The following is a 126,196-nucleotide window of genomic DNA, read 5'->3' on the forward strand; positions in this document are numbered from 1 at the left end:
ACATGGCATTGAAAGAGGGAGAAAATGACAGGTGAATCTGAATCTGATAGCCTTTCCCTGACAAGCCTTTCCCTGCCTTGCTCCTCTGCACCTCAGCTTTCCGGTGGGAGTTTCCCATTGGTGGCAGTGCTTCCAGCGAGGCAGTTCCCCCCCACCCCCCACCTGTCCCCTCCCTCCTCGAATGTTTCAACAAACAATCCACTCCTGACTACCTTTTTATTACTTTACAACACAGTTTTTCCTCAAGTTTTATGGCATTTCATTAAAGCCGCCAGAAGGTGATACTGCCCCCTCTCCAAAAGTGAAATAAATTCAACTTTTATCGCTTCTGCAAATGCTGGAGCACCTGTCAGGCCAGTTGATGGATTTTCTCAATTACAGGACTTGTGGAGCATTTTATACTTACATCTGCACCAGAGTCTAATATAGTATATAGGAGACACTTACTCCCCATCTTTTGCCCCTTATCTCTATTTTTATAAGGACTGACATATCCCACCCCAAACCCCGCCATTCTTTAGACCTGTTTCTCGATAGGGAGATTTTCCACCTTTAAGGAATTTTGCACTTGGTAAAGAAGATGTCTTCCCATTTGCCAAGACCATTAATAATACAGTATTGTCTACATTTTCAGAGGGGCAACCTGAATTTTTACACTGTCCCTGTACAGTAAGCCCACAACTTACACGCGTCTTACACTTGTGCACATTCAACTTTACGTGCTTGGCAAAAAGAATGTTATATTTGTGATTCCCCAAGTGTCTGCTTATAATATTGCTTTGTGTTATATTTCAAATGACAGTCTCCTTATCCTGGTACCCTTTCTGCCCATCTTGGGGCAAATGAAGCCATTGTCTGGCACAGGGTTCGAAACTGCCTGCACCACCCACCATCCAATTATTATTATTATTATTATTATTATTATTATTATTATTATTATTCACGTGGGTTGCTATATTCCTGCCCTGTTCTCTAATTTGCCTAGTTATTGATTCCATAACTCTCTGGTGTGGACGGGGCAGCGATGATTCAAAGTCAAGAATTCATCTCCCCTACATTGTCATTTCATCAGAGCAGCATGGCGAGAGAGATCGTCTAGCGCCGCTTAAACTTTTTCAAAAAGATCCCAGTGATATATGAATGCTCATCTCCGAAAGCTCCTGAGGGAGCCATTCCAATTGGAGTTTCCAGAGGGGCTATTCTTAAAGCAGTCTGTGCAAAAACGTTGCTCTGGCTCTTCCTCATCCTGTCATGTAGCTGACAGGCTGTATCAACTCACATGTGGTAATGAAAATGTTCCAGCGTTTATAGAAACATTCCTCTGTGGACACCCCCGCCACAAAGATCTCCCCAGATGGCGCCTAAGAACAGAAGGATGTGCCCTTTAAAAAATTTTCTGGAAAAAAACCTTTTGTAATATACATATTGGGATACAGTCAAACCTCAGAACTCTAACGCAATCCGTTCCGGAAGACCATTCAACTTCCGAAATGTTCAAGTTCTGAGGTGTAGCTTCCAATTGGCTGACAGCTAGGTTTTTGCAAAGCGGAAGCAGCATCGGACGTTTAACTTTACTTACTTCTGGGTTTTCGGTGTTCGGGAACTGAGACGTTTGGCAAAGCATGTTCTCCTTCATGGAGAGCACGTGTTGCGGTGGGAGCTAACAAGACACCCACTGTTGCTGGGCGGGAAAAGAGTTTGGCCACCATTATCATTGAGCTTCCTATTGCTGGGGAGATTTAAATGTTGCCATTTCATGATTGACGGATGTCAGGGAACTGACATCAGAGGCAAGAGGAGAGGTAAGGCTCCCCAATGATGCAGGGGAGGGAACCAGCAAGGAGAGAGAGAGAGCTTCCGCTGGGGAAGGAAATCCAGGGGACACCAGGGAGAAAGGGGAGGCTGAGAGTACTGCAGAGGGAAGGCTCCGAGACTCTTCCAGTGAGATCAGCGGAGAGAGCACAGGACCTCCACTTGGCACGCCTACGCTGCGCAGAAAGCTTCCGCGCAGAGAATCTAGGCGGAGACTTGGAGTCAAGGAACTTTTATGTTGGAAGAAGTTTAGGAAACGCCCACTGACGGATTCTGCCAGTGACTGAGACAGTCGCGTTGTAAGGGCTGTCAAACCCGGGAAAGGTTTAGCTATACAACCAGCTTGGAGCAGTTTGCAGTTTACGCACAAGCAATCCCAATTCCCATTACAACAGCCATAGCCTTTAAATACCCTGCGTGCAGCGTTGAGCTTCCTCTTTTCGCTGCGCGCATCGGATCACCCGCCCTCCCTCCCTATTTTCAGGTTGTTCTCTTGACCTTCCTATGCCTGTCTAGGGGTCGTCTGCTTTTGGAGCAGGGACCCGGTAGGCATTTTGTCCATTTGGCTGATTGGCTGGTGCCATTTGGTTTTTGCCTACTGTGTAGCAAATCGTCACAACTTGTAAGGTTGCAGTTAGGCACTGGTTTAGGAATTGGTTGGTGGAGGGGTATGGATTTGGCTGTGCCTGCCCCTCCAAAATGCTGCTGCTGCTGCAAGGGTTTTCTGTTAAAGGAACCCAGGGGCTCACCATGCTTTTGTCCGAACCCCTGGCAAGGGGCTAGGGCCACGCAAGAGCCCCTTGGAGCATTTGGGGAGAGGTGAGGCATGGTACCCAGTCCTGCCTCTCTCCCCAAAATGTTTTCCCTTTCTGACTTCAAATGTCAGTCTGTCCCCATGTGGGGTGAGATAGTCACAACCAATGCCTAAGCAACCACTCACATTGCTTATAATTTTAATAAAGTTGTGGCCAAAATTATGCCAAAAACTTTAAACTAAAAATCATGTGTCAATTGTGTTTTATTGGGGGGTGTCTTGGGGACCTCGACACATGACGGAGCTGTTCAAGTTCCAAGGTTTGACTGTACCCGTTTTGCTACTTCTTTTTCTCCTTCCACTGTCTCCTTTTTACCTCCTCCATCTTCACGTTTCTCATTAGGTTGCTGCTGTTGTTACGGTTTTATTACTTGCCCTTCAGCCGCAGGGCGAAGGTTACGACACTTTAACATGGGGTTACGACACTTTAACGTTGAATATTAAAAACTGCTGAAACAAACAACAGTCACAGGAATAGGGTGGATCCTGGAAGCACATAGATCAGGGGTCAGAAACCACGGGAAAGTGGTGAATCTTCAGCATAGGGCATGAACTACAGAATGAGGACGCCGTGGGGAGGAAATTCCACATCCTAGGAGAATGCCCACCCCGGACTTCTGAGGGCGGTGAAAATACCAAGAGAGCCCATTCTGCTGATCTTAACATCCATGGGGTCTGTAGGGAAGGAAGCAGCCCTTAAGATATTTGGGGCCTAAGCAGCCTCTTGGCCTTGGGGTGGGGTGGTTCAGCTCAGCTGTGTTATGTACTGAGTTGAATAGGATCCCAAAGGCAGCAGTCTGATTGGTCCTAGAACAATAGGATCCAAATTGCAGCAGTCTGATTGGTCCTAGAACAATAGGATCCAAATTGCAGCAGTCTGATTGGTCCTAGAACAATAGGATCCGGAATGCAGCAGTCTGATTGGTCCTAGAGCAATAGGATCCGGAATGCAGCAGTCTGATTGGTCCTAGAACAATAGGATTCGGAATGCAGCAGTCTGATTGGTCCTAGAGCAATAGGATTCGGAATGCAGCAGTCTGATTGGTCCAGAAGAATAGGATTCGGAATGCAGCAGTCTGATTGGTCCTAGAGCAATAGGATTCAGAATGCAGCAGTCTGATTGGTCCTAGAACAATAGGATTCAGAATGCAGCAGCCTGATTGGTCCTAGAACAATAGGATCCAGAATGCAGTAGTCTGATTGGTCCTAGAACAATAGGATGCAGAATGCAGCAGTCTGATTGGTCCTAGAACAATAGGATTCAGAATGCAGCAGCCTGATTGGTCCTAGAACAATAGGATCCAGAATGCAGCAGTCTGATTGGTCCTAGAGCAATAGGATCCGGAATGCAGCAGTCTGATTGGTCCTAGAGCAATAGGATTCGGAATGCAGCAGTCTGATTGGTCCAGAAGAATAGGATTCGGAATGCAGCAGCCTGATTGGTCCTAGAACAATAGGATCCAGAATGCAGTAGTCTGATTGGTCCTAGAACAATAGGATGCAGAATGCAGCAGTCTGATTGGTCCTAGAACAATAGGATCCAGAATGCAGCAGCCTGATTGGTCCTAGAACAATAGGATCCAGAATGCAGCAGCCTGATTGGTCCTAGAACAATAGGATCCAGAATGCAGCAGTCTGATTGGTCCTAGAGCAATAGGATCCGGAATGCAGCAGTCTGATTGGTCCTAGAGCAATAGGATTCGGAATGCAGCAGTCTGATTGGTCCAGAACAATAGGATTCGGAATGCAGCAGTCTGATTGGTCCTAGAGCAATAGGATTCAGAATGCAGCAGTCTGATTGGTCCTAGAACAATAGGATTCAGAATGCAGCAGCCTGATTGGTCCTAGAGCAATAGGATCCAGAATGCAGTAGTCTGATTGGTCCTAGAACAATATGATTCAGAATGCAGCAGTCTGATTGGTCCACAGAAGCCACCCAATCCAGTTCCAGATGGAAGTGAATCCACAACCTGATTGGCCTACAGGAGAATTCCAGAATTAGCCAATCACGTGCAGCCCATTGTGTAAATAATGTATATAAGGCGGACATTCTGGGGGAACTTCCATTCCTCCTCACCACTATGAGCTGACTAAAGAGCATGAAATCCACTCTCGACTCCGAGTATATTTCAAGGTGCCAAAATGCCTTGGGCCAGCCCAGCCTGTGTGTGAAGCGAGGGCCCCTCTCTAGATGTGACTGTGTAGGGAAGAAGCATGGCTGATGGAGAGGTAATGACTTGCAGGCAGGGCCCCGCTCTCCAATGCGTAAGGAGGAATACCTTTGTAGCTTTAGCATCACGCCGCATCCTCCCCATCCCCGTGCTTTTCCTAACATCCAGCCCAATGGAGGACTCTGCTGCATCAAAGAAGAGAAGAGTTTGGATTTGATATCCCACTTTATCACTACCTGAAGGAGTCTCAAAGCGGCTAACATTCTCCTTTCCCTTCCTCCCCCACAACAAACACTCTGAGAGGCGAGTGAGGCTGAGAGACTTCAAAGAAGTGTGACAAGCCCAAGGTCACCCAGCAGCTGCATGTGGAGGAGCGGAGACGCGAACCCCGTTCACCAGATTACGAGTCCACCGCTCTTAACCACTACACCACACTGGCTCTCAAGAGAAGACCTCCCACTGAAAACCAACAATAGATCAGAGTTCTGACATATCTGATGTTGCTTTGGACACAAATGCAAAGAAGGAGGAGGAGACCTAAAGCACAGTTTACTGGAAGTAAGCTAAGAACTGAAAGCCTTTAAGATTGCAGAGAAATAGAAGTCTTTGCTATATGCAAAACAAAATGACGGATTATTCAGCTCAAAGGAGAGGCCTGTGGTACCCAAAACCGTTCATCCCTTTTTTCAGTGCAATAGATGTTAGCAAAGGCACGTGATGTTTTGCCACAGAACGATGCGGCTGCGAGCAAAGCAAACAGCCATCTATTATTCATTCGGTTTCGACGGATGTTACATGTCTTTGAACTCAAAGCACCGCTAAAGTTCAGTCGCCGGGTCCATGGAAGGGGCAGAGCCTTTCATTTATGGCAACCCCGCACTGCAAATGCCATCAGGAAGATACCTTGAACTACTCAGTCTCCTCCATGGAATAAACGAGATGTTCTTTGCCTTGGATGTGCAAAAGAAAGGCTTTGCCAGCCAGAGAATTCCCCTGCCCCCACGCCGCAAATAGTGCTATCGGGGTTTTTTGCACAGGTGAAGAACTGCCACCCTTCAGATGAATTTTGGGAGGTGTTCTGTATGAATCTGGGATAGCTCAGTCAGTAGAGCATGAGACTCTTAACCTCAAGGTTGTGGGTTTGAGCCCCACGTTGGGCAAAAGATTCTTGCATTGAAGGGGGTTGGACTAGATGACCCTTGTGATCCCTTCCAACGATGCTTTATGAATCTGCCGTGCTGATTCTTCCTTTCTGACAATGACAGGTCAAGTGCTGCAACCCTGTTAGTCCCTCATAACAAAAAGACTTATGGCACTTAAAATACGAAAGTTTTATACTGTAAAACTTTGGGGTGTTTTTTTTTTTCTGGCTTTGGGTTTCATTAAAGTATGTCCTGAGAGCGCAAAATATGATCTGAAGCTCAACATCAAAAAAACGAAGGTCATGGCCACTGGGCCCATCACCTCCTGGCAAATAGAAGGGGAAGAAATGGAGGCAGTGAGAGATTTTACTCTCTTGGGCTCCATGATCACTGCAGATGGTGACAGCAGTCACGGAATTAAAAGACGCCTGCTTCTTGGGAGAAAAGCAATGGCAAACCTAGACAGCATCTTAAAAAGCAGAGACATCACCTTGCCAACAAAGGTCCGCATAGTAAAAGCTATGGTTTTCCCAGTAGTGATGTATGGAAGTGAAAGCTGGGCCATCAAGAAGGCTGATCGCCGAAGAATTGATGCTTTTGAATTCTGGTGCTGGAGGAGACTCTTGAGAGTCCCATGGACTGCAAGAAGATCAAACCTCTCCATTCTGAAGGAAATCAGCCCTGAGTCCTCACTGGAAGGACAGATCCTGAAGCTGAGGCTCCAGTACTTTGGCCGCCTCATGAGAAGAGGAGACTCCCTGGAAAAGATCCTGATGTTGGGAAAGATGGAGGGCACAAGGAGAAGGGGACGACAGAGGACGAGATGGTGGGACAGTGTTCTTGAAGCTACCAGCATGAGTTTGACCAAACTGCGGGAGGCAGTGGAAGACAGGAGTGCCTGGTGTGCTCTGGTCCATGGGGTCACGAAGAGTCGGACATGACTAAACGACTAAACAACAACAACAAAGTATGTCCTGGGGATACAGAATAAGAGGCTTGCCTAAACAAGAGAAGTGCCTGTGATGCGGGGGGACGACGAAGTACAATGGAAGCTGAATTGTTCTAAAGCCGCACCATCTCAAAGAGCGTCAGAGCTGCCAAATGTGAAGTATTTGTAGGCCAAAGAAATACAGGATCCATGATTCATGAAGCTGGTCCCAGGACAACTATTCAAATACCACCCTGATGCTCAGTTAATGAAAAAACCTTCCACACGCAGGTGCAAGAAAATCCCATAAAGGGATTTATTGAAAGAGTCAAGACCATTTTAAAGATTGAGCTGAACAGCAAAAAAATGAGAATATTATAATTGACCATCGGATTGTCCTGGAACTGTCACTGAAATGGACAAAAGGGACTTGGAAGCAGGAGAAATACTGGGCTCGGTCTTCCGAGTTCCATCCCCACTATATCTTGTGCATTATCTGGTGATTGTATAGCAAATTTTTTAATGTTTGATGTTTTATCATGTTTTAATATCTGTTGGGTGCCACCCAGAGTGACCGGGGCAAAACAGCCAGATGGGCAGAGTACAAATTATTATTATTATTATTATTATTATTATTATTATTATTATTATTAGTGCACATTTGGTATGCAAAATTCCACCTTGAAAGGAGCAACTGCAAATCATTAATAATACAATCACATTTACATTTAACCTAAATTCTAGTAATTAAGGGTGAAATCAAATGTATATATATATATATGCTAGGTAATGGTGTCTGCATGCACACATAACTTACTGGGAGTAAACCCCATTGAATTGAATGGGACTTACTTCTGAGTAGACGTGTGTGTGTGTGAGAGAGAGAGAGAGAGAGAGAGAGAGAGAGAGAGGGAGAGAGAGGGAGAGAGAGAGAGAGAGAGAGAAAGAGAGTATGCTATCACTTAATACACATTTGTTCACTGTTTTATACTGGCAATAAGAAAAGACAAAGGAAATCTACTCAGTGCACAATTACATTCAAATCCACAGTCGATGAATCAGTATTCAAGTATTCATTCTTGCAGATTTGTTTAAAAATCACTGTTTTGATGAAAAGCACTGAAACTTCAACTTTGTCAAGACCAGTGATCACACGGAAGTAAAGAACCCTGAATGCTGATTACATCAAAAGAGAGGCAAGCTGATGGAAGCGAATATTCAGGCTTGACATGCAAATCAGGTAAGTCCTTTAGTAGCAACAAAGATTCTTCTTCCTTTCCCCCCTACATATTATTTACATCCAGCTTCCAGAAAATTTAACCGAGAAAAGCAAGCTGAGGGGGCAAAGGGTGGAGAATGTCCTTTTCTTACTCCCATAAATCATGACAATCAAATTAGATCATCTCAGATTGAGGAACAAAAAAGCCAGTTATAGATCCATTTTGCAACACGGCCTGACATGGTTTCCATTTGTGACTCACAGAGTGGCATTACTTATTCTGAGTGCTCCTTCTTTGACAATATATGCACTTAATGTGAAGACGTGTAAAATTACAGTAAAACAAATGAACCCCCCAGGAAATTATGTAAACTTTCTTGGTTATTTTAGTACCTAATTTCAATTCCTCTCCCCTGAATGAGAATTGGAGAGATGTATCAAGTGTCGGCGGCTTTCCAAATTGAATGTTCTCTTCCCCTCCACCCCCCCGCCTCCCTTGAGGTATAGGAATAACTTTCATGACAGGCACCGGGAGGTGAGAGGTAAATAGAGTCCTCCATTTATAGGAGAAGCATTGGAACGCTCCAAGTGTAATTCTAAAGTGTGCTATGCATCTCAGTCTTCAAAGCACAGCAGACTTATTGAAATCACAGTGCAATTTGTCTGAGCAAAAAACATTACGGATGGCACCCAAAAAATTATTCCCCACCCCAGAAGAGATGGAGCCTTGCAAGGCTTTAAAGACAACATCTATAAAGCAAGACAAGGGGTGAGAGTGTTTTTGTCCTTCATGCTGGTAAAGGTAAAGGTAAAGGTACCCCTGACCATTAGGTCCAGTCGCGGATGACTCTGGGGTTGCGGCGCTCATCTCGCTTTATTGGCCGAGGGAGCCGGTGTACAGGTCATGTGGCCAGCATGACTAAGCCGCTTCTGGTGAACCAGAGCAGCGCACGGAAATGCCGTTTACCTTCCCGCCGGAGTGGTACCTATTTATCTACTTGCACTTTGACGTGCTTTCGAACTGCTAGGTTGGCAGGAGCAGGGACTGAGCAACGGGAGCTCACCCCATCACAGGGATTCAAACCGCCGACCTTCTGATCAGCAAGCCCTAGGCTCTGTAGTTTAGACCACAGCATGTTTTTTTAAAAATTTTTTTTTTATTAATTTTCCAAATTTATAACAAACAAATAGGAAAACATTACAATATAAAAAAGAACAAATAAACAAGCATTTATCCTCACTGTTAAAATCCCAATTTTGTTATCATTGTCAAATGACTTCCTTGAATCCCCCTAGCTAAGTTTCCATATAGGTCATTGTAGCAGTTTTCCAATACTACTTTCAAGTAAAATTAACTTAATTGATTAACATCTGTCTTTCTTTTCAAATTGTCTTCTATCCATAATGTTATCCAAATTAACATATTTAATTCCTAGGCCAATTTGGTACTTACAAGTAATTCTACTTATATTATCTTAGAATATTTAGCTAAATAGTCCTTAAATTTCTTCCATTCTTCTTGGTTCTCCTCCTCTTTCTGATCGCGGATTCTTCTAGTCAGGTCTGCCAGCTCCAAAAAATCCATCATTTTCATCTGTCATTCCTCCACTTATGGTAATTCTTGTAATTTCCAGTTTTTGGCTAACAAAACTCTTGCTGCAGTTGTGGCATACAAAAACAATCTAACATCTTTCTTGGGCAATTCCAAACCTATTATTCCAAGTAGAAAGGCTTCTGGGTTTTTTTTATAAATGTATATTTCAACATCTTTTTCAATTCATTGTAAATCTTTTCCCAGAAGTCTTTCACCTTGGGACACGTCCACCACACTTGATAAAAGGTACCTTCCTTTTCCTTGCATTTCCAATATAAATTGTCACTCGTATGATAAATCTTTGCTAATTTTACTGGGGTTAAGTACCATCTATACACCGTTTTCCTTATAAAAATAATGCTAGAAGGAGTGGTGCAATTAGAGCTGAACCTCAGGGCTCAAGTCTAGAGCCCTGGAGCTTGAGGGTTCCCAAATGAGCACCCAGAGAGTGGCAGATAATGGGAATAGCGGCAAACAGGCAAGGTGTCAGCACATGCATGGACAGGGGCGTCTTACCCATAGAGGGTAGTGGCGCAGGGCGCCAAGAAAGAGGCAGAGGCTGGACATGGCGCCTCCCGGCACCAGCTCGCCGCCCTCGCCCACCTCCGCCATGCCACGCCGAAGCAGCGCCGCGCCCAGAGCCTCCGCCTGCTGTGGCCACCACAGCACGAAGCAACCAGCTGAGCCGGAAGCCACAGCCAGTCTCCGCCTCTTCCCCACCAGAGGAGCTGCCCTCCAGCTTCTGCCCACCTCCTTCAGGCCCACAAAGCTGGGTGCGTCACCGGCAGCGCCGTCCTCCCTAAAAAAGGCCGGCAACTCTAGGAAACGGGGGGTCACAAGAGGGATCTTTGCACCACAGCGCCGGATATATTTAAGGCAGCCCATGGTCTACTGCTGCTGATTCTGGTCATCCACAGCAGTGACCAGAGGAGGAATGGCCACTGGGAGAAGCACGGAGAGAAGAAACGCCATGGTCCACCTGCCTCATCACAACTGGACACCTTCATCTGTCCTAGCTGCAATAAAACATGTCAGCAGGGGCTGTAACTCTCCAATGGTTTGACTTCAGTCCTAAAGGTGGACTCTTCCATTGTCTCCCGAGGCAGACGGATGCCAGCAACGTAATAGCTCAGGTGTTGTGAAACCATTCTTCAGTCCTGACCTTCCTGAAGCGCTGCGTAAGTTAATAACACAGAGTCTTCTTCAGTAAAAGAATAAAAGCTTTACTGGGTTAAAACTTGTTTGCAAATAAACAGCATAGTGAACAGAAGATTTAAAACTAGCTTCAGAGCATACACAGAGTACAGGCTTCACTTCTGAGTCAGGCTCCATTCCTAAGTCATGCTCCACACACACACATTGACTCCACCCTACATTGCTCCAAAGAGTCTCCTAACTAACTCATGGCTCCCAACAGTCTGACTGCCTGCCTGCAGACAGATACATTTATACAGAGAATGAGTCATCCTCAAGATGAGTCACAGTGATTCAGCACGCAGAGTGATTGTGCAGCTTTACAGCATTTCTCAACATTTCTTGACTGCTTTACTGCTTCCCTTTACTGCTTCTGCTCTCAAATACCTTTGTCACATGACACTTCCTGACCTTCACACGAAGCGCCTGAGTTGAGTACCGCAGGCTTTTCATCGCAGGTATCAAGCCACAAACGTAAGGGCAGAGGACTGCAGGGACACAGGCATGTGAGGAGGGGACAGAATGTGTGAATAGAGCTTGGGAGTTCTGCTAAACTGAAGGGTGGTGTTAAAACTTTTTAAAGGAACAGGAAAACAAACGTGCGGCATGGTAGAATCCAGGATTTTCCTCCAGAGCCAGGAGCAGAAATGTCCTTGGGTTGAGGACATACAACTCCTCCCTGTAGCCTGGCTGAGCTCTTAGTATGCTGAACCCATGTCATCACCTCTGAGCTACAGAAAACGGCTGTAATTGATGTACAACCCCTGGTACATGCTGAAGAGTTTAGAAGGCCCATCATCATAAATACCTATCTGCCTGCCATCTCACTAATCAATAGCCATGTTATTGTTTGCATTATCTGCCTATAGGTTTAATCAATATATCTTGCTAGCGGGTAATAGGAGATAGGATTGAATTTCAGCTTGGCAAGGCAGTCCGAGGACACTGTGTATATCTGTGGTCTCAGCAGCAAGATATCTTTCTGTCTGACACAACGTGACTTGTATCAGGTTATGTCAGGATGTCATGGAATACATAATGCATCATATATATATTTTAAAGGGAGGTGGATGAGAAGAAGCAGGAAACAAAAAAGCAATTTGCATTGGAGCTTCTTCTATTAAAGGATACCAGCAAGATCTCTTTACTGCTTGGGTGAGTGGTGTGACACAGTACATCAGTGAAGTATGAAAGGAATCCTTGTTGCAAGATAATTGACGAAAGATAAAACCAGAATTATCTATCTATCATCTATCTATCACCTATTCCATAAATTTTTTTACAGTTCATTTTTATGTTTTGTTCGAAGAGTTGATGAGAGCAATCTAGGTTAGTTTTATCCATTTGCAAAATGGAAAGCTGAGAATGAGATTTGCTGCTCTGAAAATAAGGTAAAGGTAAAGGTCCGTATAGTTAAAGCCATGGTTTTCCCAGTAGTGATGTATGGAAGTGAGAGCTGGACCATCAAGAAGGCTGATCGTCAAAGAATTGATGCTTTTGAATTATGGTGCTGGAGGAGACTCTTGAGAGTCCCATGGACTGCAAGAAGATCAAACGTATCCATTCTTAAGGAAATCAGCCCTGAGTGCTCACTGGAAGGACAGATCGTGAAGCTGAGGCTCCAATACAGGAGTGCCTGGCGTGCTCTGGTCCATGGGGTCACAAAGAGTCGGACACGACTAAACGACTAAACAACAACAACAAAGGACCATGGACAGTTAAGTCCAGCCGAAGCAGTGATCTGTGCCCACAGCCCATGTACACCCAAAGGATGTTTGCTTTTAAAAACCCATGAGGCATCATATTGGATTGACAGGCCACTTTCGTGAGCTGGAATGCCAGTGTCAGATTGGTCCAAGATCCCTAATGAGCCTCCTGCTTGATGGTGAAACCACACAAACACATCTAGGAGCAAATCTTTGGCCTTTAATTAATTTGAACTATCAGCCTCCTTCCCAATAGACTTACAAGTGAAATTCTCTACAGACAAAAGGCTTGTGTAGTGGTGGTCAGTTGCAACGGGGTCTCACTGTTTAACATTACTTGCAATGCCCCAACATAGCATCATTCCAGAACACTGTGGAAAAATTTAAATGGCGTGTGGCTCAAAGCTACCTTCAACTAGGTAAACTAGGTAGGAGAGTGTGCCCTGTCACACAGCAGGCATCAGCACTGCAGACTGGACATGGGCAAATGTTGTCCTAATCTTCAAAAAGGGGTAAGGAGAACACTCAGGTAACTACCAGCCAGTGAGCTTGACATAAATCCCAGAAAAGGTCCTAGAACAGATAATTCAACAGTTGGTCTGTGAGCACTTAGAAAGGGATGCTGTGATTACCAAGCCCAGCATGGGGTTCTCAAAAAAGAGTCATGCCAGACGGATCTCGTTTCTGTTTTTGGATGGATTTACAAGCTTGGTGGATCAGGTGAATGCTGTGGATGTAGTGGATCTTGATTTCAGTAAGGCTTTTGACAAAGTCCTCCATGATATTCTTGCAGAGAAGCTGGTAAAATTGCCAAGAAGCGGACTGGGGATGCCATGTGCTGACACTGGGCAGAAAAGTGTTCTCCACCCTGCATTAAATAAAATACATAATAAAATATCTATACTTCAGTTATTTAGGGCAGCCCTAAATATTATTTTCTTCCTTTGTTCCCTGTTCTGTGGTGTTCTACTTTTACTCTTCCTGGTTCTCCAGACAGCTTTCAGGACCTTGGAAAGTGCAGATCTTTAGTGACCTGGGGAGGGTGGGGAAGGCACATGAGAGCCATTTTCCACCTTCCCGTTTCACATTTACAAAACACTTCCAGGGAAGCAGTCGGAGAAATGATCAAAGCCATAGATCAGATGCTTCTGCACGAGCTAATTTGGACATTGCAATGTTACTGTAGTTTATTACTTCATGTAATTTACCTTGAGGATCCGTCTGGCATGAGCTTCCTGGCTGCAATTAAACACCACACTTCACAAGCAACATGTACACACACACACACACACACACTCCCCTGCTCCCACCAGATAAAAATAATGTGTGGAACAAACTCCATTGGCTCACAAGAACGAACGAGGGACAGACAGACAAGATGGGTGACACCTGGCTTGAGAGCAGTACATGTGAAAAGGATCTAGGAGTCTTGGTTGACCACAAACTTGACATGAGCCAACAGTGTGACGCGGCAGCTAAAAAAGCCAATGCAGTTCTGGGCTGCATCAATAGGAGTATAGCATCTAGATCAAGGGAAGTAATAGTGCCACTGTATTCTGCTCTGGTCAGACCTCACCTGGAGTACTGTGTCCAGTTCTGGGCACCACAGTTCAAGAAGGACACTGACAAACTGGAACGTGTCCAGAGGAGGGCAACCAAAATGGCCAAAGGCCTGGAAACGATGCCTTATGAGGAACGGCTAAGGGAGCTGGGCATGTTTAGCCCGGAGAAGAGGAGGTTAAGAGGTGATATGATAGCCATGTTCAAATATATAAAAGGATGTCACATAGAGGAGGGAGAAAGGTTGTTTTCTGCTGCTCCAGAGAAGCGGACACGGAGCAATGGATCCAAACTACAAGAAAGAAGATTCCACCTAAACATTAGGAAGAACTTCCTGACAGTAAGAGCTGTTTGACAGTGGAATTTGCTGCCAAGGAGTGTGGTGGAGTCTCCTTTTTTGGAGGTCTTTAAGCAGAGGCTTGACAACCATATGTCAGGAGTGCTCTGATGGTGTTTCCTGCTTGGCAGGGGGTTGGACTCGATGGCCCTTGTGGTCTCTTCCAACTCTATGATTCTATGTCGGTCACAGTCAGAGTTGTGCACTCCAGAGCCCCCCTTGTAGATTATGATCAAACTGCAGGTGATACAATCTGTGTGTCAGCTATGTGAGTGTGAGGTTTTTTTAATAGGAAGGAGCAGAACGAGTCTCTCTTGCTTCTTTTATTCAGATTATTCTCGGGACCCTCACTGCTCTCCCCACCATGTAGGTGTATATTTTCGAGCACATGTGTGGACTATTGTGATGTGGCGAAGAAGCTTCTGGGGAGGGTCTTGTGTCCCCCCCCCTGCCCTCCCCCCCCCTGCTCCTCTCCAAATCACCTGCTCCCAAAGCAGTTTTTCTTCTAACACCCCCCCCCATACAAATGCTGGGGAGAGGGGTGGATGCACATATTTGCAGAAGTGGCCCTTCAGTGGGAGCCCAACTCCACTGAAGACTAGTTGCACCTGTCCCTCTGAAGAGTCTAGTTTCCCCACTCACAGCAGCTCTGTCTTATCTGGATTAAGTCTCATCTTGTTCCCCCTCATCCACCCCCAAAACTCATCCCATTCCCATCTGTGCATTGCAAAAACCCTGTGAGCCCACGTCTTGTTGTGGATGAGAATTAACAGGACAGCCCCCTTGCTTTTCACCAGCTTCTGGCTTCCTCTGGATCCTTCCCCCCGGGCACCTGAAAGCAGCACGCGGTGTGGCCCCAGGTGGCTTCATGGCCCTTTTGCCTTTGATCTACTTGTCCCGGCCAAGGGAAAGAGGGAGGACTATCCTGCAAACAATATGTCTTTGTTCTAAGGAAGAGGCTTAAACGGTTGCTTTGCTATGCAGAAAGGGTATCTATGCCAAAGGTGGTGGACCTAAATGGACAAGCTTGCTTTACATCTATATGCAGAAGCTGTGCATTATTTTAAGACTTCAATAAAATCCCTGAGGCAATTGACGCCACTGGATAGAAGCCTAATCCATAAATCCGTATGGCCTTCCCAGTGGGAACTGAAGCTGATGATAATTACCATTTCTAATTACCATTACTAATTACCATTTCATTAGCACGGCACAAATTTTTGAAAAATGTGTGTTTATGCTGCATGACAGATTTTTTAAGCAAAATTTGCTGCCATTGGATCTTAAAATGCATAACATTTATAGCACTATGGACGGAGACACATAGGAAGAGGTTTGGGGGGCAAAAAGAAGGGAGAAGAGAGCCTTGCATAACCAAGAGCTTTAACATTCTGTAGTATTAACTCTGTGTCCTGAGAGTCGTACCTTGGAAGTAGAACGGAACTGGATCCGGAAGTCCGTTTGACTTCCAAAACGTTCGGAAACCAAAGTGCGGCTTCTGATTGGCTGCGGGAAGTTTCTGCAGCCAATTGGAAGCTGCGGAACCCCGTCGGATGTTCAGCTTCCAAAAATAGTTCGCAAACCAGAACAGTCACTTCCGGGTTTGTGGCGTTTGGGAGCCAAAACGTTTGAGAACTAAGTTTGAAAATCAAGGTACTGGAATAAATTATGAAAACTGTACTAAATCTAGCAAATAACACCGTTTTGCAAAAGCAACAGCAAGCACTGATCCAACCCCCTGCAATGCAGGAATCTCCACTAAAGCTCTGTTTAAAAACCTCCTATAAGGTGGCGCTGTGGCGTTAAACCACGGAGCCTAGGACTTGCTGATCAGAAGCTCAGCTGTTCGAATCCCCGCAATGGGGTGAGCTCGCATTGCTTGGTCCCTGCTCCTGCCAACCTAGCAGTTCGAAAGCACGACAAAGTGCAAGTAGATAAATAGGTACCGCTCCGGAAGGTAAATGGCGTTTCCGTGCGCTGCTCTGGTTTGCCAGAAGCAGCTTAGTCCTGCTGGCCACATGACCCGGAAGCTGTACGCCGGCTCCCTCGGCCAACAAAGCAAGATGAGCGTCGCAACCCCAGAGTTGACCACGACTGGACCTAATGGTCAGGGGTCCCTTTACCTTTACTTATAAGAGAAAATCCACCAGCTCTGATGTGAGCTTGTTCCACTGTCAAACATCTCTTACTGTCAGAAAGTTCTTCCTGCCATTTAGTCATAATTTCCTTTCTTATAACTTGAATCCATTGTGTTTGTGTCCTCCAGAGCAGTAGAGAACAAGCTTGCTCCATTGATTGCAAAAAAAAAAGGAGTGAGAAACGTTTTTAAACAATAATATAGGGAGCTGCTGTACTCCAAGCCATCTCCCAGGTCCCTCTTACTGTACAGTGGTGCCTCGCAAGACGAAATTAATTCGTTCCGCGAGTTTTTTCGTCTAGCAAATTTTTCGTCTTGCGAAGCACGGTGTCGGAAAAGTTTTGGAAAAGCTTCGAAAATCACCAAAAACCTCAAAAAAGGCTACCGCACCGCGTTCTATGAGTTGCTCCTCGAAGTCAAGTCGCAACTGTATTAACGGTGTTAAGAAAAAGGAAACAAACTTGCAAAAAACGCAAGACGTTTTCGTCTTGCGAAGCAAGCCCATAGGGAAATTCGTCTTGTGAAGCAGCTCAAAAACCGCAAAACCCTTTCGTCTAGCGAGTTTTCCGTCTTGCGAGGCATTCGTCTTGCGGGGCACCACTGTATTGCCTGCGCTTATGGGCAGGAGATGGTGTGGAGATAACCTGAAACTTTTTGCATGTGCTGTACCACTGAAATATGCTTCAATTCCACCGCCTGCATGTAGACACAGAAAAGTATGAACTGGGGCCAGGATATAGTCTGAAGGCACATGAGGTCACCCCTCGGTCAGTGGTTGGGTGGGAGACTGCCTAGAAACCAGACAAACACTGACTTGGGTTCTGGAATGAAAGAAAGAAGGAAGGGATTAGGTCTAGACTGGTGACTGGGAGCAGCCACCGAGACAACATAACACCGGTCTTGAAAGACCTACATTGGCTCCCAGTATATTTCCAAGCATAATTCAAAGTTTTGGTGCTGACCTTTAAAGCCCTAAACGGCCTCGGCCCAGTAGATCTGAAGGAGCGTCTCCACCCCCATCGTTCTGCCCGGACACTGAGGTCCAGCTCCGAGGGCCTTCTGGCGGTTCCCTCACTGCGAGAAGTGAGGTTACAGGGAACCAGACAGAGGGCCTTTTCGGTAGTGGCGCCCGCCCTGGGGAATGCCATCCAACCAGATGTCATATAGAACAACAACTACCAGATTTTAGAAGACATCTGAAGGCAGCTCTGTTTAGGGAAGCTTTTAATGTTTGATGCATTACTGTATTTTAATATTTTGTTGGAAGCCGCCCAGAGTAGCTGGGGAACCCAGCCAGATGGGCGGGGTATAAATAATAAATTGTTGTTGTTGTTGCTGTTATATTATCTAGGACTAGGGCCTATGCGCTGAAGTGGAGCGACCGTATTGGCCTGAATATAAGCCGCACCCGAATATAAGCCGCACCTTTAAAGTTCAAGAAAGAAAAAAAGACTATACCTGAATATAAGCCGCTCCCTTAAAATTCTGCAGGCACTCACACCCATTCCGTTTTACCATATGTCTGTTTCAGCAGCGATATCATAAAACCCAATTTTTGTAAGGTTGCAAATTTAAGCCGCACTTTAACTTTTCACGGTTAGAATTTGGGGAGGAAAGTGAGGCATATATTCAGGCCAATACGGTATTTATCCTCACCCCAGACCATCTTTCCTTTTTAAAAAGTAATAATAATAAAACTGATGTCTCTATGAAATATGTTCAACTGTAACCAGGGAGGTGAGGTCCCCAGACCTTTGCGTAACAAACTCTGGGTATTTATCCTTCCAGACTCAAGGTATAAGCCTGTTAGCAACCTTAAGGGCTCGCGAGGCCGCTTTTATTGTCCTGCCGTTAATCCCCATACTTATAGGAATAGAATCTAAAAGCACATGAACATCTGGAAATATTAAGGATTTCACAAGTACAAAACTGCTACGGATAACAACTTCAAACCAAGAAGAATATCTCACTGGGGAAGCTCACATCATATGCCTTAGCAAGGCTTCCTCAGCAACACACCTCCCAAACCCACCAGTATAGGACAGTGTCTTTCTACACAAACGAGGTGGAGAACTATTTAAACTTTCCTATTTAATGCCCCCCAATGACACCCCTCCCTAATTTCCAACATTACCTTTAAAAATAATAGAAACTAGGCATTAAAACACAAACACACAAATTCAGATTATTACAATTTGATGGTAGCTATTTGACACTCTTATGGTAGAGGTCTTGTACCTTATATTTGAGGAAGGAGATTTCTGGATATTTTTCAGTGCTTATACACCCACCCAAATCTGTTATAGGCTGGCCCAGCATAACTCAGGCCAATATTGTGGGGGGAAATAGGTATAAAAGAATTACTTGATGGTTGCTTTGTTTTGGACAAGTACTATAATAAATAATAAATTTTATTTATATTCCGCCCTCCCCAGCCGAAGCCGGGCTCAGGGCAGCTAACAACACTAAAATAGTGTAACATTCTAAAAACATTATAAAAATTAATTAAAATCAAAATTGATGGCAACCATACTAAAGTTCTGTAAAGATTGCCAAAGGAGGGAGTCAGGCTGCGCCCTGACCAAAGGCCTGGTGGAACAGCTCTGTCTTGCAGGCCCTGTGGAAAGATGTCAAGTCCTGCAGGGCCCTAGTCTCTTGTGACAGAGCGTTCCACCAGGTTGGAGTCGCAGCCGAAAAAGCCCTGGCTCTAGTTGAGGCCAGCCTAACCTCTCTGTGGCCTGGGACCTCCAAGATGTTTTTATTTGAAGACCATAAGTTCCTCTGTGGAGCATACCAGAAGAGGCGGTCCCGTAGGTACCAGGGTCCTAGGCCGTATAGGGCTTTGAAGGTTAAAACCAGCACCTTAAACCTGATCCTGTACTCCACCGAGAGAGAACCCCAGCAGAGATTTAAAACCACAAGATATGCAGCAAAGTAAAGCATGGGAATATAGGCTGCTAGATCTTTAAAATATGTCCTTGTCACTTCCAAAACTTCTCTCTTCCCCCAGCGTAGGAAAAGACCACACATTTAGTAAGTTAAAAATTGGTTTACTTACAAACTCTTCAAAGGTCAGGTTCATGTGCCTCAGAAAGTTGCACGGGCAGTAAAACTTTGCTTAGCCTCAAAGTGGTGACAGTTCCTAAATTACTGGTATAGGAACACAAGAATGGCTTGTGAGAGCCATGCAGCTAAGCTGGAGCAACCAGCTTTGCCTCTTCACACATTGTGTTCATCAGGTAGACTGAAGGGGAACTAAGTCTTCATTACCTAGTCCCTCTCAAGGTGAGCTAAGCCTGGCAGGACAGCTTACTCTATGATATTAACCACTTCATGCATGCATGGTGGTTATATGAAGCAAGTAATCCCATTCAGAAGGCAGGAAGGTGTTGAAATCCAAACTGGATTTTTGGAAAGTGTTGATCATGTGAGTCCAACAGTGATTCAGGTGTAGGCCGGGCTGAGTCAGCCCAGGTATATGAAAATTTCCCCTTGCTTTTTGGATTCTAATTTACATGAAAGTGTAATCTGGTTTAATCATTGGCAGTAAATATACTGCTCAGAGCAGGAGTCTGACGATAACATAATGCGATTTCTCCTTCAAATGCTGGAATGCAATCACCTCTGAGGTAGAACACCGTAATTCTAATGCATTTGTACGTGAACAGTTATTTCAGTTAAACCAGTCAAGTTTTGTGACAGCCTCTCTTCAATCTAAATACAACCCCAATATAAATAGTTTAAGCAAGATGTCCTTTAGTGCAATGGAGGCAGTGAAAAATAAGGTGCTGAAGTTTGCCTTTGCTTGTGATGACCTCAGGAATGATTTAATTAAACCCACATTCCAACCTCCAATTTATATTCTGAAAAAGCATCCTCGGGCAGCTGCTTCTATGTGCCGTGTTTTCCAAGAAGCTGGAATGCATTAAGTCACATTAAAATGCTGTTTGAGTTTCTGTTGCTGCCATGAGATCATCCTTGACAATATATTTGCCTCTGAATCATTACTGGTAAAACGTCTCTTTTGAAACAAATAAATAAATGCATGTTAAGAGACTTTGCAATTGTAGTCAAGATCTTTTGTTCTCCTGATTATATTCACCGCAGTACTTCTGTAGTCGAATCTAGAGCAGTTGTCCAAGGCTATGATGCAAAGACCACTAAACCCTTTCCCTTACCTTAGTTGTAAAACTAGGGACTTACAAATATCTTTTCATTGCTCCGAAGGAATGTCCCCCAAAGGAGTGGCAAAAATAGAGTGATAGAGTACTGTACTAGCATAATCACCTCATAGGCTGCGTCAGTGTTGATCTGCTCCAATATCAGAGACCATTTGCAGTCTCTCTAACTGGCATTGGCTTAACTGCTGTGATGTCACATAGAGACTGATTCACCAAAGGGGGATGTGAAGACTTTGGCATTTGACTACCAGGACCCATGAGTAATTCTTGGCAATGTAAATTGTATAATTATTACCTGGAGGACATGGACTTTTGAAAGACACCAGTTGGAGCTTTTCAGTGAAAACACATGGAAGACAGATGGACAGTGCTCACTGCTCAATAATGAAAGTGATGCAAAATATGCGGCGTATCTCTACATTTACAGCGACATGGTTTGGGATCCATTTTCCTTTCGCTGAGTTTGCTTGTTGCTGTAAAATTTGGTGGCTCCTTTTGGAATATATTTGTAATGTTTTTATTCATCCTTTCTTTCAAAGAGCTTGGGGCAGAAAACACGGTTCTCCTCCCCCCCAAAAAAACTATTTTGTAAGGTAGGTGAAGCTGAGTCGGGGAACTTGTTCTGGACTGGAGAATATGGTGCCATGTGAACTTTGCGAAACCAGTTCTTATACATCACCACACAGTCCAAATTCTCGTGTATGCTTCCATTACTTTTCTATATTTTGCACAATAAATTAATACCAATGTGTTGTTAAAAAATTCTATATGTTTTCTCTCCTTTAGTACCTGAAGTTTTTAAAATACTTATTTCTATAGATTTATTTTTTTAAATTATGCTTTATAAAATATATTTTCCTCTCGAAATATGCATTTCGAAACACATTTTGATATGCATGTTGAGCCAAGAAAAACTGCACCAGAACATTCAGGAAGCTCAAAAGCCAGTGGGTATCTAAGGTTGCAATCCTAACCACCATTACCTGGGAGTAAGCCTCACTGAATTCAATACTGCTTACTCTAAGAAGGCATCGATTAGGAGGAGTATGCTAGAAATTCCAACCCTCACATTATTTCGAGTTGATCAAGTCAATTCATATCAGAATTCACAAATACTGAATTCCTCAGTCATCTCTAGTAGATTGGCTGCTATATTTACTCAGACCTGAGCTTTAAAGATTCATTCTGGATCCATGTACCAAATTTTACGTTGTTGGGTGGCCTTCTATTTATTCTTCCATAAATTTGCATCTGCAGAACAAGCACAGAGAAAGTTCAGCAGGTGATGTGACAATAAACAAGTAAAATATTCGCGGCAAATTACTAACAGAACCCTGGCAATATTTTTGAAAAAGAAAGGAAAGGCTGGCAGTGAAAGGGTCTCCGCAATGCCTCGGCTGAGTAATATCTGGCACAATTTCCTTAGACACTACTTTATGCAACATGCATAGTCTGCCCTCTAGTATTCATTGGTGAGAAAGGCACAAACAATATGTGAGATTTACGTTGCTTACGGACAGATGGCTCCTAGCACTTACCTAACCAAGAGAATTTGCAGTGGGGTAGAATAATTTCTAAATAATTTCATAAAGATATTAAGGGACCTGAAGACAAATTGATATTCATCACTTCCAGAATTATCTCCTTTGCCATTTTCCAGAAGGTTCTGTCCTGTCGCAAGATCCCCGCAGCAGGTGAATAAATGACCTTTTAAACATTATAGTACCTTTTTTTCTGAATCTTTTCCAGTTTGCCAGCTTCCTTTTGCACAAAAGGCAGCAAGCACTGCCCACCCATTTACACACACACACATTTTTTGTGAGACGATTCAGTTGTAAATAGGAAATATGCTTCTCCTAAAAACAGACCGATTTGATCCCTGATTACACATGTTCCTATCAGTTTGCAGAGGTAGCACATCAAATCAACTTGTTATTTGGTTTGTTTGATACATATATCCCACATTACTAAGTGGGTGGGTGAGAGTCAGGGCCTGGGGTTGTGGATTTCATAAAGGGCTGCCCTACTTTCCCCCCAATACTTCGTGCACTTGGTTGTTGCAAAGATAAAATAGGACATATTCACACCTGCCTTCCTGAGCTCCTCCAAGTAAGTGTGAGGTATAAATGTGGCTAATAAATACATGACTTGTGGTAAGCCATTAGTGAAATCAAACTACAGTGGTGCCCCGCAAGACGAATGCATCGCAAGACGGAAAACTCGCTAGACGAAAGAGTTTTCCGTTTTGGAGGTGCTTCGCAAAACGAATTTCCTATGGGCTTGCTTCGCAAGACGACAATGTCTTGCGAGTTCCTGCTGGGTTTTTTTTCCCTCCCCCCTTTTTTCTAAGCCGCTAAGCCGATTATCAGCTGATCCGATCAGCAGATAAGCCACTAAAAGCCGCTAATAGCGCTAATCCGCTAATCCTTCAATGGGCTTGCTTCGCAAGACGAAAAAACCGCTAGACGAAGAGAATCACAGAACGGATTCTTTTCGTCTTGCGAGGCACCACTGTAACTTTATCTTTCTTTCTTTCTTTCTTTCTTTCTTTCTTTCTTTCTTTCTTTCTTTCCCGCAGTATTGAAAAGAGGATTAGTCCCATTGTCTTTCCTTTTTATCCCGTCTCATTTATCAAACTGACAGGAAATAAAAATGGATGCCTTTAGCATCATATCAGCTACTTCCTGATCACACCTGTCAGGGGTACAGGGACAGAGGCACAGGGAAGGCAGGAGATGGAGAGCGATGGGGAGGAATCCCAGGACAGCGAGGAAGAAGATGACGATGACGCAAGGGATTCCATGAGTCTCTCCAGCAAATCAGAGGATTCCCAGAGGGGGCGCCAGTGGTCAGGGCAAGGGGAGCCCCAGGGGGAGAGTGTCAGGAGCGGGGGGCCAGCAGGGGACCCCAAAGCGGCAGCTGGGAATCAGGGCCGGCTTCCCCACCAGAGCGCAGCGAGGGGGGGAGGTTCCAGTGTGTCAGGGGAAACAGCTCCGGCAGCAGCGAAGGAGGAGGGCTCAGAGGAAGCCATTCTCCCGGAAGGGGAGGAGGGCAGTGAGGGGAGTAGCATAACTGTCAAAAGGAAGGTTAGAGGTTGGGCGCGCGCACCAAGTTCAAATGTAGAGGCGCGCGGAAGTACAGGAAGCCCGGGGGAGGAGCCAGGGCCCAAAGCATGCAGGAGGAGGGGAGAGCAGTCTGAGGATTCGGCGTCAGGAGAATCCCGAAGAAGCGGAACCCCAGCGGGCAGAAGGACCCTGCGGAAAAGGAAAGAGAGAAAGAGGTGGAGCAACGTAAGCCTCTTAAACTGGTGTAGGGGAGGGACTGATTCAGAGGGGACTTCTACCGTCTAAGGTTAACAGACGTGGGGGCTGCACGCCTCGGTTGTGGAACTTACTATGAACTGCAATAAACATCCTTGTATATAAGAAGAACTTGGCGTTGGTCTTTTGTGAGCTGAGACCTGAGGCAGCCCTGACAACACCGGTTGGTGTTTTGCTGCATGGGAAGCTATAAATTATCACAGCATCCCAACACATATACTTCTTGTGAATATGGGGGGGCGGGATAAAAAATAAACCAATTATAAACTTAATCAGACTCAGTTATCTATGTGTGGGTTTTTATCAATTTCCATATAGTGACCAGGGCTGGCCCAAAACATTTTGGCACCTGAGACAAACCACAAAAAGACATTCCCTCCGCCCCACCAGGGAAGAAGGGTGAGTAAAGATCTACATCAGGAACAAGGAGGGAATAAAGATCTACATCAGGATTTGCTGCCCCTGTGGATTCTGCCGCCTGAGAAAGTCACCTCACCTTGCCTCATGGGTAGGCTGGCCCTGACAGCAACTGTGATGCCTTCAGTGTGGGAATTTTGTAGATTGCAAAGTACCCCTTAGATTACAGGATGTAGCAATTTGTGTATGTTAGGCTGGAATGCAAGACATGAGTTGTCAGGGAACTGACATCAGAGGCACGGGAGAAGGAGAGGGTCTCTGATTCTGCAGGAGAAGGTCCCAGCGCTAGGGGGGGACTCAGCTGGGAAGAAGGGGAAGAGAATGAGTGTAACACCAGGGATCCAGGAGAGCAACGGGACAGGGAGGTGCAGGGGCTCCAGGACTCTTCGTTGGAAGTTAGCGAGGAGAGCCCAAGCACCCCGCTGCCCACGCCCACCCTGCGCAGGAGACTCCCGCGCAGCGAGAGGCAGCGATGATTGGGCGTCAAACAACTCTTATGTTGGCAACGCTTTAAGAAACGCCCACAGACAGATTCTACGAGTGACTAAGGGCAGCCACGCTGAGATGGGCTGTGCAGTCCGGAGGGTTTAACCAGGCAATCCAATGCTCAAACGGGGCAGGATTACGCACGAGTAACTCCCAACCACTACATGAGTAATTAAAGCAAGATACTCAGGAAAGTTTATATGTATTTTTCGCTCCACAAGATGCACCTGACCATAAGATGCACCTAGTTTTTAGAGGGGGAAAGCAAGGAAAAAAATATTCTGTGCAGAGCATGCAAGCAAAGTGAGAGACGCTTACATGGCTTCTCTCCCGCAGCTGTAAAAGAGGAGAAGGAGACACCGGGACAGGTGCTTTGCTTGCTTTACAGCGAGGCAGGAGGAAGGATGGGCAAGCACTTAAGAGAGAATATTATGAAAATGATTTACAGGCTGATTTACAGCCTGTAAATCAGGCTGAAAATGATTTACAGACTGGTACATGACACCAGTCAAGCTTGCAAAAATCTATCATTTGCCCAATAATAAATGTTGGAAATGTAAAGAAACTGAAGGTACATTCTTTCACCTTTGGTGGACATGCCCAAGGATTAAGGCTTTCTGGGAGATGATTTATAATGAAATGAAAAGGGTATTTAAATATACCTTTCTGAAGAAACCAGAGGCCTTTCTCCTGGGCATGGTTGGCCAATTGGTGTTAAAGAAGGATAGAACTTTCTTTATGTATGCTACAACAGCAGCAAGAATACTTATTGCAAAGTACAGTGGTACCCCGCAAGACGAATGCCTCGCTAAACGAAAAACCCGCAAGACGAAAGGGTTTTCCGATTTTTAGAGGCTTCGCAAGACGAATTTCCCTATGGGCTTGCTTCGCAAGACGAAAGCCCATAGGGAAATCTCCTGGGACAGCGGGGAAGCGCAGCGCACCTTCTCCTCTGTTCCCAGACCTGTCCTGAAGGCTTGTGGTGGGAGGAGGGTTTTTCCTCCCCACCGCCAACATTCAGAACAGCATTCTGAATGTTGGCGGTGGGGAGGAAAGCCCTCCTCCCACCGCAAGCCTTCAGGACAGGTCCGGGAACAGAGGGGAAGGCGCGCAGCGCTTCTCCTCTGTTCCCGGACCTGTTTTGAAGATTTGCGGTGGGAGGAAGGTTTTCCTCCCCACCGCCAACATTCAGAAGGCTGTTCTGAAGGCTGGCGGTGGGAAGAAAAGCCCTTCTCCCCCGCCAGCCTTCAGAAGAGTTCCCGGAGGGCTGCCTAGGCTGCGGATAGCAGCATGCTGCCCCGCGCCAGGGGCGCTCTTAAGCAGAGCGCCCCTCGCGCGGGGCAGACATTCACAGCTTGGGGAGCCCTGCAGGACTTCCCCGCAGGGCTCTCCAAGCTGCGGATAGCAGCCTGCTGCCCCGCACGAGGGGCGCTCTTTAGCAGAGCGCCCTTCGCGCGGGGCAGACATTCACAGCTTGGGGAGCCCTGCAGGACTTCCCTGCAGGGCTCTCCAAGCTGCGGATAGCAGCCTGCTGCCCCGCACGAGGGGCGCTCTTTAGCAGAGCGCCCTTCGCGCGGGGCAGACACCTGCAGCTTGGGGAGCCCTGCAGGACTTCCCTGCAGGGCTCTCCAAGCTGCGGATAGCAGCCTGCTGCCCCGCACGAGGGGCGCTCTTTAGCAGAGCGCCCCTCGCGCGGGGCAGACATTCACAGCTTGGGGAGCCCTGCAGGACTTCCCCGCAGGGCTCTGCAAGCTGCGGATAGCAGCCTGCTGCCCCTCGCGTGGGGCAGACATTCGCAGCTTGGGGAGCCCTGCAGGAGTTCCCCGCAGGGCTCTCCAAGCGGCGGATAGCAGCCTGCTGCCCCGCACGAGGGGCGCTCTTAAGCAGAGCGCCCCTCGTGCGGGGCAGACATTCACAGCTTGGGGAGCCCTGCAGGACTTCCCCGCAGGGCTCTCCAAGCTGCGGATAGCAGCCTGCTGCCCCGCACAGAGCGCCCCTCGCACGGGGCAGACATTCACAGCTTGGGGAGCCCTGCAGGACTTCCCCGCAGGGCTCTGCAAGCTGCGGATAGGCGCAGCAGGCTGCTATCTGCAGCTTGGAGAGCCCTGCGGGGAAGTCCTGCAGGGCTCCCCAAGCTGCGAATGTCTGCCCCGCGCGAAGGGCGCTCTGCTAAAGAGCGCCCCTCGTGTGGGGCAGCAGGCTGCTATCCGCAGCTTGGAGACCCCTGCGGGGAACTCCTGCAGGGCTCCCCAAGCTGTGAATGTCTGCCCCGCGCGAGGGGCGCTCTGCTAAAGAGCGCCCCTCGTGCGGGGCAGCAGGCTGCTATCCGCAGCTTGGAGAGCCCTGCGGGGAAGTCCTGCAGGGCTCCCCAAGCTGCAGGTGTCTGCCCCGCGCGAAGGGCGCTCTGCTTAAGAGCGCCCCTCGTGTGGGGCAGCACGCTGCTATCCGCAGCTTGGAGAGCCCTGCGGGGAAGTCCTACAGGGCACCCCATGCTGCAGATGTCTGCCTTTCACCGGGCAGCAGGCTGCTATCCGCAGCCTAGGCAGCCCTCCGGGAACTCTTCTGAAGGCTGGCGGCGGGACAAGGGCTTTTCTTCCCACCGCCAGCCTTCAGAAGGCTGTTCTGAAGGCTGGCGGTGGGGAGAAAAGTCCTTCTCCCCCCGCCAGCCTTCAGAAGAGGTCTGGGGACAGACTGTCCCTGGACCTGGTCTGAAGGCGGTCTCCATAGGAACGCATTAATTGATTTTCAATGCATTCCTATGGGAAACCGTGGTTCGCAAGACGAAAAACTCGCAAGAAGAAAAAACTTGCGGAACGAATTAATTTCGTCTTGCGAGGCACCACTGTATTGGAAGACACAAGATTTACCCACTCTGGAAGAATGGCAGATGAAGGTGATGGACTATATGGAACTGGGGGAAATGACTGGCAGAATCCGAGACCAGGGAGAAGAGTCGGTGGAAGAAGATTGGAAGAAATTTAAAGACTATTTACAGAAATACTGCAAAATTAATGAATGTTAGAATGATGTTGGATTGAAGTTAAGTGGTTTTTAGCAGCAATGTTATAAAGGAATATGTAAAAATGGATTGTTAATAGGTGATAATTTAAAGTTATAATATATTAAGATAAAAGATTAAGATAAATTCAAAGGGGGAAAGGATTTGCTGAATTAATTAATTTGAATTGGAATACAAAAAAGGGAGGTGTGAGGAGGTCGGGGAAACAAGCAAATGAAACATAAGACATGTAAAGACTACCTAATCTGTTTTTTAATTGTTTTTATCTTGTATTTTCATTTTCTATTTTTCTCTCTTTATTTTTTCTTTCTTTTTTTTGCTTATTTTTGTAATAAGTTGAAATTTTAATAAATATCTTTTTTTTTAAAAAAAGGAAGGATGGGCAAGCAAAGTGAGAGCTGCACAAAGTAGGACAGAAGCCATGTAAGCGGCTCTCGCGTTGCTTGCTCCCGTCTGTCCCTCCTCCTGCTTCGCTGAGAAGCCAGCAGAGCAAGAGCGATAGCTGTGCAGCGCCTCTTGTTCTGCTGGCTTCCCAGCAAAGTGGGATGAGGGACAAAAGGGAGCCCTTACACGGAGCCCCTTCCGTCCCTCAGAGGGCAGCCCGTCTGTCCCTTCTCCCTCCTGGGGGAAACGCCAGCAAGAGCCACACACACACTCCGCGCGGCTCTTTAAAGGGAGCGCCGAGCAGAGCCTCCTGCCTGCATTCGCTCCATAAGACGCACACACATTTCCCCTTACTTTTTAGGAGGGAAAAGGTGTGTCTTATGGAGCGAAAAATACAGTATATTCCAAACTAGATACATCCAGTGTGCTCTCACTACTGGTCTGTGAAGCTGTGTGCACAAGATGACAGCCACAATGCACATCTGTATCCTTGTTTTATGCTGTGGCATGTTGATGCATCCCTCCCACCTCCCGAAAATGGAAGGCATCCATGATTCCACTCTGCCAGGCAGCGGGTGGCTCGGAAACACGTTTAACTGGACTGATGTGTACAATGCTGTGCAAATGCAGCACATGGGGGAGGGGTGTACATGACCTTGCTGCATTCGAAGCCAATAATGGGTACACAGCCTCAGCATACAGAAAGAATCAGCAAGTTTAGTCAGCTGTAGGAATGGTCACGTGTTCTGTGAAATGTATGAGGCTCCAAAAACCCTTTGCTAAATCAGACTACTTGGAGGGCACAGGAATGGCGACAGCAAATGACAAGGGAGCGCATCGATACGAACATGCACATATAGTCTACTTACACTGTGATAAGTAGGTACCCAAGGAACGACACCTGCCCCAGCTACTTACAAAAGTACAGAGTGCTGTTGCGCTGTACCTTTCTCCTGAGTGATGCTGCCAATTTGAGGTGTGCTATCTCAGGATCTTTCTCTCCCCATAAATGACTTTTCCTGTTTGGTTCTAGCTGCTCCCCTTTCCAGCAGGATCCATATTTCAAACTGCAGGGGTTAAGCAAAGCGGCCAATTTCCTCTGACTAATCGAGCATGCAATTTGCCTGCTTGTATTTGGGCAAGAGGATTTATTACACCCAACGACAATAAATGTTCCGAGCACTCTTATGGGGCAGACCTGTGCCGCAGTTCATTAACTTAAAAGGGGGAGGATGCTGAAGTACTATTTCTATTTTCGGGCTACTCTGTTTCAAGTTCATTGTGTATTTACAGCTCCCCGGGCAATAAAATGCTTGAGAAGTCCACACCAGAAACTAATTTTGCGTGAGTGTTGCTAACTGTGTGGGAGGGTGTGCTTTCCCCCCTTCTCTCACCTTGAAGTGTTAGCATTTCCGGCACTCTGGTTTTTCACAGAGAAGCCTGTCGTGCTAAAACTCAACTTCCTTGCTCCAAGTTAAATGCTCTGGAGTTCGCCACTGACAAACTGTTGAATCTGAACACGGAATGGGCCTATGATTTCACCCACGCATCCGCAAATGATGTTGAAGTTTGTATCTAACCCACTTTTTTAAAAAGTAACCAAAATCATAAAGGTAAAAAGAAGAAGAAATGGATCCAATCTGTTGTTGTTGTTGGCATCCGTCTGTCTTGAGAAACAATGGAGTCCGCCTCCGGGGGTGAAGTCAAACCTCTGTGTTAGCAGCACTGAAGTAATCTTCCTTTTTTAATATAATTTTTATTGATTTTAACATACAAATTATAAAACGTACCACACAGTTTAACACTTATTCAAACTTATTGGACTTCCATCAGCACCTCTGATGATCCTCCGTCTTAATCACTTCTTATGCATTTCTTAACTTTATATTGCCTTTACATCTCTTAACATATCATCCCCCCTTCTCCGTTTTTGCAATACTTCCAATAATACTCCCCACAAAACTTCTTGCAAACCTACAAACGTTGTCTGATCGTCACAAATACTTTTCAAATATTCTGTAAATTTACTCCAGTCTTCGGTAAACCTCTGGTCCAGCCGGTTTCGAATCCTTCCTGTTAGTTTATCTAATTCTGCATAGTCCATTAACTTCATCCTCCATTCTTCGATCGTTGGTAATTCTTCTTGCTTCCATTTTTGGGCCAATAATATTCTTGCTGCTGTTATCGCATATAAAAAAAACTTACATTCTTTTCTATTTATATCACTTCCAACAATGGCCAATAGAAATGCTTCTGGTTTCTTTACAAATGTATATTTCAACATTTTTTTCAACTCATTATAAATCATCTCCCAGAAGCATTTCACCTTTTTACATTCCCACCACACGTGATAAAATGTTCCCTCTTTTTCTTTGCATTTCCAACATTTATTACTAACTTTATACATTTTCGCTAGCTTAACTGGTGTAATATACCATCTATACATCATTTTCATCACATTTTCTTTTAGGGCATTGCATGCAGTAAATTTTAAACCTTCCTTCCATAATTTTACCCATTCACTCAGCTGTATATTATACCCAAAATCTTTGGCCCAGTGAATCATAACCGACTTTACCAGCACCGAAGTAATCTTCCATGGTGCACAAGGCTGGGCAGTGTGTGTGGACGTCCTGGGCTGCCCAGATGACAAGGTTCCCTTCTGGGCCTCGCTGATGTGGTCCAAAGGAAAGCAGAGCAATACATTGAGCACCATCTTGACTGCAGGAGTTGCCAGGAGGAGGCGTACAAGGCCCCATCCAGCTGTTTTAGGGACTCCACTCCAGAATTGTGTAGGGTTTACTCCAGGGGTCAGCAACCTTTTTCAGCCGTGGGCCAGTCCACCGTCCCTCAGACCCTGTGGTGGGCTGGACTATATTTTGAAAAGAAAAAAAAAGAACAAATTCCTATGCCCCACAAATAGTGGTGCCCCGCAAGACGAATGCCTCGCAAGACGGAAAACCCGCTAGACGAAAGGGTTTTCCGTTTTTCGATGTGCTTCGCAAGACGAATTTCCCTATGGGCTTGCTTCGCAAAACGAAAAAGTCTTGCGAGTCTTGCGATTTTTTTCGCTTTCCCCCCCTTTTTCTAAGCCGCTAAGCCGCTAATAGCCTTTTAGCCGCTAAGCCGCTAAGCCTTTAATAGCCGCTAAACCGCTAATAGCGCTAATCCGCTAATAGGGTTGCTTCGCAAGACGAAAAAACCGCTATACGAAGAGACTCGCGGAACGGATTAATTTCGTCTTGCGAGGCACCACTGTAACCCAGAGATGCATTTTAAATAAAAGGGCACATTCTACTCATGTAAAAACACGCAGATTCCCGAGCTGTCTGCAGGCCGGATTGAGAAGGCGATTGGGCTGCATCCGGCCCCCGGGCCTTAGGTTGCCTACCCCTGGTTTACTCCATAGCCTTTCCTTCTCCTGAAGATATCCCGCAAGGCAGTAGAGGTTTAAGATGAAAGTTTTCCTTCTCCTAGATGGACTACCTTCCTAGGTTGATGAGCCCAATCTGAAAACACATAAAAACCATCTGAAAACAACAGGACAGCAGTCAGGTAAAATACATGCAATAACAAAAGATTTCTGGCTGGATAATGTAACTGGAAAGAAAAGAGAGGGATTTTCCAGAGGAGAAAATTCAATAGCAGGGGGCTGCTACTGGAAAGGTCCTGTTCTCTGTTTCATTTTTTTAGGACAGCATTTTCCAATCTGGTGCCCTCTAGATGTTGTTGGATTACAACGGAGCAATGGATCCAAACTACAAGAAAGAAGATTCCACCTAAAGATTAGGAAGAACTTCCTGACAGTAAGAGCTGTTCGACAGTGGAATTTGCTGCCAAGGAGTGTGGTGGAGTCTCCTTCTTTGGAGGTCTTTAAGCAGAGGCTTGACAACCATATGTCAGGAGTGCTCTGATGGTGTTTCCTGCTTGGCAGGGGGTTGGACTCGATGGCCCTTGTGGTCTCTTCCAACTCTATGATTCTATCTTGCATCATCCCTCGCCATTGGCTATGCTGGCTGGAGCTGATGGAGGTTACTGTCAATTAAAATGTGAAAGCCACATGGTTGGGGAAGGTTGGTCTAGGAACATATTCAAGATCACTTGATTTTTTAAATATGTTTTAATGGGGATCCTTCTGCTGCCCTGTAATCCGTAGTCCACACTTTTCCAAATTACATACAACTGCTCTCCCAGCATTCACACAGGTGTGGTCCATGCAGCTGCCTTTGTAAATTTCTAAAGAGTCTCCTTCATAACTGGCTATGACATTCTGTTCACCATCCTAAAATTGGTGCAGTACAAACCTTCTGCCAAATATGTTTAGTAGTATTCTAGATTTACCCAGCTCGACCATGTGCTGATTCATGTGTCCTACTTTGCAGAGGACAGTCCTCTGTTTCAAGGTATCTTTTATTTAAAAGCCTGTTGAGTCAAAGTCTGATTCAAAGGTAAAAATACCATTAGAAGGGAGAGCAGGGACCTTGAAGTTGCCCATGAGTTGTATGAACCTGGATAGCAGACTGAGCAAGCACACGGATTACCTAGTCAGTTTCCCCCACTGCAGTGAAATGCAATACAGTTCTATTTAAATTAGAGGCATTATTCCTACATTTGCAGGGATATGTATGAATTAGCATATGCAAATTTAATGCAAATTTTTACCTTATTTTGTCCTGCTTGTTAACTTTTCACTTTTTTTGCAGAGCAAAAGTAGTCATTCCATAACTAGGAAAAAAAGACACTGATGGTCTGGTCTGGTCTGGTCTTGTCTTGTCTGTATAACCGCATTTTGATCTGCAGATATCAGCACATAGTGGTTTTTCATTTGCTGATTGTCTGCAGAACAGATTGTTTTGAAAGACAAGGAGCAGGGGCTAATAAAAGCTTCCATGGAGAAGCTGCTGCTTGCTTTCTGAACTATGGAAAAAAGTGGATGAAACCCACTATAGCTATAGAAGAGATCCATGTGTCAGAGAGACCCTACAGTCTATGTTGCAAAAGAATAGGAAATTAAACTCTCTGGGTGAAATAATTTTAATCCACATTGGTTGTGGGAAATTCAGACTTGGCAGTCATAGCTGTTCTGGATTACCATTCACCTTGTTAGCTAGGGGTGCTGGTGCCATTGGAATGCTTAAGAACAAGCGAACATAGCATGCACTGAAACAAGAAATTAAATTGTAATCAAGTTTAGGGGGTCGCGGGTGGCGCTGTGGGTAAAACCTCAGCGCCTAGGACTTGCCAATCGTATGGTCGGCGGTTCGAATCCCCGCGGCGGGATGAGCTCCCGTCGTTCAGTCCCAGTTCCTGCTCACCTAGCAGTTCGAAAGCACCCCTAAGTGCAAGTAGATAAATAGGGACAGCTTTATAGTGGGAAGGTAAACGGCGTTTTCGTGTGCTGCGCTGGTGCTGGCTCGCCAGCTGCAGCTTCGTCATGCTGGCCAAGTGACCCGGAAGTGTCTTCGGACGGCGCCGGCTCACGGTCTCTAGAGCGAGATGAGGACGCAACCCCAGAGTTGGACAAAACTGGCCCGTACGGGCAGGGGTACCTTTACCTTTTAAGCTTAGTTTGAATTACAAAAATATTAAAGATCATTAGACAGAAACCTATTATCAGTATACATTCAGGCATTTAAGAACTTAATAGATTCAGGCATTTATAACCCTAATAGATTTGACATGTGGGCTTTCTGATTTCAAGTTTTGACAACTTTTGTAACATAGAAACAGATTGCTTTTAGACACAGATTGTGTATGGATAAATATAATATTTGGAATCCATTTATAAAATTATAATGTTTTGTTAATAATGTTGAATTTAATGGAATAATTCTATTATCTGTATGCCCATATACTCTATCATATCACAGTTTCAATTTTGGGTGTGTTTTTTCTCTTTTTTTATTCTTTCATATTACTCCCTCACCGAAAACTTTTAATAAAAATATAAACCTTACAAGTTTTGATGGCATTGCTGATTCTCATTGTATCAATGTTGTACCACAGTGGTGTATTGCTATAATTAATCAAAATAATTATTTTACAAACTACCGTATACACAATTTCCTGTAGATTATATAAAAGTCCAGCATGCCACATCTTGGTATACACTGCCATCTGGTGATAGTATTTTATGCAGGGTTGCCTTTTAAAATTATTCTCTGTTAACAAGTAGCACTTAAATAAAAATTGGGTTTGTTTTTTTTTAAAAAAGGTAATTCAGAGTTTTAAAATTAACCCCCAATAATAGAGAATAAATTCCATAACAATTGCTTTCTTTTGCATTAATAAAGGTAATTTAGGCTTTTTTGCATGGCCTTTTTGAGCTATGTCTTCTCCTTTGTGCATCTCCCGCAGCAATAGTGCATTATCAATTCACTTGCATCCAACAGATGAGGGGAAAGCCTTGATTCAGGCACAGAGAATGGCACATTAGGGTAAATGGGCACTACATGAGAAGCCTTAAGTCTACTGGCAACCACCTGCCCGCCGAGGGTGGCTCCACCTGTATATATTTTCTTCGTAACTATATCTCTTTGCATATCCTTTGGCTTTATATTTTAAGTTAGGTTCACAGTGACTGGCATTATATTTTAAGTTAGACTTTGCAGGGATTGTGAGATGTGAGAATGCCATTCTGCTTTCCTTATGGAATATTATGTCAGTTAATAAAACTTCCTGCTGATACCCAACAGTCTGCCTGCTCTCCATTGATGGAGCTCCAAGGAACATTTTTGCTTGCTTGGTGGTTGCTACTGGCCAATGACCACTAGCCGGCGAGACATATGCCCGGCCCCGCCTCAAAATCCTCGAAAACTCTTTAGAATTGAGTGTGAGCACAGACGCTGCACTTCTAGATTATGTAAGAATGAGAGACCCAGGGTGTATGCTTTGAATTAGTTACGTTTCAAATACTGGTGGCATTTAGCGTTCAGAAAGATAGCATGCATTGCTGAATAGTTTTTACGTGCGGTTCCTGTGTGCCTATTATTTTATAACCCCTGGGCCATATCCTAGAAACTCTATCCAACCCTGAAAGCGGTACAAAGGATGTTGTTCCAGTTAACATCAGAGTGCAAATCGAAACATATCCTCGAAGCTCCTGGGGAGATAGAAGCGAGGGAAGTGAGATAAAGGAAGGCATGTCAACATCCTGCCAAAGGCCTAGTTGCGAGGCGATGGAAATGTGGCATTTGAGACCATAATTGCAAGGGATCAGAAAGCCGTAAGGAGCCATACACTGGTTTACCAACCCATGACCTGCAACCTCTCTTGGTGTATGAAGGATGTTTAAGCATGATTTTTTTATGATGTGCTACGCCTATAAAAAAAGAAACCCTTGTTCTGATGCTCCTGGCGGCAGACCTTCTTTCTTAACTGGCTAGAACAAGCTCCTTAAGGCCCTCGTGGAATTTGCTGGAATTTAATTCATTTTCTTGGCTCCTTCCACGTAGTATATTCATCACCACCCCATTTCCTTTATGACTAAAACAAATCTTACTCTTTTATCAAATTTAATAAATAAAAATAGGGGCAACTGGCTTGCTTCATTTATTGGTTTGCTTTCGCTTGTTTTAGGACGTGGTGTGTGGGTTTTTTGCATTTCCGTGTTGCACTTTTACCCTTGTGAGCCGCCCTGCGGTACACACAAAGCCCATATATATAAAGATAAAGGACCCCTGACAGTTGTCCAGCCACAGACAACTCTGGGGTTGCGGTGCTCATCTCGCTTTACAGGCTGAGGGAATCGGTGTTTGTCCGCAGTTTTTCTGGGTCATATATATATTATATAATTGTTGTTGTTTAGTCATTTAGTCGTGTCCGACTCTTCGTGACCCCCTGGACCAGAGCACGCCAGGCACTCCTGTCTTCCACTGCCTCCCACATTTTGGTCAAACTCATGCTGGTAGCTTCGAGAACACTGTCCAACCATCTCATCCTCTGCTGTCCCCTTCTCCTTGTGCCCTCCATCTTTCCCAACATCAGGGTCTTTTCCAGGGAGTCTTCTCTTCTCATGAGGTGGCCAAAGTCTTGGAGCCTCAGCTTCAGGATCTGTCCTTCCAGTGAGCACTCAGGGCTGATTTCCTTCAGAATGGAGAGGTTGGATCTTCTTGCAGTCCATGGGACTCTCAAGAGTCTCCTCCAGCACCAGAATTCAAAAGCATCGATTATTCGGCGACCAGCCTTCTTTATGGTCCAGCTCTCATTTCCATACATCACTACTGGGAAAACCATAGCTTTCACTATACGGACCTTTGTTGGCAAGGTGATGTCTCTACTTTTTAAGATGCTGTCTAGGTTTGCCATCGCCTCCCTCCCAAGGAGCAGGCGTCTTTTAATTTCGTGACTGCTGTCACAATCTGCAGTGATCATGGAGCCCATGAAAGTAAAATCTCTCACTGCCTCCATTTCTTCCCCTTCTATTTGCCAGGAGGTGATGGGACCAGTGGCCACAATCTTAGTGTTTTTGATGTTGAGTTTCAGACCATATTTTGTGCTCTCCTCTTTCACCCTCATTAGGAGGTTCTTTAATTCCTCCTCACTTTCTGCCATCCAGGCTGTGTCACCTGATAATATATAATACTGTAATACAATTCGGATGCTTGGGCCTTCCCACCGTTGGGCGCCTAAAGCACGAGCAGCTTCCTTTCGCGTAGTATATTCACACACACACACCCTTTAAAAAAAAATTTAGCAACTAAAATGAATTTATTGTACTCTCGGTGCCTGAAGCACCCGCTTCCCGCCATTATCTCCGCGGGGCCTCTGAGGCGTTTCTGAGGCGATTCCACTCCCCCCTCCCCCCTTCGCTTTTCCTTTTCCCGCCGCGCCCTCCCCCTCGGGCGTTTCCGTGAGGGGCAGCTCGGCTCTTTCCGTGCGCCTGAGAGCGGGAGGGGGCGAGCGGGGGGAGACGGAGCGAGGAGAGCCGAGGCAGGCTCGGCGGTGGCGGCGGCGCTTGCTCTGTCTCTTTCTCTCTCTCAGAGTTTCCCCCTCCCTCTCTCTCTCCCTCCCTCCCTCCCTCCCTCTCTCTCCCTCAGTCGGCCGCTGCCCGCCCGCCCGCCCGCCCGCCTGCCTGCCTGTCGCCGGGGCTGGGAGAGCCTGGGAGAGAGAGCGCGCGCGTGTGTGTGTGTTATGTGAGTGACGCGGCGGAGGTGTAGTTTGACGCGGTGTGTTACGTGGGGGAGAGAATAAAACTGCGGCGAGAGCCTAGGCGCGAACGAAAGCAGTGACGGAGCAGCCTGCAGCCGGTAAGAGGAGAAAAGCAAAGGAAAGCCAGGAAGGGAAGAGAGAGAGAAAAAAGAGAGCAGGAGAGGAAAGAACCAGGAGGAGGAGGAGGAAAAAAAACACAACCAACCCCCGCGCGCGCACACACACAGGGAGGGGTGCCGGCCGAGGGGCGGCTGAGGCGGGGTGGTTTGGCGGGCGGGAGTCGGTGGGACGGAGGGGAGCCCTCGGGCGGGAAGGCGGCCGGGAGAGAGAGAGAGAGAAGCCAGGCCTGGCCTCGCTCCGCGGGAGGGGCGCCCGCCTCTTCGCCGCCCTTATTTCTTTTTCCGTTTTGCTTCTCTCTTTCTCCTCCCCCCCCCCCACCTCACTTCTGCGGCCCCATATAACTCGAAATGGAAGCGGGCCTTCTCTCGCCCTCTCCCCACAGATCGCCCCCCTCACGCGCCCTGCTGTTCCCGCCTCGCCGAACCCGGCCGCAACCGCCACGAACAAAGAATAATGGCGGATGGAGGCGGCCGGGCAAGGCTGGCGGCGGCGGCGGCGGGAAAGACGGCGCCGCCGCCGCCACTGCACTTCCACCTTGTGGGGGGGCGGCAACATAAGACACCCCCCCCGACCTCTACTGCCGTTGGGGGTGGGGAGAAAGGGCCTCAGGAGAGCGTCCCCCCTCCATACACTTTTCGTTTCAGTAGGTAGCCCTCCCCGTTGTGGTGGTTCCCCCCCCCCGTGAGGTGCCTTAAGTCGTTATTTGGCAAAGGCGCGCAAAAAAATTAAAACCGGATCGCCCCCCTACAACAGGCATTCGTGAGGGATGGGGGGCGGTGGGGGGGGGGCAGACACGCGGCGCGCGCTTATTTCACAGCCCTACGGAAAATAGGGAAGCTCCCGCCGCCTGCTGCCTCCCTCTTTCCCCAGGCGCCGCGTGCCGCGTTGGGGCGCTTTTGCCCCTCTTCTGCCCCTGGGGCGGGCGAGGTAGACCTGAAGGGTGCGAAACACACACACACACACACACGTGTTTTATTTTCCCTTTGTGGAGATCAGACGGTGGTCTCGATGCCTCCCTCTTCCCTGGTTCCTCTCCTCTCTCAGCCTCCAGCTAAATATCTCCTGGGTCCCGCAACAGACACATTTTGCTTTCCCGCCCCTCCGTGGGCAAGGCAAGTTCCAGATGTTTGAACCCGCAGCCCTTGGGGGTCCAACCCGGGTTGCTCTCCACAGCTAGATAGCTGATTTGGCAGGACCGCCCTTTGAAAAAGGAAAAAAAGAACGTTGTTGTTCTATTGCGGAAAGCACAGCTTTAAAAGTTGTGCTCTTGAGGTTGCAAGGCCTTCCGAGTTCCTTTTTAATAAAAGTATTTTGGATCAAAACTGTATTCCTGAACACTTTGTTTTCCTCTCAGCTCTGTGCCTAGAATGATACAATGAAAGCCTGGGCCCACTGAAAACAAAGTTCCTATCGGCTTCGGGGACACCGGGTTTAATCCTGGCGCCCCAATTCCACTGTTTTGCAGTTCATTTGTTCAGTACTGTAATGCATGGCGACTGCTTATGAAGAGAGGTGTATAAATAAAGCTCTTATGGCATTAATAACTATAAGTAGAGTAATACATACATTTTATTACAGCATCTGGTTGCAGGGCACTTGGCAAACTGATGGAAGACCAAGGGGTTGGTCATTTAAAATGTGGATTTTGAGCTGGGGTTTGAAGTTTTGAGACATTTGGGTGATACAAATATATGATGCATGACAGAGTAGGCCCAATTGGAATGTCTAAATTTTGCAGCAGTAATCTCCATCCTTATTGGTTTTCAGGGAAATGGACTTGATACTGAAAATACCTTAAATGAGGCTGATATGACTTCATGAAAATGTAGGGAGGCTTGCATCACACTTATATACAGTTGTATATAACATTCTTTCCCATACTGAAAAGTGAATTTCATCGCAGGTGTTGAGTAGCAAGTCTTAATCTAGGTCTCACTGTGATGTTTGCAAGCATTGTCCCTGTTTGCACTCTCTAACATACTTCATACCCAGGCAACCGTATTTCAGTGACCACCTCATGATTGGTTTTGTTTATTCTATTTCTTCCTTTTTTAAGTACAGAAATTCTGCATGTACTTATTTAGGTTCTTTAGTCTGTATCCAAATGCAACTATTTTGTATCTTAGGGGGGGATAATATTAACTTGTGTAATCAACAATAAGATCAATTTTTTAAAAAATGCAACCTAGAGTCTTTGTGGGTCTAAAAAACCTAATAGTTATTACAACATACTATTTGTGAGCTAGAACCTACTTACATTAGATGCCATGGACTGTTGCCAGTGATGGAGTGAAAAGTTCATGCAAGTCAGGGCACGTGATTTTCAATGAGCCCTGGAAGTTTGGGTCCCTCTGGAACAGAAAAGGATATGATACAGTAGTATAGGAAGCTGCCTTATACAGAGTTAAACCACTGGTGTATCTAGCTCTGTTCTGTCCATGCTTCCTTACAGTTGCTATCAAAGGTGGGGTTTCCCAGATGGGGTTTCCCAATAATTTCAGGGGATTGCAGCTGGGATCTTCTATGCAGATAGATCCTGTACCACTGAGCTACAGCTACAGCTCAGTGGGAGGACGAAGAGAAAACCAAGTGTCCCAATTTGTGTGTGCAGAAGCATTTCCACCATTGGATGCAACTCATGAAGTGTTACCCTCAATTGACAACTGGATACATACCGGGGAGGGGGGGACACCATATATAAACAGCCATGAAATGAAAGAGGTACAGTCACTGACTCTCTTAAGAAAAACAAACCTTATTTTCTCCTTTCCCTCCATAGTTTATGTCAGTCCCTTAGCGCTAAGGTAGAAATTTGTCGGAGGAAAATGTGCCAGTTTTTTTAAAGAAATTAGGCACACAGTGTAACAGTAGGAAGAAACTACTTGACTGAGTGTCACCAAGAAAGGGGAGTTGGTTGTGTATCCATCATACATTTAAAGCGCACACCCCAAAGAATCCTGGGAACTGCAGTTTACCAGAGCTACACTTCCCATGATTTTTTTTTGGGGGGGGGGGTGCTTTAGCTGTATGGTGTGTACACAGCCTTAGCTTGTCTTAGCTTTAGACCATGTGGTTCTTCTCTAAAGTAGATCTGTAAAGTATGCATGCCTTGGGGATTATCTTGCATCATTTATATCTAACCTGGCTTGCTTTGGTTCCGTTTGTAGGGATGGCTCATATACTAAGCACCATATACCCAGGATGCATTTAGTGACAGTATTCTTCACAATGCAAACCAATTCGTTTGTTTTCCATTCTTCCCTGATGAGATCCATGGAGAACTGGATTATGTGCTATGTCTAACAAGTATTTGACTCCCTAAACATGCATCTTAAACAATTTTGTTTGCCGGTATGGTAGTGATGTGAAGTCCTTCATATCACCTAGTTCTATACGTATCTCATCACAGAATGACCATTTCTTTGTGCAGTTGCTCATAGTGCTAGTTTTTCATTGGATTTCCCCTTTTGCAAGCCATGAGTTGTCTTAAGTTTATTTTTACTGTAGGAAAACTAGCACTGAAAAGCCTTGGAAGGATAAGGTGGGTGGGGAATTATATTCTGGGATATGAGGAATTACTGCAGAAAATGTGAACCAGTGTTATATTGCATCATTTCCCCTAGTGTTGCAGCAGGACTGTAATGGACCACTGGGTTTTCTCATCTTACAAATGAATGGAGCTCTTTTCACATCTTACGTTTATTTTGTCACATATTATGTAGCTGGTTAACACTTTTGCTTTCTGTGCAATATCAATGTGAAGTAGTTATTAAATGTAGCACTTTAGTCATGCACAGCAATAGTTGTTCAACCTCTTTCTGGAAAACCTGATTTACGCACCCTTTGACTGCTTTATCTCCTAGTCTGGATCTCCAAGGTGTCTTAAAGGACTCCAGGGATCCCTTCTTTTGACTCATGCCACTTCCTACAAATCCCACTTGATGTCTGACAAATCCAGAATCCTTCCAAGGCACCCTTTTAAGTTTGGAATCAATCCATATTTGATGCACAATACTAGTATAGTTCCATCTTTCTCCTCTTAACCTAAGGTGAACAAAAGGGGGGGTGTTGCACTACTGGTGTGATCCCCTTGTGGGTTGATGAAGAGAACGGCTATAGTTCAGTGGTTTGCTGCCTTACAGAATCTGGGACATTGGAGGGTGTATTGTCTGTTCCTGTGAGATTCCAAACACACCTGTTAAGCTTCATGGTTGCCCTGCATAAATGGAATGCACCCTAGATTTCGTGTTTTTCTCAAGCTCCCCCCCCCCTGCATTTTTGCCTGTAAGACCACCCCTCCTGTTCCACAGCTTGGCATGCAGATAATCTTGTATATACAATAATGTATATGTAGCCTGCTGTTGTGAGCAAAAATCTGAATGGGAGCCTTTATCCAGCACTGAACTCTGATCTTCATAACACTACATAAAAGGACAACGCAGTAGCTTTTTCAGATCAGGTTGGAATAATGAAGGAAGTGAGGGAGCAGAGACCCAACCCACAAATCAGGGCTTTTCAGCTCACCTTTATCTTGGATGGTGGTGGGAAGGAGGTTTCACCTGCCTCAGGATCTTACTAGTTCCTGAAAATGTGACTATTCCTTCCAACTGTCCCACAATTTGAGCACCACTACTCTGTTGCAGTATAACACTAAAGGAAGATTAGTAATGCAGATTAAGATATCTTTCAGGAAATATTCTTTGCTGAACTTGTTGAGAAATGCTTCGAGATTCCAAGAATTCTTAGGGTTCCCTGAAACATCAGTCAAAATCACTGCTCTTGTCAGTTCTTTTTAGTAGGGCTTACAGTTCTCCATACTGTAATCATGCTTATCTAATTGCATGTCTAAGCCTGTAATCTTATGATCACTTGGAAGTAAGCCTTATTAGATTCAGACTTGTTTCTCTGTAAAACGTACCTAGGACCATACATGTCAGAGTGAAAGTAGTCACACTCGTTTCCAAATAACTTCAGTTAGACTTACCTTCATTTGGGAGAAAAGGAAGAGCCATTATCTATTGCTGTTTATTCATCAATGGCCTTGTGGCATTCACTATATATTTTGAAGTATCTACAGATAAATTATTCCTTCAACCTTCACTTAAAATTACAGTGAATGTGAGCATCTTAATTTGTACGGTATATTTTGTGCCCTGGTTTTCAAGTTCCTGCAGACAACTGAGCTGGCATACTACAATAAAATGAATGCTGGAATTCTGAATGAATTAGCTTTCTGCATACCTGAAAAACAGCACATATTTTCCACTTAGCTTGCAGTTTCAGTATACGTAGGTTTTCATACGTGATGTCGAGGAAAGAAAGATACTTGCCCCATGACAAACTTCTTTTTATGACTTCCCCACTATACCTGCATATTCATCTTCATTCGGTTTTCTCAGTCTATTTTCTTTTAGCCAGCAACTGGTGAAGAACTGAGTTTTAAGTTGCTCATGTTTTCATTGGCTATATTATATTCTATAGTGATACCACTATAAAAGCAAGCAGGAAACTTCTGTACATGGTTTAGCAACTTGTGCAACATCATTTTGCTTCACCTGCATAATCTCGTGTTCTTGTACACACAAATGCAACATTGAGCTGCAGGGTCATGATAGTTGCTCCATAGCAAATACCATGATTCTGGGGGCGTTTCTTCATCCTCCTAAGAACAGTGTTGAGGAACCTTTCTCACCCCAAGTGCCACATGCCCTCATGGACTGCCTTCCATGGGCAAAACTCAAAAGAGGTTTCTACACAAACACCACCACCCATGTTTTCACAGTGAATGGCACCTTCCAGCCAGGCAAAAGTACCGAAGGAGGACTAGACTGAGCTGGTGACAGGTATGGCCTGGAGAGAATCTTGAGGGTATTCTAGAGAGGCCTGCATCTGGCCCCTTGGCCTAAAATTCTGCATCCCTGCTTTAAGAGCATGAAAATTGCTTCTTTCCATTGACTGGGATTGCCCAGGGCCCACATTTGGGTATATGAGCATGTGTGCAGGAATGCCAACAAAATCTTGGAAGAAGCATAGTTCCTGTTCAAGTCGTAGCCTATATCTGAGAATGCAAGCTTCTTCAGAACCAACGGTTGTATTGCAAACATGAAATAAATTTGATTACGTTGCTATTTTGCATGTTTTAATAATGTACAATATTTATGTTTGGGGGAGTATCACTTAGATGGGTGTAGATGTCAAGCTACAGCTGGTAGGTGTTCAACCCTGCAATAATTCTACTGCTCTTGTTTATTCCAAGAGGAATACATCTGTTTCATAATGAAAATACGTTTCCTCAGAAATAGTGGAAACAGTTTCTAATACTTATGTAGGATACATTAAATTCATATTTTCACCACCTTTAGAGCTGCAAACTTTAAATAACATGAAATCTGGAGTACTAATTGTCCCAACAGCCCTGAAATGCTATCAGGCACTGAACTTAGCTGGCGAAACATTTGATGCTCATCCAGGCCTAGTGTCTGAGGTCCTCTAAGGGTAACCGATAGTAGATCCTTAGCTAAGTAGGAAGGACTCTTTAAGGAGTAGGCTCATGTGTTTTACTGAAAGGCAGAAGGCTTACGCATTCCTTGCTTCTAATCTGATGTACAGGGGGGCAGCTACCAAGTTTATTCCTAAATAACTGAAAGCCTCCTCCTAAGTAGTGGCTAGAATTGAATAACCTCCCTCCAGTATAACTTAGGGGAGCTAGAAATTAGTTAATCCTCTCTTTAGCATACATAAGGATAGTTTTGTCCTTTGTGTTTCCTTGAACAGTTAAATATTAAATATGCTATAGAGGGGGGAAACCTCCCCTGACAAAGTAAGTGTTTTGCACCCAACTTAATTTTGTTGTTGGCAGCAGCATCCTGTCTTGCAAATATTAGCTTGCAGAGGAGGAGCACCAAACCTGTGTTAATACCAATCATACCATTACAATTCTTTAAGAACTGAATAAATGGATTTTCATAGTCTTTGAAATTATTAGTGTGTCTAAGTCTTGCTTGAATGTAGAACAAATAAAATGCAGAGGCAGCATTCAAATAGTTTTTAAGTATGCACGTGCTTTGTTGGGGAATATTTCAGAGTTTTCTGGGATTTTCCTACTTCTGTCCCATTCCAGTCCTACTAATTAGGCTTTCAGTTCCTTTTTTCATTCGACCCCTTTAAGTCAGGCTCAGCATTTTACCCATGTCTGGGGTTCAAAGTTGCTTTGCCAGTCTTTTCCTAGTGTCGCAAGTCCTGTTCAAACAATCCTTAACTCTCTTTTGGTGCATCATAGGCACAAGTATCTACACACCTCTTTATTACAGATTTACACAAATTTACATTTATTAATGGAACCATAAAACTTGTAGCAAATAATACAGCCAGGTGTAAATCACTTTAAAATTCGTTTGATTTAAATTTGAGAGTTAAGCACATGGTGACAAATAATTGCATCTCTGAAGCATACCTTTTAATTACACCACACCCTGCATTGGCAATAGGAAGACAGTTGCATACAAAGCAGATTTCTTTAGTAACAACAAAGTCATTCCACTGTGATGCCGAAGATTGTTAAGAGCATGCATGCAAGCTACTGATTTGATTTCTCCACTGTGTACCACTTTGCTAACTGACCAGTTTGAAAAAGGGTGTGTGTGGTTTTTCAGTCATGTTCAAGGAATGCTTATCTCACTGGCCTTGCACATGGACCATGTTAACTACTCTTGTTGAATTTGGAAATTTGATACAGCAAAGAGCGATACTAGTAGCACACAGTAACATTTGTCAATGAATTTCACTTAGATAACTATGCCAGTATTACGTAGGGTTGTCATATTTCAAAAGGACACCCGTAAGTTGTTGAGTTTTTTAAAAAGGAAATTAAGATCCAGCACAAAGTGCTGCCTTTCGAAAATTCCACGTATGGCACCCCTAGCATTACAGAACAGATACCAACTATTAGGCAAGATTGGCAGTTTCAAAGTTTTTAGCTTTGTTAACTAAATGCAAGTAAAGCAAAGTATATTAAATCACTGTCTGGGGCATCAGAATGTACCCCAATGCAAATTACCCTAATCTGCAGTTTTAATCTGAAATCTTAGGTGCAGTACTGCGTCCAGAGCTCAGAAACTGCTCACACTAATGAAATTCCCTGTTGCAAAATGCACCTAGAACAATGGGAGTATCAAATACTGCCGTGATGCTTGGACAGACATCAGAGGAAGTGCATCCCTTTTCACAATCAACTGCTGCATTCAAATCCCAAAGCGGAGGAATATTAATCAGTGACTCCACCCAGGATTGGGTGCAAAGTTGCCCCAAGTGGCTTATGGAATAATGCTGCAAGTTTTTATTATGGAACACTGCAAAGGCTTTTCCTGTTCTCCATGGTTTTTCCTGTTGCTTTAATTAGAAGTGTATTCTTCATAGAAGGGGCTACTGACAAAATCCATTTCCCTCACGTCCTGAAGTCAGGTACGAATAAAGGGTGCCCTACTGGACATTTATGGATTTGAATTCCAGTAGTAAAATTACTGACAGAATGACTTTATGCTACCATGGGTGACCTTGATAAAAACAGGAGAAAAGCATGTTTCTCAAAGAGGGATTGCCGTCTTATCACTAATAATGTCTGCAAGCAAAACAGTAATAGATCATACACTGTTAAGAGCTTTGACACCTAGATAGCAGCTTCCCCTTGGCTGGCTTCCAGAGCAATCCTATGCTTGCTTACTTAGGAATAAGTCCCATTGAGTTCATAGGGTCTTAGGTCCAAACAAGTGTGCATAGGATTACATCCTCAGTTGTGTTAGATTTAAACAGGAAGTGGTTCATAAGAGAAGTGTGGCACACAAGTGAGCAGCTTCAGCATCACAATCATACTGTGCTAACCACATACTGTGGATATTGTGATCAGTACAGTATTCAGAATCTCCCAAGTGTGGATATTACTGGTCACAAAGGGTTACCAGCACAGTGTTTGAGTAACAATGAAAGCAAATCGACAGTAAACTGAAATCTGGGGTGAATGTAATTAGAACCCAAACCTGTTCTTAGCTGGCCAATTCCCTCTCTCAATTCCTGTCAACTGACCAAAGTTCCCACTACCACCCAATTATCTTATGCCCTTTTCAGCCCCCCCCCTCCCCTTTTAACATTCTATACTCCCAATGGATTTCCTTTCCCTACCCTCAAAGCTCAAACTCAAAATATGGTTCATTACACCAGTTTTGGGCTATGCTGCCCTTGATAAGTCCCTGGCCTGTCTCCTGGACTGGCAGTGATCAGCACAGAAACTGATGCTGCCTGTGTGTGATTTATGGGTCTGTTTTGCATTCAGAGAAATCTCTGTCTGGAAACAAGATTAAACAGTATGTCAGAAGAGTAATAATGTGATGAACACTCCTTTAGCTTGTAGTGTATCACTGAAGGAGGATGTGAATGTTTCCGCCTGTACTCTGAACCTTAGAGGTGGGGAAGATTAAAGAGAAATTATTTATGTTTATTACTTTCCAATTCATCCATTAACGAGAATGGCTACTAACTTCTCATCAGGCTTGTAATCCAGTCATCTCATCTGCTCTTGGCCGAATTGAGACAGCAATTCTAGGTCTTCATTTTGCTTTTAATAATCAACAGTATAAACTAGAACCATGGTGTGCCATGGTGGTACCTATCAAAATGATGGCAGTGTGCTGCTAATGAGTAACCACGCTAGGATTATAAAACTGATTTATGAAAGTCAGTTCCCAACATTCTGTTCCACTTAAGTGTCACCAAGGGATGAATCCAGGTTCAAGGTGTGCAGATAGGAACAATCTTTAATAGTAGTTGGGGATACCAGCCCCCTATCCTAATGTTCTTGAATGTACCCTGACCATCTTCCACGTAGTAGCTATTGTTCATTCCACAGGGACAGGTAAAGTTCTGCCATTGACATCCTGTAGCACTGCCTATTGCCCCTGATATTGGCTACAGCCAAGAAGATGAGGGGTAGCAATGTTTCTCCTGAGGTTCTGAGGGTAGGGTGGCTTTTCCAGTGCCTTCCCCCACAGGAGACAAGTGGGAGTGGGGGTGAAGCAAAGCTGAACATTGTTTCCTTCCCCACCCAAATCCTGAACACAAGTCCTGGTTGGAGATGGGGGTAGTTTTTCCTCTTTGGCTTTCTTTGGTTGGTTAGTTTTCGTTTGGGGGAACGGCCAGGTTGGGAAAAGATGTGTCTAGGGCAGTTGCCTCGGTGATGAATGGGAGAAGAAGAATGGGGCTGAATTATTTATTCTTCCCTGATCCTCTTCCACTGGGTAGTCAAAGAGGAAAGTGGTGACTCTGTCATACTTTAGCACAGGAATGGGGAACCTGTCCCCCCCCCCCCCGTTTCCAACTCTTATCTTTATGCGCCCCCTTGCCCAGATTTTCCGGAGTTTTGGGCTGGGTTGTCATCAATATGCTGATGAGACCCAGCTTTATCTGTTGATGGACGGCCACCCTGACTTGGCCCCGGACACACTGACCAGATGCTTGGAAGCTGTGGCTGGATGGCTGCGTGGGAGCCGGTTGAAGTTAAATCCTTCAAAGACTTAGTTGGGCTGAGTTGGGACGACATGGGGTTGGGGGGGCCAACTCCCATCTCTTGAGGGGGCTCAATTGGTGCCGGCGCCTTCTGTCAAGAGGTTGGGTGTAACCTTCGACACCTCCCTTTCCATAAAGGCGCAGGTTGCAGCCACAGCAAAGGTGGCATTTTCCCATCTCCACCATATCAAGCAGTTGGTCCCTTACCTTTCTCGCCCTGATCTGGCCACATTGATCAATGCGACAGTCACCTCCAGGCTTGATTATTGTAACTCACTCTATACGGGGTTGCCCTTGAAGCTGACCCAGAAACTCCAGTGGGTGCAGAATGCCGCGGCGAGGCTCCTTATGGGGTCCTTGCTGCAGGATCACATTCATCCAATGCTTTACCAGCTGCACTGGCTCCTGGTGGAGTACAGGGTCAGGTTTAAGGTGCTGGTTTTGACCTTTAAAGCCTTATGCGGCCTAGGACCCTCGTACCTATGGGACTGCCTCTCCTGGTATGCCCCGCGGAGGACCTTAAGGTCCACAAATAACAACACTTTGGAGGTCCCCAGCTGCAAGGTGGTTAAATTGGTCTCAACTAGGGCCAGGGCCCTTTCAGTACTGGCCCCGACTTGGTGGAACGCTCTGTCACAAGAGACCAGGGCCTTGCAGGATTTGACATCTTTCCGCAGGGCCTGCGAGACCGAGCTGTTCCGCCTGGCCTTTGGTTTGGACTCAGTCTGACCCTTATGTTTCCTTCCCCTTATGCTTTTGATTTATGGGCTACTACTAAAATGAAGCTGCATTTTAAATTTTATTTTAACCCGTATTTTAATTAACTGTTTTTTTCTTTTTCTTTTACATTTTATTGTAATTTTATTGGTGTTAGCTGCCCTGAGCCTGGTTCTGGCCAGGGAGAGCAGGGTATAAATAAATTATTATTATTATTATTATTATTATTATTATTATTATTATTATTATTATTATTATTATCAACCCCAGCCAGCATGACCAATTGTCAGGGGTTATGGGAGGAATATTCTGGCAATATCTGGAAAGCCACATTTTTTTTAAAAAAAACACACCTTTATTTTAATTAGATAATGCATATATTACAATAATACAAATTACCAGGCACATTTGGGTTTTAATTTCTTACCAGACTTTTAATAGTCTGTGCATAGAAGTTATTTTTCCAAAATGTTTGCCACATCAGTTCTAACATGGCCACCTACATCAGATCCCTTCTTAAGTGCATCATCTCCCAGTTCTTCACTTGGCTGCTCTGTAACCAGCTCTTAATCTTGGTTTCAAATCCTAGCTAAGGAGTGAACCTTGTTTTACATTAACCCAGATATAACACTGCATTATATTTAAGGGCAGCCTTGGAAACAACACTGAGCTTCTGAATGTCAGGAGGAAGGCTTCGTCAATGCCTTCTTACCTTTTGCATTTGCTGCAGGCCAAATCTGACAGGTGAGCAGGGCTGCTCACCTGGCAGTCACCTGACATCACAATTGTGTCATCTAACCCATTTTTCTTTGTTGGTGAGATTTTAAATCAAACTGGGCAAAGGCTTAGCACTTTGCAAGCACCAAGAATCAGCTGATGGTTTGTGCGTGCAAAGCTGTGTATCTTTGCAAGCACTGCCATGATGGCTGTTCTTGCAAAGGCAGAAAGCTTTGCAGGCTCCAGCAATCAGCCTGTCATTGGCATTTGCAAAATGCTACGCACTTGTGAGCACCACCAATTAGGTGCAAACTCTGCTTTCAGCAGGGAGCCACATTTCTACTTGACCCGTCCCTGGTGTCAAATATGACCAGGTGGACATGGCTTGCTGGAAACAGTCTTGTTGGTCCAATGGGGAGACCTGGCAGGTTCAATTAAACCTTCAGGGGGCCTCACACCTTGTTTAGGGACACAGAAAGATCATATCTGCTGTGGGAAGTTGTCAACCATAGAATGGCAACCCAGCTTCGTGGGTTGTCAATAGTTTTTCTTACTAAGAAAAAAACATAGCATGGCTTACGTAGCAACCAGGAAGTAGACAAACTATAAAGATCAGAGAATCCAGAGACACAGTAGCTGGAGGAAAAGGGCAGGGCAGAGCACAAGTATAATGGAAAAAGAGATTAGGAAAGAAGAAGGGTCTGATAAAGTGAGATCTGTGGGGAAAGCTAGCATGGCCTACAGAAATGAGAATTTTATATTGTTGGCAGGAAGAGGAGAGGGGAGAGTGGTGAGCAGACAGGGAAGGCGAAGCAAGTGAGAGCTGATAGAGGTTAAGATACCAGAGAAAGTAGGAGCCTAAGGAAACAGTTGGTGATAAAACGATAGTCGTCGGCGTGGGCAAGTAGGAGATGCATGTGAAGCAAACAACACATAAGGCCTAGGGGATTTTTACAGCCTTTGAGGCTCCAGTACCTTTTCCCTGCGTGGGATGGGAAAGTATGCTTTTGCCCATCACAACAGAAAAACCACGATGGTGTAATTCTTCTGTGCAACTGCCAGAGGCATTCTCAGCGCATGGATCTTAAAACCCCAAAGGGGCAGCCATCCTCTGACGCAGGGGAGGCCAAGTGAGTGAGCAGAATGTCACAGATGTAGCTGAACTATTTATCGTTAGGAAAGAGATTCAAAAATAAAAATCTGCCCATATCATAACTATACAGTTCTGGTTGCCACACCTCAAAAAGTGGAGCTGGAAAAGTTGCATCACCTCAAAATTTTGGAAGGGTCAAATTCTGTGCCTCTTGTATAATGCCAACCTAGAAGTATGAAATAATCTGAAATGAAGTGATGGCAACAAACAACTTCCCCACAATATTTTTCCCCTGCATTTTTTTCTCCCTCATTATCAGAGAATTGGGGGGAAATGAGCAATAACATATTCCAAATAATTTCAGAAGTAAAATGTTCTACTGTTAATGCACATCATGCAGTAAAAAGTGTGTTAAACATATTTCAGGGTTTCCTTTTCTCATTAACATTTTTAGAACTTGCCTTGCCCAAGAATGTGTGGTTTCGAAATTCAGTTCTTGCGTTACAAAGGTAAGAACCATGTATTTGACTCTGGTGATCTGTCCTTAGTCTCTTGATCCAAGTGCAAATCAAAATTTATTTTAATTTATGAATTCACAGCCCACTTTTCAACCAACATTCTTAAAAGAAATATAAGAATTACAAAATTAAAAAGTTAAAAAATAAACCATTAAGGAAATTACTGTTGCAATTTCCTCTTCAGCACAAATCATAGTTTGCCATGACATCTAAATTAGAAAACTATTTAAACTATGGTTTCCTTTTCTGGTTTGGAGGGATTAATGAATCATTGCATGGCCTTCCTAGTTTGCATTAAAAGTGAGGCAGTATGCAGGACAGGGGAGCACGGTTTGGAGGTTTTCTGAAAAAGCCAGTGACAGCCTTTGCAAAAGATAACCAGACAAGGATTCAGAGTACATAGGCAGACTTGGTGAAAGGATATTCAGGGACTTAAATAGCTTTTTCTGTTCTAAGCACTTCATAGGGACGGAAGGTCAGGTTACACCAAGAGAAGGGTGGCCACAGGCAGGAATACATCCTTGTGGTGTTTTCATAATCCTTTGCAACCATGAGGGCTGAAAACATTTCTTATATGCAAGTTGAGTTTCTGAGATTTAAACAAGAGAATCAAAGATTTCCTCAACCCAGTGGATCATGTTCCCATTCACAGCCAGGTGGACTGGAGGTGGCCATCTGTGTGAGAGCAAGTTGAAGGAGCAGACATCATTCAGGAAAGTAAATCAAATGCCTTAGTTTGTATATTAATACTTGTGCGGCAGTCATTTCACTTTTACATTTCAGGTGCGGTGCTAATACAAACACACAAAGTGAAATTCATATTGTATAAAGAATGCTTTGTGATCTATACGTTAGCCTAAGAGATAGATACACGGGGGGACATTCTCTTTTCCTTCATAAAAGTTGTTTTTATTTTATTTTATTTGTTCTTCATTGTTCACGTAGGTGGAGCTTACAATCAAATAATAAGGTAGTATCAAGAAACTATAACACCGCCAGCAATATGCACTTTTTAATGTACTTTTCAACAAATTTCCTTGGTTAGCTGCTGATCACCTCAAATCTCAACATACTTTCAGTGAAAATGCTTCTTGCTAACTGGCAGAGATGTTTCTGACACCATTTCTCCCTCCCAAGTTTGGTTTCACTTTTATTTCAGGGGGAAACACTCTTAACATCTGGTTACAAGACCCACTCATCTTTCCTACAATGGCTAATGTGCACAGTGAAATTCTGTTGTTTGTAGTGGACTAATGTACATTCTAGCTAGATCACAAACCTTTAAGTTTGCTAAATATTAAAAACAGTTCATCAAAACCACTTCCTATCTAATCCTGTGGTTCATAGATCATTCCATTTAATTTTGGGGTCCATCAGATTTGCATGAAGGTGGATGCTGTGAAAGGAGGCAAGCGCTTGTTAGGGATAGCCAACCAGTCATAGAGAATCATCGTTTCAATTGTAAAGCTCAGGCCAGAAACTCTTAAGCTGGCATTAGCATTAGCTGTAACTCAAACTTTCCAGATATATTTTTGCCATATATGCTGTAAAGTATTTTGGTACTTAACATTACTTCACTCTTTATTATGACCAGCCATGTTAAATGTTCTGCTTTTGGGGAAACAATCTTAAACACACTTACTAGGGAGTAAACGTTGCTGGGTGTATTTCTGAGTAAAAGTGCAGAGTTGTATTACAGGGTGCTGTGAACTCATCTGGAAACCTGATAAACTTGGGTTCACCAAACACACATACAACCTAAACATATTCACTCCCCAACCGTGATATGTGATGTTTTCAGTGGCTAGGAGTTGCAGCTGAAGAGGTGAGAGCTAACCCTTCCCCAGCTGTGACCATCCCTGAAATAGCCCCCCCCCCACCCTCCTGCGCCACAATTAGCTTTGAGAAAAGCCTTCTGTGGGCTATAATACAGTGGTGCCTCGCAAGACGAAAATAATCCATTCTGTGATTCTCTTCGTCTAGCGGTTTTTTCGTCTTGCGAAGCAAGCCTATTAGCGGATTAGCGCTATCAGTGGCTTTTAGTGGCTTATCTGCTGATCGGATCAGCTGATAAGCGGCTTAGCGGCTTAGAAAAAGGGGGGAGGGGGAAAAACCAGCAGGAACTCGCAAGACATTGTCGTCTTGCGATGCAAGCCCATAGGAAATTCGTTTTGCGAAGCACCTCCAAAACGGAAAACTCTTTCGTCTATCGAGTTTTCCATCTTGCGAGGCATTCGTCTTGCGGGGCACCACTGTAGATGGCTCCCCTGCCATATATATATATATATATATATATATATATATATATATATATACACACACACACACACACACACACACACACACACACACACATCTGCACTGCGGCAAAGGACAGAGTGAAGGAGAAAGGCCTTGGCAGATGTATGTTCCCCTGTGGATGCTGGGTTGGCAGTCCCTGTGCTATTGTTTGTACCTCCCGATTAGTTTGCATTATTTGCGACAAGAACTGTAATAATTATTACTTTCTGTAGAAAGCAATCATGTAAATGAGAGGGAACTTGCAGCATAACATAAGATTTCTGGCAGATAATCAGGAATTTATTGTGCAATACAAATTCTGTAATTGAAACTTAAATATGGCAAGAAGTACACTTGCCCTGTAATAGTAATGCAAATCATTACCATTGTAGGTAACTAAATGACCATGGAATCTGGCGCAGAGAACCAACAGAGCGGCGATGCAGCTGTTACAGAGGCAGAAAACCAACAAATGACAGTACAGGCCCAGCCACAAATCGCAACGTTAGCGCAGGTACAAAGTTGTTCTCGACTGATCTGTTGTGTCCTTAAGCAAATGTTTATAAGAGTAACTTTACCATCTCTTACAGAATCTAAAAGGTTTAAAGGTTGTTATGATTTGTTACAACTATTGCAGCTAAGAAACACTGAGGTGCCACAAAAGAGAATCATGGTTTTTTTACCTCTACATGCATCCCTGTCTCTCTTCCCTTCGTGGTAGACCGCAATTAAACCTGGAAGTCTCCTGCTTCATCCAAAAGAGAAAACTGTGTTTATTCACTACAGAACAAGCTAAACACAGCTTGTTCCAAAGCTGGCAACTGTAAGTTTCTCAGTTTGGATAGAACAGGAAACCATTATTCATTGGCAGCTTCTGAATTTAATTGCTGTATGACACAGAAGGAGCTGCATGCTTGAGCAAAAAGCTTGATCTTAAGCAGCCTTTAATTAACGTATGCTTTGGTTGGAGAACAAAAAAGATCCTATTTAAAACCACCAGTATCAACTAAATCAGGTTTTTTATAAACAAATCCAACTTATTAATAGAATTATGAATTTGTTATTACACAGCTGTGTAATAACTGTGGTTTGCTGTTAACAAAGCTGTGGTTTGTTAACTGTGAGTTGTCTCACAGACGCCCCAACAAACTGTGGTTTGGTTCACTAATGTTTGGTGTCTTTGCCATCAGTTCTTTCATTGGGCTTTTGTAGCTTAATAAGCATTAGATAGGTGGCCAAAAAAACAATGGTCAGGAAGGTTCCTGGGTTTGCACCTAACAGCAAGCCATAGTTAATATAAGTCAAGGCTCATAAGTCAACAATAAGTTGTTCCTCCAGATAGTGGCTTCTTGTCAGTAAATAAATCATACTTAAGCCACTGGACAGGGTTCAGACACGCAAACAAACCATGGTTTAATGAAAAATAATTTGTTAGTACATAAATTCCCATTATACATGGGAGTGCCTCTGAAGAAGGTTCAGAAATTTCAGCTAGTGCAGAATTCAGCAGCCAGGTTGCTCACTGAGCACATAACACCGATCCTGTCCCAACTGCAGTGGCTGCCAACTACCGTATTTTTTGCACCATAACACTCACTTTTTCCCTCCTAAAAAGTAAGGGGAAATGTCTGTGCGTGTTATGGAGGGAATGCCTACGGGTGGCATGCCTACGGATTTTCCTCCTCTAAAAACTACGTGCGTGTTATGGTCGGGTGCGTGTTATAGAGCGAAAAATACGGTAGTTTCCAGGCCCAAGTGCTGGTTTTGACCTATAAGACCTTCAGTGGTTCAGGGCCGCAATACTTCAAAGGCTGTCTCTCCCCGTGTGAATTGACCCAGACTCTGCGATCATCATCTAAGGCCCTTCTCTGTATTCCTCCGCAAGAGGTCCACAAGGGGACAACACAAGAATGGGCCTTTTCTGCGGAGGCTCCCCATTTGCGGAATGCTCTCCCCAGGAAGGCTCACCTGGCGCCTTCATTACCTATCTTTAGGTGTCAGACAGGTATTGCTTTTGTTTGTTACTTTGTTATGTATTTTTATATTGTAAACTGCCCTGTGATCCTTGGAAGAAGGGTTGCATGGGAAATAAATAAATAAATATTAATATGAAATCTGTAATCATGTAAGTTCATTATTTGTCATAAATACTTAAGATGAAAAAAGTGAAAGAGGTGTATAAAGTAAGTGTAGTCATTTATTCTTCATTAGTACCTTCAAAGAAAAGAAAATATGATATGATTGTTATTAAAAAAATTGTCAACCCTTGTGACATCCTGATTCTTGTGTTGAAAAGGTTTGTTAACTCTGTTAGTACATAATAGGGAGGAATGAAGGATTTAAGACATTAGTTCTGTGGTTTTAGCATAATGATTCCTTCTTTCTTTCCTAGGTATCTATGCCAGCAGCTCACGCAACATCATCTGCTCCCACTGTGACCTTAGTACAGCTGCCTAATGGGCAAACAGTTCAAGTCCATGGCGTTATCCAGGCAGCCCAGCCCTCAGTTATTCAGTCCCCACAAGTCCAGACAGTTCAGGTACGTGAAAATGCCTTTCAAATAGCCATGTTATTTCCTGAAAAACAGAAACATTGCCTAAACTGTTGTATCCTGAGCTTTATTATCAGCATGCACCGTTTTAAGTTTCTGCAAAGAAATTCTAAACAATACCAATTTGCCTTTGCCATTTCATAGTTTATAGGTAGTTCATGCTATGCAAGATGAAAAAATGACTTCAAAACTGCCATGTTCAGGACAGGACTAAAAAGTTCAAACAGGCTCTCTCACCATTTCCATCTCTTCCGTTTAAAGTCGCTGCACTCTCGTTTTTGTTCTTTTCCACCTCCACTGATACAGCAACAAAAATTTGGTTTCTACTGGACATAGGCATGGTCTGGCCTGAGCCACAACAGTATTTCTTGAGATAACTATTATAGCGAGAAAAGGCTGCTTGCTGAAGGATACCCAGAAGCTGTTTGGTTAGCCTTGTAAAGGAGATGTTGAAAATGTATGTATGAGGGGAAAGAGTGTTCAGGGTAGACTCCAGCTTAGTTCCAAGGAACATCTAATCTGGCCCGTCCGAATGACCATGAAAAACCCTAAAGCCTAGCCAGTGAAGGACGCAAGGCCTTGGTGGAGCGCCTGCAGCAGCAGCAGCACCGCAGGTTTGCCAGAGATGGGAACTGCAGACTGATCTCTATGAGGATGTCTTCTGACTTGGCAAGACCCACATCCTTCATGGAAGGGAGCAAGGAGCATGTACAGCCAGCACAGCCAGCATTTGAGACCTGGGAGGCATCAGCTGAGGAGGATTCCCCTGTGGGTCAGTTATGGGGCCTGGCTTTATAACTCCTCCTTTTCATATCTGAAGCCTTCCTAGGGGAAGGGGGCAGCTGGAAAATAAACGCTCTTAAGTTTTCATTCTGAAGCAGTCCACCATATCGGAAGAATAGCATTTTATTTAGTTTCTGCTGAAGAGGGGTGTGTGTTTAGGTGACTGGGAGACCTGCACATACATAGGTGTTTTCTTGAAAGAGGTGTTCATATTCTGATGTGAATCAATAACCGATTTAGAACAGCTAGTGTATCCTCTACAGCAGAAAGCAGCTGCCCACCCTTGGTTTAGAATAAAAGACTTAAGCAGTTCATTATGCTGCTTAATTAGTGGTATTTAATATGGTTCTTTCCCTAAGCAGGTTCCAGAGTACTCTCAAAATCATTTGCTATTAAGCATGGCAATAGGAGGGGACGCGGGTGGCGCTGTGGGTAAAACCTCAGTGCCTAGGACTTGCCGATCGTATGGTCGGCGGTTCGAATCCCCGCGGCGGGGTGAGCTCCCGATGTTCGGTCCCAGCTCCTGCCCACCTAGCAGTTCGAAAGCCCCCCTAAGTGCAAGTAGATAAATAGGTACCGCTTTATAGCAGGAAGGTAACAGCGTTTCCGTGCGCTGCGCTGGTGCAGGCTCGCCAGAGCAGCTTCGTCACGCTGGCCATGTGACCCGGAAGTGTCTCCAGACAGCGCTGGCCCCCGGCCTCTTAAGCGAGATGAGCATGCAACCCCAGAGTTGGTCACGACTGGCCTGTACGGGCAGGGGTACCTTTACCTTTACCTATGGCAATAGGAACAATTTAGATTGCCCTGGTGTGTTCTTCCTACAAGCATGTAGCTGGCAATTCTTGGAAACAGAATGCTGAACTAGTTGGAACTTCGGTCTGATCCAGAAGGGCCCTTCTTATGTTCTTAAAAATGTGAGATAAATGTAGGATGCAGCCCTAAGGTCACCAAGGTGGCGTCCCATAGGCCGTAGGCTAGATGGGATCTACCTCTGTGACAGATCCTTCAAAGCCCTAGCCCAGCAAACATTGGAATTCTGAAGTCAGCTGGGCGAAAAAAAGAGATAGCAGCTTTGATCCAGAGGCATCCTGGTCGTGTGACTTACCCTCAAATGAGGGAGAAATTTAGTCACACGCCTAAGCAGAACTAAATCTTTCCTCCTATTGTTTCCAGTGGTATGGAAATATTTTTTTTAAAAAAACAAAACAGTCAAAGGGATACCAGGGTTTTCCTCTGCCTTGTACTCCTGCTTCCACCTTGAGGCATTGTGCATCCACCCAGGATTGCAGTTTTAGAGATTTCTTATTAAGAATCAGTATTCAGCAGATAGACTTCATAAGTCTGTTTATACGGTTGTGTAAGCGGTACTAGGTTTTTTTAGATCATCTTGATAAGGATTCCTGTTTGCTGCTTTACAAGTTCTGTCGTTTCTTCTGCCTATACTTCCAGTCACTAAAGCTAGGTTTATGCTGTTTGTCATGTAAAACCCTCCAGAGTACAGATGACACACAGGAATTTCTAACCATAGTGAAACAAGATAAGAAACTGATAACAAAAGTGCTTGGAATTTAGGAGGACAAGATTAAAGGCAAGAATGCAGTAGGAATGCTGAAATATTAAGAAGCGTTTCACAATCCTGAAATCCTGGTTATGCTGAATGTTGACGGCGTACCTATAGATCTTTGAGCAATTTATGTTCCACAAGTGAAGGCACCTGACAGCCTTGCCAATATCTACACATGTTTGGTTTTTGCTTGTTTGTTTTTGAAATTTAAAAACATTATTTTCTTTTTGGGGGGAAACAGACTTTTACTCGCTTTTTCTTTAGTGTGTTTTCATATTCACCAGTCAACCAGGTTAGCAAGTGCTAGCCAGATAACCACCTATGGATCCCATAACTGCCTTCTGCTACCAAGAGCGTCAATGACATCTCCTTTTTTGCAGAGGCCAGGTTTTACAAAGTTCCATGTTCCTCTGAGCATGTTTGTTCAGAGTAGATAGGAGACCACAGTTTCTTACATTACTTGGGTCTTCAGATTTTCATGTATAGAAGAGAACCTCATGGTGTGGGTTTGCTGACCATATTCTCACCTTTACATCTGTTTTTACTTAAGTAGGTTTAAAACGGTAACATTACTGTGCTCTTATACCTAGATCTCCACTATTGCAGAAAGTGAAGATTCACAGGAATCGGTGGACAGCGTCACAGACTCCCAGAAACGCAGAGAGATTCTTTCCAGACGACCTTCTTACAGGTAGGAATTTAATTTCTCTTACACACATGCAGCAAATCAGCTTCTTATAATTACTGTGTAGTGACATGTCAGACCAAAGTCATTTAGCTTTCAGTTTTCTTAACAACCAGTTTCTTTGTTGTTCTACAAACTCCAGTACAAGTTATAGTCATACTGCATAACTATAATGTGTTCCAGATGTTTGGCACGAGGCTTCTCCTGACCCGGTTTGAAGAGAGGAAGTGAAATCTTGTTAGGCTAGCACAATGATTTGGTTCAATACGGCCCAGTGCACCTAAATCAGTTGGATTATCCCAAACTGTACCATAGGGACAGAAATCCTTTTTGACTTCAGCATACAGTTTGTTGCTAAGAGATGTTAATCTTGAAGTGTTGTGTTCAAATCCTTGGGTATCCATAGGTCAAGTCCTGCTGAGGAAGTAAGAGCCATATTCAGAGGCATTTCACATCTGCATACCTGTTGCTATAGGAGCACATGGCAGATGAGGCTTCATGCTCCTAGCTAACCACTATAGGGAACAGGATACTGGAATGGATGGCCCCTCTGTCTGATCCAGCCAGGCTTTCCTTAGGTTCTTACCCTGCCAGTGTGACAGCCTGGGCATTCCGTCCCTGCCCTTCCAGTTATACCAATTCTCCTGCCCAAAAATACAGAAGCTACGAGAACCTGGTGAGATTTCTACAATATTCTTCCCTTTTCAGAAAAATCTTGAACGACTTGTCCTCAGATGCCCCAGGAGTGCCAAGGATTGAAGAAGAGAAGTCTGAAGAGGAAGCAACAGCACCTGCCATCACGACTGTCACGGTGCCAACTCCAATTTACCAGACAAGCAGTGGGCAATACAGTATGTTGCTTGTGTTTCTCATCTGATAAGTGGAGAGGCAGAATACTTCAGAGATTTGGTTTTTAAAAGATGGCAAGAATGCTTAGTATTTATATTATGAATTTTTCCCAAGTGCTCAAAACGCGAAGCCCCACATTTGCCACTCCCAAGTTTTGAAATTGTGGTGTCAGGAATGCTGGAAGGAGAGAAACAGGAAATACGTGGGAAGAGGCCAAAAGGTAATACAGACAGGACACAGTGCTATTTTTCTAAAAAAAGAGAACTCGCCATGAGCTCCTTCCTCGTTCTCTTAAAATGGCAATGGCACCCACCTGAGAGGTGCTGGAACCCACCTGAGAGGTGCCGGGACTGAGTTCCTGTGAGTTTCCCCTGGGGGGGGGGGAGTGCCCTTTGGATGCAAAGGTTCCTACTTTCACCAAAGGCCATCTTCCTGATCTGGCAAAATAAACAACACTTCCTTGATGCAATGGATCGGTAGAACAGGGGGTTTCTTGAGCAGCACACAATTTGAAGTGAGCACAGCCAACAAAGTCTGTTTATATACAATTCTGAAGGTCTTTTTTTCAGCCCAAACACCCTTCCCTTGTCCTAGCTGAAGGTATATTATTGGCGGGTAGGGGGGGGTTGCCCGTACATAGAATAGCTTTGTCCTACTTCCTAAGTGTGGGATACCGTGCCACCTTGTGCCATTATGACTACAAAGGACGAGCTGACTCAAGCAGTTGAGGTGGTAGTTTATCAAGTGATAAGGTGATTGTATTCCAGTTTAACTCCTATTGACGCTGGTTCTGTGATCATTGCTTTGCAGTAGCTATTGCATGCAAGCATGCTTCCATGTTCCAGTTGCAGTTTTCATGTGAGAAGCATTGCCATGTGGATTGTCCTTACTCAGTAAACTTTCAGGGCTGGAGCAGGGGGTGGGGCAGATGAAGAGCATGGTGCTTGCAACTGTTTTTTTTGCCCTGGTCCCCAGTGTGGTCCTGATTTTCTTTTAGGGACTGGTGTTGCTGATATCAACCATCAATATGGCAATGCTCTGCATGCAGGTATTGTCTGCATGAATGGACTGGTGTAAATGTGGAGGAGCTGAGGAGCCTTGTGCTAGAAGCGCTGAATGAGGGGACCATGTGTGAACGGTATTTGTGCTTCCGTCTGGATGAGGTGGAACAGACCGAGGGACTTCATGAAAGAGAATAGACTCATGAAATAAAAACCAGAAGAGAAACTGTATGTGAAGAACGAAAAGGAACTGAGATAAAGAGACGGAGGAATGCTAGAATGGAGATCTGAGAAAAGGGTGTAGATTAAAGCCTAACCGTGCGTGGTAGAGAAGAGGGGGAAACAAAACGAAAAAACAAAAAACCTTAATCATTAGAATGGGCAGAGCTTGACAGAGGCATGTCAGAAGTAGATTGATAACTTGGATGAGCTTCATGTCATTCGTTATTTGTAACTAATATTCTGTTGACCTACACATTTTTTCATATTACTGAAAATCTCACATAGTAAATACCTCATGATCACCAAGATCAATATTTAGAGGGTCTCATTGTTACTCTTGAAATGTAAGTTGTAAATATTTATTTTGCCCATAAAGTAGATATTTTCACTCTGCAGGAGGAAATTATTATCTAAATTAGGTTGTTTAAAAAAAAACCATGGTTGCAAGGAACAGAAACATAACTGGCAAGTTGATGACAGTTTTTTAACATTGGCCTGTGTGGTGATTGCAGTCCCAGCTGCTGGGGTTTCAGTCTCAGGGCAGTATCTCCCTGGACTGACAACGGTAATGGCGCCACATCCATAAAAAACAAGAGTCTTGAAACGGACTTAATTCTCAAATTGTTGGTTTGACTGAAGGACTGAGGACAGTTGTGTGTATGGCACTGAGGAGGTCAATATTCTCATATGCTGACTCGCATCTGCCTGCTTTCAGTTGCCATCACCCAGGGAGGTGCAATCCAGCTGGCTAATAATGGCACCGATGGAGTCCAAGGCCTGCAGACGCTCACCATGACCAATGCCGCTGCAACCCAGCCTGGTACCACCATTTTACAGTATGCACAGACCACGGATGGACAGCAGATTCTCGTGCCCAGCAACCAAGTTGTTGTACAAGGTAAAGAAGAGCAGTTTTAAGCAATTTGCTCAAGTTTAGCACTAGATACATGCCGTGTGTGGAATTTCCCCCCCCCCCCCAATAGGGAATCACTGTGCACATGTAATATTTGTGAAGCACCATACTTTTAAGCAAATACCTGTTTCTAAGAAAGCTGCAATACACTCTGCTGTTCTAGCGATAGTGGGCAATAGACTAAAATAGTTAGTAATGGGCCAGAATTCTGAATGCTAATAGCTAGACAATAGCATAGTTTTGTTTTTGGTTTTTTAAAAGTGTCCTTCCTTCAAGGTTTTGTTTCTGGTGCTGCCAAGTAATCTTTGGCAACAGTAACCTATCAAAGGTGGGGACATTATTTAATTTTGGAGCAAAGAGCTATCCAAAAGCTAATTTGATAGGTGGGGGTGCCCAAACTAGAGTTTACTCTTCTTGCTCCTTGAAAGTCTGTAGGGTTACTTTTAAGTTTAATTGAACATGACTGTACACTAACCCACACAAAAACAATTATGTGCCTGGCCAAGCCTGATGAAAAAAAGAGCAATGGCTTTGAAGAATAATATGTGGAAAATAAGGAGTCAGGGAGAAACACAGGAGGAAACAGCTGTGCGCGGCAGAAGCCTATAATTTGACAAAGATTCTGGGTAGGAGGAGCAGTAGCAATGGCTGCAGATAGGGATGGTGGAGACTGGGAAAGGGTTGATTGTGAAGAGTCAGGAGAGGCCTTGTGGAAGAAGCAGTGCCGGCAGCCTGTAAGTGGGGTGTGATCTATTGAATTGGAGAAGGGTCTGGGCTAGAGAAGTAGAAGAGAGAGCTAGGGTGCGAAGAAGCCATATGAAGCAGGATCAGAAAGTAAGAACGGGCAGGGATGAGCAAAGCAACAGAGGCAAGTAAGATGGCGAGAAAGAGGCAGACGCATCATGGACATGTTACGTAAATATGTACATTTAGCCCAGCCACACAGGCAGAAGCTTTACACATTTGCAGCACAGCACGGAAGCAACACAAAGGTGTCATCAACCGTGCAGCTTCAGGTAATGCGGGGAGAGGTTCTTCGTTTGAAATGACAGGTCCCCATTCCCCCCAGTGTAGGCTTCCAGAGCTGTCAGACCTAATACCCCTACATTCCCTGATGCCTTTTTCCCCCCTCTTAGCTGCCTCAGGAGATGTCCAGACCTACCAAATTCGCACAGCACCTACAAGCACCATTGCACCTGGTGTCGTGATGGCATCCTCCCCAGCACTTCCCACCCAGCCAGCAGAGGAAGCAGCGCGGAAGAGAGAAGTCCGCCTAATGAAGAACAGGTTTGTGTGCTCTGGAGGACCAGGAGACCCACCCCCCAACCCTACCCAGCTCCCCATAGTCCTGCAGAAGGATTTGTTACCAGGTGGAACTGAGGGTGTGGCAGAAATTTGGCTGTGCCTGAAAAACAAAATAAGCAGAAATGTGGCTCCGAAAGGTAGCTTCAGTACACACCAGTCTTTATCCCTCAGCATGAAGGGCAAGAAAAGTTGTGGTGTGTAATACCTTCCTCCTCTCACCTCACTGCCAAAATTACCTAGCTAAAAAATCAGTCCAAAAAGGAAAATAACACCAAATGCAAATATTCCTTACAATTTACCAACAATTTGAATTTAAGCCAGAGTCCATGCAAAAAGGGAAAATGACATCAAATGCAAAATATATACAGTGGTGCCTCACAAGACGAAAAGAATCCGTTCCGTGATTCTCTTCGTCTAGCGGTTTTTTCGTCTTGCGAAGCAAGCCCATTGACGGATTAGCGCTATTAGCACTTTTAGCAGCTTTTAGCGGCTTATCTGCTGATCAGATCAGCTGATAAGCGGCTTAGGAAAGGGGGGGGGAGGAAAAAAAACCAGCAGGAACTCGCAAGACATTGTCGTCTTGCGAAGCAAGCCCATAGGAGATTCGTTTTGCGAAGCACCTCCAAAACGGAAAACTCTTTCGTCTAGCGAGTTTTCCGTCTTGCGAGGCATTCGTCTTGCGGGGCACCACTGTACCATACAGTTGAATGGCATATGTGAAATTACCTCCCATTGCTTCAGAAGGTTCCTGATACGTTAGGCAAGCAATAGTGATTTGCCACTGCCACAAGGAAGCCTGTTGCTCACCTGTCTGTAAAGAAGAATTGTGTTTATTCTACTCTGAAACAAACAAAAAATATTATGCTATTGAGTTAGTTCTGCCTCAGTTTTATCAGTTTAAAATCAGTGAACATATTGACTTGAGCTTTAATATTCTGTTTTGCCTACAGGGAAGCAGCACGCGAGTGCCGCAGGAAGAAAAAGGAATATGTCAAATGTCTAGAAAACAGAGTGGCTGTGCTTGAAAACCAAAACAAGACATTGATTGAAGAGCTAAAAGCACTTAAGGACCTTTATTGCCACAAATCGGATTAATTTTAGATCCCCATTTTTGGTTTGTTAATGTCAGAGAAAGACTGCTTTGGTGACTGCCAGAAAGACAAAGTGGACTTTTTATTTTCTAAACATTTCTCTCTCTTTTTTTTTCTACGCGCAAAACTGCCTGAAAGCAACTGCAGAATTTTATCCGTCTGTGCTTTGCATTAAACTGTGAATGTTGAAACACCTGCCTCCACTTCTCCCCCACCTTCCCTCTCCCTTCCCCCGAATTATTTTCACCACACTGCATCCTGGTTGAGAAGAAAGAGAAGAGACTTCCTCATCTCCCATCTTCTTCAAGGAATAATAACGTTCACTTCTGAAGCTGGGTTTTGTTTTTTGTGTGCGCGCGCAGAGGGGGTTATTTCATAATGCTTTCAAGAATTAAAACACAGAGCTCGTCTGAATCCCTCAGAGATGGTTATCCCGAGGCTCTGCCCTGAAGTATTATGGGGCTGGATGCGTACCCAAGGTATGCTCTGAGGAAGCTATGGTTGCCAAATTGTTGCATGGTTTCAAACCTCCATTATCAAACATTACAGTTGCAGCTACGTGGTAGAATGATGCCAAAAGACATGTACTTCAGGTATGTAGGTATGTACACAGTAGGAATTAAATAAGCATATAGAGAAGGGTTGGGGAGAAGGTGGGATAGTCACCTGTAACCTCCATCTGTTTTTTAGATAGTTTTCTATATGATAAAAGATGATTCCATTGATTTCCTGGTTTTTTTATATAAAAAAAGGAGATTTCATGTGTTCAGTCTTTTGATTGCCCGTAAAGAAATCATCTAACGCTTATGATATCCTAAGGGGACATGGACTCCTAGCAAGCAGTAGAGCAGGAACGGTAACGTTCTGCTTTAGCTTAGAAGTCCATGAGATTATCATAAAGAATAATTCATTAAAACACCATTTTTGTTTGCATTATCCAGAGGCGATGTTATACAAGGCAACCGCTAGCAGTGCATACTTTAGTGAAGAAAGGAGTGAATGTTAACTTTTTCATGCAGGTAGAGAATTTTTTTTTCTAAATCTCCCTATTGTGCACACAGATGGTGTGAAATTGAACTTTGCTGACTTGTTGAACCTAAGTCATCAGCCAGACCTGCATCCTAGTTAAGCTATCTGATTTCAGTAGGACTCTGTGTCATTTAGGGATCAAGCTGGATCTAAGTAAAAGTTTCTCATTGCAGACATTCAAACCCTAAGGAGTAAAAAGAAAAAAACTTCCCCTAAAGTATGTTGCAGGAATCAGTAATGTGATTAATCAGTATAATATTATTTAAGGCAGCAAATAAGCCGTTCAACATTAGAAATTCCTTTGTTCAAGCTACTTTGGCTACTTAGAGGTGGAATCAGTTCTCCAGAGGCAAAATGGACTTATTTAAGAGAACATGAAGTTATTTTGAATCTCTAATCCCAGCAGTTATTTTGATCCTCATCTATAAAAGCCTGCACATAAAATAAGACTGCTCCTGAAAGAATATTAGTTCACAGATCTTCTTAAAGGTGATAAAACCAACATGGCCTATTGCAATGTTTTATCAGTTAAATCTAACACCTGTAGCAATAATTTAGCTAGTAATTTTACTTAATAGTGCATTTGTTTTTTATGAAAATAAGTGCAAATCTTTATAATTTAGCCTTTTATCAGATGAAGACAAAATTTGTTTGTAAGGCATGTCACAATATCTTTAGAATTAAAGAATACAAAAAGCCTCATATTTTAAGCAGCTTATTTTTATTTGCAAGGCAAACTTTTCCTCCTGCTATTGGATAAAATAATACAGACATTCTGAACAAAAATAAGTTCTGCCATTTTAGAAACCCTTCAATTCTCACATCATAATATATTTTTTAAAAAAACAAAAGCAGATTCCTACAAAGAAACGGGATGATAGATTATGGAGAACTCAGATCCACAATTTTTACTTGCCTTGTGAGGTTTGTTCCCCTCACCCCCCGAAATTTTGGTAGAATCATGATCTCTGCTGATTTTCTCGAATTGCTAACCTCATTGAAAACCATTGCATGTGTTGATCTTGGTTTGAGAAAGCCTCTTTCAAAGCTGGCTGTGGATGTGTCAGGTAATCTGTTTGAACATTATGTAATAATCTAAAATTCGTTCATCAGGAAAGCAACCACCAAAACTCTCTGCTTGCTGTGTTCTTGGCATCTCCTGCAATTAGCTGAGAGAGTTGCATTTCAGCAAGAGAGCTAGCTCAGCAGACAAATGGGTTGTGGTGGGGCTGACCCTATGCTTAATTTCAGCCTTTCCCAGGTTCCATTCGGTCAAAGGAGGCTCAACATATGAACTGCTTGCAGAATCTAGTGTGGCTCGTCTATAGGTCAATTCAGGGTTTTCATTCTGGAATCTTTCACCAGCAATAAAATAACATCTGTCAGTTTTTACTTACCCAATACCGAGATATCTGGCATTTCTTATGAAATACAACAATTTCCTATTTCTTATGTTTTCGGTAACCCAAGTTCAGACTTTACCGGTATGTCCTTTGTAATTCTGACAGCCAAAAGGAACTGAAGAGAATGCGAAAAACAAGCAAACCCTTATTTTGTATATTGCTAATTTATTGAACAAACAGCAAGATTGTCTTACCTGGTTGTTTTGCATTTGGCCCCTTTGCTGCTCAACAGAAATTTTGCTAAAATACTAAGTTGGTTGCCAGGCTTAATTGGGGGAAAAAACGGCGTAGAAAGGGCTAGCTCCATTGTAGTCATCATACATAGGTCTGGTTTCAAGTACAGTTTCTATCTTTTACAAAATAAAAGGTACCATGTAGGCAATTGAAATATTGCCTAGGGTGCTCTTCTAACAGATATTCTTGGAAAATGCGTATGTATAAAATATGTACATATATAAAATATATATACACAGTATATAATCTATAGCTCTGAGAGCTTTTAAGTCAGGAATGCTGAGTATTATAGTATATTGAGGTCAGAAAAAAGTTTTACTCTGTGTGTGTGAGAGAGAGAATGTGCATGCGTGTTAATATACACGCTTCAGCCTCTTGTTTGAGCTACATTCTTCTGGCGCTTATTGATATGTTGTATTGTTGTTCACTTACCCATATTTAGTGATTTTATTTCACTGCAATTTGTATTTTTTTAGAAAGTGAATTATGGAATTATGTCAGCCGTTTTAAGCTCCTCTCTTCCCCCAGATTGTTCACTTTGTGCTTTGTCTCTTCGGCAGCTATACATTAAGGCAAAAAAATAAAATAAAAGGAAAAGATTTGCTTTATACAAAGGGAACTAATCACCCACCCACCCACCCCTTTTTTTTTGGTGAGAAAAATATTTTTCCAGTTTTCTTGCTTTTGTGTGGTTTCTAGTATCTTATTCTAGCATTGCTTGAGTGTGAAAGCACACATCCGTCTAAACAAGCCTGGTGGTTCTAATAGTGTCTCTATTTCAGAAACAATTATCTGAAGCTAAATAATTCCCAGTAAGGTGAGAACTTTAGTGGTATGACCAAAATCAGTTTTGGTAATGAGCTCAAATACATGACCTGCAGCCTTGGGTGCTGTTGAAGGCTAGAATGTACAACTACATGCTTCAGGTGGAGATTGAATGTTTGATTGTGCTCCCACATGTATTTTTAAAAATCCTGCCCATAAAAAACTAGTATTATGGAGAAGGGTATACTATAGCCTTCCACTGACATCTTAGTTTTTAATGTTTGGGCAAACATTTCAATTGCCATCTGCAGTGTGAAGTGGCAGTACAGTTCAAATTTTGCCTTTGAGGGTATTGATCATGCAGCTTGGCTCTTAATCTGAAGAGCGTCTAGCATATTTATTGTGGTCCTGCTATTTGTATATATCTCATTACTTTTAGCTAATCCACTGACTCTCAGGATAAACTTTAAAAGAGGCAATTCTTGCGGGGGGGATCTGCAGGGCAGGACCAAAAATCTACAGTCCAGTGGAAGTTAGGAAGATTACAGTCCTTTTAATGACATTAGAAATGTGGCAGAGGATTGTATTTAATTATTGGAACAATCATATGAGAAAAGGGGAAACTAAATTTTGGTGATACTAAATTCATTTTGTAGTTTGTGAATAGGACTGAACATTTCAAGGAGAGAGTCCAGATGAAAAAAATGTAAGATGCATGGATTTGTTTTCCTTAAAGAGTGAAGCTACATAACACACCCAGATTTATCAGAAAGCACAACTCCTGAGTATTTCCTGCTGGCAATTAAGATGAGTTGATGTAAAGTTAAAGACTCTTAAAATGGGTTTATTTTTATATACTATAAACCCATGGTTGCATACTTTATGCCTATGGATAGATTTTATCAAGTCTTCTAAATTTTCTAGATATAAAGTACACCAACCTCTGTTCTGAGCACATTGAGAAGCACAGCCAGCTTGGAACTGTTAAATATATGGTGCTGAAATTTTAGCAGTGCATTGTCTTGTGATACGTTCATCTTCCATGCTGACTATAGCTTAAGAATTATTGCATGGCTTCACTGCAAGATGAGAAATCGGTAGACGGCATATCAGAATGCAATCCCAAAATATTTCATTCTGATATATTTGCATCCTGAAACATTGGAACCTCAAAATGTATGTAAACCATAGTCGTAGGTGAACGGACAGGCTTTTTTTTTTTGAAATAGCACAAATGTATTTTTGGTACTGCAAATGCAGGTCCCTGCTAGCTTGAAGTGAGCGGTCGTACATTTTAAAGTCATGTTTACAGAGTCAGAAATGATGAGGGTTTGTTCAGGATTGTTATTTTGAATCCTGCTTATCCTTGCTTATACCTGCAAGGAATCTCACCGCATCTTACTGTACCCTTTTGCTCACTTTCTCAGGGTTTGTGCGCACACGTACGTTTTCACCAATGCAGCATTTATTTCCGAGATGCTTGGTGTCAAGGCGTAGCTTACCCCAGTGTAATGAGACAACTAAGAACAACTACGCTGGGATTTAGCTCGTTAATTTATGGATACGTGGCTGCAAAAATTAAGCACCGAGGTCCTATGGTTGCCATTCTTTTGCAGCGCTTTCTGAATATGACCCAGTCGCCACTGCCTACCACAATAACTATGCTGTATTGTTTACATGCGGCCTCTTAGCCTCACATTGAACCCAAGGCACATCAAACCTCTCTAATTATCTGGAGGTTCTCCTCCTCACTTGAATTTCTCCCGATTGACCTGTTGATAATGGAATCAAGTTAGAGATTGGTGCAGATTTAAAAACAACCATTGGCTGTGTCATTCTAAGCAAGATACTACTGTATCAGTCAGTCACTTGAGCCGTGGCTGCAAATTGATTTGATGGACAATCTGAGGCAGGAAGAAAGAGGAGAGGAGACCTAAAACAGTTTGATGGTATTCAATAAGGTCATGATAAATAATTGGGATATTGTTTTTAAAATGTTTTCTACCGGTTGCACTTGAGCCAGATACCACTCCATATCTGCGTAAAAGAATTATTTCTGTTTTGAAATAAGAAGAAACTAAATGCTAGACCTTCAGTTCCATTTACAACCCTACTACTTTATGTATGACCATTCTGCTTGCAAGAACACACAGAGAGAAAGTTGTGCAAGCGAAGCACCTTCTCTAAAGCTCCTTCGTTACGTTTGGAAGGCAGTTTACACATGAAGAAATCACAATGCAAAATTTCAAGTTTCTGGAATGGGGATGGCTATGCTATTTTTATTTAAGAGAAACTAAAATTCACCCCCCATTTCTGATTCTTCACCCAAAACAATCAGCACAAAACAGGGTATTGAACTTTGAAAAAAGTTTCCTCTTGAAATTAAATTGCTGAGCAAAGAAATATGAACTAGGGATGGGTTAATTTCATTTGAGAATCCTCTATTTCCTAGAAATACCCCCGTTTTAATTTTGTAATTATTGTTTTGTGCGTTTATTCCCCCCACCCCATGTACTGAGTTACACTGCTTTTTATTAACATTGTGTACATACTAACTGCTTTGTGTTTCAGAATGCTAGTAATTGCTTTGTATATTAAAGTGATCCTTGTGAATTTGTGAATTGTCATAAAAGTGCTTTTTCTTACTGTAAAGTTTGTGGTATAAACTGTCATAACACCCTTTTTACACATTTATGTGCAGACACATAAACATGCTTTTAAAATCATCTTGAAGTCTCTTTTCTTCAGAGAAGGAGGGTCATTTATCTTGATGCCGTTGACATCAGCAATACCTGCTGCTTAACCACATAAAACAGTAAAATAGAAATGTACTGAGGGCCCAATCATATGTATACTTCCTGGCGAGGGACCCTAGGATACAGACTAAGGGCTGCTTTGGGGGCAAAGACAGATATGCTGACAGGAGGGTTTATGCCACCAGATGTACTTCAGAACATCTGTGGAAAGCTCCCTTAATATAGATGTATCAGGGGCCCAAGGGGACATGGGGAATGGTAGAGATGGGCACAAAAGTGCCACATCTAATTCCCATTCATGTCCCTGGCACACCCACACAAATGATGTTACCTTTCATTATTAACGGGAAGGGAGAAATGGGGGGGGGGGAGCTGCTCCTTTGACTAGGAAATGGGGAGGCTGGGCTGAAGAAATTTGTAGAAACCATAGCAACGGCCCCTCCTAACTTCCCAGCTCCACATTTTGCACCAGAATAATAGCACAGATCGCTTGTGCCACTTTCCTCAGAATGGCACTGATAATGCCAAGGTTGCAGGCTTTTCCCCGCATAAAGGGACGGATGCATATTCCTGCGTTGCAGGTGGTTGGACTAGATGATCCTGGAGGTCCCTTCTGATTCTACGATTCTACACAAGCTTCCAGGGGTAGATGCTTATTGTCTCTGCCAGGGTGGGGTGGGGTGGGGCAGGTCATTAGGGTTTTTCAGCACATGCTCTGCTCAACCTTAGATCCAGCTCAAACTGAGCATGTGCCCTAGGATGAACTGTCGAATCCTACACCACAAAAGTGCTCCACAGGTTGTGATGGAATGGATTCACTTAGGCTGGAAAAGCTGAAGTCCGAATTTGTGAACTGATTCAGTTCTAAATCCCAGAAAGAGCTCTTTCAAAAAAAACCTTCAGTTACTTTAAACAGCTGCTTTTATTGCTGTTAGGTAGTGCCTGAACTGAATAGGACACGGGTGGCGCTGTGGTCTAAACCACAGAGTCCAGGGCTTGCCGATCAGAAGGTCGGTGGTTTGAATCCCCGCAGCAGGGTGAGCTCCCGTCGCTTGATCCCTGCTCCTGCCAACCTAGCAGTTCGAAAGCACATCAAAGTGCAAGTAGATAAATAGGTACCACTCCAGTGGGAAGGTAAAGTGTTTCCGTGCGCAGATCTGGTTCGCCAGAAGCGGCTTCGTCATGCTGGCCACATGACCCGGAAGCTGTCTGCGGACAAACCTCAGCTCCCTCGGCCAATAAAGTGAGATGAGTGCTGCAACCCTAGAGTCATCCATGACTGGACTTAATGGTCCGGGGTCCCTTTACCTAGTGCCTGAACCGTAGGAACCAAAGAATGGTGCAGCTTAAAAATGAGATTGTGAAGATCTTTAAAGATTTGTTCACCTTTGTTACATTTGCACAGTTGATTTCAAGATTGTGCTTCCCACTTTTTAGGAAGTTTTGGGAGTCCCAAAGCATCCTGTTACATGCAGGACGGGAGTTGTTTTGTGTTCAACTAGGAACACTCTTGTGCCTCTTGGATGGTTTTGGTCCAAATGTTCTCTTCTGCTGCACGTGGAAGCACGAGGACTGCTGCAGAACCTCCCAACTAGAGAATTGCTCTTCTGCTCCCACTGCACATGCACCTCTTTTCAGTTTGCTCACAGTACTTGGGATCCACTCCAAGGGACCACAACACAATTGTGAAAATTCTGGCTTTCTGGTTAGAAGTTGCACTCTGCTGATTGGGATGGAATTTGGCAACTCACTCTGGAGGCATGTTTAAGTGGAGGAGTTCAGATTCAGAAGTCACGTGAGATTACTGTATTTTTCGCTCTATAACACGCACCCGACCATAACACGCACGTAGTTTTTAGAGGAGGAAAATCCGCAGGCATGCCACCCGTAGGCATTCCCTCCATAACACGCACAGACATTTCCCCTTACTTTTTAGGAGGAAAAAAGTGAGTGTTATGGTGCAAAAAATACGGTACCTCTTGAGTACACCTGCCTGGTTGTATCCTTCTGTTGAAAAACTAGCCAAACATGGGACATTTCTTTGCGAAACATCAAACATTTTAATTGACTTTCTACTTCTGTGGAATGATTTACAACTATCAAGTATTGCTATCTCTATCAGGCAGTAACAACTTATTTGTAAGAACTTCTTCCACATGAGAGTAAGAATACTGGAACTTTGCACCAGAATTTTACAAGTCACTAAGCAGATAGTGCACTTTATTGATCAGATCACTTTCCAATTGCGATGATAGACAATGGACGACACACTCACTTTCCGCTCTCTTCATCACATGATGTTTGGGTAAGAAATGGATTCATTGTTTTCTTTTGATAATTTCAGGAGTAAATCTAATCTCATGGAAAGCTTTCGAGGGAAGGGTCTATTTTTGAATTGCAACAGAAAGCATCGTGACTTTAAATTACACCTTAACTAATTCCAAATTTCGAGACAAACTTTAATATAAGACAAACTTACATGTTTATATATATATGTGTGTGAATCTAATTGTGGACACAGATAAGTTTACTGGGAACAGAACTTTATTTGGATATAGACACCCATAGACTTTCTGGACATTTAAAAAACTATTCAAAGAAGATCTTACTGTATACGTACTTGATGACCTTGGAATTACGTTTGAAAAAGACTTCAGTTATTAGTTGACTTCTGGCTTATTTATGATATCACAGTTTTTCCTGTATTTGGACTTGCATACTGATAACTGATGCTGGACTAGGGGTGGTTCTGATTCTACATTGACAGATTTGAATTAGCAGAGGGGAAACATTATTAAATGTAGATTAGTGATTTACTTAACTAATGTATTACAATTTTACTTTTCGATAAAATAGTAGGGATCCACTTAAGAGACTTGATAAATAAAATTATTGGACAGCTTGAATGCGCACTGATGAATTATAAATTACAAACTTGATTATTGAAAAACAACTAATGAAGCATATTTGTGAACATATTACAGAGTGAATTTCTAAGGAACTGGGCAACTCTAAATAATAATGAATGAATGATGTTAGACTAATTAGTTTCATGCGAAATATCTAGAAGAATTTAAACATTCTATTAGGAATGCAAATCAATAACTCCCCTTATGTTTTGGTATATTATTTCTCTATTGCATGATTGATCATTGTTCCAGTTAGCCTGATAGAAAATTGCTAACTGAGCCATTCTCTCTAAGCACACAAACAGTAAAACTGGTTTGTTTTTACATAACATAGCCAAATATTTCCTTGTGGATATCACATCCCCGCCCCCCAATGCACTGCATAATTCATATTTGCTGTTCCATTGGGGGAAGTGCCCTGAGATGTAGTTCTGAGCAGCATAGCTTAACGCCAGTGGAAAACAGAGGTAAACTGTCACTATTATTAATCTAATTGGATTTTTCCATTTACTTGAAGCCAGCAGGTCCTACGTTTCCTCAAAGGCAGGCTTGGCCCTTACACACTAATAATTCATTGGTCCATTTATAATTTGGTTGGATTATCTGAGTTACCATGATCGGGATGGGAAAAAACAGGAGAAATGGCTGGATGAAAGGCCTAAATTAAGTTGTTTGGTCCAGGAATGATTGCAAGTGGCGGGAATGAGCATACAAGAGTTCACAAACTAATCACAGATCTGCTTTCTGGGCTTTCCTCTGTGCTCTGAATATATGCACATCGTTACTAGGGTCATAGTGCACCTCGTATACTGAAAACCGCTCCTCCAACATCTTCAGGAACTTGTGGTCTCGCTCGTAACGGAGGCGGCATGATAGCAGGATCACCGTCTGTTCAGAGCAGAGATGGTCCAGCGTTTCAAGAAGATCGGCAAACGTTTCTTCCAGGTAAACAATGTCTGCTCCCAAGATAAAGTCATATCCTCCTGAAGAGAAGCTCCCCAAGTCTCGGCCCCAAGTCAGTTCCTTTACTGCTGTCCTTGGCCGGATGTCAGCAGGTAAATTAGCTTGGACGTTTGACTCCAGTAGAGCCAAGGCGGCCTTCCTGTCTGTGATTGTCACTTGAGCACCTAACGTTCCAAAAAAGAGGAGGAGGAGGAAGAGAAGAAGGAGAAATCAAATGCATGAAGACAAATTGCCGGTGTCCAGCACAACTTTCAAAACACAGGTTTATTTCCCCAAACAACAAAACCATTTCTCGGGTTGATTCCTATGTAAACTCATGTTCGGAATTATTATTATTAATGTTCAGTATGGCCCAGTCATGTCATTCAGCCAAGCTATCAGACCAAGAGAGTGTTCTAATGCTCAATAAAAGAATATTATACTACCATCTTTCTATCACTGCATTGCTATGCTAATCCATTATCAGCAAGTCCCTGTTAATAACCTTGCAGCCCCATTTTGGGTCAGCTGAAGTTTCTAGATCATTTTCAAGGCAGCCTCACAAACGCCATGCAGCCGTAATTCAAGTGGTTGCTATTCAAGAGTTGAAAGGTTATCTTGGTTTAGAGTCATAAATGGTATGTCAACTGAAGATGAGTTGGACTGGACTTGCACCCAGATATGTGTATATAGGATTGCAGTCTGTAAAGGCAAAATCTTGGGATGGCTGCAAAATAGACATGTCTGGTATAATCCCCTAACACCCCCCCCCAAAAAAAACACAATAAAAAGGGATTTGTGCTCTGCAGTGAACAGCACCCAAGGAAAACAATGTAACTCAGAATTACTGTCAGATGAACTTAATAGGCCACATCAGTCCCAGTTTCTGCAAAGAGAAACTTACCAAGCAGTGCAGCTACAATTCCCAGCAAGCCGGTTCCGGCTCCTAACTCAATCACCAAGCGTCCTTGTAGATCAATGCCTCCCATCTCCAAGAAAGTACACAAAACCACAGCCTGGGCACCCGGAAGGGGAAAAAAATCTAATTAAAAAGAATGCTTATTTAGGTTAAAGCCTAATCACAGCATTGCTCATGTGGGTCCCATGACAAGCTTGCAGAAAAGTTGAGGGTAACAAACCGCTGTGAAGTGAGGGCAGACCAGAATATTATTATTCTTTGGACCTAAATACTCAGGGGGACTGGGGAGGTTAAAACTGGAAGTCTGGGTGTCCCTGCCTAAAATGAGGATTTAACTGCAAATTATTAATTTCTAGTGACGTTACTCTGCTCAGCGGATTGTGAGCAATTTAAAACTGTACTTTTTGACAAATATACACTAAAGAGAAGAATTCAGTCTCCTTGAGGCCTGTACTAATGATCTATTTTTTTGGCTACTCATAAATTTTTCTTCTTCAGGTAGGAGGTGAAAACTGATTTTTTTGAAAGAAGGTGAGATTTCCAGTGAGATTTCACATCCCTGAACAGATCATACCTTGTTAAGAGATGATGAAATAACTAATCTTTCTGTTGTGTACAATAAAATGAGGACAGCTTACAACAAGAACGTTTTTCCAGCGCTCAACAGAAAAACAAGAAATATCAGGGTTTTATTTTTATTTTTTTAATGGGGCATCACCAATGGTTCATTCCGTAAAAAGACTGTACCATTAGCACCCAAACAGACGGCAGTGTGATCCTATACATGTCTATTTAGAAACAGGTTCTGTTGAGTTCAACATGACTTACTCTCAGGTAAGAGTGTCTATGACTACAGTGAAGTATACTGTCATCTGAAACTATGCCAAAACATTAAGAAAAAAAGTATACAGTGCATGATAAATGTGTAAAGTGTTTCTTTAAACATTTACAGTATGACTTTCATCCTCCATGGTCTCTTTTGAAATGTGTGGCTTTGAAGATCAACAGTTCAGTGTGCAGAGAACATCCATATCAGGTTTTCTGCTACCCAAATAATAGTTTAAGCAACACCACAACTACAGATAAGATTATTAGGACAACTAGATTAGACCATCGTTACTATGGCAGGACTACTATAATTTGGAGGTAAACCCTACTAAATCCATTGCTAGTAAGCACGCACAAGATCAGGCTACCAAAGCACTGAAGAGCCAGGGTGGTGTAGTGGTTAAGAGCGGTGGCCTTGTAATCTGGTGAACTGGGTTCGATTCCCCGCTCCTCCACATGCAGCTGCTGGGTGACCTTGGGCCAGTCACACTTCTTTGAAGTCTCTCAGCCCCACTCACCTCACAGAGTGTTTGTTGTGAGGGAGGAAGGGAAAGGAGAATGTTAGCCGCTTTGAGACTCCTTAAAGGAAGTGATAAGGCGGGATATCAAATCCAAACTCTTCTTCTACTGATTTAGGAATTGGGGTGGGTGGGGGGCTGGAAAAGTGACTATTAATGCCCACCTTTAAACAGCAAAGGATCATCTTTAAACAGCAACAGTGTCAGAAAATGAGTAAGTGCAAAATTATACGGACCGCATCCCACACAACAGCTGCAACACCCAGCTGCTTCCAGTTCTGCTGGATCTCGATGGTGTGGTTGGCAAAACAGTATGTAGAGGAAGACTTGTGCAACTTCTGCATCCCCCAAGCAGCCGTGTCATCGTAAGGAACCAAGGCCATCTTTTCCGTCTGTCAAACCAAATGGAAGTATAGCATTAGGGGGAAAGTTTGTACAAAAGGCTCTTCGTACTTCTTCAAATTCCATTAGCAAAGGTTGACTCAAGTTTTGCCCGACTCCACAATTCACTTATTCTGATTTTACACTCACTCCATGCCACATGTTGGTAACTGAAACGTAAAATATTCACACTAGGAATTTATCTCTGAGTTTTACTTCAGTTGTGGAAAGCAGACTACCAGTGCTTCCGGAAGATGCCAAGAATTCTTCTCTATAGGCAACCTCCTTACACTTGCTTGATGCTTAGTTAGCAGTCAGGACTATTTTCATTTTATGTTCATCTTCCTGTGCATGTAAAAACAGAACCAAATTAAATCAAAGAAAAATAAAATGTATTTCATGACTTTGATCTTATGAATTTCTATCAAGGGATTATTATTGACAATACTGGGCATACATGGATACAGTATTCCTGTCCCAAAACGTTAAGTATTAGAAGTCTGCTTTAACAAGTGAATTTTTAAAGCCTGTCTGAACAACACATGAAGAGAGGGAGCCTGATGGATCTCACCAGAGAAGGCATGTCAAAGCACCGTGCCACCACTAAAAAGGAGCCATGAAACCACGCTTTGAATGTCTACTAATGATGGCACATAGAAAAGGCTCTGAAGCTGAGCTCATGGCTTATCAGTTTCATATGGGAGAAAGCTGGGTCAACTAAGGCTCTAAACAGCTTAACAGCAACATTTTGAAATTCAGCCTTTTTTAAAAAGGAAACTGGTAGAGATGAAGTAAGATCAGAGGTATACATTCTGACGTTCCAGCCAGTTGAATTTTGGACCAACTGCAATTGAATGAGCCTCATGGAAAGAGGTCATACAACCTGGAAGATTGCATGAGTGATTACGCTCAGGTCCAAATTCCCTAAGAAAGGTTACGGCTAAGCAAACTAACCTGTAAAAATGACTCTCATCCAGCACTGATACTGGATATCCAGGATCGCTACCCTAAGCTGCATATCTGATCTTGCAGAACGAGTACAACTCCATCCAGAACAGGGTTGTATACCTACCATATTTTTCGCCCTATAGGGCGCACCGGCCCATAGGGCGCACCTAGTTTTTTTTGGGGGGGGAATAAAGAATTTTTTTGTTATTTCCTCCCAGGCACGGGGCTGGGGCGGGGGAAGCCCGAGCTTCCCCAGCCCCCAGAACAGGCTGCTATCCGCAAGCCTTGGGAGCCCGGCGGGAGTTTGCAAGCTTGCGGACAGCTGTCCGAAGCCCGGGGTGCACAGCGCTGCGCTCCCCGGGCTTCAGGCTGCAGGCAGCTGTGCGCAAGCCTGCGGAGCCTGGCGGGAACTCCCGCCGGGCTCCCAAGGCTTGTGGATAGCTTCCTGAAGCCTGGAGAGCGAGAGGGGTCGGTGCGCACCGACCCCTCTCGCTTTCCAGGCTTCAGCGAAAGCCTGCATTCACCCCATAGGACGCACACACATTTCCCCTTCATTTTTGGAGGGGGAAAAGTGCGTCCTATAGGGCGAAAAATATGGTAATTCCTGGTTGGCAGAATTCCTGACCGAAAGGACATCAGCTTCAGGCGAGTATTTGCCACCAACCTTCCTGAACTGACACTGGGCACTGGTTTAGAGTTTCCATCACCTCAAAGGGATGAGAAGGTGAGAAAGAAAGGGAGAGCAGTATCTCCTCAGCACACTCATGATCTCAGACAGCAGTTTCATGTATCTTGTGAGCTCCTGTGCTGAAGAGCGGTATATAACTCTTAATAAATAATTGCATGTGCATGTTTAAAAGGACGAGAGACAGGCTAGTATCCTTTGGCACCCCACAAACCAAATCCTAATTGGCAGGACAGCAGTCCCCCAATTATTATTGTGCGATTCCACTTATGCACATGGGGGCCCGGAAGGTAGCTCCTCCCTATAAGTGAGGAGTCGTCTATATTTGCACACAACGACCCTGTGAGGTGGGTTGTCAAAAGTTCAGTTTTCACAGATGCGGGGGCCCTGGAGGCAGGCAGTGTGCCACCTTACCTGGTTCTTTTACACATTGATGGGATGGAGATGGGCACATACCTCATGTTTTCCTTTCCCACTGGAGGTTGGATAGATAGATGATAGATAGATAGATAGATAGATAGATAGATAGATAGATAGATATAGATAGATGATAGATAGATAGATGATAGATAGATAGATGATAGATAGATAGATGATATAGATAGATGATAGATAGATAGATGATAGATAGATAGATAGATGATAGATAGATAGATAGATAGATAGATGATAGATATAGATAGATGATAGATAGATGGTATAGATAGATGATAGATGATAGATAGATAGATAGATAGATGATAGATAGATAGATAGATAGATGATATAGATAGATGATAGACAGATAGATGATAGATAGATAGATAGATAGATGATAGATAGATAGATAGAGATAGAGATAGATAGATAGATAGATAGATAGATGATAGATAGATAGATAGATAGATAGATAGAATTGTAGAGTTCGAAGGGACCCTTAGGATCATTTAGTCCAAGCCCCTGCAATGCAGAAATATGCATCTGTCCCTTGGCATTATTGGCACCACACTCTAACCAACTGAGCTGTGTGTTGTGTGCGATCCAATGAAAAAGGCTTTTTGTGTATTTCTCTTATTAACTGTAGCCCAGAGAAACCTTAGCCTATTTAATGAAAGGGCCGACGCTGTGATGTTTGCGTTGCAATTATTTGTATGGTTTTAACAGATCTTACATATAAGAGAGAGAGAGGTTTTTAATTCCATCCATGTTTCATTGTTTCTTGGGTGTTTCTGCTCACCCCCACGTTTTTAGCTGTTCTTATTTTTATCTGTAAGCTGCCCTGCCAAGGAAACGGGCAGGTTTAATAAAAATAAAGATAATAGATTCTCTGTAGCTCGTGCATCTTTTCTTGGCTTGGTGATTTAACTTTGCCATTAGACGAAGCGTGTCTGTGCTTTGCTAACAGCATGTCTGCTATTCTGAATAAAAATTATATTATTTGGAATTGAAGAACAAAAACGTCTAGCTCGTTCATTTTCTATGCTCGCCCTCCCCTTAGTTTATTATTAATTATAAATAATAAGAATAAGAATAATATTATATTGGTTAACCTTCAAGAGAGGGGTACCTGGCCCCCTCCCTCCTTGTTGCTAGGGAACCCAAATCTCCTCCCCCCACTGACCCTCCTTTGCTCACGTGACGCGGGGTCTACGGAGACCTTCCACTCGTCCCGGGAACCAACTTTCGGCGGCGCGGGAGCACCGGGCATGCGCACAGCAGCCAGCACGGCCGGACTACAGGCATAGAAGGAAAAACGTGTAGAGGTATGCACTCGGCTTTAACTTCCGGCTACGATTTCTTTTCTTTCTTTTTTTCAATGGAGTCATCATTCTGCCCCTTCCTGCTCTACACTTCGTTTCCAATATTCTGAATCTGCATGGACTAAAACCGGAAGAGTTACAGAGAGAGCTTTAACTACCGGTTACAATGTCTTCTCCGCTTTTTTAAAAAAGCAAATGCGCCAATTATTCTTATTTACTGTACTTACTGGTTGCCTCTTTGCAGCAGGAGCAATCGCGCCCTGGTTTTTTTTTTCCTTTTTAATAATCAGTTTTGCAATTATGCAATTAAAGAAAAACTGCATTGGCTGCGAAGTAGAAGCATGGGAGTTTCCCCAAAGATCTCGTAACTTTTTGAGCTCTGCAGTCTCTCTGCGCGCAAGTAGCATAGGATGCCCGGCGCGTTCCTTCAGTTGCACTCAGGTCCAACGTGGGGAAAGGGTGCCTAGGGCGTGTCAGACAAGGCACAGGGATGCCTGCCTCTAATTACAGCATCGCTTGAATGTTCTTGGAGGTCAGATCCACGCACGTGCCTCCCGCCTGCCCCCCAATGTTTCCTCTGAAAATGCCTCTTGCTGAATTGGAGGTAGAGTGGTACCTCGGGTTACATACGCTTCAGGTTACAGACTCCGCTAACCCAGAAATAGCACTTCATGTTAAGAACTTTGATTCAGGATGAGAACAGAAATCGTGTTCCGGCGGCGCGGCAGCAGCAGGAGGCCCCATTAGCTAAAGTGGTGCTTCAGGTTAAGAACAGCTTCAGGTTAAGAAGAGACCTCCGGAACGAATTAAGTACTTAACCCGAGGTACCACTGTACTGTTGGTCTCCTCCCTTCCCGGTGCTCAGGGGAGACATCATTTTGTGGTACTCTCTCTTCACTAAACATTCTCCACCTTTCTCCTCAAAGCTGCAGTTCCTCCCTCCACACAACTTCAGATCTTCAAATATCCCAAGGACTGCCTCATGGAGGATGGGGCAAGCTTGGGTTTTTTTCCTCCCGCTCCGGAGGTCAGGACTCGAACCCATGGCTTCAAGTTACCAGAAGGGATATTCTGACTAGACATCAATAAGAACGTTAGGATGGTAAGAACCGCTCCATAGTGGAGAGGTGGTGGACGATCTCCTTCCTTGGAGGTTTCGAAGCAGAAGTTGGATAACCATTTGTCATTGATGCTGCAGCTGAGATTCCTTCATTGTAGGGGGTTGGACTAGATGACCCTTGGGGGCCCTTCTAACTCTACAATATGAATCATTGATGCCTATAATTCTTGGGCTCCGTGATCTCTGCAGATGGTGACGAAATTAAAAGACTCCTGCTTCTTGGGAGAAAAGCAATGACAAACCTAGACAGTATCATAAAAAGCAGAGACATCACCTTGCCAAACAAAGGTCCATATAGTTAAAGCTATGGTTTTCCCAGTAGTGATGTATGGAAGTGAGAGCTGGACCATAAAGAAGGCTAATCACAGGCATAGGCACTCCTGTCTTCCACTGCCTCCTGCAGTTTGGTCAAACTCATGCTGGTAGCTTCAAGAACACCGTCCACCCATCTCGTCCTCTGTTGTCCCCTTCTCCTTGTGCCCTCCATCTTTCCCAACATCAGGGTCTTTTCCAGGGAGTCTTCTCTTCTCATGAGGTGGCCAAAGTATTGAAGCCTCAGCTTCAGGATCTGTCCTTCCAGTGAGCACTCAGGGCTGATTTCCTTAAGAATGGAGAGGTTTGATCTTCTTGCAGTCCATGGGACTCTCCAGAGTCTCCTCCAGCACCATAATTCAAGAGCATCCATTCTTCGGCGATCAGCCTTCTTTATGGTCCAGCTTTCACTTCCATACATCACTACTGGGAAAACCATAGCTTTCACTATACGGACCTTTGTCGGCAAGGTGATGTCTCTACTTTTTAAGATGCTGTCTAGGTTTGTCATTGCTTTTCTCCCAAGAAGCAATACTTATGTGTGTGTGTGTATGCGTGTGCCTATGTATGTATGTGCATAAATATGTGTGCGTGCCTATATATATATTTGTGTGTGCATGTGCGTCTAGCTGTGTGTTCATATATGTGCCTATGCCTGTGCATATATTTATATGCGCCCGCGCGTATCCGCTTCTCGACCCCGCCCCCATCACGTGGTCCGGTTCCTGCCGCCCGGCCCCTCGCCCCCCCCCTTTAGCCTTCAGATGCTGCGTCGCTGGCGCGCGGGCGGGGCGAGGCGGGTGGGGTTTGTCACGTGGCGGCGTGGAGCGCGGCCGGCGGTTGGCTGGCGCGTGCGCAAGAGCGTCGCCGCCGCCGCCGCCGCTCCCTCCTCCTCCTCCGCCGCGGGGACCGTTGGGAAAGCGGCTTCTTCCCGGGTCTTCCGGCTGCGGCTGCTGAGGGGGCGGCGGCGGCGGGAGCGGCTTGGTGGCGAGCGGGGCCGGGAAGCGAAGGCGCAGGGCGGCAACGGCGGCGGCGGCGTGACAATGAGGCGACGCTGCTGCTGCTGCTGCTGGCGTCGCCGAGGCCTTCTATAGCCGGGCTCGGGCCCAGCCCAGGCGGCGGCGGCGGCTCTCCCGCTCGGCCATGGGGAACACCGTCACCTGCTGCGTCTCTCCCGGCGCCAGCCCCAAGCTCGGCCGGGTCCGCGGCTCGGCGCTGAGAGCGGCGTCCGCCGGAGCGGGCGGCGGGGGCGCCGGGAGCGGGGCGGCGGCGGCGGCCGTGGGGCTCGAGCGGAGGGCGGGCAACTACCGGGAGGTCACTGAGGCCGAGTCGGGGGACTCGGATCCCGGCGGGGGCGGACCCCACCTGCAGCACATCAGCGACCGCGAGTTCCCGGATGGTGAGTGCGGGGGGGGGGCTGAGGAAGTTGGGGGGGGCGTGGAAGTGCCGCTTCCCCCGGAGTGAAGCCTCTTTCGTTCCGTGGCTTCTCCGTGTTGCCCCTGGAGCCTTCAGAATGACCCTTACTGGGAAGTAGGTCCAGCTTTGATCAGCAAGGCTGTTCTTTCCAAATCCCCGCTGGGTGAGATCCCTACAGCCTTCCTCAAACTCTGGTCCCCAGATGTGTTGGGACTACAACTCCCATCAGCCCTAAGGATGGCTCGCGAAATTTAAGTTGGAAGAGACCTCAGGGTCAATCTGATCAACAGCCTTCTGGTTAGTAGCCAGATTATCCCATCATGCAAGGAAGGGGCCCCAAAAGGTTTCAAGTGCCTGTGATAGCATAGTTCTTGCGCCCAGTGTTTGAAATTAGCGGAGCGCATTTTGCACCTGACTAATTGGTCACTTGCCACGAAGTGAAGATGCCAGGATGGCGCCTGACATGCCAGGGGATCATTGGATCTGGACTGTTTTCACACATTAAAATCACATCCTGTAGAATACTAACCGCTATATTTTATCTGCACAATCAGAATGAATTTCAGGAAGCAAAATGCTTTTTTCTGTGCAGCCTGAGTAGGAGCAGTGAACAATGTTGTAGTTAATTGTTGTAGCTTGTCTTCAGTTACCCCACTGCCCTGCTCACAGTTGTGAAAAATATTCCTACATTATGAATGATCTGTGTCACCATTAAGAAAAAGAGGTAGGAATAGACCAATATATAGGTGGACTGTTCCTGGATCAAGTGACTTTTCTTCTTTAAGTTCTCAAAGTTCTTAACCTAGCTCAAGGTTGTTGTGGGGGAGGAAGGGAAAGGAGAATGTTACCCGCTTTGAGACTCCTTCAGGTAGTGATAAAGCGGGATATCAAATCCAAAAATCTGAACTAGCGAGATGTTTAACTGATAATCAATCACAGCCTGTCCATCCTTTGAAAATAAGGCTTTAGACCCATCTTGCTCCAAAATGGCAACAAGACATTTTGTTTTGGCAACTGCAATGTTGGATTAAGGAGCCATTTGGCACCTAGTTTATACAACTGAGTTTCTGACACTGGTCACAAAGGGTTAACAGCACAATGTTTATTTGAGTAACAATGAAAGCAAATTCACAGTAAACTGAAATCTGGGGTGAATGTAATTAGAACTAGTAATCTCCCAAACCTATTCCTAACTGGCTAATTCCCTCTCTCATTTCCTGTCAACTGACCAAAGTTCCCACTACCACCCAATTATCTTCCTATGCCCTTTTCAGCCTCCCCCTCCCCTTTTAACATTCTATACTCCCAATGGATTTCCTTCCCCTACCCTCAAAGCTCAAACTCAAAATATGGTTCATTACACCAGTTTTGGGCTATGCTGCCCTTGATAAGTTCCTGGCCTGCCTTCTGGACTGGCAGTGATCAGCACAGAAACTGATGCTGCCTGTGTGTGATTTATGGGTCTGTTTTGCATTCAGAGAAATCTCTGTCTGGAAACAAGATTAAACAGTATGTCAGAAGAGTAATAATGTGATGAACACTCCTTTAGCTTGTAGTGTATCACTGAAGGAGGATGTGAATGTTTCCGCCTGTACTTTGAACCTTAGAGGTGGGGAAGTTTAAAGAGAAATTATTTATGTTTATTACTTTCCAATTAGTCCATTAACCAGAATGGCTACTAACTTCTCATCAGGCTTGTAATCCAGTCATTTCATGTGCTCTTGGACGGATTGAGACAGCAATTCTAGGTCTTCATTTTGCTTTTAATAATCATCAGTATAAACTAGGACCATGGTGCACCATCAAGTTCCCAACATTCTGTTCCACTTAAGTGTCACCAAGGGATGAATCCAGGTTCAAGGTGTGCAGATAGGAGCACTGTTTGTGCCTACTTGAAGACTTGGAGTCTAAATGCAAAGCTGAGAAGGAGTAGCTTAATTCCAAGTGAGAAGTGGGAATGCGGAATAGCTCAGAAGTGGAGTACTTCACTGCTGAATTTAATGGGAAAGTAGTCATTGCTACTTGGGGGGAAATGGGTGTGGATAACCCTTCTGTTTCCCTTAGAAGATAGGCAGTAGTTGCTGAAGAGGAACAATGGAAAAGATTGATAATAAAAGTGCCTGCAGAAGAAGAGATGACCTAGTGGGTTGGTCTTGAAGTCCTTGTTCTTGTTGTGTTTCCTTCTGGTAGCAGGTCCCAATTACAGGAGTGCCACCCCCACTTACGGTACTTATTTTTTTAAATATATGATGTTTGTTTACTTCATTAAAACCATTGTGGGTTTATTATGTAGGGTCCCTGGCCTTCTCCCCTATAATTCCAGAACTGGTAGTAGATAGCTGTGTTTTGAAAGCTTTTCTTGCTGTCTTTCTTAGTATCAGCCATTGTTTTTCGTTGTCTTCATGGAGATTTTTTGCTGCGTCTGATAGGTTGAAACAGTGCCTTTTCCAATACTGGGGCTGTTTAGAAAAGCTAAATGGCAGCAGCTCTCATTGCACACAGGCTGCATAGTGTTGCTGCTTGTCTTTCAAACGTCCAGTTTATGGTCATCTGTTCTTCTTTCTTCCAAAAACTATCTTATAGAGAGAGCTGCAATCCAGCCTCAAAGTTAGTCTTCACACTTCTCTCATGGTCTTCTAGTAAGTGATGCATTGAGAGCAGTTGGATAATTTTTATACAGTATACAACCATATAGTATAACATGGCCCCAGATGAGCATCAGCTGTCCATTAATAATGGGAACAAGCACAAATTTCCAAAGTGATCTGACCATTTTGTGGAGTATATACTTCCACTTCGTGACATATAATATTGGGGGGGTAGACTTTAACATTTGTGTATATCTTACTAATCTGGCAAAGCATCTTTGGACTACATTGAAGTAGTTTGTACTTCAGTATGAAAGAAGGGATTCAGATCTCAACTAGAGGATCTGGGCAACTCTTGGAGAAATCTAACCCTTCTCCCCTACTTCCCTGGCAATTCCTTTGAATGTGACTTGTTTACTTTAACAAGAAACTGCCTTTGATTTAAGAACTGGAACTGTAGTTGTGATGGCATCTTCCTATAATGATGTTTGGAAGCAAAATATGCAGTGTAAGCAAATACATTCCATCTTAAATTTGTATAATGCATACCAATCCCAGAACTTATTTTTTGATGGGGACACTTGATACATTTTTAAAACCAAGACATGCTGCTTGTAATAACTAATATGTAGTTATGAATTGTGATACAAAAGTTATGTTCCGATTGCAAGTGGCAAGACAAGTTTGAGTGACTTAACCATTGAATTTTCTATGTGTTTATTGGAAGGAAGGAAAAGGGTGGTGGAACAATGGACAATGGCAAGCTATATCCAGACCAACAGGAAGTTAAGTTACAGCAGTAAAGTCAGACATCAGCAACCCACTCCCACCCAGCTCTTTTTCCATGCAGGTTTCCTGGGGAAAAAAACCTTAAGTTATGTTTGCTTCCTGAACCAAAGGAATAATACTAAAATTAGTTGTACCTATCAAAGAGTACTTTGACATGGGAAAATATTTAGCAGTCTTACTCAGTTTTAGCAGCTTTCTGATTTGTGAACAATCTTATTGGTTAATCTTCTTGATTGATTGGTTGGAAATCTAGTAAGTGAAGAATGATAAATGTGGCCAAATTCTTCAAATGATGGCTAGCCATCTGTGTGGTTGCCTTGCTGTATGAGTTTTTTGACTGTCATAATGGCACAAACAATAATTTCTTAAAAAGTGCAGCGGGGGCTTCAGTAAATTTTTATTGATAATATTTTAGTTTTAGCTCTGTTTTCCAAGGTGCTTGAGGCAATGAACAACACTTAGGTCAATTTAGTTTCACACTAAATAATAACATTAAAAACCAATAATCAGGAGAATCGTAATATACAGTTAGCAACATAAAATTCCATAAATACCTGGATAGTAAAAATTACAGTCTCAGAAACTTCTAAATGCAGTAATAATAGCAGCAGAAAAAAAGCAGGAGCAATAAAAACAGATAAAATTAAACTACAATATTGTTAGAAAAGGGAAAGCACTCCTTGTTAAAATTTGCAAGTGTACATCTCTGCAAAACAGTATGGGTGAAGAAAGGGGAAGCAAACCTAACACTTCACAGTTACCTTCAAAGTATTCAGAAGGGTTAATGCTTAGTGCTGAGCAGCTTTTTCTTCTGGAGTAGCTGTGACAAGTCTAGGAGTGAAACAGGCTACAGCTTGCTCTTGCAACAGAGCAGACGTGAACAAACACCAGGCCTTTCTCACAAGGCGCCTCTCAGAGGAAAGGATCTGCAATACTATCAGTTCCAGCTCGAAAATATAAAATTACATGTGGGCTTTAGGCCCAGTTTTAGAAGGGTTGTCCTGTGGGATGAAATATGTGGTAGTAGTAAGGAGCAAGAGGAATATAACTGTGTTGATTCCTTTGGACCTCTAGGCAGCTTTCAACATTGGCATCCTTCTGGTTAGACTATTTTGAGTTGGAAGAATTGCATTGCGGTGGCTCCACTCCTGCTTGGATGGTTGAGACCCTGGTGGCATTGACGGGGTTATTGCTCTGTTCCTTGGCAAGTATATTATGGGGTCCCACAGGGTTCTTACATTATCTCCCATACTGTTTAATATCTACATGTAATTGCTTAGAGAATTCATCCACAAATTTAACACTGGTGTCGTCAGTAGACACAGATGATACCCAGCTCTATCTCTCCTTTTCATCTTTCATCAGTGCCTAGGTACAGTAATGCCCAAATCCAGATAAGATGATGGTTCTGTTACGTGGTGGTTCACCTGCCCGGTGGATGACTTTAACTTGTTCTGGATGGTGCTGCATCCACTGTAAGGATCGGATTCACAGTAGATCATAGGTCTGGTGTTATCACTGTCAATGCAAGTAGCCTCAGTGACATGAAGTGCCCTTTATCAGCTTTGGTTGATATATCAGCTGTAGCCCTCTCTGGACAAAGATAACCTTGCTACAGTTACCTATGTTCTTTCTTATAACCTACTGCTTGGAGTAATGTGATATGCCAGTGTTAGAAACTGAGATATGAAAGCTAGGAGCTAAATGGTACCTTAAACCTAGTTTATGGTTGCAACAACGGAATGTCTAGGCATGGTTTTTTAATACCAAGAATACAAAGCTGAAAATGAATGAACTGCAGCTAAAATATTACGTTCATTTTTCACATGGTCTAGTCCTTCCCTGGCCCACCCCCCCTAATATTCTGAAGAGGGTCTCTTCTCCAGTCTTCAGAGAATAACTGGAAGTGGGGAGGCAGAAAAAAGACCTCCTTTCCTTCCAATCTGCAGTTTTAATCTGAAATCTTAGGTGCAGTACTGCGCCCAGAGCTCAGAATCTGTTCGCGCTAATGGACTTCCCTGTCGCAAATTGTGCCTAGCACAATGGGAGTGTCGAACACTGTATTATACACAAGGCTGCCTCTGAAAAAGATCTGGAAGCAACATCAAACATCTGGAAACAACCCAATCCTAAACAAGGCAGCAGGGTATCAGGGACCCAGCAATCTGATCATATTACTGTGGTGTTTTCCCACCTGCACTGGCTGCTATCCTTCTCTGAGTTCCACTGCTTCATGGGGTGTGTCAGATGGCTACTGGAGAGAGAATATTTTTGGTACTGGTGCCCTGGTTATGGTATGCCCTCAGAGGTGTACCACCAGCCCCTGCCAGGGGTGCAGGCCTCGAGGGGCACAAAATCACCTATCAAGACTAGGGAACGTATGAGATATGTGTGCTTGGCAACACTGTGTGGCAATACACTGCAGCACAAAGGCGTGCAATTTTTTCCATCCTCCTCAGTCCGGACACTTCAAGTACTCGGGATGCATAGCATGTAGCAATTGGGTTGTGCAAAATGTTATTTCTAATGTGGCTATTGTAAAGTGATTCCCCCACCCCCTGGTGATGGCAGGTGGGACCCTAGGTACGCCTCTGGCCCTCCCCAGAGAGACTTGCCTACGCAAGTGCTCAAGTCATCCTTTTGATGCCAGGGTTTATATTTTCCTTTATATTTTTATACAAAATTCATTAGATCTTTTATTGTGTTTTAATGCTAGTTTTACGGTTTGCTGCCGGTGGTTTATCACTTCTTTTACTGTGATTATTTGTCTTTGTCTTGTTGCTTGTTTTTAATTAATATTTGGGCAGAGGCTATTATTTAAAGAAGCTGATCTTCCTACAATCCTACACACATTAAAGTAAATCCTACTGAAGCCAGTGAGACTTGCTGATGAAATATGCATAAAATCCAACTGTTAGAGACCTAAGGAAAGACAGACAAAACGGAAATGGCAGGGAATACAATACATTTTCCTTGTTCATGAGAATGATGGGCAACTAAACTTACAATATACAGGCATAGCTCACTTTATTGCGCCTTGTGGATATTGTTACCTTATGAGGACACGGGTGCACCTGCAGGCAGCCTTACCATTCCCAGGGGAAGGAAGCCCCCTACCACCACTGCCCCTCTTCTGCTTATGAGGGTGGAGCCGGCTTGGGCTGGAGCCGGGGTTTTGCCCCCATGCAGCCAAGGTGGCCTGGCTTAATAGACTACTACAGTATAGTGTAAATATAACTTTTATATGTACAGTGGTGCCTCGCAAGACGAAAAGAATCCGTTCTGTGATTCTCTTCGTCTAGCGGTTTTTTCGTCTTGCGAAGCAAGCCCATTGACGGATTAGCGCTATTAGCGGCTTTTAGCAGCTTTTAGCGGCTTATCTGCTGATCAGATCAGCTGATAAGCGGCTTAGCGGCTTAGAAAAGGGGGGGAAGGGGGAAAAACCAGCAGGAACTCGCAAGACATTGTCGTCTTGCGAAGCAAGCCCATAGGAAATTCGTTTTGCGAAGCACCTCCAAAACGGAAAACTCTTTCGTCTAGCGAGTTTTCCGTCTTGCGAGGCATTCGTCTTGCGGGGCACCACTGTACTGGGAAACAAAAAAAAAATGGTATGACTCACTTTATTGTGATACTTGCTTTATTATGGTGTTCTGCTACCGAACCCCCAATATCTCTGATGTACAGTATGCCTGTATAAGCATTTAATCTCGGTTGGGTTGCCATTTCACTTTGCTGTCTTCCTGTAAGTCATGGGGCTAAAGCTGGTCCAAAGCAAAGGGCAGCTAGTTTTGCATATTCTCTAAAAGTTAGATATTATAGAATAGGAAAAGCAACTGGTCTTTTGAGTTATATCCGAGTCATTTAAGATGGCTTTTAAAGTCCACAACCAATACTGAAAAATAGTTCAGACAGTTTTAGCCATCTAAATCAGGGATCAGCAACCTTTTTCAGCCGTGGGCCAGTCCACCGTCCCTCAGACCATGTGGTGGGCCGGACTATATTTTGAAAAGAAAAGAAAAAAAAGAACGAATAACCCACAAATAACCCAGTGATTCATTTTAAATAAAAGCACACATTCTATTCATGTAAAAACACACTGATTCCCGGACCATCCATGGGCCGGATTGAGAAGGCGATTGGGCCGCATCCGGCCTCTGGTCCTTAGGTTGCCTACCCCTGATCTAAATGTTTTTGGAAAGCGCAGCTGGGTTTTTGATTCAGTGGGCCTTTTTTTTCATTCGGTTTTGCTTTCTTCCTTAGGTCTAGGAAATATGTGGCTGAAGTTCTAGAATGTCTTTAGAATTTGGGAGCTATTACTCCAGAGCATGGATAGAAATCATTGGCTTGTCTTAAATTTTGGTTACAAAACAGTGGGAAAAGGCATGCATGTTTGGGTCAAGCATTATAAATGTCATAATAGGCGATGTGTTGTTTAATGACAAATCATGAATACTTATGACTCTATGAACCAAACATTTTGGATGCTTCTTCAGTGAGATCGACAGTAAATGGCTTTTGTTGCGTAACGTCTACCCCAGTTTCCAGAAAGTTAGGGTGCTTAGGACAGGATTATAAAATGGGCTTGAACACATCCAGTGGCTTGATTTAAATCTGTGGTTTTAACTTGCTTAAGTAAAGATTAATTTATTTTTTTTTTTATAAAGATTTTTTATTGCGTTTCTTTTCATAGATTAACAAATTTGTTTACATGGCAACATACAAGAAACATTTTTTATATATATATATAAGGAAAAATAAAAACAAGAAAAAATGTTATGAAACTTTCCTTAACATCTTTCAGCAATTCACTTTTGGACCTCCTCACATCCTCTCAGCATTGCATTCATTGTTCTAGCCAGTTCAGCAATTTGTTATCTTGTTTCCCATCTTATTATACCTTTAAATGTATTATGTTACCAATTTCAAAAAATTGTAATTTAGTTTTGACATACTTAATAAACATAATAATTTGTTTCAAATATTTCTCGTTTTTTCTATCAATACTTACTTTATCATTTCTTGAAATAAATTGCGGAAACATAACATTTCTTAATCGTGCACTATCTTAACATTCAAACAACTTATAATGTTTTTGCAAATAGTCCTTAAATTTTTTCCAGTCCTCCTCCATAGTTTCTTCGCTCAGATCTCGGATTCTGCCAGTCATTTCTGCCAACTCCATGTAATCCATCAACTGCGTCTGCCAGTCCTCCAGTATGGGTAAATCTGGTGTTTTCCAGAACTTAGCGATGAGAATCCTAGCTGCTGTGGTTGCATACATAAACAAGGTTCTGTCCTTCTTTGGCACCTTCCGGTCCACCATGCCCAAGAGAAAGGCCTCTGGTTTCTTAGAGAAGGTATATCTAAATACCTTTTTCAGCTCATTATGTATGATTTCCCAGAAGGCCTTTACTTTCGGGCAGGTCCACCAGAGGTGAAAGAATGTCCCTTCTGCCTCCTTGCATTTCCAACACTTATTATCAGAAAGATGATATATTTTAGCCAACTTGACTGGAGTCATGTACCACCGGTATACCATTTTCATAATGTTCTCTTTCAAGGCACTACATGCCGTGAATTTCATACCGGTGTTCCATAACCTTTCCCAGTCTTCAGACATAATGTTGTGTCCCACATCCTGTGCCCATTTTATCATAGCAGATTTAACTGTCTCATCCTGTGTGTTCCATTTAAGCAGCAAGTCATACATCCTCGAAAGTACCTTAGTCTTTGGTTCTAGCAGCTCCGTCTCCAGTTTCGATTTCTCCAACTGGAAACCCACTTTTCTGTCCATTTTAAATACCTCTTGAATTTGAGCATAATGTAGCCAATCTCGCACCTTACCTTTTAATTTGTCCTGGCTTTGGAGCTTCCAGTTATCTCCAACTCTTTCAATCAGTTCCCAATACTTTGGCCAGTAGGCCTCCATATTGGGCTTTTTTTTAGAAATCTTGGCTTCCACAGGTGATAGCCACCTCGGGGTCTTGCTTTCTAATAAATCCTTGTACTTCATCCAGACGGCAAAAATTGATTTTCTGACAATATGATTTTTAAACAATTTATGAACCTTCGCCTTGTCATACCACAAGTATGCATGCCAACCATACACATTATCAAACCCTTCCAGATCTAGGACATCGGTGTTTTCCAACAGGAACCAATCCTTCAACCAGCAGAAGGCTGCAGCTTCATAGTACAACCTTAGGTCCGGCAGGGCAAACCCCCCTCTTTCTTTTGAGTCGGTTAGTATTTTAAATTTTATTCGGGGCTTTTTGCCCTGCCAGACAAACTTAGAAATATCCTTCTGCCATTTTCCAAAACATTCCATTCTGTCCACGACCTGAAGGGTCTGAAATAAAAATAGCATTTTAGGCAAAACACACATCTTTATAGCTGCGAGTAAAGATTAATTTAAATCAATTTCCCCATTGTCTAAAACATACTTCCTGAACAGCCATACCCACTACTTGGTTGCTATGGCAGTTAAAACACTTCAATTAAATAAAGCCTTTATACTACCTAGAAGCATAATCCGAAACCTTTGGTCATGCAGCATGCATTCTTTGTACACTCCACAATTGTGTCTCTTTTAAAAACAAGGGAAGTGATTGTGACGCTACTGGATTTTTGTCTGGCTGTGTTCACATGGCAGCATCACTCACCTGAAGACAAGAGCCACAATCCGGTACAGAATTAAATACATTAGATTGTGGCCTAGGTCTTCAGAATTTCCCAGAAGAAACTGGACCAGTGTTTTTGCACATTAGATAGAAAGTGGATGTCTTTCTTTTTAGTTGATAGTTACAAATGTCAATCATTTCTTCAACAATAAAAGTGTTCCATTGTATCGTAATTATAAGGTGTCAGATTTTTTCCAGGCAATATTTATTTTCACACTGATACAGAATCACACTGATACAGGAGTGTTTGTGAGTGTGCATCATAATTGGGCTTTAAGAACTGTAGAATTTAACATGCTTTATTACATTACAGATTTTATGTCAAATCAAACTACCTTCAGAAGTGAAACAACATTAAAAATTGCAAATCCCTCTTAAAACAAAAATGCAGTGAAATAAATGGGTTTGGCACCCTATGGCAAGCCTTTTAGAAGCTTTTTATTATAAAATGTCATAAGATTTGGCAGCAGCTTACGAAAGCAGAAGCTGCATTGGAACTAAGAAAAGTAATTCAGGAAAGTTGTTAAAAACCAACCAACTTTAAAATATTAGTATTTGTTATGTAGAACCTTTATAATCCGAGCTGGTTCACATGGTATTCTAAGCTATGAAGTACAGGCAATACCTGATTCAGCCATGACAGCCAGATAGGTGGCTGTGCAACAAACTTTAGCTGTAGCTCATGGTTAGTGAGGACCCGCTTACCTGAAAGAAACCCCATTAAATTCAGTAGGACTTCTGAGTCAATATCATTACGTTGTTAGTGTCCTTGCATGTCTGCATGGAGCGAAATGGAAATTAACTTCTACATATGTGCAGTCCACCTTCTGAGCTTACATGTACTACGAACTGATCTTCCTTTAAGTTTCATAATAATAATTCTGTGTGTTTTCATATGCAAATCTGTGTTTCTCTGTACAGTACTTTTAAAAAATCAAGTTCCTGTAAATCGTGAATTGCATGAGGTATGCAGGCTGTATCAGTAGAGGTTTGGGATTTAGCTTCTACTTCATTGTAAATCAAAATTACTCTGATGTAATTGTATACTAACCAAATGAGTAAATGGAAAGCTTGACTTAAACCAATAACTGTTTCCTCTCTTTTGGTGTCTTAAATTAATTTCCTAACCCTCACCCCCATTCTGATGGGAGGTTTGATGTAGAACTTTCAATATTTTAATGACTGTTTCTACACATGACCTCTTTTTAATTCAGGTGTAAGGCAGCAGTGCCATTTCATCTGTTCCCTGAAGGACTATGTAGATTAGCAAACTGTCTGAAAGTATTTCACCGTTACTGGTACTTATAAGTGCTTTTGCCCTTACTTTGCATGGACAATGGAGTCATCCATCAGTGTCCTGCTGAATGGCCAGGGAGGAAATCTAAGTCAATCCAAAGCAGATGATTATATGAAGTAATAGCTTGCTTTTGTGCTGCATGAGATTGTTAGTCAGGATGGAGAAAGCAATACTTTAGTTCCCTATTGAGACATTCAGGAACCTGATGTTCAAGGACCTACCATTTGTGGTCAGTTCAGAGACAGAAGAATTAAAGAGATGGAGCTTTTCCTGAAACATACCACTTCAGGTGGTGCAGTTGCATATTTCAGTGCCCCCTTTCTCTACCATTCACTGAGGCCCAACTTAAACAGGATGCAGGACATAGGTTTAGCACTTGCATGTCTCCAATCACGCCAGTCATTTTCAGATCGTTGGCTTGTTAACGTGTTACATTAGCAGGTCAATGATTAGCGGCCAAACAAACATGCTGCGTGTGTGGAAACATGACAGGGTGTGTGGGGAATGTTCCAACTCTACAATGCTAGGACAGAAATGTAACAATGCCATTCATGCATTTGGTATCCAACTTCAGCTCAGAACTCTATGATTTATGATTATAGCCATGTTAGTATGTCAAAGAGAGAACCTGCAGTGCCTTAGAGAGGAAATTGTCTCATTGCAGCATAAACTTTCACTGTCAGCCGTCCAAAGGCATACCAGTATGTCTACAATTTAAATCCCTTGGAGCAGCTGTTCCTCCTTGGCAGAGACTTGGGCCATGCTGCTGAAGATTCCCCTCTGGTAAACTGCAATGTATTCTGTTAATCTGCAGCACATGTGGTTCCTTTGTATTTAAGTCCGTCTGTAAAATTACTGCTGAAGTATAAGTGAATCCTGTGTCTATATAGCATAGGTCATTTTGTGGCCAACTATCTTTGCAAGCGTGCCAGAAATCAAGACCCAAGTGCGAGAGTCGCTCTGGCACACAGTATAACACATAAAACAGCTGCTACACATTTGTGGTATGTTTTTGCCTCTAGTGAACTGGGCTGGGGGAAAGGCAGCTAGGTAGAATAGGAAAGGTACTTATATATTATATATATTTATATGTTTATATATAATTATATATAATTATAATTATAATTTATATATATTATATATTTTAAAAAGCTACAATAGTGTATTCATTATTTTTTAAAGTTAAGTAATCCTGACCTGAGATGACTTCATAGCATCGAAAATGCCTTGTGGTTGGGTTCTCCCCAACTCAATATCCTTTATGTGAATTTCTTAACAGTTTCAGTATTTACAAGCTTTCTGGTGACTCATGTCTCTTAGAAGTAAATCCAACTTCAATGATCTAAGTGTGAAATAATGTGTGTTTCCCATTCATACTTGGAAAGTGTTCTTAACCAACTTCTTGAAATTCTTGGGGACTGCCTGTAGAATTTTAAAGGTTTGGCATAATTAAAGCTACTTTCTTTGTTTACTCAGAGAGGAAAACTAAACTACTGATGAACAGCTGGATGCTTTTAGGAAGCCATCTAGCATTAGTCTAGCTTGTCCACACTATGTACTTGAAACAGCCAATCTAGCATGGCAATATTAGAAATTCAAATACATAATCTAATTGCCAAATGGCACTTTAAACCTAGGTTGCACTCGCCACAACAGAATGTCTAGGTGCTCTTTTTTTCAGCAATGGGATTTATTATTAACACATTCAGTCTCCAAGGAAGATATATCAGAAGTGACATTTTGCTTTAACCAGCCACCAACTTGGTATCCAGAGATCTCCACGTGGTGGCTATTGGACCTGCACCAGTCACAAAATGCACCTGGCTAATTTCTAACACTGGGCAATATTATATATGGGCAGTGTTATATATGTAATGAGGGCTGCTCATGCCGAAGAGCTGAGGCAGTATTGATGGTCTAGCACATGGTGTCACTATGGTATCACATGATTGACAGGTGAATTGCCCCATCCACATGTCAAAATCCCTTGCACTTGTGCAAGGGATTTCACAATGCTCTTTGCAGTAGTCTCTTCCCATCTCTTTTAAAGATTGCTACAGCAGTCTTCAAAGGCGCAGGGGAGACTGCTGCAAAGAATGTGCAGCACATGCTTTCCAGCAGTCTCTTGCCCCCCACTTTAAAGATTGCTCTGGTGCTCTTTAAAGTAGGGGGAGCGCTTTCAAAGAGTGCTGCAAAGCAAGTGCCTGCTTCTTCATCGTTGTGTGACAGAACGCTTTCTGTCAGAGCCTGTATCTAAAGCAGACATTGGTTCTAGCAATGAAAATTACATGGTGGGTTTTTTTTAATACCCCCTCCCCAAAATATGTTGATCTTCTTCAAAGGTTGAAACAGCCGGCATGGAGCAGACTTTACAAGAACATCCTGTCCGTTAGTTGATGTCACCAGTGACATCAGCTGATGGGCAGGTGGTTTAGAGAAATGGCAGGCACAGATTGGCCCATTGGCCAGAGTTTCCCACCCCTGATCTATTCAGAGCAGGCTGATGACTCGGACTTTAAATCCAACTGAATGGGGTAAATACCAGTTCAGTATGCTCAACATTAGTGTGGTAGCACCCTGTTGATTATTATGAACTACTGTATGAATCTTTTTTATTATTATTATTCTAAGATATGGTTTAGTGTTTGAATGTATGAAAATGTACTATATAGATGCTAATTATGTAACTGTTGGGAAGTATGGGATAGGTAGGATGTCTAGGAGTAAGTTCACTTTTCTTGGAATATAGATGTGTTTCCCAAAATAAATCCAAACCTAGGAATAGCCTCCCTTCTGTTTCTTTGTTTCAGATTTAGCATTGGAGTCAAATCCATCTGACCATCCTAGAGCAAGCACAATTTTCTTGAGCAAATCCCAAACAGATGGTAAGCTATCTTTTGCTCTCTTAAAATGAAGGAGAGGAGGATATGATAGAGTGGATGGATTTTGATTGAGAAATGCCGCTGTCTCCTTCCACTTCCGTCAAAATACTAACTCTACATCAACATTTTTAGCTGCTCTTCATAGCCATTTTCCAAGGCATTTAAAAATAAGCTTTTAATTCATCCATTCTTTTGAAACACTTGCCGCTCATTAGAATGAATAGGAATGATTGCATTTCTTATTTAGGAATGGTTTAGGATGGTTGTCCTATGACCAGTGCTTGGGGGAAAAATCTACTTAGGTTTATCCTGGCAGAGTGTGTGCCTTGTAGCTTGAAGCTCGGTAGCTTTAGATAACACAGCTCGTACCAGCATTTATTTTTGTAATCACATGTTCTTCGTGGTATAAAATTTCAGTGCAGTTGGATTAGCTCAAACTTAGCAAGTAAATGCTTAAAGCAGTGCTCTCTAGTGATGAAATACCAAGAGTCTTGAATGCATTTTCCCTCATAGGATGAACTGCTGCAATAACTCCCTAGTCTTTGCAGAGCAGAAGGTTCTGTTGCTTTGAGTGGCACTAACTCTGTGTCAACCTTTCTTGTATTGGGAGTAAATGTTAGGTTTCCCCAAAAAAGCAGCATAAAGTTTCGTTGACACACCCTGGAAGTGATAAACTGTCCTCAACTGAAAACTAAATTATTGTCAGATAAACCTTGGGTGGTATTTGTTGGGTTTGAATGTATACTCCTAGCAATTAAACAGATTTCATTCTAAAATACAGAATGCCTTTAGAAGTTGAAGCATTCATTAATAAAAGTGTTCACTCCCTTTTCAGTGAGAGAGAAGAGGAAAAGCAACCACATCAACCATGTAAGTACATCTAGTAAATGAAGAAAGGTGTAAGCAAAAGCCCAGCTAGTTACATGCAGGAAATGGCAGCAGTGAGCTTCAGAGTTTCACTCCTTGCTATTCCAACAGCTTACTTCAAACGTTTAAACCATTCACTGCATATTTAAGTTCCTGCATTGCAGGGGGTTGGACTAGATGACCCTTGGGGGCATTTCCAACTCTGCAATTCTATGATTCTCAAGTTTCCTTTTTCCATAGCGCAGTAGAACACAATCCTAGCTGGTGTTGTTGACTGCACAATATATCAGTCTAAGCACTCACGTGATATAATTGTTTCAAGTGCAAAAGCATATTTAATAAGTGAGCATGAAATTTGCCTCCCACATGGCTAATGCTGTGATGAAGAAGGAGCATTAATGTGTGCTTCAGTGGGAGCTGCAGAAGAGGGTCACCTGTGACTAATGGGATTAGTGGTGATTAATCCGTTCAGCATGTCACTTCCATATTTTTTTGCCTGCCAACACTTGATAGAACAAGTGCTCTGTGCTCTGTGCTTCTGTTTCAGAAACACTTTGCAGCCAAAGTAGAATGGGAGTAAACTCTGAAGCAGAAGGTAGTTCATGTTTAATTTCCGTTGAACAGCCTGTTAACTGCCAGTTGCTGGAATTCCTGCGGATTACAGGACTGGGTGGGCCTCAGTCTGAACATTGCATCTTCAGGAACAGTGGATTTTTTCTGAATTACTTAAAACAGATTAGTTATATTTTAAATGTTAAGATCCTGAGGATGTGCTTTGTTTGTTTAAACAACCCACAGGGATTCTAGTACAGTAACAACAAAATATTCTGCAAAACAGAGTTCACCCCTGCCTTAAGATACCTGCTACCAACTTTCACACACTTTCCTAGAATTGTTTGGTGGGATGAGTAGCTTTTTGATGTTCGTAGCTTATAACTGTTGAAGTATAATATTGATGGCACATGGTTGTGTAATGTAATGTGCTCATGCTCACTCTCCTAGGGTTGCCATATTCCCAAAAGTGAAAATCCAGACAGAGTTGTTGAGCTTTAGTTGCTGTTTTTTCCCTGATTCCGCAAAAAAATTTCCCTAAAATGCCTGGATGTATCCAGGAAAATCTGGTTGTATGGCAGCCCTAGGCTCTTTTCCCAAAAACTAAACACAATTACCGTATTTTTCGCTCTATAACACACACCTGACCATAACAAGCACATAGTTTTTAGAGGAGGAAAACAAGAAAAAAATATTCTAAACGAAACAGTGGGTGTATGATTTTTGTGGTTCATGCTGTGGCCACAGACATGTGATCTGATGGTGAGTTTGGGGTAGCCCAATGCAAAAATCCTGAGGATTCATGTGGATCCATGCTTTGTAACCACGTTTTAAGTGGGGAGGGAAGGAAAAGCACTCAAGGGACAAGGAACACGCGTGGGTTGGGTGGAGAAGGATGCTGTTCATAATGCAGAAGAGGGGTACAAGAGGGGAATGCTCCTCTCCTCTCCCGCTTTGCTGTCTCAAAGCAAGCCACGGAGGAGGAAAGGAAGGGGAACCATGGATCCTCTGCTCACGACTGCAGCAGATCCCCCGCCATCCGTAGGCATTCGCCCATAACACGCACAGACATTTCCCCTTACTTTCTAGGACGAAAAAAGTGAGTGTTATGGTGCAAAAAATACGGTAATCATTGGCTTTAAATTGGGGAACATCTGTAGCCTAAGTAACCCAGAATACCTTCCTTGAGCTTCAGCAGAGTCGTTTAGCTTCTCTAGGACACACTGCTGGCTCATGTTCTTCTCCTCAACTTTAAACATGTCATTTCTTGTGTATTCTCCTCTGCTATTTACAATAGTAGCCACAAGGGAGTCCAGACCTGGAGAAGGACTTGCGATGGGCGGCTGGTGTGTGTGTGTGTGTGTGTGTGTGTGTGTGTGTGAGAGAGAGAGAGAGAGAGAGAGAGAGAGAGAGAGAGAGAGAGAGATTTTCTATGCCATTCAAGTATTTTTCTCTAATGTATCTTTGCTTTCTTTAATAGAATTTTAATGCTTAATTCTTAAATATGTAGGTTTGGATATGGGTGCTTACTGTAAACCCATAAATAGTTGTATTGGAAACCATTTTTAAGAACACTGCTGCTTTCCCCTCCTCCTTACAGGTTTCTCCAGGGCAGCTTACAAAAAAGTATAGTTCGTGTTCAACAATATTTATTGATGACAGCACAGTAAGCCAGCCTAATCTTAGGAGCACAATAAAATGGTAAGTACCACGGAGTCTTTAGGGAGAAGGTATACTGATGAACCATGTTCACCTCCTCTGGAGAGATCAGAGGAGTCAGTATTCTGTCGAACGAGATCTAGTGAAAGTGATTGATTCTGGTTTTTATAAGTTGAGCAGGAAAGTTTTCTTTGCCCCCAAAGTACACAAAGTAAAATGCAGCAGTTTTATGAAACCTTTGCTCTGGTAACATTCTGTATAAAACACAGAGTAAATTGTAGCCTCTTCGGTTGGCCTGCCATCTAGTGGCATGAAATTATTCCTTAACCACAGTACTTGATTCCAGAATGCTTTGAGTCAGGGAAAAGTTACCTAATAGTTAAACTTTTTTTGTATCTTCATCTTTCTTGTTTCTCTTATGTAGACTCCAGAGCTCTCATACTCCAGTTTCTATTTTTGCCCTCTCAGAGATTGGGTATAAAATTAGCTTGTAACTTTAAAATGTTTAGCTGATAAAATATTGGAGTGCTTGAGACAATACAGTAATTAGGAACACAAAGCCCAGATTTGCCATAGATTGGCTCATGTAAGTCACACAGTGTGTTTAGGCCATAGAGAGCTGCAGGAGGAAGTTGGATTCGCAGCTGAAGCTGAGAAGTAATGGAGATTTTAAGTACAACATCATGCATCATTTCAGATTGGGTCCCTTGACTCAGGGTTGCCAGAATAGCAGCAATGAGGGAAGAGTGTTGGAAGTACCCTTCATTTTCCCCCTTGAAAATTTATTTCCCCTTACAATTAATTTCCTATACTGTTGTTTGGCTCATTGACTTATTTTTATCCCTGTCGTATAATGAAATTATACTATAGCTTAAAAGTAGAATGGGGGGCACGCTATAAATGGAAAAGAGGTTTATTAAAGAGGACTGTATACTGTTGAAACTCACCAGCATTGTAGGGTGAGCTGCTTAAAATACAGGGCAAGCTGCTTAAGGGATGATTCCATGCAAATGGATTTAGCCCATTTATAGGTGTGGCCTCTTAGAAGTGGAGCCACCACCACCCCGACACAGTTTCCTCCACCTCTGTAATAGACGCTGTGCACCATGAGCATAAATATTCTCAGGGCTTTCAGACTGGAGCGAGTGAAGAGTTGATCTTGCACAGTGGATGTAGGAGGTCAGAGCTTCCCCCTCTGATTCCTCAGCTGGGCTGTATGGTGTGGTAAGCCTAAGGAGCCATGGGCGATGGTGTTCTGTAGCTGTCAGAGCATCAGCCTCTTTTGTCTAATGAACCTTTCCCCACCTCCCACCAGCTGAATGCAGCGAGGACAACATCTCAATCTCTGCACTGGCAGCATCAAGATGTGCCCACAGGTCTGCCTAGAGAGAACAGCGTCCAGTTGCTTGGAAAAGGAGGAGGCACAGTCTCTAACTAACCCACCTATCTTGTCTTACAGCAAAAAAAGATAAATGGCCAGAAGATTTTAGCCTACAACATCAGTGTGGTGATACCCTGTATCCCTCCTAATATTCAGTGTTATTCAATAGTCCCCCCTCTGGTGATATTGGTGTACCGCTTGGGGTCTCTTGGCCAAGTCATCTAGACAAGCTAATTTTGTTGGTCATTTTCTTACTAAATAGATTACAGGTTTAATCCAGATGCTCCATTATACGATCCAGTTCCTGGCATTATAAAGATTTTTTTAGTCTTAGTTCAGGCAAGCTTGTATTAGAGCATGTTGAATTTCAACACGTATATCTTTAAATGAGTTCAGTTGAAAAAGGGAAAGAAGAAAGGCAAAAGTTTCTAATGTGGTTTTTGTCATAAAATCTGTTTTTGTCTCGTAACAACAATCTTGTATCAAAATTAAACTTGCAGAACCACTAACAGTGAAATGACTTTTCTCTCTCCTCACAGTGTTACATTAGCAATATACTATCACATAAAGAACAGGTGAGCACCATTTAAAACTCTTGTTTTGCAAGTCATTGCATTGATGATGACTACAGCTAGCCATTGGTTACTGAGGTAGCTGTAGCTTGTGTGTTTTATTAATTGGGGCTCTCATGTTGGAGAGGCAATGCTGTTAAGAATCAAAAATTTGTTGCATGAATATGAAATAGCAAGACTTTAAAACGGGCAGGAATTAGCTACATTTTTCATACCTAAGAAATTGCTGGTGGCTGTAAAGAACCCTGGGGAACTGAGAGAGAGAAACAGATGCACGCACAAACTTACCAAATTAAGGTCTTGGAAACAAAAATCAAAGTGCAACAGATGCGAGTTTTGCATTCAGTAACTTAATTTTTATGCCACCTTCTGTTCATAATGACTTCATAGATAGGGCTGGGTTGCAAATGCGTGCTCCTTGTCTCCCCACTTTCTATGGCTGATGATGAGCTACTTCATTGCAGGAGATTAATGTTAAATATAGCTCTCTGGTGATGAAGGGAGTCTCTTTGAAGACAGGAGCCACAGTAACAGTCATAACACAAGCTTTGTATGGGCTTCTTTGAGGTTTTGCATCCCTTGCAATATATGCATATTGTAATTTATGGCTACGGGCTCAAAATGTGTTTGCAGGAGGGATGTGTCTTTGCTCCATGTGGTTTCTTTAGCACCCCAGGTTGTAACCAGAGTTGTCGAATGGAAGTCTGCTAATGCAAGGTGTCCATTGCCCAATTTTCACTTAGTCCTCCTTTGCACTCCAACCCTTGGTACCACATCCCACCCCAATTCAGGAGAGTCCTCCGATTTTTCTGGGGGCACAGGAGGCTATAGCGAGGAAGAGATAGGAAAGCTGTGTTCTACTCACACTACTCAAGATCCAGCCACTGAATCCGCGCACACACACACACACACCCTTCGGACCATATGCTTACTATTACTCATTTGTCCAGACATCTTGTCTCACCTTAATGCAAATGCTTGCTAAAAACTTCAAATTTGGCTCATGCTGAGTATCTTGGCATTGAAAACAAGTCTACAAAAGTTATTGATTTAGGGGTGTGTGTTTGTTTGTTGGGTGTAGATGTTTTGCTTGTTTTGTTTGATGACATTGCCAGTTTTGTTCCGTGAAAGGGGTATATTGTGGTTCCCAGGACAGTTTCTTAGATCTCCAACAACTGCAAAGCATACTGTAATGCTGCTGTTAAAAGTTTATTCCAGTCATACCGTGGTTGCCGAATGCCTTGGAACTCATACGTATTGGCTCCCGGACAAACGAAAGCCGTGTCTTGGTTTTCGAACAGTTCCGGAAGTCGAATGGACTCCCAGAACGCATTCTGTTCGAGAACCAAGGTACGACTGTATATAGTTTTATAGCATTTTTGAGTTAGCATTTAGTGCACAACATAGAGGGGAGAGAGCGGGCAAAGGAGATAAAGAACAGGGTACAGTGGTGCCCCGCAAGACGAAATTAATTCGTTCCACAATTTTTGTCGTCTAGCGAATTTTTCGTCTTGCGAATCACGAAATCCCATAGGAATGCATTGAAAATCAATTAATGCGTTCCTATGGTCAAAAAAAGTCGAAACAAAGCCAAATTTGGTACAACAACAGTTTATTAACTGCTCTTTAAAGTCACACATACTGTAAAGAGCAGTTCAAAAATTGAAGGGAAAATAAATTAACTTTATAAACAAAACATGTCTTTGTTTTTAGACAAAGGAAACAAAGCCGCGAGACGTTTTCGTCTTGCAAAGCAAGCCCATAGGGAAATTTCGTCTTGCGAGGCAAATCGAAAACGGAAAAACCTTTCGTCTAGCGAGTTTTTTGTCTTGCGAGGCATTCGTCTTGCGAGGTACCACTGTATTGCCATATTACCAATTACATGGGTAGTCCTCCTCATCTTATGATGTATTAAAATGCTTCTTAAAGGAATGCAAATGAAAGCTTTACTAACAGCAGTAACATACATTCTCCTGTGTTGCAGGGATTCTGATAGATCACTGGATATTTTTGATGAGAAATCACATCCACTCACGGTAAATTTGATTACCTTAGTTTGACTTGATTGCATCCCATATGAACAGGAATAAACCCTGCTACCTAGGAAACTGGTATCTATTTCAGCTTGCTTATAAGGAAAGCCAGATTTTCAGGAAAATAAGAGAGATTTCTTGTCTCTTAGCTTCTGTGCAAAGAAACATTTCAGCCTATACAAAACTAGATTGCTATTTGGCTTCTTATACTTTAAAAAGTGATGCTGCAGAGTGTAATCCCTGGCCAATTGGTCCTGTTCTACATTCTGGCTGTGGTGCAAGACATCTGATACAGTTTTTGTTTTGTTGGAAGAGCAGTGTTGGACTTCTATAGCTTTGAGCTGGAATCCAAAGAGGGGTATTTATGAAAAATATTTACCCATGCTCATGAATCAGTTTCTCCCGTCTGGTGGTAGCTTCTTGAGTCCCCATAGAATATAGTTCTAGATTGTGTCCCCTATTTTTGAGAGCAGCTAGGGGGCTCCAGTAGGGAGAGGCCTTTAAGGAACTCCTGTGAGCACTCAGCCATTTGGATTACAGCCTTTGTATATAACCCACTCACCTATTCATGCAGGCTATTTTCACAGTACTAACAGCATGATCCTGTGCATGTTTGCTCAGAAATAAGTCCCACTGCGTTCAGCTTCACTTTTAAATTACTTCTGAACTGTGTCCTGTTTCAGCGTGAAGAGGTTCCAGATGACTACTTTAAACATGACCCTGATCACAAGCACATCTATCGCTTTGTACGTACCCTGTTTAGTGCAGCGCAGCTGACGGCCGAATGTGCAATAGTGACACTGGTAAGCCTTGGTGGTAAGCCCAGTTACCACCATCTTGCATTTAATTTTTTTTTAATCAGGTTTTGTGAGTTAGATTCATAAGAGTCATAGGACTGTAGAGTAGGAAGGGACCCAAAGGGCATTCGAACTCAACTTCCTGCAATGCAGGAATCAGAGGTGGAATTAAGTATGTCTCACGTAATGACTCTTTGCCATTTTTACCTTGCAGCAGTCAGAACTTGATACAAGAAATGCACTAGGCTGATTGCAGCAGTGTCAATAAGCTTGCACCTAAGCTGCCTATTTAACTGTTAGACAAATCCATTGCAGAGGTGGGGGGGGGGCTGTTGCCTTCCAGGTGTTGTTGGACTTTGACTGTCCATTTGGCATGCCAATGGGAATTGGAGTCCAATCACATGTGAGGCTACTTGATTCCCCCATCCCTTCAGTTCTCTTGTGCTGCAGAAATAGAGGGTAAACGCATTGGGCTACATCTTCTGAATTTGGAATACTTGTGCAGGTAAGTAGCTGTCCTGTAGCCAGTAAGTCTGTCATGACTCAGAACTGAGGCCCTGTTTCAGTGTAAGATTTGCCTCCTCTGCTGTGTTTTTGGAATGGTTCCTGTGAAGGCCTGCAGGTGAAAAATTCCACACGACCTTCAGGAATCTTTCAGTAAACTAGAACTGCCAGAAATGGAATATTCTGCTTCCAGTGCTTTTCTGTATTGAAACAATTCCTGACAGCACTCTAGGAATTCTTCTGAAAGCATTCTGTCGTGTAAGAAAGCAACCGTTAAAAAATTTAGTCACTTAAACATTAAAAAGTACTTCTACCACTAGTTGGCACTGTTTCACCATGGAAAGGAGCAAAAGTTTTCAGTCAGTTGGGAGTTACCTTTCCCGCCTTCTGTACATGATCTTGAAGCTGAAAATATGGCAGTGCTGTGAGGTTGCTTGATTCTAATGTGTTTTAGCTAATGGAGTTCATTTTAAATTAGTGAATAAGACGTATATGTAGATGTGTAACATGAATGTACAGTGAGGGTAAACTTTCAAACACTCGTGAATAGGGAGCATATCGGTAATGAAGTTAGCAGTGATGTGAGTACCATATTTTTCGCCCTATAGGACGCACCGTCCCATAAGGCGCACCTAGTTTTTTTGGGGGGGGGAAATAAAGGGGGGGAAATTATTTTCCCCCCAGGCGCGGGGCTGGGGCGGGGGAAGCCTCCCCCGACCCCAACCCACAAACAGGCAGCTCTCTGCAAGCCGTGGGAGCCCAGCGCTGGCTCCCGCTGCTTGCTGAGAGGTCCACAAAGCCTGGACACGCTGAGCTCAGCGCGCGCAGGCTTCAGCATGCAGGCAACTCTCCACAAGCAGCGGGAGCCCAGCGCTGGACTCCCGCTGCTTGCGGAGAAGTGCGCGAAGCCTGGAGAGGGGTCGGTGCGCACTGACCCCTCTCGCTCTCCAGGCTTCAGCGAAAGCCTGCATTCGCCCCATAGGACGCACACACATTTCCCCTTCATTTTTGGAGGGGAAAAAGTGCGTCCTGTAGGGCGAAAAATATGGTAGTTTTGATTAGTCTTGGTTAAGAAAAATGCGAATTCTTAAAATGTGCAATACTTTTTTTATTCATCTTCACTTTACAATACCACCCTTCATAGTGAGTGCAATATGTTTGGTCTGCTTGAAAGCAAAAACATTTCTGGTGATGTAGATGGAAGAAGTTGCAGGAAATCAGACTAAAACTACTCCTTCATGTGTTTGACTACATCATAGATTTTACTTGATTGAAGCATTTACTGTGCATGCCTTATTAGCCCTATTCTGGTGTCCTTTGCTCCTGTGTTCAACAACATGGAAGCAAGGATTAAGATCAAGCCAAGTAGCCCTGCCCTGGGTTTTGTGTGTTTCTGCTTTGACGGCTTTCTGCTCAGTGCAAACATCAGTAGCAAGGGGAACCTCACACATATAACCCTGAACTGTTACAAATTCTGGGGATTCAAGCATAGTTGTGAAACCTCTTTGCTACAGATGTTAATGCTGTGTGCATGGACATCAGAGGAGACATGCACAATGTTGAGGGCAAAGGGCTAATCTAAGCAGCCCCGCTTCTCATTTCCATGTTGCTCAATATGGGAGCAAAGAACACCCAAAGAGGACTCTTGGGTCATTACAATCTTAAGAACAGTTTTCTTCATCTGCAGGTTTACTTGGAAAGGCTCTTAACCTATGCAGAGATTGACATTTGCCCAAGTAACTGGAAGAGAATAGTTCTAGGTGCTATTCTGCTAGCTTCTAAGGTGTGGGATGATCAGGCCGTGTGGAATGTGGATTACTGCCAAATACTGAAGGATATTACAGTTGAAGACATGTAAGTTGCAAGCTTTAGTTAAATTTGCTCATCTGTGTCTTAGCCCAGATAGTTTGAAAATACCCCTTTACTCCATGATATATTTAGTATGTAATATGCCTTCAACTAATTCAAATCAGGTTTTGAATGGTGTGCATGTGACTTCTTGTGGTTTTCTTTGTGTAACAGTAGTTTGTGAGCACAATTTTTATCAGACCCTGTAAGTTGCAATGAGCAGTTTGACCCGGGCCTAGTAATATGGTGCTTGTTCTTTAATACTTTTGCGGGGGGGGGGGGAGAGAGACACAAATCCAAACTTGTTTGGTTTTCACTTTAATAGAGCTCTGGTCTTGGAAAAAATGTGAGGACTTCTGCTTGCTATTCACTAACTTAGGCTGAACAGTGTGGAATTTCATTGGTCTTGTTTATCCGAATGAGCCACTGGTACATGGTGCTGGGGAGGATTCGGTGTTCATGGTGCATTGGCACCAATGACATGGGCAAATGACATCCTGGAAGCTAAATTTAAGTTGCTAGGTTGGATGCTGATAGTCTGGACCTCCTTTGGCATCCAAGGGTCCAACCATCTCTCTAGACTGTTTCCTGCTACTGATACATTTAAAGAATTTCTTCTTGTTGGTCTTAATGTTTTCAGCCATGTGTTCCTCAAATAATTTTTTGAAAATTCCTTACTATCTGCTTGCATTTGGGGGAGGGGGGGTTCGTGTTCCTTTTTGTTTCCTTCATTTGGACAAGGCTTGAAGGAAGCCGCCTTGCCTCCAATAGCTTCTTGAACCCTTGCTTGTTAAACAGAACTGGCCATGATGGACCAGGAATGAGACCTTCACAATAGATAGCTCGATGAAGATGTTACAGCAGCCATGAAAAAGGCAAATTCCCTGCTAGGGATCATTAGGAAAGGAATTGAAAATAAAGCTGCGGATATCATAATGCCACTATAGAAATCTATGGTGCGACTGCATTTAGAATACTTAGTACAGTTCTTGTCACCTCATATCAAAAAGGATATTGTGTAGTTGGAAAAGGTTGAAATGAGGGCCTCCAAAATGACCAAGGGGATGGAGCGACTCCCCTGTGAAGAAAGGTTGCCGTGAATTAAAGTTGCAGGCATCTGTGAGAACAGAATGTTAGACTAGATGGGCTATTGGCTTGATCCAGAAGGCTTCTCTTAGGGTCTTAAAGAGTCTCATGCCCAAGTCTGTCACCCATCTCCTCCAGTGCAGCAGTTGAATTTTGCTTCCATTATGTCAGGGAACTGACATCGGAGCTAGAGGCGGAGGGAAGGCTCTCAAATGATGCTGGAGAAGGGCCCAGCAGGGAGAGAGGCAGCTCCGCAGATGGGGAAGCAAATCAGCGCAACACCAGGGATATAGAGGGGCTGATGGGGGAATCGGCGAGAGGGCTCCAGGACTCTTCACCGGACACCAGCGGGGAGAGCACGGGTCCTCTGCTACCCATGCCCACCCTGCGCAGAAGACTTCCGCACAGAGAGAGTAGGAGGAGACTGGGTGTCAAACAACTTTTATGTTTGAAAAGATTTAAGAAACGCCCACTGACGGATTCTGCTAGCAACTGAGGCAGCCACGAAGTGAAGGGCTGCCCAGACTGAAAGGTTTAGCAAGGCAACAAAGCCTGGAGAGGCGTCAACTTACGCACGAGCAACCCATACACATTACACATTATAGATTAAGCACAGCTTGTTGTGTTGTCCAAACCTTGGCAAATTGTGGTCAACCTTAACTATGGCTTCTTAAAACAATCCAGGTTCAAACTTTTTGCTGATCTTAAAATGGAAGTAGAAACTTCTGCATCCTTTGTGACTACAGCACCATATTCACTTAGCTATGGTTTAGCGTTATTGTGTTGTGTCTGAAATTAATTCTCAGACTTGTAAAAACAGAACACAAAATATTCAGAGGTGACCCCCAAAGCGAATTTTTTTTTTGCTTTTTAAAAAATTATTTTTTACCTTGTACTTGTAAATGTTAACTCTGAATCTTGAGACAAGCATCTAGGAAGGAGTTGTCCAGCCGCAGCAAGTTGCCCTTTTTCTAGAGTGTGCATTGAGAAGCATGACTTTTAATTTGTGATAAGATGCTTAATGGAAAAGAGAAGTGTTATAGGCAGATGAGGGAGTTAATTGGGTTTCTTAAAAGATCTGCCTCTTAGTTTAGAGGGGGGGGGGAGATGTATAAAGCTGGCCAACAGAATAATGCATCAGAATTTTCCTTGCACTGCACTTCTGATTCTGTAACAAGAAATCTGAAATGAGGAAAAGGGAAAATGTTGTTTGTTGAAACCCTTTGCCATATAAATAGCTGCTTTAATGGAGTGTCTTAATAAGAGTGGGAAAAACCTCTAGCCACGCAGCTGCTAATCCTGTAGATTACAGTGTGCATAAAAGAGGGGACATGCTGTTCATTCTTGGGCTACATGTGATAGTAAATAAAGCAACACAAACACATGGGGCCTTTTTGCCTTTCCTAGCTTCTAAACCCTTATTAATAGACTTGTTAATCCGGCAAAGTATTGTAATTTTTACACAATTAAAATGTATTAGCGAGCTCTGTACAAAAGGGGCAAATGAAGCCCTGATCAGCTGATCATCCAAACATTATCTGATTTACATTTCTATAAGCTTTATGACCATATGAGCAGGAAATTAATTCTGGCAGGGGGCTTAATGGTCCTCCTGTCCATCCTGCTCGAAGCAGACCACACAAAGCTCCTTTTCTCATTGAGACTTGCCATCTAGATGATACATTCCTCTTTGTTTTCTGTCTCGTCAACTAAAATGCCAATATAAAAAAAGAACGATACTTCTCCTCATCTCCCCCCACCCTGCAAATCTTTGTGAGTGAGGAAGAGTTAACAAGAAATTGAAAATTTGACATGCAATTGTGAGTTATGCAGCTCCCGTTTTTTATGGGGAAAACTCTGTTGTCTTGGGTCGATAGGCGGCTTTTGATTTGCTCAGAGTTAATGGAGGTGGGGTGGGTTTTTTGTTTTTGTTTTAACCAGATTTGCTTGAAACTGGTTTAAATATAGTGATAAATATGGGCTGTCTGGGCTGGCGGCAGTGTCATAAGGCAGCAACTGTTGTCACTGGGATGTGCCTCTGGGCCTGAAGTTTTGCCTCTCCTCTCCTTTCTACACCTTTGCCTTGCACTTCCCATCATCTCTTGGATCTCTGTGGGGAGTACCAGCATATTTCATTGTACTCTGCATGCTCAGAAGTACTAGAAAGCCCAGTGCTTTGTTCTGGTTTCTTACGCAGCAGCAAACACTTCAGGCATAGCTTTTTAAAACATTTTGTCGGTCACATGAAAATCAGCCCTTGTTAATGTTGACATTTCATGTGTTCGGGTTTGAAGACATTTCTTCCCATCCTTGTGACTATGCTAATTTGGGCTAGGGAATTATTCTATATTTCATTAGGAGATGAGCAAATGAGTTTAGTGTGCTAATAGGGTCTTAACACTGTATTTTAAATGTAAATGCATAATAGTGGAAAAAGCACACAATTCCGCTGCTTTTGAATTGGCAAAAAAATTAGGCGCATTCAAATAAATGCAGCGTACCGCACATTGTAAATCTGTATTCAACCGAAAGTAGAACCATGCCTTTTGACGTTTGGACCGATGGAGATGTTGCTATGTATCAGCTCATAGTAAGATTCTGTTTGGGATATGAAGCAAGTATTACTTTTGAGACCCATTACTGGTTCTGATTTTTTGCAAGTACTCTTCTAACCATTCTGAAGAGGTGCTGCCCCGCACCTGAATCCATAGGATAGATTTCAGTAAAATAGCATGTAAGGCAGCCTTTAAAGAATTCCTCCTCCTGTCTTGTGCTGATATATATCCTCCCGGGAGTCTCGGGGCGAAGAACTCCTTCGCCTACCTAATGCTGCTTGCTTGCTTGCTTATTTATTTATTGCTGGAGATGAATCCATGTTGCCTCAAGAGGCTTTTTACTCCCAGATAATAGCAGCAGCAGCTCTTCAGAGATCCATTTGTTGCCGTGGTGATATGCCTACTTCTTTTGTTGGTCCGCCTCTACTTCAACAAACCCCCTTCCTGTTATCAACCTGGTGAAAATGTCTGCAAGTTCTTCAGAGCTAATCAACAGCACACATCATTCTTTTCATCTGATAACTATAGCGCAGGGTCTTGTAAGAATGAGAATGGAGTATGAATTGTGTACAGCTGTGCTAATGGAACTCTAAAGGACAGCGCTTCTAAGTCAGCAAAGTGAGTGCATGACAGAACATAACCTTTTCTCCCGAGCTGGAGGTCCCAGAATTCAAATTGCATCTAACATGATGAGCACATTCACTTTGTCCCATTAAAAAAAATAAAAATGCTTCAGATGCAATCAACATTCATTTTCGGGGGGGGGGTGTTGCTTGCAACACTGAATAATATTAAGATGCTTATTTTGTCTGTTTCTGTCAACCACTTTTACCCTAGGAATGAAATGGAAAGGCACTTCTTGGAGCTACTGCAGTTCAATATCAATGTTCCTGCCAGTGTTTACGCCAAATACTACTTTGACCTTCGCTCCTTAGCAGATGACAACAACCTGAACTTTCTGCTGGAGCCCCTTAGTAAAGAGCGAGCACAGAAACTAGAGGTAATGGTCTGAGACTTGGTGTGCTGGGTACTTGGTTTGCGTTACAACAGCTTCTGTCCCTTCTTAATCACATTAGTGTGGCTTGCTAAGCTTTTTTGGTTTTGTTTCATTGGAGGGTTTAACCTCTTAGTTGCAGGAATCCTTCTTTTAAAGGTAATCCTTTCTTAGGAGAAGAGTAAGAAAGAATAGAAAGGTCAAGAAACCAGACAGAGTTGATTAAGACAATTATGACTCTGTGTGCTGACCGACGCATTCTGTTCATAATTGTACATTACTACATACATTCTATAAAAAAGGGTAAAGGGACCCCTGACCATTAGGTCCAGTCATGACCGACTCTGGGGTTGCGGCGCTCATCTCGCTTTATTGGCCGAGGGAGCCGGCGTACAGCTTCCGCACAGAAACGCCTTTTACCTTCCCGCTGGAGCGGTACCTATTTATCTACTTGCACTTTGACATGCTTTCGAACTGCTAGGTTGGCAGGAGCAGGGACCGAGCAACGGGAGCTCACTCCGTCGTGGGGATTTGAACCGCCGACCTTCTGATCCACAAGCCCTAGGCTCTGTGGTTTAACCCACAGCGCCACCCGCGTCCCGTTTACATACAGGCTTTAAGGTGTCACTAATGATACCTGAAGAAAGCATGGCAAAGCCTCTTCTTGATCACTTCACTTTGTTAACTTAGGGAAGAAAAGGACACGTGAATTACGTTAACTCACACCCACCTGCAGGTTCCATATGATGAACTTGTGTGTGTGTGTGTGTGTGCGCGCGCACGCCCAGTCCAGTCCAATGCATGTCTGAAGTAAGTCCCACTGGGTTCTGTTGGGCTTATTTCCCGGTAAGTGGATATAGGATTGCAGTCTCAGTGAACTTTAGTTATCTGCTTCCCAAAGGTGACTTGGCTTTGAGCCTCGAAGAAGAAAGGGTCAACCTGTTGGAATAATTTCTGTGTTCCCTTATATTTGTTCCTGATGCTATACATCTCTCTCTCAGCTGTTTCACTTATTGTGAGAGAAAAAAATATAATTCCATCCTAGAATGACATGCATGAATTGTAAGGACTGAAGTGTGTAGTGCAAGTGTTTTTTCTCAGCTGCAATTATACAAATTGAATGTGGTGCAGTGGTTATTCTAAGGCAAAGGACACCTTGGTTATGTGGGGCATATCTGACTCCTCCTACCTGGAGGGCTCTCTGTGCAAACAGTGTGCAGAATAATCTTGAGCTGGAGGGAAAGAGGAGATCCCTTCACATATCCAGAACAATGTGAGCCAGTTTGGGAGTCAAGTAGAAGTTCTGATGGAGTGGTGTGGCTTCTCATATCAAGATATATGTTATCAAAACAAGAACCTGCAAGGTGTTGAACATAGTCCCTGCCAACATAGCTGAATGCCCATTGTTTCTCCTGAAGTTGTGAAAAAGATATGTAATGAACTTGGCAAGACAGACTGAACTACAGTGTTGCTTTGGGTGCTAAAAATCACCTATACAGATTAAGCAAATGTTTCAAAGGGAGTCTGGGTATTGGTTCAAAAATACTAAGCAAATGAAGCTTTACTTGGAAGTATATTGAATGTGCAGCCCTCTAAAGGGACAGTGAAGTTATTTACTGAAAAGTAGTGTCTTAAATCTTCACCAAATGCAATTAAAGTGTGGGATGCCTTTGGACGCTGCTGCTTAAATAATGTTTCCCTTTGAGAATTGAAAAACCTAGTTAGTAAATTGGCCTGGAGCCTGCAGAAGAAGCATTCAGATCAATATGAGCCTAGGTTTGTGGTTGGTTTTTGTTTTTTGTCTGCTACTTCTGAATCAGTAAAGTGAGAGGTAATACAGTTAAACAGATGCTGAGAGGGGGTGCCTGAGATTCCTGGTTCCTGGTTCTCATCCTACTGAGCTCATATTTCTGGCTTGAACATGTTTTCTAGGCTATCTCCAGGCTGTGTGAGGACAAATACAAGGATTTGTCAAAAGCTGCTATGAGACGATCATTCAGTGCTGATAACTTAGTTGGGATCCGCCGTACTAACGCCATCCTCTCTTGAGCAAGATGGGAAGCTGCAATCTTGTGGTGCCAGGATTCCTATCAGCCGGGGATACCACCTCCACTCCAAGCTCACAAGTCAACAGCGATGGCGTCTTCCAGCCAGCGGACGGGGTGAGCACAGCAAGCCAAGGGAGCCCAGAGCCAGAGGAGCATGATTCCAGGTGGAGGGGGGGAGAGATGGAACCTCTTTCAAATGGGCACACTCCATTAAAAACCAAGAGGTTAAAAAACTTTTGAGTCTTCCCCCCTTTTCTCCTCACTGTCCCTCACCCCCCCCCAAAAACCCCCCCACAGATGTTTGCTTACTGTGTAGGCCTATAGCTGTGAACTTATGTGAGTTTTTAATAATGACTAGTTTTACATTTTAGAATTTGAACATTAACACGACAGTAGTCGCGACATTCTTCCCCCTCTCAGTCATCCAGGACCAGGCTGCAGTTGCCTTTCAGTGCAGTGTTAAATGCTAACACAGTATAAAACACAGTCTGGGACTAATGCTACGGCATTGACCTCCCCTCACCACACATTTACTAGCAAGACTCTCGATTCCTACACTGGAGTTCAGTCAAAAGACCAAGGAGCTGCTGAGCAGCAAGCTATGCTAACTGTTTAAATGCAAAACCCGACACTTGAGATGGTCAAGGGACTGGAAACCTTTGGGGACAGGAGCAGAGAAATGGTCTTCTGTGTTCACTGATTTGAAAGCCAGTTGGTCAGGGTCCATTTCTTGTCAACTATGGTGCTTCTCACGTTCTTATACTTCTAGTTGAGCCCTGGGAGAGACGCAGTCTGCATAATACACTTTCTTTTGCCTGAAGCGCTGAATAGAGCTGCATTGAAAGCTTAGCCTGAACAAATGTACTGACTTGGCGATGAACAGACAATAAGGCTGCTCTGCTAAACTCTTCCACTACAAACAATGGATATGGAGCAAGGTTTTCTTTTGTCCCGTGCTGCCAAAAAGCTTTAAATTCACAATGAAGAACTATTTTGAAGGTGCTGGACGTGTTGATGAGGGAGGTATGATGATCTTCAGTTCATATCATTACTCTTTTGAAAACACTTTTTTCCCTTTTAAAACCCAGTATATAATGTTCCTTGCTCTGGAAGTGAACTTCTAAACATTGGCTTTTTGTGTAAATTAATTTTGCTTGTCCAGAATGGGAATTTGGGGTGAATCAAGTTTTCTGCTCCTAAAAGTAGGAAGCAACCTGGATTACAAACCTTCACCACTCCAAGTCAAATGATCTAAACAGTTTATACATTGAAAGCAGTCCCTATTGCAATCTGGTACCTTTTGCTATCACTTAATATCCAGCCCAACTTGCTTCTTGAATTGTCAGTGGCACTTGGACTGTTAGGCCCCATCTGCATTTAAAGCAGTATCATACCACTTTAAACTGCCATCATTTTCCCCAAAGAATTCTGGGAAGTGTGGTTTGTTAAGGGTGCTGAGATTCATTAGTAGACCCCTTTTCTCCCTAGAGAGCTACAATTCTCAGAGTGGTTTAGCAGGCAATCCCTCTTTCCAGGGACCTCTGGGAATTGTAGCTCCTTGAAGAAAATAAGGGTCTTCTAACAACATTCAGCACCTTAAGAAACTACAGTTCTCAGCATTCTTCGGGGGATGCCATGACTGTTTAAAGGGGTAGGAAACCGTTTTAAATTCAAAGTGCAGATGGAGCCAAAGTCTCATGCTGTATTTTAACCTACCAGCTCTAGGCAGGCATTCTACAGAGTCTGTGATTTCAGGTATTAATCACAATTCAGTTTTGAAACAAATGCTACATCTTCAGGTGGCTTTCCTTTCTCATGTTTGTATTAAAAGAGAAGCTAATAATAAACTCTATTTTAATTAAGATCAGGTGGAGTTAGTGTGCTTTGTATGTCTCGGTCCCAAGTTTCTTGGATAAAAATGTTCCTTGGGAGGAAATGTAGAAGAGCCCTGAACCAAGGTGAACTGAAATAGCCTTTAGTGGTGCCTGCTAGATTGCATCCAATGTCTCAATGTTACTACAAAAGTTTTCTGCCTGATTTTTCAGTCCAGAAGACTCAATCCAGAGCAGTCTATGCTAATCAAACAATGAAATCAGTAGTACCAAATCAACAACACACAACAGCCTCTGCATAAAGCAATAAAAACAGCTGGATATAAACATTCACAAGATCTAGAAGGCTAGATCAGGATGTGGAATCTGGCTCTTCACAATGATGATGGTCTTCAGCTCCAGCCAGCATTCCCAGTTAGCAGCAATAATGGGAGTTATAATCCAGCTATATCTAAAAAAATTCCTTCCAGTAGCACCTTAAAGACCAACTAAGTTAGTTCTTGGTATGAGCTTTCGTGTGCATGCACACTTCTTCAGATACACTGATACCAAGAACTAACTTAGTTGGTCTTTAAGGTGCTACTGGAAGGAATTTTTTAATTTTGACTATGGCAGACCAACACGGCTACCTATCTGTAACTGGAACCAGCTATATCTAGAGGGCCATAATTTCCCCATTCGTGGTCCGGACAAATAAAGCCATATTTTCTGGCATCAAAAACACTTCTCAACCTCAGAGGTGTCCTGCAGAGAGCATTCCATACATGGAGACAGCACCACTGAAATGATGCAATAGCCATCTACCACTCTCCTCTCCTCTGAAGGTAAGGGGGACTTGGAGAAAGGCCTCTGAGCATTGTGACCTTTTTAATGTTGTCTCCCAGCTTGCTGCTAGGCACGAGGAAGATAAGGGGGGGGGAATTGTTTCGTCAAAAGCATATTCTCAGCGGAGAGTCTACTAGTTTTGCCACTGTGTGTGTACTTACTTGGGAGTAACTTCCCAAATTCATTCCTGGAATGTGAAGCAAGCTGGAAATGCCATTCCAAGGTGTCTAATGTTGTCCAGCTAGATTTAAAGGAAAAAACTACAAAGTAAATTATTAAACTAATTTCTGTCCACCAGAACACAATCAAGCTTTCCATGAACTCTTCAAGCTGATCATAGTGCAGCTTCAAGTAATATAACTGCAAAATGTTCTTTCCATTGGGAGCACACCAGGTATTCACGTCCAGTAGGCATCCAGCAAGGCGCCGGACTTGAATTGCACTTTATTCAAAAAGTGCTTGTTCAACAGGTGGGTGTGAGTAGGGACAAGCTTAGTGGAAAAGTAGGGCTTGAAGGAAAAGCCCATTAGCATCTACCATAACATTTTGCAACAGCACCCTGCATGCAGCTGCAAGGGGGAGCATGTGCATTTTCAGTTACCAGATAGACGGTTGCCACTGTTTGGAGAGGAGGGTGAGATGTCACACAGTTTAGAATGAAAAGGTATATTCAGAAAGTAGAAACCGTACAGTAAACGGAACATCTCACACCCTGCCAAATTCATCTATGTTCTCAAAGTGCTGTAGTGAAATTCCATTTGAGTTGCTGATTCAGTGATAACGTCCTTCTGATACAGGAAAGAGCTCTTGACAGCGAATGGCGAACCAGCAATGTACGTGCTAGTTTCAGCGCAAAGTGTTTCTCGTATGCTCACTTTGCCACGTGAAGATACGTTTTTGAAGAGGAGCCCAACCTTGCCCATTCATTCATATGTTCTTAACAGGAAGTTCAGGGACTGGTCGGTGTTCAGCTCACTTGATTGCTGCTGCCATATTGCCTCTTGTGTATAACCGTTTGTTTTTGTCTCCAAGGCAATTACATATTGAAACCTCTTCAAATAGGTTTGCCAGGTAAAAGGACCTGCACTTGAACAGCAGAATAAATGTTAAGGGCTGCTGCTTGTTGCTGAGCAAGCAGGTAGGTGTCAAGGAAGGGAAAGGAGAGAGGAGAGTGTTCCAGTAAAGGTGAACAAGTACCTGCTAAAAGGCTTTGTTCTTAAGTGATGAAACTTGCTCCTTGTACTGGTGTGGTTGCTTCTAGGGAGAGGGGTGCCCAGTGACCAAAAGTAGCAAAATCTTGGATCTAATTGTGAGTGGTGCTTTTTCTTGACATAGCAGGACACCTGGGTGCTGTAGACAAGCTATAGGAAAAATGGTAAATCTCTTCTGGATGTGCTGGACTCAGCCTCCACCTGACACTTGAGTAACAACAGGAATCTGTTTGATGGTTAATGGGTCTGTATTTCTGTGACCTAAAGGCACTTGGGCATACGTGTGTTTGAATTACATTTCTCAAGGAAGCTAGGAGCCATTTAACATGGGTATTGTGGTGGTCTATATGGGACTGATTCAAGGTCATCTGGAAAGATGCAGGGCTTGAGCACAGATCTTGAACTTGGGGGCTCCAAGCCTCTCATTCTTGACCTTTTCCACTTGCCCTGCCTCCTTCTGATTTGTTGCTTCCTGTGTCTGAAATGGGGAGCGGGGGAGGCAGCAGCGATGCTGGCGAGAAGATTGTTTTGCCACCAAGATAATGGAAGATGGTACACCAAAACATAAACGTGTTTTAGATGTTAATCACTAATCCTGCCCCCCCCAAAAAAAATCAAAAGCAGTGACTTCAGTTCGTATCACGCGTTTCTGGGCATTTGCCGGACTTGAGAGCTTGGTGCCCCTGTTCACAGAATCTTCATGTAATGTTAGTTTCTGAAAGCTCTGCTTGTTTTCTGGAGCGAACAAGCAGCAGAATTCAGTGTGGGCTTAAACTGGTGAATGGAGCAGGTCTCCGTATATATGTGCATAAAGGCATAATGAGTAAGCTGGATGGACCGCCATCTATGACAGCTAAAAAATGAGATGCTTGCAGCATTCACAAGGTTGCTTCTGGTAGGGATCCAGGTTCCTGGGTTAGTACATAACTGCCTTTTTTACTTTTTCTCCCTAGGAACGAAAAGCCCAGCTCCAGATTCTTCTCCGCTTCCTAGATAAGGGGATAGCTTCAAGCTTTGCAGCTTGAAACACGCTTAGGGGAGGGGAGTGTTCCGTGTTTGCCTAGTTCTCTAGGCAATGCTGCAGCAGTAGCAGCAGCAATCTTCCTTCTAAAAAACTGTAAGACATGTCTGGATCTCTCTCACACACAGTTATCTCTGTGTGCGCAAGTGCTGAGCATTATCATAAATGAGCATACTAACCCCTTCCTTCCTTGTATTTTAAGTCTCTTCCTGAGCTCTTCCAAAGATTTATGACCTAAAGAGGGATTTCCTTCAAAGGAAGAAAACTTCCAGTTTGCCTCATGTGCTGTGTTGTAGTGGAGAGACCTTTGCTTACAGCACCGTTTGTGTCTCACAGCAGCCCTGGGTGATAAAGTAGGTTCGTGGGTAATAACTAATCAGTGCTTCTTGAGCCTTGCCCAGTCAGCTTTGTAATGGAGTTCACGTTTGTGCCTTGGTTTCCCCCAAACATACAATGTAAGACCCTTTAGCCGCCACAGCCCATTGGCACAATCCTGAAAATACATGTCCAAAATCTGAGTGACAGCAAAGCTACCTTCTTTTTGAATATCTGTGCTTTTTATCCTGCCACACACAGGGTTTCTTATCTTCCCTTGACCTGTGTTTTGGCGAGAGGGAACTGTCTTCCCCTGTGTGTGTTAAAAGACGTCTGATAATGCAGAACGAGGGGCCGCTGCAAATGAAACAAATGTTTCTGTGCCTCTTCACTGGACTTGAGGGCAGTGTGGACGAATGAAAGACGTACGTTGTGGTGACATATTAAAGACAATGTGTCGTAGGCGAGGGGGGAGATGGGCATTATTCCTTGGATGGGAAGTGCAAATGGTTAGCTGCGATGCAGCCATCTCAAGGCATTGCCTTCCTACTCTAACAGTCTTCTGAGCTGGTTCCAGTACTTTTAGGAGCTGCATAAACGGTAAGGACATGGGCAACAGTTCTCGTTTCTCCCTTTGTGGGACGTGAGCAAGCAACGCACATGGTTGGCATATTAGGTTTTTCTGCTTTTGTCCTTTTTCTAGTGGCCTTTGGTTCCTTGAAATGGAACATCACACCCCAGGAAACAACTGGTTGGGGAAAGGCTTGCCTTTGGAATTTTGAATTCTCGTGCAATTTCAAACTCCCTACTGCCACTGGCCCCTTGGTAAAGACGTAAAGGATGCTTACAACCTTCTAAAAAGCAGCATACAAAACAATCTGGGGAGTTGCTCCTTTAGAATTTCAGAGAGAATACTTTTTATTCTTAAAGAAATGGCAGACCTGGAAGTTACTGAACTATGATTCCACAAGTTGAATCCCACTGTGAATTTACTAAGTGGCTCCAGGCAACTCAAAACCTTTAAGCCCCATCTGCAATATGGGGATGGTAAGACCGACATTAATCATCTTTACAAGCCTGAATACAATGGTATATTTGAAACCATTTGAATACATATGTATGGTGACAGTAGCAGTACTTGTACGCAGCAGCAGAGACTGCCTTGCATCCACCTAGAATAGAGGTTAGTCACACTTCATGTTTCGGAAATATAATCATGGTTGTCTCTGAAAAGAACTTGGGAGTGCCTTGTTAATTTTCACACTGCATTTGGAGTGGTTTGTCTGGCATGAGCCATTTTTAGTTGTGCTGCTGTTCAGTAAAGACTGCCTGCTACAGTACGTGAATTCAATATGCAAGCCTAGTTGGTTGCATAAACCAGTCATTGTGTGATGACAAATTAAAGGACTGTGGACTCAGTGGCAGTCCATCACTCAGCTGCTGGGGGCTCTGGTATTCAGTCTCTCCACTGTCTCGGTAGCTTTTCTTCTGCTCATGTATATATAGCAGTTTCAGACTCAAACTGCTGCTGAAATCTTGATTTGAGAAAATCATATAAACGAAGGGGGTATCTTGGATCAGTTTTAGCTAGCAGGAGCTGGGATGAGCTTTTTTTAAAAAGTGTCAAGTCTATAAGTCTATAAAGTGGTCATTTGTTAATTAAGCTGTGTTTGGCTTAAAACTCTTTTGGGTTAACTCTTTGGCACTGCAAGCATTAACCTCCTAGAAATGATGCGCTGAGGAAGGAACTCCAGCCATGTTCTGTGGAAAAGGTTCTAGGCTTTTCTCCACTTCCAAGCCAAAAGCCTGTTACCGCTTAGCAGAACTTCCTTGATGGTTTTATATAATGGTTCTTTTCCCAGACAGAGAATACATTCCTGTAATTTTTGTTTTGTTTTTTCAGTTCACCATAATCACAAACTGGAAAATAAAGCTATGGTTTGCTTTGTTTTCTTGCAACTCTGTTTTCTTGGGTTTCTTTTTTTATTTGCATAAAATGTATGCCGCAGTTTGTTATACTTTAAAAAGATCCTAAAAACGTTGGCCCTGGAATGAACAGGATGGAGAACTTTTCGAAAGCCACTTCTTCTCGAGTTGCTGTGGCTTGGGATTCTGTTACACTATCTGTCCCTGTGTAATTTCTATGCAAAAGCTGGAAGTTTGGTACAGAGCTTTTGAAAAACCAAGCCCATCATCAGCATTTTCTTTAAAACAGCCCTGTATATCAGAGTACAACAGCTAGTGGCCTGTGAAAGGTAAAGTTGCATGCTACAGACACACACACACACAGAGAGAGAGAGAGAGAGAGAGAGAGAGAGAGAGAGAGAGACTGTTCACTTTTCATATAGAATTATTCCCTAACCATGCTTGCAATAATCATGTTTAGGCATTTATTAAGGTGGCAGTTTGAAGTTGGTTTATTTCCTCTTAAAGCTTTTTACAGAATCAACAATGTCTTTTCCTTTCATTTTTTTTTAACATCATTTGGCATGGTATTTTCATAATCATATTGCAAGTAGTATGTAAAAGCTTCATCCCTCCACAAGGCACAACTGAAAAAAAGCAGCCTGACCCAAGCATGAATCCAGTATCAAGTGCAGCCATTTAATGCCCCGGACTTCCATCCTGTTTATCTGTATCCAAAGCTGCCTCTTTGTCAGTGAGAATTTACAACCTGCTTCCAACCCGTATCAAAAGTTCACTAGAGATTCAGAATATATACAAACTTAATTCTTTTAATACAAATATTTACATACTATAACTACACGGTGCAATTCTGTCTTGGAACATGCCGGTGTACACAATGTGTCAATGAAAAAGAACCCTGTAAGTGTCAAAACGAATGACAACTTGTACACTGATGTTTTCTGCATTTCAAAAGGCAATGTTACGCAATATATTGTCCTCCTTACTTTTCAATCTCTTCCTTTTATCATCTGGCAACCGTTTTAGTTTCCTTACCATAAGCAGTCATGTTCCTAAACTACTGCAAGCACAACTTTTTGATTCATCAAGTTATTGCATTAGACTACAAGCGTCGTATTAAACCAGTAAGGTTGGGTGACTTTAGAAACCACCTAAGTTAAAATTGGACCTCTCAACAGAGAGAACTATCTTGTATGTTTGCATGGTTTGGTGAGGAAAGTAAAAAATATACAGCTGGTCTCTTTCTCCCTGCAAGACAGTTTACGTAGCCACTGCCGATCTACTTAGTAAATCAGTATAGTGGTCCAGGAAACTGCAGGTAATGAATGGAAACATGCACAGCAAAGTCTGGAAGAATGCCCTTTTCATTTTTGCACTGAGTTTGGTATAGAGGAAGCTGCAGTGAGGACCAAATCCTGGGGACAATGCTAAAATAAGTATTGGCAATTGAAACCTGCTTACTGCACAGATTATAGTGGGAGGGAGAAATCATGAATCTTGTTAGCATATGACAAATGTAAATGAAATTCAGTATTTTCTACTTCAGTCATAGCTTGGCTAGGTAGTGAAACCAGTTTGGGGCAGGGGAGACAAAACGGGCAATAAATTTGCTCGTATGCATTGCTCAGTTGGCTTGGTGTCTCTGATGAAGGTAGCGGAGCTAGCGGCAGTTTAAGCTAATATTTCAAAGAACATCTTTTCCATTGTGCCATTAGCAAGAAATATTACATGATATACTTCTCCTTTGTGGGGGAGGCAACTCGGGTTAACCAAAATATTTATTGTTCTACAAATTGAGGAAAGTGACCCCAACAGTTTCCACTTAAGGCCATTAATTTCAATGGATTTAAGTGTGCCCTAATGCCACATTAGATTGTGAGCTAAATGTTTAATGCTGTCAAGGCGAACAAGTCATTTCAAGTGGTCTGCACTGTTACAGCATTTAAGCTCCCTAAAGCAGCTGGGCAAGGGGGGGGGGGACGACAAACCTCACTGCGGCACAACTTTAATAATTTCCTCAGAAAGAAAACCGGAAGAAAAATTGCTCAGTAATAATGAATATGAACATGGTTGTTTTGAAGGAGTGATACTGTGCTGGACCATTTTCCACCAAAGTCCTTTGGAAAGGAAGAATGCAGCCCAGAAAAGCATACCAAGGATGGACATTGGCATTAAATTGAGTGAGGCTGCCATCCAAAATGACCAATGCCAAGCACAGAGTTATAGCAGTAGAGTGACCCCTCTGCATCACCATTGTGGCCAGTTGGCAGCTTCCAATTCAGAATCAGAAGTTCAGGCCAAGCATCCCTCTAGCCTTTTCCTCCTGCAGTACACTAGGAGTGGCAGGCCCATAGATTCTGGAAGGAGGTCATTCAACCACTGCCTTCGTGGTAGGGTCTCCCTCTTAACTCCGTGACACCCAGCCAACTCTGTGCTAAATAAGACTGACAAACAGCACAACCGGAAGGAAGGAAGGTGCATATGCCGCAGAAAGAGCCGGAGGGGCAGTGGTTAGATCCTGATCGCTGCTCTCTTCTCACTGCATCCACCACAATGAGGCTCACCAGGAGGCTGTGGACAAGTCACTCAACCGACCTCACAGGGTTGCTTTGAGGGTAAAATGCTATTTGCTCCAAGTTATGGACTTCGAGGAAGGATGGGATGCAAACCATTTTAAAGAGAGTTACTAAACTTGTCAAGGAAAAAAAGCCCCTCCTCTTCCCCCCACCTCCAGAGGAAGTTATAGTCTATGTCAACCTGCTTCCTGGCTATTTTAAGATGCCAGATCCTTGTCAGTTCTCTGACAAGAGAAGCAGAGTTAAGTGAACCATGTAATATTTTGGGTAGTGTTAATTTTTAAAAACGAGCAACTCTTTAACTCAATGGATGATGTCTGCAAGCTGGAGCTACTCTGTCCAATACTTAAAAACTGCCTGTAGAAGTACAGCCAAATTCCTTCAAACAGTTCTGCCCCTGCACTTTTCCTCTGCCTTCCATGGGCTCCAGAGGAAAAGGGGAAGGTTGCTAGTTCCTGTCCAGGCCAAGTTTCCACCAGCCCCTCCTCTCTTGCCTCCGCCTGCTGCATCCATGTGTATGCTTAACATTTGACACCACACAGCCATCCGGTCCAGGAACTGGATGTGTCCTTTCCCAGGTTGCACACTCCCTCCGGCTAACGCCCAGCAGTAGCAGCAGATGGGGGAGCTGAGCATCCGAGGGAGAAGGACGCTCTGGCATCATCTTGCAACCCTCCTCCCCACATTATCTTGGCAGCAGGCGGGGAGAATCATAGAATTGGAAGAGACCACAAGGGCCATCGAGTCCAACCCCCTGCCAAGCAGGAAACACCATCAGAGCACTCCTGACATATGGTTGTCAAGCCTCTGCTTAAAGACCTCCAAAGAAGGAGACTCCACCACACTCCTTGGCAGCAAATTCCACTGTCGAACAGCTCTTACTGTCAGGAAGTTCTTCCTAATGTTTAGGTGGAATCTTCTTGTAGTTTGGATCCATTGCTCCATGTCCGCTTCTCTGGAGCAGCAGAAGGGAGGGAGCTCCATCAGCATAGCTGTTTCCTGTGCCGCTGGGCTAATGTAAGAGTCTGATCCTGTTCACACTTTTCCCCATCCAGTAAATGAGATGAGAGGAAACCTTCCTAAGGGAAGGCACTGGGGAAATGTTCCAATTGCAGCCACTGCTGGGCAGGTGCGCGTGAGGAAACAGAGGCTGGAACAAGTGATCCTGGAAAGAGTTGCTTTTGTTCAAAGTGACCTCATGGCGGCCAATGGATACCTTAGTAAAATAAATGCATTGGCAACTGGACAGAAAAGATACTGTTTTATTTTGAGAGGTGTGGGCCAGCCCCGCTTAAATTCTTTAAACCATGTTACGTCTACTCAAGACATAAAAGCTCAATGAGTTCAAACAGTTACTCCACGGTAAGTGTGCGCATATATATATAGTATTGTAGCCTGACGTCCTGTTGCTTTTGAACAGAGAGTGAGTTAAGCACATACTTAACTTCCCCGCTGAAATTGGAAAGCCAAAACCATTGGGCGGGGGGAATGGTTTGGGAAGTGATGTGGAAAACTTTACCACTTTAAGCAGTAATGGATATCCTTCACAGGCCCAGGTCACACATAATCCTGCAGTTATCCAGTGATAGTTGTGCACTTGGAAACCAGCACTTAGAAAAAGGCTTTTTTTTTCTGGGTTAGGGTTTTGGCATGGGCAGGATCAGTGCCAAAGCCCTAGCTAAATGGGTGGGCGGTGGATTTGCTTCCCCACAAACCTAGGTGGTCATATCCACACCACACTTTAAAAGCACACGGCTTCTTACCCACTCTGGAAGAATGGCAGATGAAGGTGATAGACTACATGGGACTGGCTGAAATGACTGGCAGAATCCGAGATCAGGGAAAAGAGACGGCGGAAGAAGATTGGAAGAAATTTAAGATCTATCTTAAGAGACATTGTAAAATTAACGAGTGTTAAAA

At 43.5% G+C, this 126,196-nt stretch overlaps 3 protein-coding genes across 7 annotated transcripts; 2 read left to right on the forward strand and 1 right to left on the reverse strand.

The window, feature by feature from the left end:
• Window positions 1-37,473: 37,473 nt before the first annotated feature.
• On the forward strand, window positions 37,474-70,691 carry CREB1 (cAMP responsive element binding protein 1). 5 transcript variants are annotated; one of them, XM_081182883.1, is made up of 11 exons: window positions 37,474-37,669; window positions 51,227-51,281; window positions 51,943-52,001; window positions 53,961-54,084; window positions 55,963-56,109; window positions 59,059-59,159; window positions 59,862-60,004; window positions 61,000-61,050; window positions 61,941-62,123; window positions 63,275-63,425; window positions 64,394-70,691. In XM_081182883.1, the coding sequence occupies exons 4-11, from the start codon at window positions 53,971-53,973 to the stop codon at window positions 64,536-64,538; spliced, it is 1,035 nt and encodes a 344-aa protein (XP_081039009.1). In that variant the 5' UTR covers window positions 37,474-37,669; window positions 51,227-51,281; window positions 51,943-52,001; window positions 53,961-53,970; the 3' UTR covers window positions 64,539-70,691. The 5 variants fall into 5 exon arrangements, with proteins under 5 accessions (XP_081039009.1, XP_081039008.1, XP_081039007.1 ...); XM_081182882.1 differs by having other exon boundaries at window positions 37,475-37,669; window positions 51,943-52,007; window positions 53,963-54,084; XM_081182881.1 differs by lacking the exon at window positions 51,943-52,001 and having other exon boundaries at window positions 37,475-37,669; window positions 53,963-54,084.
• Window positions 70,692-72,757: 2,066 nt separating this feature from the next.
• On the reverse strand, window positions 72,758-80,682 carry METTL21A (methyltransferase 21A, HSPA lysine). Its single transcript, XM_081184427.1, is given in 5 exon segments — window positions 72,758-74,757; window positions 75,477-75,588; window positions 77,074-77,226; window positions 77,228-77,229; window positions 80,466-80,682. Coding segments are annotated over 5 exon segments (738 nt in total). The 5' UTR covers window positions 80,539-80,682; the 3' UTR covers window positions 72,758-74,359.
• Window positions 80,683-83,056: 2,374 nt separating this feature from the next.
• On the forward strand, window positions 83,057-116,432 carry CCNYL1 (cyclin Y like 1). Its single transcript, XM_081182216.1, has 10 exons — window positions 83,057-83,421; window positions 97,603-97,677; window positions 98,510-98,544; window positions 100,694-100,794; window positions 102,673-102,708; window positions 104,690-104,741; window positions 105,422-105,541; window positions 107,727-107,893; window positions 112,366-112,528; window positions 114,455-116,432. The coding sequence occupies exons 1-10, from the start codon at window positions 83,166-83,168 to the stop codon at window positions 114,569-114,571; spliced, it is 1,122 nt and encodes a 373-aa protein (XP_081038342.1). The 5' UTR covers window positions 83,057-83,165; the 3' UTR covers window positions 114,572-116,432.
• The last annotated feature ends 9,764 nt before the right edge of the window (window positions 116,433-126,196 follow it).

Source organism: Podarcis bocagei (genome assembly GCF_964188305.1).
Source record: "Podarcis bocagei genome assembly, chromosome: 1".
Classification (NCBI taxonomy): domain Eukaryota; kingdom Metazoa; phylum Chordata; class Lepidosauria; order Squamata; family Lacertidae; genus Podarcis; species Podarcis bocagei.

What these genes read in the sequence shown, in the direction of transcription:
- CREB1 (XM_081182883.1), top strand. Translation starts at nt 53,971, where the DNA reads ATGACCATGGAATCTGGCGCAGAGAACCAACAGAGCGGCGATGCAGCT. An exon ending in TGGCAATGCTCTGCATGCAG is followed by an intron (nt 61,051 to 61,940) that starts GTATTGTCTGCA and finishes GCCTGCTTTCAG; the next exon opens with TTGCCATCACCCAGGGAGGT. An exon ending in CAACCAAGTTGTTGTACAAG is followed by an intron (nt 62,124 to 63,274) that starts GTAAAGAAGAGC and finishes CCCCCCTCTTAG; the next exon opens with CTGCCTCAGGAGATGTCCAG.
- CCNYL1 (XM_081182216.1), top strand. Translation starts at nt 83,166, where the DNA reads ATGGGGAACACCGTCACCTGCTGCGTCTCTCCCGGCGCCAGCCCCAAG. An exon ending in TACTATCACATAAAGAACAG is followed by an intron (nt 102,709 to 104,689) that starts GTGAGCACCATT and finishes CCTGTGTTGCAG; the next exon opens with GGATTCTGATAGATCACTGG. An exon ending in AGAAATCACATCCACTCACG is followed by an intron (nt 104,742 to 105,421) that starts GTAAATTTGATT and finishes GTCCTGTTTCAG; the next exon opens with CGTGAAGAGGTTCCAGATGA.